This window comes from Natator depressus, chromosome 2 (genome assembly GCF_965152275.1).
Source record: "Natator depressus isolate rNatDep1 chromosome 2, rNatDep2.hap1, whole genome shotgun sequence".
In the NCBI taxonomy this organism is placed as follows: domain Eukaryota; kingdom Metazoa; phylum Chordata; order Testudines; family Cheloniidae; genus Natator; species Natator depressus.
In genome coordinates, this window is record NC_134235.1 from 256,323,549 (window position 1) to 256,448,183 (window position 124,635).

General features: G+C 48.2%; 3 protein-coding genes across 7 annotated transcripts; 2 read left to right on the forward strand and 1 right to left on the reverse strand.

Moving 5' to 3' along the window:
• Window positions 1-395: 395 nt before the first annotated feature.
• GUK1 (guanylate kinase 1) lies at window positions 396-56,175 on the reverse strand. Of its 2 annotated transcripts, none has more exons than XM_074946430.1 (8): window positions 55,936-56,175; window positions 24,215-24,328; window positions 19,767-19,808; window positions 18,060-18,156; window positions 8,904-9,039; window positions 7,305-7,389; window positions 5,101-5,186; window positions 396-3,757 (listed from the first exon to the last, which is right to left on the reverse strand). In XM_074946430.1, the coding sequence occupies exons 1-8, from the start codon at window positions 55,970-55,972 to the stop codon at window positions 3,722-3,724; spliced, it is 633 nt and encodes a 210-aa protein (XP_074802531.1). In that variant the 5' UTR covers window positions 55,973-56,175; the 3' UTR covers window positions 396-3,721. The 2 variants fall into 2 exon arrangements, with proteins under 2 accessions (XP_074802531.1, XP_074802530.1); XM_074946429.1 differs by having other exon boundaries at window positions 398-3,757; window positions 8,904-9,042; window positions 55,936-56,173.
• Window positions 56,176-56,188: 13 nt separating this feature from the next.
• MRPL55 (mitochondrial ribosomal protein L55) lies at window positions 56,189-64,548 on the forward strand. Of its 3 annotated transcripts, none has more exons than XM_074946431.1 (4): window positions 56,189-56,338; window positions 59,332-59,529; window positions 62,272-62,473; window positions 64,282-64,548. In XM_074946431.1, exons 2-4 carry the CDS (start codon window positions 59,504-59,506, stop codon window positions 64,429-64,431), a joined length of 378 nt encoding a protein of 125 aa, XP_074802532.1. In that variant the 5' UTR covers window positions 56,189-56,338; window positions 59,332-59,503; the 3' UTR covers window positions 64,432-64,548. The 3 variants fall into 3 exon arrangements, with proteins under 3 accessions (XP_074802532.1, XP_074802534.1, XP_074802533.1); XM_074946433.1 differs by having other exon boundaries at window positions 56,245-56,262; XM_074946432.1 differs by lacking the exon at window positions 56,189-56,338 and adding an exon at window positions 59,113-59,130.
• A 14,643-nt stretch (window positions 64,549-79,191) lies between these two features.
• C2H1orf35 (chromosome 2 C1orf35 homolog) lies at window positions 79,192-94,503 on the forward strand. 2 transcript variants are annotated; one of them, XM_074946435.1, is made up of 10 exons: window positions 79,192-79,525; window positions 81,203-81,380; window positions 82,714-82,864; window positions 83,459-83,504; window positions 86,136-86,218; window positions 86,957-87,029; window positions 87,276-87,355; window positions 88,333-88,412; window positions 89,113-89,253; window positions 93,148-93,352. In XM_074946435.1, the coding sequence occupies exons 2-10, from the start codon at window positions 81,287-81,289 to the stop codon at window positions 93,204-93,206; spliced, it is 807 nt and encodes a 268-aa protein (XP_074802536.1). In that variant the 5' UTR covers window positions 79,192-79,525; window positions 81,203-81,286; the 3' UTR covers window positions 93,207-93,352. The 2 variants fall into 2 exon arrangements, with proteins under 2 accessions (XP_074802536.1, XP_074802535.1); XM_074946434.1 differs by lacking the exon at window positions 87,276-87,355 and having other exon boundaries at window positions 79,197-79,525; window positions 93,148-94,503.
• The last annotated feature ends 30,132 nt before the right edge of the window (window positions 94,504-124,635 follow it).

Sequence of the window (124,635 nt, forward strand, 5' to 3'; positions counted from 1 at the left end):
CAGAGGGGGAGAAAGAATTTGAACAAGGGTCTCTCACCACGCAGATGAGGGCTTGAACCACTGAGTCATGGGGCATTCTGATGGGGACTTCCTCATGCTCTCCTGTTAAATAGTCATTGGGCCAGAGAGACAAGAAATGTGAGAATGACACTGTAACCGCAGTGATTAGTGCTCCCATTGGGGAGATGGGAGACGCAGGGGCCAGTCCCCTGCTCCAATCATCAGTTATCCCACAGGGAAACAGTTTCAACAGGAGAGATCGAGGGAGGGCTTCCCACCCCATCAGCATATACCACAGCTCAGTGGTTAGAACACTCAGCTGAGACATGGGAGACCCCTGTTTGAATCCTTTCACCCCTTTTGGAAGAGAGAGGGAACTGAACCCGGCTCTCCTACACCCCAGGCCAGTACTCCAACTACGGGGCTAAAAAATATAAGATGGGTGGTAGCAGCAGCCCCTCCCCCTGCCTTTTGTGCAGAGCGAGGAAGACATCGAACTCACATCAGAAACTACTTAGGCACCTAAATCACCTGACTCCAGGGGATGGGTTCCCGTTCAGGGAGCATAGCGTTAGGCACGCTTCTCCCGGACAGGAGCGGAACTTAGCACACACCTCTCTGGTCTGCATCGGCCAGTGGCTAGCTTATGGGGCTCCTGGCTTATCATGCTGGCTTTTGTAGACTGCATTCTAAGATGCCTCTCTCTCCCTCGTCATTGCAGAGGGAGCCTAGGTGCCTAACACAGCTTCCTGGATCACAGCACGTTGCTGTGATTTTCCAGGCACTTAACCGTCAGCTGCCAGGACGCTCAGCATTGCAATGCCCAAGTCCCTACAGAGAGCTGAGGCCTGGGCACCTAGGCAGCTACCACTCCTTGATTTCCCAATGCAATGAAAGGAGTTAGGTAGAGGGTCTGGCACCATGAGAGTTCAGAGGGTGTTTGAGGGGAAAAAGGGAATAGCATCAGATCAGACTCAGCAGAGCTGGGACAGACCTATTAGATCATTAGTCCATCCCCTACCACCACGTCCAGGATGATGCTCTATAGGAAACAGCCCTGGAATGAGGAACATGCTCAGATGAAAAATAGATATTGCAAGGGTGGGAGGGGGGAATTTCTTACCTGTCTTACTACCACTGTTGACTATTAAAAGGGGCAGATGGGGAATAGAGAGAAGAACATTAATTTTTCATCTTTAGTGCTGTTTGCTGACTCTCTTCGGTATGGTAGCTGGCACACAAACTAGTTTCCTTTCCCCACTCTCTTGCCTGAGGCCAGTGCCATGGCTCGGGCTGGGTTGCAGGGAAACACCTACACCCTGCTCTTTTCACTCAGTTTTCTTCATTTAAGCAACCAGCTTTGTACATCACCCGTTATTTCTGCATTTCTCTCTTGACTGGAACATATCAGAACCCTTGACCATGTCTCAAGGGCCCCGTTTGGGGAAGCAGTGGAATTTCCGCTTATCAATGAGGGGGATTTGTATAGTGGGGTTAGTGCACGGTTTAGGGTTATCTGAACTGCTTAAGGTCATGGAGGCTTCCTGCTGTGTTGATATAGGTCAGGCACAGAGTAAACTCCCATCAGGCAATCTGATTGCAATAGGGGAAAAGTTTGTAGGATCCCAGCACGGACAGCGTGGCCTGAAACACAGGATGGCCTCATGGGAAATATCACTGGTGCAGCTGTTGGTCCTTATATCATGGCTGTAATATCTGCCATAGAACCTTTTAGCATTGGCTTCCAGAATCTCCTTATGCTCACATCTCCCAGGGCACTTTCAAGGAAGAAGGAACCCCAAGGACAGAATAATACACACAGCCAATGAGAGAGTCAGGCTGCATCTGCACAAGCAAAAAAATTAAAGTAAAAAAAACAAAACAAAACCTTTAATTCACCACTAGTAGGAGCATTAGGGTAGTCAGGGCTCACATGTTCTTACCACCACCTCGCTATCCCTAACCCTCTATGCTTCATTATTTCATAAGTGAGAAATTTCCCTCCTAAGACACATACAGTTCTTTTGGAATACAGAGGTCACTCAGTTAACACGTAGAGCTCTTCTGACTGCAGATTCAGGGCAACGACGGGAAAGCAGAATTTCAGTCCTCATTGTTCCATGACATACGCATTTAAGCCTCTTAACACTTGGAGTTGTTAGGGCCCAGCACAGATGATATTGCTAATTCTTTTGGTGCCGAGTGCCATTTAAAATTCCACCCCAGTCCATGTTGGGAAGAGCCTGAAAGCAAAAACTTTGGAATTAATGAACAACCTCCCAGAAACCACGCTGCGCCAAGCTTCAACTTTGAAGGTATTTGTCAGATCACATGCAATTTTTGTGAGGAAATGGACATTAAATGAATGTTATTGTTCTACCATTCACCGTATGGGTGTAGGCGGTGGCGGGGAAGGGTGATAATCTGGGGAATGGTAGGTGCAACCACGACTCTTCCTTTTGGAAAACCATCAAGGAGAAAAGGTGTAAAATGGTTTGGATGTTTCAGAATTAAACTGGTTCTAGGATGTTCAATTTGAAGGGAAACCCTGAAGTTTCAAAGCCTTCAACTAGAACAGGATGGCAGCAGGCAGAGAGAGCTCAGAAACTGTTATGTAAAATGTCCCCTTGCATTGTCAGTTCTTCCAGGAATAAAAGCGCTGCACAGCCTGGAAAGAAATTCCCCAGAGAGTTGAACTTGGGAACACCCAAACCTTTCCACCGCTGCATTCATACAGAACAACATATATGACCACACCCCACAGTCTTGCAGGGCAGGCAGGTGCTGAATGATTGCTCCCCTAGGAACTCCTTTTAGCCAGGAGAAGTCAGGATGTGATTTTATTTCTTGGTAGATTAAGCGGGTCTCCAGTTTTTTCAAGCAACCCCAGCAGTTCACCTAAGTCCTGAGCACGAGGCCTGAGGTTTGGAGCTACCCAAGCTCTGCTGAAACGAGCCCTAGCCAGCAGCAGCATCAAGATCAAGCAGAGAGACTCGCTGAGAATGTTAAACACCTAAAGGAGTGGTGGCTGGAGCCACTGGCCTAATGGGAGGACAAAAGGGAAAGAGTAGGAGCTCTCAATGCTTAGTGGAACATTTATGGGGGACAGGGGAGGGCGGGACACCAGGGTTAGCACCGTCCTCTCTTCTGCTCCACCCTTGTTCCGAGTTGCTCTTCAGCCCCTCTCTTTCCTTTTCAGTTGCATCTCTTCTCTCAGCTGGTCACTTCAGGCTAGCTGATGCCACTGCACACTTTAACCCATTTGAAAGCCAGGTCAGGTCATACTAAGCAATTCCCTTCTGCAGGCGGCATCTGGTGCAGGCAGCCCAGGGGTGGGAAGGGAGTATCCACCAAAAAATGCTATGGAGGAGACTACTGCTTAGTTTCACACACTACACGCATGGATTGTATCAGCATGGGGCTGTATCTATGATCAGGCAATACAAATGAATTCAGAATAATTCTGTTCAGGAAATACAGTACAGGGACTTTCAGACTGTTTGCCTGGAATCTCCACGCAAACCTAGAAGAGCATTGGACGTTTTAGCACGTGCACACAAGTAGCAGAAGCCCCGGCTAATATAAATATAAGGTTGGTTTTGCGTTTGTTTTTTAATATAAATGTCATAGTAACTCGGAAGGGAATCAGGCTAAAGGGAATGTCTCTCTTGGAACAGAATGCTGTGAAGCACGTGAGGAATGGCAGCCAAGCAGACTGAACTCAGGACTTCTTGGATTCTTGGACCTTCTGGATTTCCTGCAAGCAGATGAAGAAAATGATTTATCGTGTATTGCTCTCTGTAAATAATTCATAGCTTCATAGATTGTAAGGCCACAAAGGATCATTATGATCATCTAGTCTGACCTCTGGCATAGAATAGGCCATAGAATTTCATCAAGTGACCTTTGCATCAAGCCCATATTTTATGGTTGAAATGGACTATTCCTTTTAGCAATACATCCAGTCTGGATTTAAAGAGACTTCACATGATCCAACATATCTCTTGGTAAATTGTTCCAATGGTTCTCTCACCATCAGGGTTAAAAACGCGTGCTTTGCTCCCTATCTGAATTTGTCTAGCTTCAGCTTCCAGCCATCAGATCTCGTTCCACCTTTGTCTGCTAGGTTAAAACATCTTCAGCTTTCCAACATCTTCTCCCATGTACTTCTAGACCGCGATCATATCACCTCTTCACATCCTCTTTATTAAAATACATAGATTAACAGTCTTAAATTTCTCATTATAAAGCAGATTTTTCTGACCTGGCATCATTCTTGTAGCTCTATTCTGGACCCTTTCAAATTCTTCAACCATCCTCTTTGAAACGGGGACCACAGAACTCCACAAGAGTCTCACTTAACACCAGACATTGCGGTAACCCCACTGCCCTGCTCCTACTTGAAACTCTTCTGCTTATACATTCAAGGATCCCATTAGCCCTCTTAGCCACTGCATCACACTGTGAGCTTGTGTTGAGCTGGTTATCCACCAGGACCCCTATGTCCTTTTCAGAGGCCCTGCTTTCCAAGATACAATTCTCCCAGCCTAACTGCAAAGCTTAAAGTTCTGCTCTTTGTTATATCACCCATGTCCAATCTTCAGAAGTAACTGCTTCAGCAGTGACCTTTAGGGCTCACGAAGCCAACCACTGGGTCCTGGCTTTGGGTGCATGAAGGTCACTGCATTTACTGATTATGTTCTGACTAGCATCACTGTGCTTGGCCCAGTCCAACACAACAGAAGACATGGCCCCTGCCCTGGGTAAACTTTTGCAAATAATGGTCCCGGATCAGGAGAAAAACCTCTGCATACCAGAGTTCCCTCTTTAAGGCCCTGAGTCAGCAAGGTACTTCAGCAAATGCCTAATGTCAAGCATGGGAGTAGCATCCCATGGAAGCCAATGGGACTACTCATACTTAAAAAGTTAGGTATGTGCTTAGACATCTTACTGTCAAGCCTATATGCCTAGCTACAACTTTGCCTTCTCTCAGAAACGGAATGTTTGTCAAGCATTTCCTTCTGATGCTCTTTAACAGTTGACTCTCCATTTACAATAGCTTGGACTGTACCCAAGGCAGAAGAGCCCTAAATGACTTACCTCTGCAAGAATCTCCTTCAGTTCAGAATAGGCTTTTTGTAGATCATTATTGATGATGATCAAGTCAAAGAGGCCAGGTTCATTACCTAAGTGAATCAAAACAGGAGTTAGAACACAGGAAAGGAACGCTGGCTCCTTTGCCTCCTTTTTTGGGACTCTAATTCTTGCGGACTCTTAACATTTTCATTTTATTTCAGCCACTGCTAATCATCTCCTCTGTCAAGCTATCCTTGTGAAGTAGTTTTATAGGAGAGCATGCTGCGTTCTACTTAGATCAAGTCTAGTCTTAAGACTGCATCAGGCTAAGAGCTGAATGTAGCACAGATTCATAGATTTTAAGGCCAGAAGAGCCGATTATGATCATCCAGTCGGTCTTCCTGCATAATAGCCCATAGAACCTCCCTCAGTAATTTCTGCATCAAGCCCATATCTTCTGGTTGAGCTAGAGCATATATTTTTGAGAGAGAGCACATTCTGCATACACTCCCTAAGGGGAAAGCAAAATTTCTTGGAGGATCCTAAACAAACAGGAGCTTAGTTGAAACCAAAAAGAAAAGGAAACACATGGCATGGAGAGAGACTCACTTATATGACCTAGAAGGATTCTGAAAATTAAGTTGACGATGAGACATAAGATGTTACGGATGAGACTACGAACATTGCTTTGCTGCTGAACTCATTACAAAACTAAGACCAACATAAATGAAGTCTGAAGGAGCTAAATCCAACAGATTGTGAAACAATCACCAGAGGTAGGAAATAGAGAGGATGAAAATACAAGACTTTGGAAGAGCAGGAGAATGGCCATTACTCTGTTACTGACTGCTATATGGCCCCCAGAATTATTGAAAAACTACACAGGATTCTCCCAGGTAAGAGTGGATGTGGAAGATGGGCTAGAACAAGGAAAGGATCAGCAATTTAAAGGCAAAAATAAAGTTTGTTGAGGCAACTCTAGGATTTTCCTTTTAAACAACTCTATGCAACTAAAGGGAAAGAGGTCCAGTGGGTAGAACACTAGCCTATGACTTGGGAGACCTGGGTTCAAGTCCTAGTTCCGCCACAGACTACCTGTGTGAATTTATTTACCTAGGAGCCCTAGTTATGGACTGGGACCCCCATCGTGCGAGGTGCTGTACAAACAGAACAAAAACAAACAAAAAAACCAGACTGTCAACTTGGGCAAGTCATTCACCTCACCATGTCTCTGTTCTCCCATCTGTCACATGGGGATAGCTTCTCTTCCCTACCTCACAGGGGTGTTGTGAGAATAAATACATTAAAGATTATGAGGCACTCGGATACTACCCTGATGGGGGCCACATAAGGACCTAAGATAGAAATAAGGGAAGCTGTTAAAAAGTGAAATTCACTTTACTTAATAATAAATTAAAATCTTGAAACTTAACTTAGTGCTCCCAGCCACCCTGGAGCGCATTAACAGCTGTCAAAGTATTTTCATGGTGTGGTTGGTACCGTTAAAAAAAAACAACAACAAAAATCCCAACAAGCCTGACTCACTCTACACAAACCCTGAAGCACTAAGAAAAGTGTAATGCTGAACAGTACATCAGTGGCCCTAGTACCTCGTAGCATCTTTGAGACTGAACTGCCCCATCCCCCTCATGCCTGGGACTGGGGGCAGGGAGGATGTAACAGGAGTGGAAGCCAGGGATGGGAAGAACTGGTCTGGAGGAGTGAGGGGAGGTGGGAAGGGGCTAGGTGGTCCTACCCGCTTGTAAGGGGGAGGGGATCTTTCCCATGGTGCTGTGCCAAGGGGTGAGGGAAGGGAATCAGGGCTCCTGCTCTTTCAGAGGGAGGGGGAAGGGACCGGAGAGGAGGATTTTCGCTTCTAGTGCCTAAGGTTTTACGCAGACAATGGAAGGCTGAGGTGTTTTCTCTCACAAACACACCCGGAGCCTGTGAGGTCTTTACAGCTGTGATTTCCATGCTAGTTTAAGTGGTGACATGGCCCCGCTCCTCCTCGTCAGTCCAGGGCAGTGAATCCCCTCTTCCCCCTGCAATTAGCTCCCAGCTGCCAAACAGTCATGGTCAGTTCATCTGGCCGGATCTTCCATAAACCCCTGAGACAGGGAGCCAGACATCTGCGTATGACAGGGCGCCAAAAACTCTGACGTGCCTTCCCCCTCCCCCTACCCCCAGTCCCCGCTGGGGTTGTGTCTGTGCGAGCTTCCTGTACTTACTAAGTTCCATGTCTACACGAGCTGCGTTCAGCCGCTTCTGGAGACTCTCTTCGGACTCCGTCTGTCTTTCACGCAGTCTCTTTTCCTACAGCCCAAAGACGACAAGTGTAAATGCACATTCCAAGCGCCGTTTGGAGGAGAACAGTCGGCTCCGGCCCTCAAGTCCCATTACTGCCATCACAACCACCCTCACAAGGCTCCAAGTCACAGACATCACATTTATGGCCAGAAAGGACCACCCAACTGTCTAGCCTGACCTCCTGTAGATCACAGGCCACCAACGCCACCCAGCACCCATACGCTAAACCCAACAACTGGAATGAGACCAAAGTGTCACAGCCCACAGAAGACTAGACTCATGTGCCACAGGCAGAGAACAGGAAGTCATTTCAAACCCCCTCTCCCCTGGCACATGGCTGTTTCTGGAGCCGGGTGACACCGTGCTGTCCATTGGCCAGAAGGAATAGATCAAGAGGCCGGCTGTGGGTACTGGCCTTGACCAATAAAGCCTCACATATACCATGGGATGTAAGGAAGTATATCCCCACTTTAGCAAACCGTTAAGTGACTTGCCCCAGGCCACAATGCAAATCTGTCCAAACTGGGATTTGACCTCAGGAGCTCCCGGCTTCCAGGCCTGTGCTCAGGCCACTGGACTATGCTGCTTCTTGCAATACTACTGCCCACGGAACAGCCACGGAGGTATAAATGGCAGCTGTTAGGCGACACTTTGGAGCTGATTTTGCGACAGCAGCTCATTGCCTGGCCTTTCTTCTTCTTAAGGAGAAACACCGCTCACAAAGTGGACTTAGGGTAACAAAACAGAAGAAAAAGTCTGGGAAGGATGATTTGTCGGAGTCACTGGACTGGGACTCAGGAGATCTGGGTTCAATCTCCGACTCTCTCATAGACTCCCCGTGTGACCTTGGGCGAGTCACTTTTATCCCCGTCTCAGTTCCCCATCTACAAAATTGGGGTGACAATACTTCTCAGCCTCACAGGGAAGCTATGGGGATACATTCATTAATATATGGGGACACGTGAGACCACAGATAAGAGTTCCATGGTGTTACCCCATGATACCAGCCTCACTAGGATTTACTGTAATAGATGGTTACTGAAGTCCTCATAACCCTAGAGAGCATCATAAACACAAAGCTTTCCTAAACATGGACCGAGGCAGGCCATGCCCTAGGGATCTTGCAAACTAACATGAACACAGCTTCAAGCACAAGCAGGCGCTGAGACACATGGCAGATGGGAAGATCAGACAACGAAGAGGATCCGAGAGACGCAAGGGAAGGAACATGGGAGATGGAGCCTTTTAAAGAGAAGGATGAGCATGCACAAAGCCAAGAGGAGGAGTATGAGACACAAGGAGCAGGGAGGAGAGAGGATAGGCAGAGGTTTGATCAAAAGCCATTACCTGTTTTGTGGGTTATATAGTAAATTGATCAATGGAGAAGAGGCAGGAAATTCTCATCGCCTCACTGAATTCATCCATTAATTGGACCATCTTCTGCTATTGCTGGAAAGACCCCAAGGTAACTTTCCCCTAGTAAGAGCACAGTGAGGACATGGGAAAGGAGGCTCACTCACCAAGACTTCTATGGACGGAGTCTGGACAGAGATGTAGATCGGTTTCAGGTCAGTTTTCTTAATGTTCTTGACGCCCTGCAAGTCGATATCCAGGATGCAGATCTGGTTCCGTGCCTGCACGGCCTGCACCGCAGCTCTACTGTGGGGAAGGGGGAGAAGAAGTTGGTTACTGGACACACTGAGGTGGGGATGCCGTGCAGGGAGAGCCAGGGAATCTTAGCTATCTACTCCTCGTGCAGTAAGAACCGTTCACAAGCTATGCTGCACCACTGACGTTCTCTTTTGCATTGATATTTCCCAGCCCCCGTCCCTAGAGGTGTCGCCCACATGGTCACAAGAGTGAGGTGAGTGAACTAGAAGTGGAAAGTTCAGAAACGGAGGCAGTGTAGCCTAGTGGATAGGGCACTATACTCAGGAGACCTGCATTCAATTCCTAGCTTACCCTGCTAGGAGACCGTGGGCATGTCACTTTCCCTCTCTGCCTCAGCTTCCCCAGCTGTAAAATTGGGATGATGATACTGACCGCCTTTGGAAAGCGTTTTGAGATCTACAGATAGAAGTGCTGTATAACAACCAGGCATTATTATTTGTACGCATTTCGTTAATCATTGCCTCTATCTCCTCATGGAAAACTGTAGCAGTTCTAATTTGTCAAGGGACTTGATCACAGCTCTTTGGATTCAACAGGAGGGGGCGGATAGCAGGACTGTCTCAGTGACTGGTCCCCAACTCTAGATTTCCTCCACCCCCTTTTCCAAGAGGGCCCACATATGTTGGCCTACAGGGCAAGCTGGAAGGCATCGCTATTCTCTCCCAGGCTCGCCCTGAAAGGGGGACTGAGGGAAGAAATTGTTCACAAGGGGCTGGCAAAGAGGGAAGAGTTTTATGGTGGGCACTGGAGAATTAGATTTTGTGGGCTGAGACCACAGAATTTGACATATTCTTACAAAATCATATAGGTGCCTAGAGCTTCCTACAAGTGCATATTGCTACATCAAGAGAAATTAAGTGTGTGGAAATGGCTAACGAGATGGCATTGCATTCCACTGAGGTAAACACAGAGCATCTTAGTTACAGGCTAGCAATGACATCATTCCATTGGAGAGGCTCAAACACCAAAGCCCATACAAATCCCGAAGGACTAGAAGGGTGACAACATCAAAAGTAAGGCAGAACACGATCCAATGGCTGGAAGTTGAAACTAAACAAATTCAGAACGCAAATAAGACATACATTTTTACCAGTGAAAGTAATTAACTGGCGGGACCATTTACCAAGGGTTTTTATGGATTGTTCACCACTGACCATTTTTAAACCATGACAATGCTTTTTCTAAAAAATTTGCTCTAGGAATTCTTTGTTGGGGGGGGAGAGGGGGGGAGTTCTCTGGCCTGTGTTATACAGGAGATCAGACTAGATGATCACAGCGGTCTTCTTCTGGCCCTGGAATCTTATGAATCACAGATGCTTGGACTAAGGAAGAAAAGCCACTGAACAAGGTTACTTCTCTATAAGAGGTCACAAGTTTCCATACTAACAAATTCTCTTGAAGAGTGCAGTACCCTTCATAGGATTTGCCAGTCTTGGAAGATACCAAGTTAAGAAGGTGAGTATTAAAATATTTTTCCTTTGGACCGGCAAAGATAATCATATGCTTTCCACACTGTGGGCTGCACCTGATATGCTTTGACCTTCCCTCCAAACTCTCTCTATGATCCTCTTAGAACAAACTAACATCTAAAGAGCAGTGACTTCAATTATCTGAATGCATAAAGAAAAACTAATCTGAATCCTATAATAAATGGGTGTTAGCTGTTTGGGGCAGGGACCATCTGTGTTTGTACAGCACCTAGCGCAATGGGGTTCTGGTCCATGGCTTGGGCTCCTAGGCACTCATGTACTACAAATGATAAAGAATAGGAGGAGAAAACCTGAGAAAATGTTTTGAGGTGGTTATGGAGGGTTTAAATTAGTTAAATTGAATGGCCACATGGTGGCAACAGAGGATAAGAGAAAGAACAGCTCTTTAGAGAAGGCCTCCATACTCTCCCAGAGAGGTTACGCTGTAGCTCCTCTTGTGAACCTTCGCCCCACCCCACCCAACCCTGATCCCAGGCCCTCCCTACAGGTGCTCACAGAATCAGAGAAATGTAGGGCTGGAAGGGACTTCAAGAAGTCCGCTAGTCCAGTCCGCTATCTGATTACAAGCTGCGTGTGGACTGTTTCATATATATATATATATATTATATATATGAGTGAGAGAGAGAGAGAGAGAGAGAGTGTGTGTGTGTGTGTGTGTGTGTGTGTGTGTGAGACCAAGCATTCCTTTTGTCAGTATCTGCCCGTACAGCATGCCCTTTTTATGTAAAAGTGACCAATCCTAACAAGATGTGTGCTAGAATGCAGCATATATTCTCCTAAATTGTTATAGTAAGAATAATTCTCCCAGTTCTAACCAGTAACACACTTACTGCGTATGAACTTCATGACTTAAACGGAACCTGACTGAAAAAAATCCAACTGACCTTTCAGTAGATGGGTGACCTGGCTAATGTTCCGTCCATATTTTGATTCTCAGTTACACGGCCAAACTGTCAGGATAGCACTACAGAGACAAGATAAGACTAAACAACCTCTAGGGGATGGGTGTGGCTGTTTGGTTTTGTCCCCCCATTGTCTATGTACTGCTCACGTCCTCTCCCTGGGTGTACGGTTTGGATGCGAATGATCATACTCTTCCCTACCTGGGTTACTGCTACCATGGATTGCCAGCCCATCTGTCCACTCCTCCTACCAATGTGTGTGTGCCTCGTACACGTGGGTTATCTCCCTGAACGGATCTGCTCAGTCCCTATCACCTCCTCCTCTCCCAAGACCCTCTTCTGCCACAACACCTGAAGGATAGCAGCCAATTAGGACAGTGAAGCCATGGCTGCCCACAGCAGGATTGATGAGGTGAGCTCACTCCAGCCAGGTGTGGGGCATGATTCCTAGGGAATCCTGTTTCCCGAGCTGGGGTGTCCCCCTAAGCCAAGGATATCGTGGTGGAAGCAAGGTCTCCCTAGATGAGCTCTGATTCCACCGGGAGCAGTGAAACCCATTAGCGCTGTGGTTCCCAACTTGCTTTGATTGGAGGACCCCACCTCTAACCAATCTGCACCTGGGATTCTCCACCACGGTGTTCCCTACCTGTCAGCGTGCTGGCTATGGCTAGAGCACTGGAGTGGGACTCGGAAGTCTTGGGTTCTACACTGAGCTCTGACACGGGCCTGCGGGGTGACTGTCGGGAACACATTTCTTCCCTCTACACCTCAGTTTCCCCATCATCAAAATGAGGATAATGATTCCATTCTTCTTGGGACTGCTCTTTGAGATCTATGGATGGAAGAGTGCTATACAAGAGCACTTTTTTTTTAAATCATCATCTATTTCCTGTTTGTTTTCCCCTTGCTCTCCCCCCAACCCTTTCCACCTCCTCTTCCTGTGTCTCATTTTACTTGGGTATTATATTTCTCCTTTGCCCTGCTCATTTCTCCCACTAACTCCCACCCAGTTCTCTCCCCCACTTCTTCTTTCAGTTCCCTTTCCCCCAGCACTTTCCAGTCATACCTGCCCCACGTCACAGAGACGGAGGGAGCAGCATCGTATAGCTCCACCTAAGCTTAAGCCTGGAGGACAAACCCCATCTCAGGCCGAAGGAACTGTGAGGTGTTGTACCAGCTGGGGAATGGTGGAAAAGAGGAGAGAGAGAGAGCGTTAACTGTTTCCTTTTAACAGGTTTGCAGTGATTACTGCCATGATTTCAGAACGACAGACCTCACATCCAGAAGTCTAACTTCAAGCCACACGTACCGATCACAGACACACACAGGCAAAACAAGCTCCTGTTCGGTAAATGGAGAGGAAGAATGGCCCAGTGGTGAGGGTGCTAACCTGGGACTTGCAAGACCTGGGTTCAACTCCCTGCTGCAACACAGACTTCTTATGTGACCTTGGGCAAGCCATCTGGCCCCTCTGCGCCTCAGTTCCCTACCTGCAAAATAGGGATAATAGCCAGGGGTGCAGTGAGGATACATTAAAGATGGTGAGGTGCTACGGTGATGGGGGCCAGACAAATACCTAGGACAGATGGAAAAGGAGGACACTTTCTCTTCCCAGAATTGTTTTAACAAATTGGAGCAGAAAGCTGGAGTTAGGAACGGATTTAACAAGACCCATCCTGCTGCAGCAGGTGACGCGAGCAAGACCCATCCTGCTGCAGCAGGTGACGCGAGCAAGACCCATCCTGCTGCAGCAGGTGACGCGAGCAAGACCCATCCTGCTGCAGCAGGTGACGCGAGCAAGACCCATCCTGCTGCAGCAGGTGACGCGAGCAAGACCCATCCTGCTGCAGCAGGTGACGCGAGTCCCGGCTTTCAAAGTTATTCTTGGGATTTCCACATTAATCCTGTCCTAAAGCCTTTAAACCCACCTTATCATCATTGCTGCACACTATACAAACACGGAGATCTACGAGCTTGCCTTGCATGTCGATCTCACTGACTGTGCTGGATTGCAGCTCTCCTTTCTTCCTCCCCAAACTGCGGAAGATGTTAGCAACTAGAGGTATGGCTTAGACTGCTTTCTGTCACAAATCCACAAAAATTGCTCTAACGCTAACCATGCAAAGATGCTTTCTCCCCTCATCCTCAGATTTAAGCACATGAGATGCCTAAGGTACTGTCTCTTCCACTCCTAGTGATTTCTCAGCACCTCACATTACTGGACCCTAGAGTGGCATGCACACACTCAGCAAAGATCTTGGTCAAGATTCTCCAAAGGGACTACTGAGTTTGGGTGCCTACCTTGAGGCATCTAAGAGGGGCCTGATTCTCAGAGAGTGGGTGCTCAGCACTTTCTGGAACACAGGCTCCTTTAAGTGGTCTCCAATTAAGCATCCAGAACCATTAGTCTGAAAAATCTTAGCCCTTCTGGTCAGAGAAGCGGTGTTTGTGGATGAGTTTGTTTTTCAAAATGACTGACACCTCCTGGAGTAAGTTAATTTCTCTTTGGTTCAGGTTCTTACATCTTTCCCATCACCAAAATGTCTTGGAAAAAGCTTTCAGTCATGAAAGGATTAGATCTCTTGGATATGGCCTTAAATCCTCTGTTTTCTTCTACCACACTTTTTAGTAAGCCTTGAGGTTTTTCCTGATTTCCTCAGTTAACATTTCCTTTCCCTGCCAGCATGGTGTACGCACCAGCTGGCTGCAGCTCAAAGAAGGCTGCGTTTCAGTATTGATTTTATTGCTTTGGGATTAAAGGTGTTCTAGAAATGTACAATATTGTATGAAGAATGGCATCAGCATGTTTCAGGGCATAAGCCAGTAAGACATGGGGCAGGAAGAAACTTGTATCCACAGCACAGCATTAGCGGTTGTTGGAGATAGACTAATCACCAGACTAGGTGAGGTAAGTATAGTCACGTATTTCAGTACTTGGCAATCCTTGCATTCATAAGATGGCCAAAGGTGTGCAGTAGAAATGAACCTACAAATATCTGGTAAAGCAAAGCAGCTGTCGGACTTAAAATATCTTCTCCTTAATGTACACAGATGGGCAAAGCAGAGTGCATAAAGGGTGGCGATATCTAGGGAGAAAAGGTGAAGGGGAAAATTCAGATTCTGCATGAGCAGCTCAGTGGACGAAATCAACAAAGTTGCACTCGCTTCCACCAGGCTTGAATTTGGCCCTAGGTCTGCACTGAAGCATGAGCTGTTTCTGAAGGGATGGGAATAGTTTGGAAATAAGTTTATGTCTATACAAAGGTTGCCACTAGATGATTTTAAATCTCCAAGAAAACTAGTGGGAGGGAATGGAAGTATTCTAGAGAAGGAGGTGGCCCTTACATTGCTCTTGGTCAAGTTTAATGATCCCAGGACTGAGTCACATTCACAGTCGTTGGATGAAAAGGCCTGTGCTCAACCCAGCCGTGAACAGCCCCATTCTGCAGTAGCAGTTCCTGGTATGCCGTCATTCAGATATCAGACGCAGGCTTTGCCGGAGTTATATTCTGTATTTGTACAGCACCTAACACAACAGGGTCCTGCTCCACGACTGGGGTTCCTAGATGCTCCTGCAGCACAACAACGAACAGTAACATCGCTTAGCACTTCTAGGACATGCCGGGTCCTGAGCAACGGTAACTGCACTGACAACTGTGGGTGCTCAGTACCGCTTAGGACCCAGCTCTAAATAGTCTGACGGATCATGTCTGGAGCATTTTGGGGGGAAATGGAGAAAACAAACCTTAGTCTCTATGCTGGGAAAACCTGAGGGGCATTGTGTTACTACTACAAAGCACCTTTGATTCTGAAGCGTGCCTAAACACACACCGATATAGCGTACATACAGGACATACTTCCCCACTGCTAAGATGCAGTTGCCTCTGGGGTGCACCATGACAGCTGTATAGTAGGGCATATTAACGTGATGTAAACAGATTAGGACAGGAAGGGAAGAATACTTAGTTTAACTCAGGGTTTCTTAACCTGTTGGTCCAGACCCAAAATTGGATCATCAGAATGTTTCAAAGGGTCGCATGGCAGCTCCTGTCCCACGGGGCTGGCTGGGCTTGCCTCCCTGATCCAGATATTGCAACCTCTGGTGTCCCAGCACCACTCAGGGTTAGCCCAGCCATCATGACAACGGGAGTCCAGGTGGGCTAACTTTGAGTGAGTGGCACTGCAACCCCATGAGCCAGGTCACAGCTCCATTCCCACAAATTTGGTCCAGTCAAGAAGGGCGAGGCCAAACCTGAGCGATGCTGCAACCCCATAAGTTGCAACACCCGAAGATGACAGCCATGCCTTGCCAGCCCCATAGCACAGGAGCCACCACTGTGGGGTGAGTGACCGACAGGACCCAACCACCCCTTGACCTCCCCCCAGGGGCAGGATCTGACCAAAACCACCCTTGGACCTCCACCCCCAGACTATTTACTGGGTCGTGACAGGCCATAAACATTTACAAATGGGTCCTGAGCCCAAAAAAATGGAGAACCACTGATCTAACTGAAACTGCAGGGGACACATAAGTAGCCAAGATGTGTTACCAGAGTGGGAATTCAGCCAGAGACCCACCTCTACCCAAAAAATAAATGCCTTGAGATCATTAACAACCACAAACAGAAAGGCCCTCCATTTTGTTTCAGCACAGCATCCCTATCATTGGGCTGGGGCTCGGACTCAGAGGGAAGAGCCACAGCTAGTCCCTAATTAACAGCTGGCCACTGAATTCTTCCAGAAAAGTATTGAATGTGCAACGGCACTAGTGCTGGAGATCGAAACGGGATGGCAGAACACGGTGGCACAGTCAGATCTCTTCACAACCACCTCCTCCACAGAGGGGAGGAAACAGAACTCCTGTTTCACTGGCTTCTCCTGCTCTTCTTGCCCATCCCCGTTCAACTCACTATCTTTTCCCCAGTTCTTTCTCCACTGTTCCCCTTCTCCTTCCTATTTTACTCAGAAAAGAGTTAAACTGACATAAAAGAGCAAAAAATAAACTCTGCATTTCACTCTGTAATGACATTTGTCTTTTAATCTTTAGTTGGTAACTCATGTATGAGCAGATAGGGTCCTAAAAGTTGACACCGATCACACCCAACTGAGTGCCACATCTTTGTCTGGCCCATGCACAATGCCTCCCCAGAAAGAGGAGTTTGCGTTATACTCTCCTGACCAAACAGCAGCCATTGCCATTTGCGGCTGGTAAGCTCAACTTGCTCCCCGAGAGATATCCCAGAAGAGGGGCTTCCTGGATTAAAGAGAAAATCCTGTTCAAAGGCAAACTCTCCTTAGCAGACTGAATCCATGGATTCAAGAGGCTTGAAATTGGTTTCTCCTTCAAGGTGAGTTGGAAGGTTTCTAACGGCTGAGATCGAAGGTCAAGATTACGTGTTCCTCCTGTGCAAGCCAATGACATCAGAAAAGCTAGAGTAAAGCAGGAAGCTGCCTTCCTTATGTTGCTTTAGGGAAATAATGTCTAATCTTTCAAGAGACACAGAAACTAGAACTGAAGTGTAGGCAGATACTGTAAAGTGAGAGAAAATCATTTTCATTTGTTTTGTTTTAAAATGTATTGATCTGTAATTTTATATTCTGATAATGCAGTCTGATCACTCAGAATCTTAAGACTAATTTTTAAAAGGGATGTGTGATTTTGGTTGCCCCAATTATTGAGACACCTTAAAGGGGCCTGATTTTCAGAACATGCTGAACACCCAATCTCTAGAAGGCAGATCTCCTTAAACTGTCAAGTTCAGCCCTCCAAATCACTAGTCATTTTGGAAATTTAGACTTTTTTTGCATTTATTTTTAAAGCATTTCAGTTCACCCTTAAAAGGTATTTGCAATTTTAAAATCAACTCATTCTATTATTGAATTGGTATTTTAGTAAACAATTGAACGTATTTTACTTTTGCCATTCGGATCTAATCTGTGCTGTAATAATTGTCAGAGATTTTGTATTATGTAAGATATCTGACTTTTAAATTTATATTGCAGCTTAATTAGTGTTTCACTGATGATCACTTTTATGCCAGTAGCAATGCTATTTTAAAATCCACTTTACACTTTAATCCTAATCACAGGGTGCCAACACCACAGAGAATTTATTAATTTGTAAGTGTTACTGTACCAGACTGAGGCATGTGTCACTTCCTTTCGCCACTGATTTGATCACACTCAGGCCATTGGATAGCACAGGGAGTGAATGCAGGATCTAAGTCCCACTTTGTTTAATTAATCTTTGTAGAGCACTTTGAAGATGGAGAGCACTGTAAACATTCTGTATGAGTGAAATTTCACCTCTGTGAAGGGCCAGCATGAGCACTATGAACCATCTTGCACTCACACCTTGGGGCTTAAGCAAAATTTGAGTGTTGCACACGCCCGATACTCACCTTTTGCACAAGGGTGAATGTCACCAATTACTAGTGACAGAATAAAATTAATAGCAGACATGCTGCCAGAGTGAAAAGCTTAGACTAGGGAGAGAATAGTGTCATGGCATGTTAAAATATTTCCCCATCATCTCAGGGCAGAACACAAGTAGCCAGTAAATGTCAATCCGCAGTCCACATGAGCTATTGGATACAGCGTAACAGTTACATACCTTGTTCCATACATGTTTCCAGAGAACTCCGCATGCTCAATGAATTTGCCAGCATCAACTTCTTTCTGCATTTGTTCTCTGGTCACAAAGTGGTACTCTAGATCCACCAATATTGAAAAACAAATCTATATCAGTGTGCAGCTTTCATCTGACTTAGAACAAGATAAAGGCTCAGGGCCAAGTGTGCACATTTAGGGACTTAAAATGTACTGAAGCACCTAAATGCCTATGTTAGGCAACGAAGTGCTTATTTAGGTGCCTAGTTTTCAGGCACTCAGATTTAAAAATTTGGCCCTTGGTTACCACAATCAGAAACACAACGGATCCCCGAATCCGGCTCGTGGTATGTAGTTATTTCCAATACATCTTTAATAATTGGCTAGATATACTGTCGCTGCTGTTTACGTTGCCTCTTCTATTCTCCAGATTTCCAGTGACCTCTCTCATTACAGTGCCCTGCTTACAACACACTACAGTAATAGATGAGAAGTCATTTCAGGCTAAGTGCCTATTTTTAGAGGCTTATTGTGTCCCCCAGTCCCCCGCCCCGGCTGAAATTTCTTATTCTCAGTTGAAAGGTAAACTTTCCTTTGGGAAAGTAGGTACAAATCTCATGTGGACCTTTTTGAGCTATCCAGGCATAAAGGCACCAGTAAGACATTTCAGATGCTTTTTGGTGCTGGGTTGACTCTAATGTCGCTGCATTTAAACCTCAGTTGCTCTGGCAATTGAATTAAATTACACGGTTCCCTCCAAGTCAGTAGTAAAACAATGGCCCTAGAATGCTTTTTGGAAGGGGCTCCAGGTTCTATTCTGTGCTACTGGACGCAAGGCTCTTGGATCAGGGATGAAATCCAGAGCCTTACTATTAGCAGTGGCCTTTAAGATCTATGGCACCTCTAGACTAACAGACGTATTGGAGCATAAGCTTTTGTGGGTGAATACCCACTTCTTTAGATGCATGCATCTGAAGAAGTGGGTATTCACCCGCAAAAGCTTATGTTCCAATATGTCTTTTAGTCTAGAAGGTGCCACAGGACTCTCTGCCACTTTCACAGATCCAGACTAACACAGCTACCCCTCTGATACTTTAAGATCTAGATTTTCAAAACTGGGTGTCTAGAGTTTCACTCTTAAATCCACTGGTAGGTACTAAGTGGCCTAATTTTCAAAAGGTTTGAGCACCCAGTAACTCCCACTGAAGTTAATCAGAGCTGCTAAGTACTCAGCACTTAGGCACATCCTGTCCTAAACTGTTGTGTAAGGTTGCTGTGTGCTATTACACAGCTGCTACCTCCTACTACAGTGGCAGCTGCATTTCATTTGAAGGTGAAGTGATCCCTGTGTATAGTTTGTATCTTCAGTTTATAAGACCCTTTGGGATCATTCAGAATGAAAGGTCCTATGTAAGTGTAAAACACTGTTACTGGACCCGTACTAAGTAAATACACTCCATAAATGCTAAGTAAATAAGGCCTGATTCCCCACAACTGAACTTTCACACAACGTGCCCATAAACAACAAAACTTGCTCAAACATGTACTTATCTATTGGTTACAAGCCTTGTTTGCTCTTCATTGTCTACCAGCAAAACTGGCTACTCCTCTCAGGTTCTGCAAGCTTTTATATAGCAGGAAACGCCGTCCAGAATTCTCAGAGCAGTAGCCCTGCCTAATCTGACAATACACACAAGTGCAATACACTGACCTTTGCCATTCACTTCTCCGACTCTTGGTTGCCTTGTGGTATCTGTAAGCAAACACAATCTTTGTAATTTTGTAGTTCACCCAAGAATAAAATAATGTAAAAGCAATACAAAGCCACTTACTCAGCAGCATACACAGGCTTCAATTCGATCACTTGGTAATTTGATTCTCTGTTTAATCTGATCAAAGTTTCTGGACCCAATTTGCATCACTTGTTTCTAGTTGCTTTAAGCAGGTATTATTAGATGATTCAATCATTGCTTGTAGAGGGGAAGGATGGTCCAGTGGTTAGGGTGCTAGCTTGGGACTTGTGAGACTCAGATACAATTCCTTGTTCCAGCACAATCACTTAGGGCTTGTCTATGCAGGGAAAAAGCCCGCATTAGCTACTCTGCTCTGTCTTCCCATGTAAACATTCTTACTGTGCACTAAGAATGCCTTGTGCTCATTAGCTTAATAAACTTCAGCAGTGCATTAAGATAAACTGCCTGACAGAGTCAGTGTGGAGTAGCTACTGTGCTTTAAATTCACATCCTAGTTAACTGTGCATTAATCTCCTGTGTAGACAAGCCCTTAGGGTATTGTAGTGAGGCCGTATGGTTCCCCGCAGCCCCGGAGAGGGACGAGCCCCTCTTGACACCAGAGTGGGAGGAGGACAGGAAGTCCCCCAGAGGTCAAGGCACAGGACAGGAAGTATAAAAGCCCGACCCCAGAGCTCATTTGGGAGGCAGCTGGTGGAGAGGCCAGACACCTCTGGCCTAGCTCCTGGTTGGGAGACCCTGATGACTTGCAGCGGACCCGAGGACTGGCCTGACCTGCCGACTCCCGATGCCAACCAGAGCCTGGAGGAGCTGCCCAGCCTGCCCCTCGCCAGTTACCTAGAGGACCTCATGGTGCTTGACCCCCTGGAGGAGCTGCCTGGCCTGCCCCGCCCCTCGCCAGTTATCCAGAGGAGCCCATGGTGCTGGACCCCCTGGAGGACACCGTCCGGACCCAGGTACCTCCAGAGTGGGAGTTTGGAAGTAGCCCGGGGCAGCACACCCAGAGCCTGTGTCAGTGTGTTGTGGCCAGGATCCCCACTGACTCAACAGCTGGTCTTCTGCCGCTGTTAGGGCCCCAGGCTGGGACACCGTGGAGTGGGTGGGCCTGCGTCCCCCCTGCCACCCAACTCTCCCAGGCCCTTCTGAGCCAAGAGCCTGGGCTGGTTGTTTACCTGCGTTTGCTCAGCCCCCTGAGGGCCTGAGCCATTGTCTCTCTGCTGCCCGCCCTAACCCAGGCCTGGGCCTGCTAATTGCATAAACTGTTGCTCAGCTCCTGTCTAAGGGCCTGAGCCCTTGACTCGTAATTGCCTCCAACCACAGGCTGGGCGCAAATGACTGTCTGTCTGTATTTGCCTCTATTGCTGCCATGGGGAGAGACTCCTGCAGCCAGGCTAATTCCCTGTCAGCAGCTGGAAGGAAGTAGCGAGGCAGTGTGGCTCCCCGCCACTCCAGAGAGGGACGAGCCCTGGCCAACCCCTCTACAGTTATGTACATACTGCAAGCACTGCTGTAGCTACACCACTTACATCAGCAATGGAAGGGGTTTTTCCATCACTGTAGTAAATCCACCCCCTTGAGAAGCAGTAGCTAGGTCGACGGAAGACACCTTCGGTTGACCTAACTAAATTGCACAGCTTGTGAAATTTTTCACAGCCCTGAGCGATGTAGCTAGGTTGACCTACGTTTTAGGTTTAAACAAGGCCTAAGTCTTCCTGTGCCCTAGTTCCCCCTCTGTAAAACAGGGATAATTCTACTTCCCTACCCCACAGTACTGGATAAATTCATTTCAAAAGACTGTGAGGTGCTCATATAGATAGATTTAATGAATAAGGTCAAAGTCCTGAATGAGATAGGAGACCAAGTTAGAATCCATATGGAGACCACTATAAATTATTTTGAAGCACTACCATGCAGGGGCGCTGGAACAATTTGTATAGTGGGGTACTGAGAGTCATTGAACCAAACTGTAAACTCTGTATATAATGGAAACTACTTCAAGCCAGGGGGTGCAGCAGGACCCCTAGTTCTACCACCTATGCTATCATGTGCTCTGGAAACTGTGATACACCCTGTGGCAGTCAGCATGGAACACAGTATGAATGACTTATTTCACACTGATTGGAATGGACTTGATCAAAAGAAGGGTGTAGTCTCATCTATAAGCTTCTGTGCACGGATTATAAACTCAGAGGCAGCCTAGGGGACAGACAAAGTCTATTTCTGTGCTGAATTTTGTGATGTGAGATTTTGTTGGGTTGCTAGAGACAAACGAAGCATTATACGTGTATCAAAAGGAGACATTTTAAAGTCTTTTAGTCTCAAGCACTTTTAAACCTTTTCTGAAAGTCACAACATTCAGAGAGGAATTTGTGGAAGTCTGGGGCCAGGATTTTGCCAACAGCCTCCAAGCTACTGGTACAGAAAATTCCTACTGCAGTTAAAATCCATTTGATAAGTAGATCTAAAGACACCACCCAAAGTCCCAGCAAAAATAAGCTACCCAGCAGAGCTGGACTTCAACATGAATGCCATTGTTCTCAAAGTCTTGAAGATACTTCTAAGTGGTCAGTTAAGGCAGTGGGTACTAACCGCATGTTTTGCGGTGAACAGGTTGTGTAAAAGACAGGAAATTCAAGCCTAGCCATCCTCTGGAAATTCAGAATGCAATTCACCCAAGTTACAGTCTGAGAATCTGCATCATTAACATTCAACAGTCGTTCTTTTAAAAATTACAGAGCACAAAAAAAAGAACCACATTTTCCAAAGACGATTTTTAAAAATCGGTTTAAAGAAAGCAGTTAATGATCCAAGAGAACTGGGCTATACGAATGTGCATTCTAGACTGGAAATTGGCTATGTCTGGTTGCTAATAGAGAAGGCCCTCAATCTAGACCTAAAACACGACTTTTCAGGCAAGGAAGATCATCTGGATTATCCTTAGTCTCGATCCTGAGGTTCCATATAAACTGGGCCAAGACAGGGTGTTCATGAGGACCTTGTCTGTGGAACTCCTCTGCCTCTGAGGATGTCCTCTGGAACTCCTCCGTGGCATTTTCAAGGCTCAGCACAAGGCCTTCTTGTAACTACCAGCACATAGTTAGGCATTTGGCTTTCCCCTCTTTCCAATCAGCTCCTCCCTTTTCTTTTTTGGATTCATTTTCTTTGGACCAAAGGGTCAGAGATTTGGGTTAACTTTTAAATCTTGCACAACTTCCTGGATAGCGTATCCAGTGATAGAGGCTTTATCAATCAAATACATTTTAATGCCTGTAAATGGGAGGGTTACATTTATCCTGTTCCATTTAAACATTTTTCATTTGAAATTGAATATCACAACTTCAAGTAATACATATCTTTTAGAGACTGTAATCACTTTGGGGCAAAGACTGCCTTCCCGTATGTCTGTATAACACCTACCACTCGGAGAATGCTACTGGAAACAAGCAAATAAACATCATCTTCTTGTTACATCAATAAAGACAAAGCACAGATTATATCACAGGTCATCTACTCAGAGTCCAGTAGCAATGATCCAGCCGTGGGGTATTCATCTATTATCTAACTCCTTATCTTAGGTGAGTGCCAGTCACCTTAGTATCTGGGCACTAGAAAAGTATATATGATAAAGTCAGCATTCACAGTTCTCCACATTTTGGAGGTGAATGGGAGGGACAATAAATTAGCCATATAATAGGGCTATTTACATACGAAAGGCATCCACCACACGCTTCTCATGTAGAGAAAACAAAGACTGTTGTGTAGCTTACAATTCTAAGCAGGAAAATAAATCAATGAGCCAAAGCGATCACTGGCACAAGCGGGTCGGTAACTCGGTGTCAGGATATAAAAATCTGAATAGAAGAGCAGAACTATTCTGCTGACTCACCCTAACAGCCAGACCACGTAAGTCTCATTAAATCCACCCACAGGAAGGTTAAAGCAGATGCAGTCTTGCACAGAGAAATCCTAATCAATTCTCTTGGGGTGTTTAGAGGACACAAGTCGTATGTTTGTAAGTACAGTTCTGCTTTAGGGATTTGTGACTTTAAGACTAAAGACAAACCCCCAGGAAGGGATGACTCTGAACAACATCCATTGCATGCTGTGTTAGGGGCAGCATGAAGATACCAACCCCTTAAAAGGTGCAATTCTAATGAAGTTACTGGAGTCATGTCCATTTACACCAGTAGTAAAACGTGGCCCAAGTTATGTAAACATACTTACTAGCACACAAGTTAAGATCGCTGTTGTGGCTTGGGTTAATGGATCTAACATGCAATTTTTATGATTTGGGGGCTAACTATGTGCAAACTGCCACTGAAGTCCTGTAGCAGCTACGCAGTCAGGCCCTTAGCTGTTAGGCAGCTTCAGTTTCGCTTTCCCTGCCCCACCCGGCACAAATACTCACGAGAGACACTGAAGCCGAAGACATTGCCGTAGTCTTTAAGCAGCATTTTTAACAAAGTGCTCTTTCCTGCACCCGATGGGCCACTGAGAACTACTGGTCTTGGTCCCGTCATGGCTGCAGAGGGGAAAAAACCAAACACATCTCTTGGTTAGAAACACACAATCGTAAGAAATGCCAGCTTTAGATTCCTGCAGATGCCTCATGCAGAGAGAGAGGTTTCTGTTCATTGCCTTCGCTTACAAGCGACTGCAGCCAACTAAGCAATCATCAGCAAACAAATGGCACCGCCTAGGGGAGGAAGAGGGGTAGCAGAAGAAACAGTAGCAGTGGAACTGAGATGAAATATGAAATCGGATAAGCATACATACCCACAATGTATGGCTGAAGTAACTAGTTTAGTGCTGGTGGTGAAAAGCACTGGACTGACAGTCCTAGAGAGCAACATCCTCTATCCAGAGAGCAAACACAGGACGAGCAGCAACAAGACAAGATTTCCTCCTACTGTGCCTCAACCCTGACCTGGAGGGAACATCCCCAGGCCAAAGTGAGCTCAGTCACCAGGATCCAGTCAGTTATGGCCTCTCTACTGAGCCTGCTAACAAGAGGGACAGCTAGTGCCAAGTATAGGGCGAGTTCATTGTGATGTCGGCAAGTGCACTCAAGGAACTGAACCGAGATCAAACTCACTTTATATAAAGAAAAGGAGTACTTGTGGCACCTTAGAGACTAACCAATTTATTTGAGCATAAGCTTTCGTGAGCTACAGCTCGCTTCATCGGATGCATACTGTGGAAAATACAGTATGCATCCGATGAAGTGAGCTGTAGCTCACGAAAGCTTATGCTCAAATAAATTGGTTAGTCTCTAAGGTGCCACAAGTACTCCTTTTCTTTTTGCGAATACAGACTAACACGGCTGTTACTCTGAAACCTGTCACTTTATATAGTCCCAATGAGCAGCAGTCAGATGGATGCCAGTGGCTACTGAGCTGGGCAGGCTTCATCCTGAGAGCATAAGGTTCCCTTTTTCCCATTACCCGGCCCCTGAGCCATTTAGTCCCAAGGGATGGACTTTTCTCTAAACAGAAAAGGGACTAGTAGCAAGTTTGCGGGACATTATAAAGAAGCATGTTTACATGGGTATTTGGTTTGTAAGTTGTCAGGGGACCCTTTTATACTCAATACCATGTTTTTTTTTCCCCCAATGTACTTGCGGTTTATATAAATGTCATCTGTTATCCCAGTATAACACCTTGTACATACACAATGGGATGTTCGTTTACCACATGCGTTTAATAAAGGTGAGCAAAAACATCTGCACTGCAAGGTCTCAAGGAAGTAAAATCTGCTCATTTTTTTTTTTTTTTTCATTTTCACTGATGCCAGTGGAATAACCCTTCCTGTTCTAAGTGACCCACCAATAAGAAACCTAAGTATGATGCAGCTTGGGAGGGATGGGGGAAGAGAATCCAACGCAGCCATAAAAGCTTGAATTACCAGGCCGGAGATGTAAAAGAAGAGCAACTGACCCAGGCACTGTGGATGTTGCCACAGAACTTTCATCATGAACAAGCGGAACCACTTATTTCAAAGAGGAAAAACCCTGGGAGACAGGCCTGTCTTAGGAGACTGGTAACACATTGCAGAGCCCTTCACCTTTACCAAATCCTGGCCAGGCTGGTAGTGACTGAAAACCGTTACCCTCTGACAGCTGTTTGGTGGTCTGTCCAGTCTGCTTTGGACAAGAGTCCACCTAACCCCCCTCCACCATAAATAGTTGACAAACTCAGCAGAGGATGGAATGGGTCAGTGTGTCCACCACTACCTCATTGCTAGAGTTGGCCCCTCCAGGTCATACCAGAGGCACTGTGGTGATGGAAGCCACCGTTCCATGGCTAGGTGAGGACTTCCATCCCCATGGCTATCAACCACTGCACTTTCATCAGTATTGAGTTTACATGAAAGTTTACAAGAAAAGTACATCATGTTGCAACATTTTGGACCCTGTTATGAGGGTGCAAACATACCCCAACCTTGGAGAGCGTGGGTCTTTGTCTCCCTCTAGTGGTTGAGCCACACAAGTGGATAAGGGTCTACTACAGCTACAAAGTAGCAGAATTAATCAAGCTTGAGCTCCAATGGTAGAAGTTCCTGTACTGAAGGTTACAGGTTCAAACCTCAATGAAGTCTTTCCTCAACTAAAAGGTAAGACTCTCACCCCCACTACTCTTTCCCTCCCCGCGGCCCAGCCTTCCCCTAAATAACATCCCAATGTACATTCTGATCTCTGAATGCCCCCTCTCTGCAGACCCAGCCTCTTTTGGCTCAGCATCTGCAGGTGACTCTCAGCAAGGATCTTACTCTCATGCAGAGTAGAGGGAAGAGGGCTGTTTCAGACAGATGACAGAACTGAGTAATAAATATATATTTTAAAGTAAATAAAGCCTTTCTGTTGGTGGTCAGTGGTAGATGGGCTGTTAGGACACAAACACACAAAACCAGCCTTTTATCTCACTTGGCAGGGAGCGAGAATTCCTTCACAATACTGAATTCCCAGTCTCTGTGCCCTTCGTCCCTCCACGGGCGAGCCTAGCTCGGACCCTAAACTGGAAGGTAGGCAGCTCCCCTACTCAATCCCATTGTGAAACTGCCTCACTGCATGACCTTGGGCTAGACACAACCTACCTGCGACTGTTTGCTTACCTGGGAGGGAGGGGGGTAAGGGAAGAGGGAATGTTCACTTGCATAATTTCCTGGGGTGTGAGGTGAGTTAATAATTATCCAATGCTCAAACAGGTGCAGATGAATTGCATCCTGTATTGGCATGCAGAGCACCCCCAAAGGAACAATCCTGCACAAGTAACTGTTGCTGGACTAGAAGATTCAGTAGGTCTCATCTCAAACTCGGAAAGACACAAACAATTAGACACTTACAGAATTAGTTCCAGTCACATATGCACTGTAGGCTTACCTCACATGACAACTCAGACTCAGGGCAGGTAGAACAGAGCAGGTGGATTTAATTAAAAGTTAATTTTAATTAAAAAAGAAAGTTAAATTAGAAGTTAATAGCACTATTCAAATAGGGACTGTACCATTTTACTCTTATTAAAAACATAGCAACTGGAAAACGAAGAGACATTAGATTATTATTTAATTTATTCCCCAGGAATTGGTTCCTACAGCATATTTATTAGTGCTTTATCCTATCTAGTTTTTACCACTTCCATGGTTTAATAAACCTCACAGTTAGAATTTCAACCTACACTGTAAAAAGAAAAGGAGTACTTGTGGCACCTTAGAGACTAACCAGTTTATTTGAGCATGAGCTTTCGTGAGCTACAGCTCACTTCATCGGATGCATAGCATATCGTGGAAACTGCAGAAGACATTATATACACACAGAGACCATGAAACAAAACTTCCTCCCACCCCACTCTCCTGCTGGTAATAGCTTATCTAAAGTGATCATCAAGTAGGGCCATTTCCAGCACAAATCCAGGTTTTCTCACCCTTCCCCCCCCCCCACCCCCACACACATACAAACTCACTCTCCTGCTGGTAATAGCCCATCCCTCTTTGAAACCTCTCTTTACAATGCGCATGATAATCAAGGTGGGTCTTCTCACCCCCCCCCACACCCCCCTCCAAAAACCACACACACAAACTCACTCTCCTGCTGGCAATAGCTCATCTTACAATGTGCACAGCAATAATCCAAGTTTAACCAGAACGTCTGGGGGGGGGGGGGGTGTAGGAAAAAAACAAGGGGAGATAGGCTACCTTGCATAATGACTTAGCCACTCCCAGTCTCTATTCAAGCCCAAATTAATAGTATCCAATTTGCAAATGAATTCCAATTCAGCAGTTTCTCGCTGGAGTCTGGATTTGAAGTTTTTTTGCTTTAAGATAGCGACCCTCATGTCTGTGATTGCGTGACCAGAGAGATTGAAGTGTTCTCCGACTGGTTTATGAATGTTATAATTCTTAAATCTGATTTGTGTCCATTTATTCTTTTACGTAGAGACTGTCCAGTTTGACCAATGTACATGGCAGAGGGGCATTGCTGGCACATGATGGCATATATCACATTGGTGGATGTGCAGGTGAACGAGCCTCTGATAGTGTGGCTGATGTTGTTAGGCCCTGTGATGGTGTCCCCTGAATAGATATGTGGGCACAGTTGGCAACGGGCTTTGTTGCAAGGATAGGTTCCTGGGTTAGTGGTTCTGTTGTGTGGTATGTGGTTGTTGGTGAGTATTTGCTTCAGGTTGGGGGGCTGTCTGTAAGCAAGGACTGGCCTTTCTCCCAAGATTTGTGAGAGTGTTGGGTCATCCTTCAGGATAGGTTGTAGATCCTTAATAATGCGTTGGAGGGGTTTTAGTTGGGGGCTGAAGGTGACGGCTAGTGGCGTTCTGTTATTTTCTTTGTTAGGCCTGTCCTGTAGTAGGTGACTTCTGGGAACTCTTCTGGCTCTATCAATATGTTTCTTCACTTCCGCAGGTGGGTATTGTAGTTGTAAGAATGCTTGATAGAGATCTTGTAGGTGTTTGTCTCTGTCTGAGGGGTTGGAGCAAATGCGGTTGTATCGCAGAGCTTGGCTGTAGACGATGGATCGTATGGTGTGGTCAGGGTGAAAGCTGGAGGCATGTAGGTAGGAATAGCGGTCAGTAGGTTTCCGGTATAGGGTGGTTAACTGAGAGTTACCAAAAGCATCTACAGCATTTGCTCAAGAAACTTCCTGAAAAAGCACAAGATCAAATGCGCACAGACACACCCCTGGAACCCCGACCTGGGATATTCTATCTACTACCCAAGATCCATAAACCTGGAAATCCTGGGCGCCCCATCATCTCAGGCATTGGCACCCTGACAGCAGGATTGTCCGGCTATGTAGACTCACTCCTCAGGCCCTACGCTACCAGCACTCCCAGCTACCTTCGAGACACCACTGACTTCCTGAGGAAACTACAATCCATTGGTGATCTTCCTGATAACACCATCCTGGCCACTATGGATGTAGAAGCCCTCTACACCAACATTCCACACAAAGATGGACTACAAGCCATCAAGAACACTATCCCCGATAATGTCACGGCTAACCTGGTGGCTGAACTTTGTGACTTTGTCCTTACCCATAACTATTTTACATTTGGGGACAATGTATACCTTCAGATCAGCGGCACTGCTATGGGTACCCGCATGGCCCCACAGTATGCCAACATTTTTATGGCTGACTTAGAACAACGCTTCCTCAGCTCTCGTCCCCTAACGCCCCTACTTTACTTGCGCTATATTGATATCTTCATCATCTGGACCCATGGAAAAGAAGCCCTTGAGGAATTCCACCATGATTTCAACAATTTCCATCCCACCATCAACCTCGGCCTGGTCCAGTCCACACAAGAGATCCACTTCCTGGACACTACAGTGCTAATAAACGATGGTCACATAAACACCACCCTATACCGGAAACCTACTGACCGCTATTCCTACCTACATGCCTCCAGCTTTCACCCTGACCACACCATACGATCCATCGTCTACAGCCAAGCTCTGCGATACAACCGCATTTGCTCCAACCCCTCAGACAGAGACAAACACCTACAAGATCTCTATCAAGCATTCTTACAACTACAATACCCACCTGTGGAAGTGAAGAAACATATTGATAGAGCCAGAAGAGTTCCCAGAAGTCACCTACTACAGGACAGGCCTAACAAAGAAAATAACAGAACGCCACTAGCCGTCACCTTCAGCCCCCAACTAAAACCCCTCCAACGCATTATTAAGGATCTACAACCTATCCTGAAGGATGACCCAACACTCTCACAAATCTTGGGAGAAAGGCCAGTCCTTGCTTACAGACAGCCCCCCAACCTGAAGCAAATACTCACCAACAACCACATACCACACAACAGAACCACTAACCCAGGAACCTATCCTTGCAACAAAGCCCGTTGCCAACTGTGCCCACATATCTATTCAGGGGACACCATCACAGGGCCTAACAACATCAGCCACACTATCAGAGGCTCGTTCACCTGCACATCCACCAATGTGATATATGCCATCATGTGCCAGCAATGCCCCTCTGCCATGTACATTGGTCAAACTGGACAGTCTCTACGTAAAAGAATAAATGGACACAAATCAGATGTTAAGAATTATAACATTCATAAACCAGTCGGAGAACACTTCAATCTCTCTGGTCACGCAATCACAGACATGAGGGTCGCTATCTTAAAGCAAAAAAACTTCAAATCCAGACTCCAGCGAGAAACTGCTGAATTGGAATTCATTTGCAAATTGGATACTATTAATTTGGGCTTGAATAGAGACTGGGAGTGGCTAAGTCATTATGCAAGGTAGCCTATCTCCCCTTGTTTTTTTCCTACACCCCCCCCCCCCCCCCCAGACGTTCTGGTTAAACTTGGATTATTGCTGTGCACATTGTAAGATGAGCTATTGCCAGCAGGAGAGTGAGTTTGTGTGTGTGGTTTTTGGAGGGGGGTGTGGGGGGGGGGGGGTGAGAAGACCCACCTTGATTATCATGCGCATTGTAAAGAGAGGTTTCAAAGAGGGATGGGCTATTACCAGCAGGAGAGTGAGTTTGTATGTGTGTGGGGGTGGGGGGGGGGGGAAGGGTGAGAAAACCTGGATTTGTGCTGGAAATGGCCCTACTTGATGATCACTTTAGATAAGCTATTACCAGCAGGAGAGTGGGGTGGGAGGAAGTTTTGTTTCATGGTCTCTGTGTGTATATAATGTCTTCTGCAGTTTCCACGATATGCTAGGCATCCGATGAAGTGAGCTGTAGCTCACGAAAGCTCATGCTCAAATAAACTGGTTAGTCTCTAAGGTGCCACAAGTACTCCTTTTCTTTTTTCTTTTTACGAATACAGACTAACACGGCTGTTACTCTGAAACCTACATTGTGTTTCCTTCCAGCCCTCAGTCTTTGGCGGAGTACCCGCTGAATTTCAAAAGTCATGCTAGATTCCAAAGTGGAGGAAATGCATTCCCATCCACTAGCCAACTACTGAAGAGGCAACAGGATCTTAATGGTTAGAGCAGAGGACGAGGAATAAGAAGTCCCACATTTTATTCCTAGCTCTGTTGCTAACTCACTGTGTGAACTTGCACAAGTCACTCAGTCTCTCTCTGCCTCAGTGTCCACTTTTCCCATCCATAAAATAAGGAAAACCGCTAAGTGATAGGGTCATGACGCGGCTTAATTAAAATGCTTTTAACAACAAAGAGGCTCTGCAAGTGCAAATTATTATTACTGTTTTGTTCTAGGAAAGCACTAGATATATAAGGCAGCTTTTTCTCCAGCCCTCCAAAAGCTGAACAACAACTAAGGCCACATCTACACTACAGACCTTACAATGGCACAGTTATACCACTGCAGCTGCGGGGCAGTAAGGTCTCCCAAGTAGCCGCTCTGCGCCGAAGGGAGAAAGCTCTCCCGTGGGCATAATTAAATCAACCCCAACACACCCCGACACTCAAATGCCAACGTGGATCTTTGCCGCTTATCTAGGCGTTAATAATTCACTCTTCACCACAGTATCTGCCTGCTAACAAGAACTCCGTAGGCTGCCTGAAACATAGAACTCTTTAGTCTCCTACTTGTATATGCCAGTCGGGAGCGCTTGGATACTTTTTATTCTTGCTGTCTCCTCTTTTACATTTTCTTTTCTCTGCTCGCATTTCTTTTCCTATCCGTTAACAGCCACTAACAGGAAAGGGAAATTTAAAGCAAACAACATTTGTTACAGGAACTGCACTCTATTCAAAACTGATCCGGAAAGGAGACGGAGATAATCGTGGTTGCTTCAATAGCATTGGCATATTCGCAGCATTCCCCAATTGCATGCCTTACCTTTTACTTTTATGCCCTTTCAGTCGAAGTATAAAATCCAGCTCTTTGAAACAGCAACAAACTGATAATGTGAGTGAGCAGGCAGTAAGCTGAGCTATTTGTGAACCATCTAAATCCTTAATTACAGATTCTCCATCTTAAAAGAGCCAATGAAAACTCTCCGCTGATCTTTAATCTCCTCCTGTGGTTTCTTCCACTCTCCTACTATTCTTATTGCTAAATCTCCAGGCAAGCCAGGGTAACACTCTGGTAAATGCCAGCATAAGCCTTCCACATCAAAGCATACTCTGGTTTTTAAGAAATACAAAGGACCAACTTAAGTGACTGACTGTTTATATGTAACTGATCTGAAATATTACACATCCATAAAAAGAAACATCTTAGCAGCAAAGACATGATCATCTCTAGAAACAAGTACAATAGGGAAAGGGTTTGCTATTTAATTCAAGTTAAAGGAAGGAAATTTGGGTCAACTTTGACTGCATTCTATATGCTGAGCTCTCAGGCATAGCTGTAAAAAGACAGCTGGAGGAAAATTTAGTAATCAGATCTTCATTTTATCTATATCTTTCTCCATAGATAGCACAGTGATTGCAGCTGAACTTGGCCAGATCCTGATCTCAGTCACATTCTGGATTTACACCCGCAGCTCCGCCGAGTTTAATTTTATACTGGTATAACACAGACTCTGGATCTACCAATACACAAGAATACAGTATAGACCCACTGCTTCGTGCTGTATGGGCATATGCTAGATTCCAGGTCCAGCTCAGTCCTGCAGACAGATGGGGTTATTTTTGTAACCTAGTTTGAGTCATTACCTGGACTCTCACTGTGCCACGACTGATTTTTAAATGTTTCACGTCACTCACCATTTCTATTTTCACCTTTGTGTAATCATACCAGTCTCCTCTAGCTGCTGTTTCTGCTGCCTGTATTCCATTGCAAGTTTTATAAAGGTCACCATAAATATGCTTGCAAACCAATCATATTGAACAGGGCCTATGCCTATAGCCCAGTCTACACTGGCTGGAGAAATGCGTTCGCACAGGGTTGTAGCTAGCACAGTTTGGTGCTACAAAGTGGACTAAGAGTTCTTTACGTAAAAGAACAAACTATTCTACCCAAAAAACGCCACGTTAAAAAAAAAAAAATCTAACAAAACTGGCCTTATGAGGAACTCTACCAGCATGAGCTTTCGGCATTATTGGGTACCAATGTTAGGGTTGACGGGGGAATTTGATATCCAACTAGAGGTCAATGCATGTTGGGTATTTGCATAAAATCTGAGAAGGCGCAAACGCAACAGGAACTTGGACTGCACCAAAGTACTGAAGGAACACAGGTAGCCTCCCGGGCATTGCTCCTCCTGATATATGCCAGGATGTTGCTGGTAGAGGCAAGCACACAAGGCAATGCCCAGATCCACAACATCTGCTATATGATGCAACACTGATGCTGAGTCGACCGAAGTCATGACAAAGTTTTCTTGCCACCATTAAACCCCTAACATTGTCACTGACACACACAAGGGTTCATTTATGGCAACTGAGTGGAGAACAACCCTGTAGCATGTGCGCTCCAGCTCCCACCAGTTGAGCCCCTACCACTCAGTGCAGATCAGCCCAGGGCTACATGGTGTCACCTTAATCGACTCTGCATTGGAGTTGGCTGGTCTAGAGATGCAATGATCAAGTGGAACTACATCACTGGCCTCCTCTGTGACTGCAGCAGAGAGCTTCAAAATAGAAAGCAGGTCCTGGAATGCCAGCTGCCTGAGCACAAATGTCTTCCAGTGACCTGGTGGACAGCAATGATCAGGCAATCACACGTGCACGGATGTAGCCGGAAGCAGTATGAGAACACAACAAGAAAATGGGTAACCATTTCTTTTTGCTATGCCCATTCACCACTGTATGTGAGCATTTTAGCTATTTAGAAGGCAGATCTGGGTTTGGGGTGGAGGTGTCATTACCTGCACAAACTCAGAGGTGCTATTTCAAACAACAATGCATTCAGATGACAATACCCAGGGTCATTTGTACTGGACAGTTTATTAAACTACGCAGCAGGTCCCTCAAGTTATATATCTGGGATTCCCCAAAGCCACCCCCACTCACTGCCCTCTACCATGACCTGTCCAATCAGTACACTATCCAAGGTGTTATTTATTTTAACATCAAAATGAATCCATTTTACATCATTCCCAAATTTTCAACATGCCACAGCTTCATTAATAGGAAAGGGTGTAGCTGCGTTGTAGAGATTGTCAAGGAGAAGCAGAAAGGTTTGCCAGCGGGGTAGGGCAGAGCTGGGCCTTTTGATAGTCAAGAAGGCCTGGCAGGCATTTCTGGTTCATGGTACCCACGAGGCAGTTGAAGCTTTCAATACTGGGGGGAAGATGCACCTCCTTTTGAGCAAAGATGACTAAGTTAGAGGGAGGGAAGGAGACTTACATTTCTTGTTCCCCCACCCCAGCAACTCTGAAAGCAACAAACACAACTGCTTTTTATTGGTATGAACACATCAGACTCACATCTCCAACTGGGTGTTACAGAACAAGACATTGAAGCCATTGCATTTTATTGGAGATATCATTTTGTTTACAGCCTCCATCACTGCCTTTTGATATGGAAGGGCTATAACTTTAATGCAGAAGCCGCTCAGTTTCTCTCCTGGTGACTATGTAGAAGAACCAGAAATGTGCCCTGATAATTAAATGGATCCCATCTGAGATTTAAAAAGATGTTTGCATTTTGAATGAAAAAAGAAAAATCCTATGGAGCAGGGTAGGATTTTTTTTTAAATAAAGAGAGTGATAAAATGTGTAAGATTACATTAAAGGACAGTTTTAGTGACTCAGAACTGTTTTGCTGATTGAATTGCAGGCTGTGTTTTTAAATGGAAGTCATGAGTTATGAACAACACTCAAGATATCTGACCTTTATGAGAGGTGCAGGAAATAAGAGTAAATCTGAGAACCAATCAGATAGGATGCACTTGGGCAACAGTTACCTATAGCTTCCTTTAGGAAATCATTGCATAAGAACAGTATGTCCATCTGGAGAGTGTCTTTCAGGAAAGTATCTAAAGTGCTTTATAAATATTAAATCTCATGCCATCAATAGAAGGCAAATATTAGATGAATTTATAGATAGATAAAAGAAATCAATGGAAGTTAGGAGCCTAAATACCTTTGTGGATCTGGGCCAAAAAGATTAAGTGCATGGCCCAAGGTCACACAACTAGCCAGTGGGAGAGACAGGAACATATAATCCAGGAGTTCTCTAACTACTACACACAAAACACCTCATCCCAACTAATTCTGAATCTGGATAGTCATTGAACATTTTCTAACACTAACCCTTCTCTTCACGAATCAGAATGTAAAAAGGGTCACGCCTATGTTAATATACACATTTTTAAAGGATGCTATTTTATACATTGTGAAAGACTGCCAACTACCCTGGAGGTCATTGCAGGTCTGATTCACAACCCATGCTGCTGAACATCACTATTGGAGTCTGGTTTCAAAAGAGAAAAGATAAATGAAGCAGAAGCAGGGATTTCTGCCCCAATTTGTTCCCACTTCTCCACCTTTGCTGGCAACCATCACAGCAGGCCTGTGCAGACTAAAAAGAGAGGTTGGGGTGGTGGAGGAAGAAGTGATATGTAAATTGCAAATAATGAAGCAATTCCTTCCATAAGATTAGATAGCTGAGGCAGTCAATGTGGGTGATTGCTAGTGAACATTTGTTAGGTCACTGCCACTTGGCAATGGTCACTGCTGGGCCAGTGTTTGGCAAAAATAGCATTTACTGTACCATTTGTGGAAGATGGCCTCCACGAAGTGCACTGCTGCGAAACCACAGGCTTTGTTTGGTCACCAACCCTGCTGAGAAACTGAACGGCATGAAGGTGGCAGTCTGACACCAGAGTGTAGATTTTACCTCAGAGAGGGCAAATCCAAGTTCTCCAAGACACTCACAGCTGCTGGAGTTTTCTAGTTCCTTTGTGCGAGGTCTGATAGTGGCTCTTCAGGCCTCACACTGTGTTTACCTTACGTTTACCCATCACACGAGATTGGAGCCTTTGAAATGTTAAAAATTGCTAACTTCAAAGCATGGGTCATTGTGTTCAACAATGGAAATTCAGACACAATCTGCAGGTGCTATTCATCAAAACCCAAGTAGGTGAAGACGCTGTTCAGATGGTCTTCTGTGAGCAGGATCTATGCTGATTTAAAGGGAATGATCCTGCATCTCTGAACACTCACAGGGGAGCGCTCCAGATGCAAGACAGAGATCCCCAAAGTTATTTTGGGTAACCCTGACAGACTTACGGAAAACTAGCAGATCACTAAAAAGAAAAAAGAAAAGGAGTACTTGTGGCACCTTAGAGACTAACCAGTTTATTTGAGCATGAGCTTTCGTGAGCTACAGCTCACTTCATCGGATGCATAGTCTCTAAGGTGCCACAAGTACTCCTTTTCTTTTTACGAATACAGACTAACACGGCTGTTACTCTGAAACCTAGCAGATCACTACATCTCCACTATCATTTTGGACTTACAAACTTTGACTCACCTGTTAATGTATTTTACCTGCTTTAACCTCTCAATAACTTATTTCTTTTCCTTAGCTAATAAATCTTCAGTTAGTTTATTAGAGAAATTGGCTGCCAGCATTGTCTTCAGTGTGAAATCAAGAGAATCCATTGATCTGGGGTAAGTGACTGACCCTTTGGGGTTGGGAGTAACCTAATGTGATGGTGTAGCGATCAATAATACCAAGTCCAGTTTGTCTGGGTGGCACAGTAGGCTGGAGATCCTAAGGGGTCTGTTTGTGACTCCGTGGGAAGACAGATGTAGTGATCCAGGAGTGCACATTTATTGCTGGCTTGGTGAAATCCAATTATAGAATATACCGCCAATTTGGAGTGTCTGCCCCATTTTCTGACAGTCTGACCTGAGATTTCAGAGTAACAGCCGTGTTAGTCTGTATTCGCAAAAAGAAAAGGAGTACTTGTGGCACCTTAGAGACTAACCAATTTTATTTGAGCATGAGCTTTCGTGAGCTACAGCTCACGAAAGCTCATGCTCAAATAAAATTGGTAAGTCTCTAAGGTGCCACAAGTACTCCTTTTCTTTTTGACCTGAGATTGGCACTCATAGTTGTGAGCCACTTCAGACAGCGTGACAGAGTATACAACTTAGTCCTTCACTGCTGTTGGTATTTTGGAGACATGTGCCTGGCACATGACTGTTCTTTCCCTGCTAGCAAAGTATGTTAACCAGTAGCATAAATAAATGTCTCCTAGATGACTGATGAATATTTCACATACATCCAAGCAGACTTCCACTGGGGTACTCTAATATTCCATTGATTTTCATGGGGGAAGTGCACCACAGCAGGTAAGCCAGAGAACAGAAAGAGTTCAGCAAAACTAGTACTGATTAGCAAAGGCTTGAAGAGAGAAGGTAATGAAGCCATTTTAGGAGCAGAAAAGAAGATCAGAGGACAGTTTTTCTCTAGCCTCAAGAGAGGTTTGCTGGATTAGACACCTTTAATCTCATTTCCTATTTTTAGCACATTCTTTGTAAGCACTACATCCCCACCCTTCTAAAGCATGGGACAACTGGTAGGGCCTTCAAAGCTCTGAAAGCTAATCTAGTTGAAGTTTTAAGTAATATGGTAAAAATTAATAATACTTTGCAATATACACACACAGCATTTTTGGGCTTCAAAGACATCAGAGCATAACATGGTACCTTCCCTTGCGGCCCAGTGCAATAACTTAACTGAACAGTAAAGCATCATAACCTGCTGTTGTCCAGAGGAAGGCTGTTTAGGGTGGGGCATGCTGCAAAACAACTGTAGACAGCAGTGTGCAATTGACAGCATGCGCTCGGGAAACAGAATTGCTGCGGCCAGCTCACGTGCCAAGACTTGTGTTTAATTAGCATTCTGACAGCAGAATGGCCTGTGTGAAATTTTCATGGTGAACAGGCATAAGAGACAAGTAGTAATCTAAACTGGTATACATTCAATTCTATCCCCCAAAGGGATCAACCTATTCTAGAGCTCCACTTTTCTCGGCCCACTTGAAAGCCAAGAGAGTATTTTCGAGACCTCACTAGGCACAATGCTAATTGATTAAATCACTCCCTCCAGATACAATGATTTTTTGGAACCTGTGATGATAAAGTTAAAGGACCTGTGCAATGCCACTGAGTCAGCTACTCAAGAATAAACCTCCAGCATCAGGATTTTTATAAACATGACTAAAAATTCATTCTGGGTTGGAATTTGGTGTATTATGTCCCAGCACCTTCTTAAAATAAAAGCACAATGCCACAAACTTCTTACAGAGGTTTTAGTTTCTTATGTTCCAGAAAAGCAAAAACTAAATCAAACAAGTTTTGTTTTGTTTTTTTAAATCATCAGTTACAGATATAATTTTTGGCATTGTTTATGTCGAAAATTCCTCGGTGTGGTAGCAATGAAAGTTTGCTGGAAAATGTATTCACTAAAAGGAAAAATCGTTGACATACACATACAGCTGCACACCCACAGAGCGCTTCCTTGCTTCTTTCTTTCTGGTATTATAAAGTGCTCTCATGAGCTGTATGGATGGTATAGACATTATAAAACACAGACAATAAATTCTTGGAATTCTCCAAACAGCAAAGGAAAAATATCCATAATAGAATGGCTGTGAGAACCATTAAAGAATCAACCTGTGTTAAGATAGAGGGAAGACCTGCTCAAAGTCCTCAGACTGGAGTGAATAAAAAGGAGTGCCAACTCTCTGGGCAGCATAGAGGTTTTTACTGGGGAGCATGAATATCCACAATATCAATTACTTTAATTTATCCCTAGCTCAATTTTAGAAGCATTTTTACCAATCTATCCAGTCAGCAACCTTGTAGTTTAACCCATATAATTAATACTTTAAAAGTATAAAGAAGTTCAAGCTAAATACTTCTACTGCCTGAACCTTATTGGCTTAGGTTCTTGTTGGACTCATTCTGCTGTTCCTCTAGAATTGTGCACTCCTCTTTTTCTTTCCCAGTCAGATACCAAAAAATATCTATTTCTGATCTCTGCTCCACGACCAATATCTGCAGGTGTCTGCTGATCCTAAAGAGATTTATTCTGGTCTAGTCTCAAAAAATAAATGTTTCTAAGCCATCCCATACTGGGAGATTATTGGACTGTAAGACCAGTGATTTGATTAACTTCTTGCTTTCCACTCCACAGTCTCTCATTGCAACCATGACATGAGTTTAGTGATTGGCTGCTACCCCATGATCAGCTGGAGGCAGAAACCACTACTTCATATCACATGAAAGTTTGAAACACCAGCTTTCAATAGATGTACAGTATTCACTGCAAGCCTTATGAGTCACAAGATAATGAACTTTCAGCCTATCATGCGTTCTCTCAGTCTGGCAGTATCTTCTCAGACCCAGTCCTGTAGCAGCTCGTGGACCTGTATAATTTTCAATCTTTGCCAAAGAACTCAGTCCTAAAGTAAAAAGAAAAGGAGTACTTGTGGCACCTTAGAGACTAACCAATTTATTTGAGCATAAGCTTTCGTGAGCTACAGCTCACTTCATCGGATGCATACTGTGGAAAATACAGAAGATGTTTGTTTTTATACACACAAATCATGAAAAAATGGGTGTTTATCACTACAAAAGGTTTTCTCTCCCCCCTCACTGTGTAGATCACTTTACATAAGCTATTACCAGCAGGAGAGTGGGATGGGGGGAGAGAAAACCTTTTGTAGTGATAAACACCCATTTTTTCATGATGTGTGTGTATAAAAACAAACATCTTCTGTATTTTCCACAGTATGCATCCGATGAAGTGAGCTGTAGCTCACGAAAGCTTATGCTCAAATAAATTGGTTAGTCTCTAAGGTGCCACAAGTACTCCTTTTCTTTTTGCGAATACAGACTAACACGGCTGTTACTCTGAAACCTGTCATTATTCTAGAACAGGACACCCTTCCCATATAGCAATGTGGGAAGGGCAGGCTGGTTGAGAAACCCTGCACAGTAAGCTTGTGTTTTGTTTTCAATATAAATTATTTTCCTGTACCTCTAATCCAAGTGGTTTTAACATCAATAGGCCTCAGGATAGCCTGCTGGCAACAAGCCGAAAGGAAACAAAGGCTTCCGCTGTCTGTCTATATGGAAATAATTTAGTAGAAAGGCTTTGCAAAGCTGAACAGAAGAGGAAGTTATCTGAATCCCTATCATCATCAGATTGCAGCATACTTTTTAATTGGATCACCTCATATCCAGCCACACAAAATTTAAATTAGGAAATAAAGAGAGGTTATTTGCCCCATGTTACCATACGGTCTGGTTCACAAAGGATACATAGACACATAAATAGCTACAAATGGAGGGTGGCCTGCATTCCTAACTGTACTCCCTGCTGGGCTCTGCAATTAGGTATTTTCTGCTTCAATGGTTTCTATGCTGGGCTTAAGTAAATCAATGGGGGGGGAATTCCTTCCTCTCAACACAAAAGACAAGATAAAAGCTTGATTAAATATCCAATTGCAACTTTAAAATTCCACATCACAGTAATATTACTTGGCACTAATATTAGATATTTCATCTTCAAAGATACTTATAAACAAATGCTCATTAATCCTCAGAACACCTATGTGCAGCAGGCATTATTATTTCCCTTTCACAGATGTGGAAAGCTGTGACAAAGGTTGACTGACTTGCCCAAGGTTACAGAGGAAATCATCGAGGAATTATAATTCCAGTTCACAGTTCAGGTCTGTAGTCATTACATACAAAACCTGCAGGGGTTCAACTAAAATCAGTTCTGAAATCAATTTATTTCAACCAGTGAAAACCATTCTGTGGACACAATTTTATAAATTCATAGATTATAAAGCAAGAAGGGACCATTGTGATCAAGTCTGGCTTCCTGTATAATACAGGCCATACACCAAAGAACCATAGAAATGTAGGGCTCAGAAGGGACCTCGAGTGGTCACAAAGTCCAGCCCCCTGTGCTGTGATAGGACCAAGTAAGCCTAGGCCATCCCTGACAGGTATTTGTCCAACTTCTTTTAAAAGCTTCCAATGATGGGGACTCCATGACCTCCCTTGGAAACCTATTCCAGATCTTAGGAAAAACTTTCTAACTGTAATGGTAGCTAATATCCAACTTACTTCTTCTCCCTTGCTGCAGATTAAGCCCATTGCTTCTTTTCCTACCTTCAGTGGGCATGGAGAACAACTGATTATCATTCTCTTTATAACAACCCTTACCATGTTGGAAGACTTATCAGGTGCCCCCCTCAGTCTTCTTTTCTCAAGCACACACATCCGGTTTTCTCTCTGAACATACACCCAGTTTTTTTTAATCTTTCCTCACAGATCAAGCTTTTTCAACGTTTTATTTTTGTTGCTCTACGCTGGATACTCTCCAGTTTGTCCACATCCTTGCTAAATTGTGGTGCCCAGAGTTGGACCCAATACTCCAGCTGGGGCCTCACCAGTACTGAGAAGAGCGGGATAATTACCTCCTGTGTCTTACATACAACTCTCCTGTTAATATGCCCCAGAATCATATAAGTCTCTTTTGTAGCTGCTTTACATTGACGACACAGATTCAAAGTTGTGGTCCACTATAATCCCCAGATCCTTTTCAGCTGTATTACCACCTAGACTTTTATTCCCCATTTTGTAGCTGTGCATTTGATTTGTCCTTCCTAAGCAAAGGTACTTTGCATGTGTCTATTGAATTTCATCTTGTTGATTTCAGACCAATTCTCCAATTTCTCAAGGTCACTTTGAACGTTAGACCTGTCCTCCTAAGTGTCTGCAACCTCTCCCAGCTTGGTGTCATCTGAAAATTTTATAAACATACTCTCCCCTCCATTATCCAAGTTTTTAATGAAAATATTGAATAGTACTGCATCCGTGACTGACCCCTGCGGGACCCCACTAGATACACCCTCCCAATTTGACATTGATACCAAATACCCACCTAATGTCATTGATACAAAATGACAGTGATACCCTACCAAATCACTGATAACTACTCTTTGAGTACAGTCTTTCAACTAGTTGTGCACTCACCTTATAGTAATTTCATATAGATCACATTTTCCTAGTTTGTTTATGAGAATGTCATGAAGAACTGTGAAAAGCCTTACTAAAACCAAGGTATATCACATCATCAGCTTCCACCCCCCCATTAGGTCAGTAATCCTATCAAAGAAAGAAATTAAAATTGGCTTGGCATGATTTGTTCTTGTCAGCATGGATTTGTCTATTCCTTATAACCCTATTATCCTCCAGGTGCTAACAAATTGATTGTTTAATAATTTGCTCCAGTATCTTTCCATATATTGAAGTTAGTCTGACTAGTCTATAATTCCCCAGGTCTTTTTGGTTCCCCTTTTTAAAGACAGGTATTATGTTTGCCCTGAATTATTTCCTGTTTGAACTAGAGCACCTCTCTTGGAAAAACATCCAATCTTGATTTAAAAATTTCCAGCAATGGAGACTCTAGCATAACCATTAGTAAACTGTTCCAATGGTTAATTACCCTGTCAAAAATGTGCACCTTATTTCTAGTCTGAATTTATCTAGCTTCAACTTCCAGCCATTGGATTGTGTTAGACCTTTATTGGCTAGACTGAAGATCCCTCAATTACCTACCTAGGGAACAAATTTGATACTTATAAACTGTTATAAATCACCCCCTTAATCTACTCTTTGTTAAACTAAAGGGATTGCACTCCTGGAACCTACCCCTATAAGGCATGTTTTCTAATACTTTATTAATTCTTATGGTTCTTCTTTGAATGCTCTCCAATTTGTCAACATCCTTCTGAAGTGTGGAAACCAGAACAGTACACAGTATTCCAACAGTTGTCACACCAGTGCCAGATACAAAGGTAATATATCCTTTCTACTCCTACTTGATACTCCTCTGTTTATGCATCCAAGGATCTCATTAGCCCTGTTGGCCACAGCATCGCACTAAGAACTCATGTTTTACTGATTATCCAACACAGAATCATAGAACCGTAAGGTTAGAAGGGACTGCAAGGGTCATTATTCTAACCCCTCGCCCCACACCAAGATGCAGGATTTGTTGCGTCTAACCACCCAGGACATGGCAATCCAGACTCCTTTCGAAACCTTTCAGTGAAGAGCTTCCACAAGCTCCCTACGCAGTCTGCTCCATTAGCATGTCCCCTCAAGTCTTCTTCATAGTTACTGCTTCGCAGAATAGAGTCCCCCATCCTGTATGGTCAACATTCTTTGTTCCTAGATGTATACATTTAGCCATATTACAATGCATATTGTTTGCTTGCACCCAGTTTACAAAGCGATCCAGATTGTCCTGTAGCAGTGATCTATCCTCTTCATTGTTTACCATTCCCCTGATTTTTGTATCATCTACAAACTTCATCAGTAATGCTTGTGTTTTCTTCCAGGTCATTGATAAAAATGCTAAATAGCATAGGGCAGAGGTTCTCAAATTTTTTTTCGTGGACCACTTGACAATTGCTGAGGGTTGTGGCGGACCACTTAACGATCTTTCCAAAGGTTGTTTGTACCGCTAGCTAACTATTGTAAAGCACTTTGGATAAAAGTGCTATATATAAAAAAAACCCGAAATAATAAATGTGTTTTTGTTCTACAAATAAAAGCACACAACTCATATTTTAGTCTCTCCCCCGCCATGGCAGCCCCTGAGCTGGGCTGGGCTGGGCTGGGCAGGGCAAAGGGGGTGTCTCTTCCTCTCTTCCCCTCCATCGCAGCCCCCGAGCTGGGCTGGGAAGGAAGGGGTTCTCTCCCCGGCAGCCGCAGCACTGAAGCTGGAGAAAGTCGCCTCTTTCTCTGGCCACTGCAGCCCTGCACCCCCACCTACCCCCCACCCCCTCTTCTCACCCCACTGCCCCCTCCCACCTACCCCCTATCCTCCCCAAGGTCACCACCTCACTTTACATGTGTATCTTCTCCAGGGTCCAAGCACCTAATTAGTGGAGCCGCGTGGGCAGCCCTTCATTCTCTCATGTGCAGCCAACCAGGTGCTCACCTTAGAAGGAACTATCCGCGGACCACATGAATGGAGCTCGCGGACCACAGTTGGAGAACCTCTGGCATAGGGCCAATAATTTATCCCTGCAGGACCCAACTAGAAACACACCTGGTTAATGAGGATTCCCCAAATACAATTACATTTTGAGACCCATCAGCCAGCCAGTTTTTAATCTGTTTAATGCATGCCAAGTTGATTTTGTACTCTTCTACTTGAATTAAAATGCAGCGTGGTACCAAGTCAAATGTCTTATAGAAGTCAAAGGTAATAGTATTTATGTAATATACTTAATCAACAAACTAGTAATCTCTTTAAAAAAAGATATTAAGTTAGTTTGACAGGATCTATTGTCCATAAACCCATGATGATTGGCATTAATTATACTACCCTCCTTTAATTCTTTATTAATCAAGTCCTGTATCAGCCATTCCACTATCTTGCCGACCATTGACGTCAGTCTGATAAGTCTATAATTACCTGGATCGTCCCATTTACTGTTTAAATACTGACATTCACTTTCTTCTAGTGCTCTAGAATTTATCCAGTGTTCTGAGATTTATTGAGAATCAACATTAACAGTGCAGAGAGCTCCATGGCCAGTTCTTTTAAAACTCCTGGATTTAAGTTACCTGAACCTGCTGATTTAAAAGCATCTAGTTTAGTAGCTGCTGTTTAACTTCCTTAAACCAGTTATTTAAACCAGTTCACAAATGGTTTCTCTCTTACTTACTGAATTAGGATAAATCAATATAATTCACTAATAAACCAATTTAAGCATTATGGAACACTGTTTCATAAGGGCACGCTCCTAAGTTTTGTCAGTTCAGGGGAGAAGGAGATGGAAAATCATCCCCACTGACAGCAGTGAAATGGGTTTGTGGAATACATTACGAGAAAAGGCATTAGAGGCAAAGAACACTAACAAGTGCAAGAGAAATCTACACTGGATGCTGAGGATTAACAAGGAGGGAGGGAGGGGGTGCGAAAAATCAATACCCTGGAGTGAAGCAGTTAAAGCAACCTAACCCCTGGCGTAGACAGCACTCAAGTCGATGGGAGAATTCTCCTGTTGACCTTGCTACCACCTCTCAGAAAGGAGGAGTACCTATGCCCATGGGAGAATCCCTCCCAACAGGGTAGTGTCTTCAGCTGCAGTGTTTTAAGCACAGACAAGCCCAGAGTTAAGTAATGGCAGAGGGAGAGAAAAACAAAGAGGTACAGATAGGGAGAAAAGGCCAGTCTTCCACAGAGTTTTGAGAAAAGACGGAAAAGTACTAGAAACCTGTTCCAGGCATCCATAAAGTAATGACACAAGAGCCCCAAGGAGCAGAAGAGTTGCAGCAACTAGACACCGAAGGTATGTCTACACTGCAGTAAGACACACGCAGCTGGCCCACATCAGCTGACTCAGGCTCGCAGGGCTCGGGCTGCGGGGCTATAAAATTTCAGTGTAGACATTTGGGCTCAAGCTCCGGCAGGCTCCACCAGAGCCCAAACATCTACTTTGCAATTTTATAGCCTTGCAGCCCAAGTCAGAATCCACTTACATGGGCTCAGGCCTTATGGCAGTGTAGACATACCCAGAAGGACTTTCAGAGCAAGTTGGCATGGCAACAATGCAATCCAATATACAGCTCCCCACTCCTCGCCCCCCAAAAATGAAAGGAGGGACAGTCAAAACTCCACCGAGATAATCCCAACCCATTTAATGAGTCTCTCCCTTCATGGGATTGAATGTTTAACATACTCTCTACCATCCCATCGCTAAACCAATCAATCCTGCACAAAACCACAGTTGAGGAGGGGGGAAAAAGTCATCTTCCTCTGCAATAATTCAAAATCCCTTCAAAATTAGAAGATCATTTACTCTCTAGACCTCCTGCCAACGAAGCCAGTTCCTAAATGGGTTAAAACCAAAGGGGTGAGCTCTAAAAAAACCCTCAATATAAGCAGCCTCCTTTCTCCAATAGAAATAAATTGGAAGAATATTACCCACCCACCAGTCCCACAACAATACAACCTTCCTCCCCTCAGTGTCACAGAGTCAGGACATCTGTTCCATCCCTATATTAAGTCCCCGACATTTTTTGCAATTTATTCAAACAGAGAAACACACGAAGAGTTTAACATGACACAGGGTTTAATGTTTGCTGCAGAAGGATAAAAAGGTTTACAACCCCACTAGGAAATACATTGGTTTCCTCTAAAGCACAAGTCAGTGCCAAGGGACTCATCTTTAAAGCATGCGTTGGTGGCAGATACATTGGGTTATATTAAAATGTCTTATCTGCAGGGGCAGCTCTAGCAATTTTACCGCCCCAAGCAGCCGCCGCCACAACAGTGGCAGAGCTGCCGCCGAATTGCCGCCGCAGGACACGGACTGCGGCCCCATGCTAATTGCCGCCCCAAGCACCTGCTTGGAAAGCTGGCGCCTGGAGCCGGCCCTGCTTATCTGGTAAACTATTACGCAGGTCACAAACTCTGTTCTTGAATGCAGAGATCATTAACTTCAGTGGGGGCCCCAGGTGCACATTACAGTTCAGACTCATGGGTTGTACTGGTTAAGGATGTGCTGGGTCCAAGAAAATTCTCCTCACATGAATGGCAAGGATGTGAAGGAAAGTTTCTTCAGTGGCCCAAGATGTTTAAGTGGTTTCATTTCTATTCTGAACATGAATGCAACACAAGAACCATAAGCTGGCTCTGTATAACCCTGTAAAAAGGAATTCTCACTCACAGGGGACACAGAGCTTGCCGGGCCAGGGATTCTGGGCTCCTTATGCTGCAACTGATGACCCTGCTAACAACATACAGGACTTGGTGCAAAGCCAAGTCCCTGACCTCCTGGAGTCATTAAAAGAATCCAGGGCAGTTTTTGTAAGTGCAAGACTGTGATCCTACCATCATGATTCCAGATGGGCATTTCCATTTTGCCTCTCCCTACAGTTTTAATTAGACATGCTGCTGCTTTTCACTCCCTGAGCTGTATTATTGGGTGATTTTTCTACGTACAGCTAAACAGAGACCAAATTTCCCTTCTAGGGGAGACTGCATTTTGGGGGTTGGAGCATAGGGGATTCTCCTTCACTTCAACACTATTGCTCAGGTGTCAACAGTGCATCAGCACAGTAGGAAATTGCCATACCAAGTAGAGGGCTGTGGTGGCGGCTAGCCCCACACTGAGTTTGGCATCACGCACGCCCAGCATGCAAAGGGCTTTGGGGCAGAAGCTGTCAGAGATATTTAGAATGCCATAGCCTGTACTATGACAAATGTGAGAGATAGTTCTCCCTGCAGCCAGAGGGTGGGATAGGAAAGGAGAGGCAGGGAGAGGGGGAGCCTGTGGAAAAGGGGCAGGGGCTGAGAGAAGCTGGAGTGCATGTGGAAAGGGAGCTCAAGCAGGAAGCTCGGGGAGAAGCACGGAGGACGGGGCTGTATTGTTGGAGGAGAACACGGGGGACTGTGGGAGTGAGGGTGCAGGGGTCAGGAAGCTAGGGGCAAATGCTGGGGAGAGGGAGGCATGGGGAGGCTGTGGGAGGGGAACCTGTGTGGGAGAGGGAGTATTACAGATGGATCTGTATTGGGGGATGGGAGGGAGAGCTGGGGCCAGAAGGAGACTGTGTGAAGGGGAGCTGGGGGGGGGGGGGGGAGCAGCACTGGTAATGGGCTATTGGGAGACGAGAGGTACAGGGCTGGGGGGAGCGTTGGGATCGGGCTGTATTTGGGGAGGCAAACAGGGGCTCAGGGAAGGGATCTGGGAATGGGGCTGTATTGTGGGAGAGGAAGTATGGGGGCTGAGGGGAGCCCTGGGGAGAGGCCTATATTGAGGGAGGAGAGTTATGGGATTTTATTGATTTTGTTCCGGGTGTCCTGGCTTGTTCCACCATCTTGGCTGATGGTGCTGTGCAAGTATGTGAATGTTTCTACACTGGTGAGAACATAATCCTCTATCCGCACTGGTAATGGCGAGGCAATATTAAAGATCTGCGATCTGTCTTATTACGGATGATTTTCAGTCCAATTTGCTGGCTGAGTGCATTGAGTTGAGTTGTTTTTTCTTGTATATGGCACTGGGTATGTGATAGGAGACCGGCATCATCTGCAAAGTCCAGATCTTCAAGGGATGAGAAGAGTGTCCATTTAATGCCTCTTGGCAAGTCTTCTGTTGTACGCCTCATTACCAAGTCGATGGCAATGTTGAAGAGGATTGCAGACATGACACACGCCGACATACTCCTGTTTTGACTTCAAAACTGAGCTCACTGTGATCAACACTGCATATAAAGTTGAAATAGAAGCTTTTGATGACATTGATTATGCGGAAAGGAATTCTATATGCCTGCAGAATACGCCATAGGCTGGTCCTATGAATGCTATCAGAAGCCTTCTCAAAGTCTATGAAATTTATGTAGAGTTGCCATTGCCATTCTAAGCACTGTTCTATTATGATCTGGTCTGTGCATCCATGCCCTTTCCGAAAACCAGCTTGCTCTTTTTTGAGAACACTATCAACTGCCTCTGATATACGCTGAACTATGATCTTACACAATACTTTTATCTGTGCCAAGCAAAGTGTGATACCATGCCAGTTATTACAATCACAGAGTTCCTTTCTTTGGTATCTTCACTATAACCCCATTGGTCCACTTCTCTGGCACTTTTCCCCTTTCCCAGATTGATGTAAATAGAGGGGCCAGGATAGATGCTGCTACTTTAGGATTTACCTTGAACAATTCTGCATTCAAGTTATCCTTGCCATGAGCTTTCCTGTTTTATAAGGATTTGATGGCTTGAATGATCTCTTCCTTAGTGGGGTGTCTGTGTTGATATCAAGATCTTCTTCTGCCTCCTGGATGTTTGCTTCCTCTTTAGGTGGCTCCCTGTTCAGCAACTCTTTGAAATGCTATGTCCAGCGCATTTCTTGTTCTTTTTCGGTTGTTAGTAGGTGTCCTTGTTTGTTCCTGATGAGAGTGCTTGTTGGTGTCTGCTGTTTACCACTGATAAGCTGCATCATTTTGTAGATGGTTCCTTGTTCACCACGAGCAGCTGCATCCTCTGCTTGTGTTGCCAGATTATCAATATAATGCTGTTTGTCCACTCTCGCAAGGCATTTGACCTCCCAGTGTGCCTTGCTATACGGCTCGTGGTATTTGTCCTTTAGCTTCTGGGATTTTGTGTCTAAAAACTTTTTTCTTCAGGGCTCGTCTGGTTTCCATGGCGTTCCATGTGCTGGGTGTGATTCACTTCTTCCTTTTCTTCTGCCTGTAGCCTAGACAGGCTTCACAGCTCTGTTCATACATTGCTGTTCATTTGTCCCACTTCTTGTTGATCTCCTCATCTGCATTCCCCTGCACTTCCTCAAGGTCTGCAAGTGCTTGGAACCTATTCTTTAACTGCAGAACCAACTGTATTTCAAGGGACTTTAGCTTCTCAATATCATAACATCTATGTCCCTTGTTTGGTGGACCCACAGTTCTCAGTTTTAGCTTCATGGAGGCTGTCACAAGGTGGTTGTCACTGCCAACAGCTGCACCCCTTCTCACTTTCACATCTGCCAGTGAGCGTCGTCATTTGCCATTGATCATGATATGGTCAATTTTCAGAGTAACAGCCGTGTTAGTCTGTATTCGCAAAAAGAAAAGGAGTACTTGTGGCACCTTAGAGACTAACCAATTTATTTGAGCATAAGCTTTCGTGAGCTACAGCTCACTTCATCGGATGCATACTGTGGAAAGTACAGAAGATCTTTTTATACACACAAACCATGAAAAAATGGGTGTTTACCACTACAAAAGGTTTTCTCTCCCCCCACACCACTCTCCTGCTGGTAAAAGCACAAGATCAAATCCGCACAGACACACCCCTGGAACCCCGACCAGGGATATTCTATCTACTATCCAAGATCCATAAACCTGGAAATCCTGGGCGCCCCATCATCTCAGGCATTGGCACCCTGACAGCAGGATTGTCTGGCTATGTAGACTCCCTCCTCAGGCCCTACGCTACCAGCACTCCCAGCTATCTTCAAGACACCACTGACTTCCTGAGGAAACTACAATCCATCAGTGATCTTCCTGATAACACCATCCTGGCCACTATGGATGTAGAAGCCCTCTACACCAACATTCCACACAAAGATGGACTACAAGCCATCAAGAACACTATCCCCGATAATGTCACGGCCAACCTGGTGGCTGAACTTTATGACTTTGTCCTTACCCATAACTATTTTACATTTGGGGACAATGTATACCTTCAAATCAGCGGCACTGCTATGGGTACCCGCATGGCCCCACAGTATGCCAACATTTTTATGGCTGACTTAGAACAACGCTTCCTCAGCTCTCGTCCCCTAACGCCCCTACTCTACTTGCGCTACATTGATGACATCTTCATCATCTGGACCCATGGAAAAGAAGCCCTTGAGGAATTCCACCATGATTTCAACAATTTCCCTCCCACCATCAACCTCAGCCTGGTCCAGTCCACACAAGAGATCCACTTCCTGGACACTACAGTACTAATAAACGATGGTCACATAAACACCACCTTATACCGGAAACCTACTGACCGCTATTCCTACCTACATGCCTCCAGCTTTTACCCTGACCACACCACACGTTCCATTGTCTACAGCCAAGCTCTGCGATACAACCGCATTTGCTCCAACCCCTCAGACAGAGACAAACACCTACAAGATCTCTATCAAGCATTCTTACAACTACAATACCCACCTGCGGAAGTGAAGAAACAGATTGATAGAGCCAGAAGAGTACCCAGAAGTTACCTACTACAGGACAGGCCTAACAAAGAAAATAACAGAAAGCCACTAGCCGTCACCTTCAGCCCCCAACTAAAACCCCTCCAACGTATTATTAAGGATCTACAACCTATCCTGAAGGATGACCCAACACTCTCACAAATCTTGGGAGAAAGGCCAGTCCTTGCCTACAGACAGCCCCCCAACCTGAAGCAAATACTCACCAGCAACCACACACCACACAACAGAACCACTAACCCAGGAACCTATCCTTGCAACAAAGCCCGTTGCCAACTGTGCCCACATATCTATTCAGCGGACACCATCACAGGGCCTAATAACATCAGCCACACTATCAGAGGCTCGTTCACCTGCACATCTACCAATGTGATATATGCCATCATGTGCCAGCAATGCCCCTCTGCCATGTACATTGGTCAAACTGGACAGTCTCTACATAAAAGAATAAATGGACACAAATCAGATGTCAAGAATTATAACATTCATAAACCAGTCGGAGAACACTTCAATCTCTCTGGTCACGTGATTACAGATATGAAAGTTGCGATATTACAACAAAAAAACTTCAAAACCAGACTCCAGCGAGAGACTGTTGAATTGGAATTCATCTGCAAATTGGATACAATTAACTTAGCCACTCCCAGTCTCTATTCAAGCCTAAGTCATTTTGCAAGGTAACTTATTTCCCCTTGTTTTTTCCCACCCCCCTCCCCCAAGACGTTCTTGTTAAACTCTAGATTTGTGCTGGAAATGGCCCAACTTGATTATCATACACACTGTAAGGAGAGTGATCACTTTAGATAAGCTATTACCAGCAGGAGAGTGGGGTGGGGGGAGAGAAAACCTTTTGTAGTGGTAAACACCCATTTTTTCATGCTTTGTGTGTATAAAAAGATCATCTGTGCTTTCCACAGCTTGCATCCGATGAAGTGAGCTGTAGCTCACGAAAGCTTATGCTCAAATAAATTGGTTAGTCTCTAACGTGCCACAAGTACTCCTTTTCTTTTTGCGATATGGTCAATCTGATTCTTATCTCTGCCATTTGGAGACCACCACATCAGTTTGTGACTTTCACCATGTTCAAATAGGGCTCCACCGATGACTAGGTCATTCATATTATAGAAATCAACAAGCCTTTCTCCATTTGCATTCATGGTGCCACACCCATGTCTTCCCATTGCTCTGTCATCGTTTGTGCTGTCCTTACCCACATTGGCATTCAGGTCTCCCATGACGATAATTAGGTCGTGGCATGGTACTCTCTCTAACTCCACCTGTAGTGTAAGGTACAATTTGTCCTTTACTTCATCACTGTCATTTGTCAGAGCATAGCACTGAATCAGAGAGATATTATTATGTTTCCTTTCAGTCTGGCTCTCATAAGTCTGCTGCTGATGGATTTCCATTCAAGCAGGGAATGCTTCACTCCCTTCTTCAAAAGGATGGCAACACTCTCATGGTGTTGTCCATCATCCCATCCAGAAAACAGCAAAGTTTCTCACAAGGCTGTTAATCTTCCTGAGCCTGACCATCTGCTCTTGCTGACACCCAGGATGTGTAAGCTGTAGCGTCTCACCTCTGCTGTGACCTGAGCTAGCTTCCCTGTTTCATACATTGTCTGCACGTTCCAAAAACCAAGTTTTTGTCTTGGTGTTGAGCACTTCAGTCTTCATGCCAGTGGCTTCCTTTCGCCTTTCACCACCGGCAGTCATACAGGTCATTCACTCCTGAAGGCCATCACACACAGTAATGGTTGATTTCTCCGGTGCTGTTTCCGAAACATATTTTGCTTTTTATGGGGACAGGGTTGTTAGCCCTTTGCCTAATCCCCAACCTGGAGGACCAGGGTGTTGGGTTTTTTTTTGGTCCAGCCCTCCCCCACAGACCAATTCGGCATGGTTGAACGTACCAGGAGCAAAAAGCCCCCACCGACACAGACTTTGGGGATCATTAGAGCACACAAGCTGTCCCACCACAACAAGGCACAGACACCAGAGGTCGGTAGAACAAACCAGGACATCCAGAACAAAATCAATAAGGCCAGGAACACCTTCTGGAGCTAAATAGGAACATGAGGAGGAGGAGGTGGTGGTGGTATGGGGGCTGTGGGAAGGGAAGCTGGGGGGAAGCACTAGGGATGGGACTGTTTTGGGGATGCACATAGGGGCTGGGCTGTACTGAGGAGGGGAGCACGAGGGATGGGGCTGTATTGCAGGGGCTGGGGGAAGGAAGCTGGGGCTGTAGGGGAGGAGGAAGGCGGGGGAAGGGAGCTGCGGGGGAGCTGGGGCTGTAGGGGGGGAGGAAGGCGGGGGCTGCGGGAAGGGAGCTGCGGGGGCGTTGGGGTTGTAGGGGGGAGGAAGGCGGGAGTTGGGGGGGCGCTGGGGCTGCATGGGGGGTGCTGGGGCTGTCAGGGAGGAAGGCGGGGGCTGGGGGAAGGGAGCTGGGGAGAGGACAGCGGGGGCGGGGGGGCTGGGGCTGTAGAGGGGGAGGAAGGCGGGAGCTGGGGGAAGGGAGCTGGGGGGAGGAAGGCAGCAGCTGTAGAGGGGGCACTGGGGTTGCATGGGGGGCACTGGGGCTGTTGGGGAGGAAGGTGGGGGTTGGGGGAAGGGAGCTGGGGGGAGGAAGGTGGGGGCTGGGGCTTTAGAGGGGGAGGAAGACGGTGGTTGGGGGAGGGGAGCTGGGGGGAGGAAAGCGGGGGCTGGGGCTGTAGGGAGGGGAGGAAGGCGGGGGTTGGGGGAAGGGAGCTGGGGGGAGGAAGGGGGAGGATAAGGCTGTAGGGAGGGGAGGAAGGCGGGGGTTGGGGGAAGGGAGCTGGGGGGAGGAAGGCGGGGGCTAGGGCTGTAGGGAGGGGAGGAAGGCGGGGGTTGGGGGAAGGGAGCTGGGGGGAGGAAGGTGGGGGCTGGGGCTGTAGGGAGGGGAGGAAGGCGGGGGCTGGGGGAAGGGAGATGGGGGGAAGAAGGCGGGGACTTGGGCTGTAGAGGGGGGAGGAAGGTGGGGGTTGGGGGGAGGAAGGTGGGGGAGGAAGGCGGGGCTGGGGCTGTAGGGGGGGAGGAAGGTGGGGGTTGGGGAAGGGAGCTGAGGGGAGGAAGGCGGGGGCTAAGGCTGTAGGGAGGGGAGGAAGGCGGGGGTTGGGGGAAGGGAGCTGGGGGGAGGAAGGCGGGGGCTGGGGCAGTAGGGAGGGGAGGAAGGCGGGGGCTGCGGGAAGGGAGCTGGGGGGAGGAAGGCGGGGGCTGGGGCTGTAGAGTGGGGAAAAAGGTGGGGGTTGGGGGGAGGAAGGTGGGGGGAAGAAGGCGGGGGCTGGGGCTGTAGGGGGGGAGGAAGGTGGGGGTTGGGGGAAGGGAGCTGGGGGGAGGAAGGTGGAGGCTTGGGCTGTACAGGGGGGAGGAAGGTGGGGGTTGGGGGAAGGGAGCTGGGGGGAGGAAGGCGGGGGCTGGGGCTGTAGGGAGGGGAGATGGGGGGAAGAAGGCGGGGGCTGGGGCTGTAGAGGGGGTAGAAAGGCGGGGGCTGGGGGAAGGGAGATGGGGGGAAGAAGGTGGGGGCTGGGGCTGTAGAGGGGGAGGAAAGCAGGGGTTGGGGGAAGGGAGCTGAAGGGAGGAAGGCGGGGGCTAAGGCTGTAGGGAGGGGAGGAAGGCGGGGGTTGGGGGAAGGGAGATGGGGGGAAGAAGGCGGGGGCGGGGGGAAGGGAGATGGGGGGAAGAAGGCGGGGGCTAGGGCTGTAGGGAGGGGAGGAAGGCGGGGGCTGGGGGAAGGGAGCTGAGGGGAGGAAGGCGGGGGCTAGGGCTGTAGGGAGGGGAGGAAGGCGGGGGCGGGGGGAAGGGAGCTGAGGGGAGGAAGGCGGGGGCTAGGGCTGTAGGGAGGGGAGGAAGGCGGGGGCTGGGGGAAGGGGGCTGGGGGAAGGAAGGTGGGGGCTAAGGCTGTAGGGAGGGGAGGAAGGCGGGGGTTGGGGGAAGGGAGCTGGGGGGAGGAAGGTGGGTGCTGGGGCTGTAGAGGGGGGAGGAAGGCGAGGGCGGGGGGGGCTGGGGCTGTAGAGGGGGAGGAAGGTGGGGGTTGGGGGAAGGGAGCTGGGGGGAGGAAGGTGGGGGCTAGGGCTGTAGGGAGGGGAGGAAGGCGGGGGCGGGGGGAAGGGAGCTGAGGGGAGGAAGGCGGGGGCTGGGGGAAGGGAGATGGGGGGAAGAAGGCGGGGGCTAGGGCTGTAGGGAGGGGAGGAAGGCGGGGGCTGGGGGAAGGGAGCTGAGGGGAGGAAGGCGGGGGCTAGGGCTGTAGGGAGGGGAGGAAGGCGGGGGCTGGGGGAAGGGAGCTGGGGGGAGGAAGGTGGGGGCTAAGGCTGTAGGGAGGGGAGGAAGGCGGGGGCGGGGGGAAGGGAGCTGAGGGGAGGAAGGCGGGGGCTAGGGCTGTAGGGAGGGGAGGAAGGCGGGGGTTGGGGGAAGGGAGCTGGGGGGAGGAAGGCGGAGGCTAAGGCTGTAGGGAGGGGAGGAAGGCGGGGGTTGGGGGAAGGGAGCTGGGGGGAGGAAGGCGGGGGCTAGGGCTGTAGGGAGGGGAGGAAGGCGGGGGTTGGGGGAAGGGAGCTGGGGGGAGGAAGGTGGGGGCTGGGGCTGTAGGGAGGGGAGGAAGGCGGGGGCTGGGGGAAGGGAGATGGGGGGAAGAAGGCGGGGACTTGGGCTGTAGAGGGGGGAGGAAGGTGGGGGTTGGGGGGAGGAAGGTGGGGGAGGAAGGCGGGGCTGGGGCTGTAGGGGGGGAGGAAGGTGGGGGTTGGGGAAGGGAGCTGAGGGGAGGAAGGCGGGGGCTAGGGCTGTAGGGAGGGGAGGAAGGTGGGGGTTGGGGGAAGGGAGCTGGGGGGAGGAAGGTGGGGGCTGGGGCTGTAGAGGGGGAGGAAGGCGGGGGCTGTAGAGGGGAGCCCTGGGGCTGCATGGGGGGCGCTGGGGAGGAGGAACCGGGGCCCTCTCCCCTGAACTCACCCGCCGCTGCCACGCCGCACAGGCGGCGCCAACTCATGGGAGAAGCCGAGGTCGGGGCGGGCCCCCCGGGCCAGGGAGACTCCTGCTAGGGGGAAACCCCCGCGAACCTTCTGCACGCGTCACCGCGCGCGCGACCCCGTCCCCTCCCTCTCCCACGTGGGCGGGCCGGCGGCGCGCTCCGCGTCTCTGGAGACGGCGCGTTGCTTCATGGGCGGGCCGGCGCCGCGTGCTGACGGCGGCGGGCGGGTCGGGGAAGGGCGCGCGCGCGCGCGCGCGGCGGTTGGTGGGGCGGGAGGCTTCGCGTAGGAGACGCCTCCGAGCCCGGGCGTGAGTCCCGTGAGGGGGAGCGAGCCTCGCCGAGGGCTGCGTGCGGAGAGGGCGCCGCCCGAGGGGCCGGGCCGCGGTGCGGAGCGGGGCGCGGGCGGCAGGGAGCGCGGCTGGGGGCGGGCCCGGTCGAGGGAAGGGGCCGCTGCCAGGCCGGCCAGGGCACGGTGGCGGGAAGCGGGCCTCGGGACCAAGCCCTCAGGCAGGGGGCAGCCGTGAGGACGGGGGCGTGACGGCCGCGGGGCTGGTGGGCGGGCGTCTCCTGGCTGGGGCGCGGGACCTCGCCCCCCCCAGACCGCAGGCCTCGCCCCTGGGGTTCCCGGGCAGCCTCACAATGGGGTAAGGCCTGTGCCCCGCCGCCCCCCTGCGGCCCCTGCACCTGCTGCCTCAGCTTTCCCCCCCCACACCGCTCTTGCGCCCAGGACCTCAGCGCCCCCCCCCCGTGCCGGAGGGCCCTGGGGCGCGGGGGGAGGGGGGGGGCAGGCTGGGGTCACGTGGTCCTGGGGGGAGGGGGGAGCAGGCCGGGGGGCACGGGGCCCTGGGGCGTAGGGGGGGAGCAGGCTGGGGGGCACGGGGCCCTGGGGCGTGGGGGGGAGCAGGTTGGGGGCCACAGGGGGGCTGAGGTGCCCCCTGACTTGCTACCTCAGTCCCCTCTGTGCCCCCTGACTTGCTACCTCAGTCCCCTCTGTGCCCCCTGACTTGTTTTTTCCCCCCTCTCCCATGCTATCTTGCATCCTGTTCCCTAGGGCCCTGTGCCCTCTGACCTGCTCATTCAGCCCCCTCTCTGCTCCACGGCCTGTCCCCGTCCGCCCCACTACCCTGCTACATCACCCCCAGGGCCCTATGCCCCCTGCACCTGCTACCTCAGCTTGTCCCCCCCTTGCACCCAGTACCTCAGCCTCCTCTGTGCTCCACAGCCATTCCCCCCCTCCCCTGCCACATCACCCCCTGCCCCCCAGGGCCCTATGCCCCCTATACCTGCTACCTCAGCCCCCTTCTGCATGCAGCTATCTCAGCCTACCCTGTGCTCCATGGCCCGCCCCCTGCACCTGCTGCCTTAGCTCTCTCTATGCCCCATAGTCCTGCTACCTCTCTGACCCTGGCCCTATTGCCTCCATGTTCCCTGGGTGACCCACATCCTCTCTCCTGCCATGCCCCCTGGGGCACCTGTTATCCTCATGGCCCTCCCCCACATCCCTGTTACCCTGCTCTGGCTGCCCCTATAACTGCCTGTCACCCTGCTCTTGTCACTGCCTATTGCCCTGCTACACCATATGTGCCCAACACCCTGCCTGTCACCCTGCCCATCACTCTGTCCCTGCTTCTCCCTACTTCTTTTTTTCTCAGACCTTGAGGTTTTATTTTCCTGGGCTCCCACTGTTGGGATGCTTTAGGATCATAGGAGTTCTAGCTATAACACCTCAATCAATTAATCTGTCATTGCAAGTGCAAGAGGGGAGACCCCAGCACAGGATGTATTAGATCTTAATCGGATAGGTGTTTGTACAGCACCCTATTGAGATGTGGCTTGATCCTGTTTGAAACATTCAGGTGTTGCCACAACACAAAAAACACATAGTAATGTGTTTAGCATGTGTGAGTGCTACGTGCAGAGCAGGGGCAGGGGAGGCAGAGGCAAGCTATAACTCCGTTACATGGGAGCATTAGGGAGCTTTTAGAGTCAGACAAGTGAAAAGCTATTGCAGTCTTAAGTTGTTGCATGTGAGCCTAATCATGACCCTGCTACACAGACTAGTCATGGAAGGTTATAGGAAGGAGGCTCCTACGCAGAGATCCCAGCTTGCAGTATGGCCAGGTTTTGGTTAATTTGTGTCTAAAATTCACACAGCACCCTCGATATTGTAACCAGAGATGGCACAGAATGGCTAAAGGATTTTATATGTGGAAAATACTGAGCCAAATTCATTCCTGGTGTCGCCCCATTAAAGAGTTCAACCAGGGTTGAATTTGGCCCACTGTAGTAAAGTAAATAACCTCTTCCTATACAAGGGTAGATATGAATGTATGAGGTGTTCGGGCCAAACTGCAGCCTACCCTATGCATTCAGGGGTGCAGCCAGCTGTATGAAATGTGTGCTGGCTATACTGCTCCCCTCCTGTGATTATACCCGTAATCCCACATGACAGACCTGGTGTATAACAGGATCATCAGGAACCCTGCAGGTGCAATTAGACTGAAATATGGAGCAGAGTGTTAACCCTTGGGATACTGAAGGGAACAGTACATGTTTTGGGTACCTCTCCTTTTCCCCTCACCAGACACGTGATTCCCCTCCACCATCAATGATCCCTCCCTGCCAAAGCAATTTCCTCCTGCCATTCATTCTCTCCTCTCAGCTGCCAGTATTGTGTTGCCACACAGAGCTCTGAGCTCTGTACTCATCCTTGGCATATGGGAGTTGTTGGGAACCACCATCAGAGGAGGAGAGCAGGGTCAGAGGAGGAGAGGGAGGTTTGGGGGATCAGAGAGGCAGAGCCAGATGGGTTTGCTCCATTGCAGAGTCTCAGTGTGACTCATCTGTCAGCCGTCAGAAAACAGTTCCTTCTCCTTTGGCAAAGCAACTCCAGTGGCTACTAGAAATTAGCCAGTTTCCAGATGACATGTGTTTGGGAATTACCTTATTTTCCTAAGACTTAATAATAAAATCTGATGAAGAATTAAGTGAACTTGCTAGTGACTATGAGAAATGTTGCTACAGAAAATTAAATGTCATACATTGGATATCTTCCTTATCTTCTGTTTCTGCTTTAATGCAAGTTGCACCATTACTACCTGGAACGATCAAAGAACGCAAAGCACAGATTGGCCTGATTTGAGCAGCCATATGCTATAATTTTGCAGAGAAAGAAGGTGAAATCATCAGTTCTCAGAATCCTCCTTTACACTAACTTTTCATTTTAAAGCACTCTCCAAAATGCTAATTAGCTACCTCAGAATTTCAAGGTTTTTTTTTTTTTTTTTAAATGGTCAGTTTCAGAAGAGATTTGATTAAAGTCACAAGAAAAGGCTGCTTTGCTTGATCCATCTCTTTTTGGCCCATTTGGTCATTAGGTTACCTACAAAGAGAAGAACGTGTATGGTGCAGAGCTGTGGTGTAAGAGTTGGATCATTTACCTTGAAGAACTTTATGGAATAGTTTCATGCAGCAATTAAATCCAGTATTCCAGGCACAGCCCTCATTGAACTGGTTCTTTGGACTTCTGTGGTTTTACCTAAGAGCAGGATGGCAGCAGTAAGCAGGACTCTGGGGTAAGCTTCGCATTCAAATACTGTGACTTGGCTAAAGGGCTGGCTGATGTTGGTCCTGGTGTTAATTTTGATTGACTAAATGGGCTATCTCTTCAGTAGGTACTCAGTACCTCAAAACGTCAGACCCTTTATGACCAAGAATAAAGTTTGTCGTTATTCTTAAGACAGGATCTGATCCTCCAGCCCTTATTGCCCAGATTGCCCCAGTGAAATCAGGCGTTGACACCCTGTACCCCATGTTCACCATTTGTTATATTTTGTACAAAGTATGCCTTGTGAGGTATCATTTGAAAACTCATAATCTGCTGAATATTATTATCCGGTTGAAATGTTACTCCTGGGGGAATTCTGCGCCATTGTGCAATGCCGAATTTTGCAGAAATTAATGGGTTTTGTGCATAATTTCCTTTCCCCCACAGAAATGGATTGCAGTGCTGCTGGCCGCAACTAGAGGCCACTGGACCTGGCAGAGCCCAGTTTGCACATAGAAGACATGGGGTGGGGAAGGGGGAGAGAGTAGAGGGTTCCTAGCAACTGTAACTTCCTCTATGCCTTGAGGGAAGGAGACAGTGGCGCTCAGAAAACTCCACACAAGCCTGGCTGGGAACCAGCAACAGGCTGTTTCTCTTTCTGGAACCCTGGGTGGTAAGGGGACAGGTGTCTGGGCTGCGGGTACAATGGCTGGGCTCTGGGAAGGAGGGGGATGGGTGTGTGGGCTGGGGGGACCCTCATGGCTGGGCTCGGGTGGGAGAGGGGGTTTGGGTGTATTGTATTTTCACTCTATGCATCTGATGAAGTGGGTTTTAGCCAACGAAAGCTTATGCCCAAATAAATTTGTTAGTCGCTAAGGTGCCACAAGGACTCCTCGTTGTTTTTGAGAATCTTAGGTCAACAAGCCTAGTGCCTAGTCTTCATTCCAACAATGGGTAATGAATATCTATCTATGAGCTTATACTGGCCAGGAGGGTCCTGAACAGTATAAGATGCACATTTTTGGGGAGCAAGGTTGGGGCTGAAGGGTATGCATGGTGTCCTCTTGTATGTAATTCATGGATGGCTGGGCATAGCATTCATGTATTCAGCTGGGGGTGACTTTACATGCTGGTGGCTGAGAGTGAGGAGAGCCTACAGGGGCTGCTGTTCATCAGCAAAACGGTATAAAAGGCATGCCAGGCTGGAGAACTAAGGGGACACAGCAGTCCAGATTGCACTCTGGGGAATGTCACAGTGGTATTGTTCACTTGAGTTAAGAGTTCTATGACCAGGACCAGTGAAACCAAATCTATTGTGCCCCTCATGCTCCTCTTCTCTCTAAACGAAAAAGTCCTGATCTTTACACTTCCTCTTAATGAGGAAGATTTTCCATGGCTCTAACCAATTTCCTTGCCTGTCTGTACTCTCCTATTTTTGCTGTTTACATTATTCCACTTTGCTTTTCTGTGAAAATTGGTGATCCAAGGCCCTGTGAATTCTAGTCACATGATATAAATTAGCCTATGCAATTTGTCCTGGAGGCCTGTCATCAACAAATGACTTATTTATTTGAAGAAAGAAAAACTGATCATTAAAATGTCAGGCTGTACTACAGGACCAAGGATTTGCAGATGAGATCTGTCCGATTGTGGGATCTAAAAGAGGGGCTTAGTCTGTTCATCTGTGCACAGAACTTGAGTTCTAATCCTGGCCTGGAGTTCTAATCCTCCCAAGCCACTTAAATACTGTGTGGTTCAATTTCCTTGATTGTTGTTTTCTCCATTAAGCATTTGCTTTCCTTTGAAAAATGCCTTAGGTCCTGTGTAAAATTGTTGTATAAGCAAAAATATCATTATTGTTAATATAATTACTTAATATTTGTAAAACACTTTGAAGGTAAATGTTATGTAAATGCTCATCATCGTTAATATTACCAGGGTTGTGGTGGAAGCTTCTTTGCTTGGGACATTTAAAAGTAGCCTGGCTGGAGGAGTATAAATCTCTTCCGTCTCTAGTCCATGTTCTGTGACATGGTGTCATGTATAAGGCCCTACCAGTTTCACAGCTATGAAAAACATGTCAAGGAACAAGAAATAAGCCCTTCCCTGTGAAATCTGATCTTCCCATGCTGCTGGGAGCTCCTAGCTGCTAGTCCGGGCTGAGCTGGGGAAGGACAAGACTCGTCCTTCCCCTGCATGGCCGCTCTTGGTGGGGAGATCAGACCTACCTCCAGTGGCAGCGCAGAAGTGAGGGTTGTACAGAGCAAAGCTTAAGGCTTCTGCCTCTCAGGGTGCCTGGCTGTGGGGCTTCTGCCCCCACGGCTCCTGGAGTGCCCATGCGTTTATCCGCCACTGGCTGGGGCTAGCAGCTAGGAGCCCCCGGCAGGGCACTCCCAGCAGCACAGGGAGATCAGATTCACCTCCAACGCCAGGAGCCTCTTCCCCCTGCTGTAGGAAGCTCCAGGGCTGCTGCCCAGCTGTGAAGGCATCACAGAAGTGAGGGTGGCAATCCCCTGACACCCCCCCCGATCATCTTTTGGGTAGGGACCCCCGTAGTTACAACGCCCTGAAATTTCAGATCTAAACAGCTGAAATAGTGAAACTGACCAATTTTAAACCTTTTGGCCGTGAAATTGACCAAAATGGACTGTGAATTTGGTTGGGCCCTAGTCATGTATGTTGGTCTACTGAACTTAACTATCTTTTCCTCTGCCTCCCTGTGGAATGGAGGGGAAGAATAACTAACCCTGCCCTGTTTTAATCCTCTTAGTTTGTTGCGTCAGGATGCCATGCACAGGTTACTCCCCATTGCTTGCCATCTGCATACATCCCTCAGCCAATATAACTCCAACAGGACGTCCATCGCCCGCATTCAGAGGCAGACATACGGCAGGTCCTACCCCGTGCTCTTGGTCAGGCCTGATGGATCTGCTATTCACATCCGCTATAAGGAGCCAAGGAGGATCCTTACAGTAAGAAATTGAGCAAAATCTAATTTTTAATAGAACTGCTGGGATGGAGGTTGTATTGAGTATTGCACAAGTAGGTGCGTAACGAGAGGGGTGGAGTTACAATTTCCTCTGAAGCATCCTGTGTCGGTCACTGATGAGTACGTAGGATTTGCCATATTGGATCAGACCATTGGTGGTCAGGATATTAGACTGGATGGACCACTTTGATGCTGTAGAGAAAGGTGATAAACCTCCAAATGCATTTGTCCGGGGGCAGAGTTGTCTCCTTATTCTGAAACATGAGGTTCAATTAAGTTCCTCCAAGGAGGCAGAGCCACCAGTATTTTTAATGGTCATCTATTTAACAGGACATAAGGCTAGATGGATCATTAGATACTGTTGGGGTGGCTGTTCCAGTGTTCCTACATCATAGACACTTTGTGAAGCTGTAGAAGTAGTACTAATTAGCAATCGCATTGGATTTTTGGAAAGTTGTGTTCAGCTCTATCCCAATTTCTTCCTAGTTTGCTTCTCCAGACGCTTCCACCCTCAGACGGCCCAGTTACATTCATTAATCCCTGCTCGTTGAGGGCAGGGTGCATCTCCCTTTAGAGCCTGTTTAACATTGCTCCAGGTGTTGGCCTGAATGATGAAGTGGGCTCCCTTCCCCGCCTTCCCTTCAGATGGATTACAGAAGATGGAGGGGGCTAATCTTCAGAATTTTTTAATTTCCCCTCACCCATTTATAAGAATATGGGGCTGAAATCCCCCCTACCCTAGAAATGTAATGGATGTCCTGTCTGGGTGCTGTGTGTGGTTATAGTTCAGAAGCCACCTCATGCTCCAGGCATTTCTCAGGCAACCCCTGACCCCCTTCTTCCTGCTGATCTCAGCCTCCTCTGGCCAAAGACAGGTCTTTGAGATACAGGCCTTTTTGGGGGGAATGTGGTGATTCTAGGAACAAAACCCCTTTACCCCTTGGAAAGTCACTTGAATACAAGAGCAGGTGGGTCAGAGTCTGGATGGCTATGGGGATTAATAATGGGATAAAATGCCTTTCACCTTGAGGTCACCAGCATAAAACCAGTCCTGTAACTGAAAGTCATTGCCATCTGATGGATCTTACGTACAAGTTTAGTGGGTCTTGGGTCAGCTCCCAGTGGGTAGGTGTCCACAGCACAAAACCCACCACCACAAATGGTTCTTATTGGCCTAGTACTGAATGAGTCAAATTGAATTATCATTGCATGCCTAGACGTGGTCCATTCAAGTTGGGGTTGATGCACCATGGCTGGTGGGGTGAGAGGAAGCCAGTGCTGTATCTCTAGTGTGGATAAGCACAGGACTACATTCCGCAGAGCTGTTTTCCCAACACTTTTCTCCAGTAATAAATCCACTTAAAAATGCAATCTTCCTAATTGAAAAGAAACCCAATCCCTCCTCCACTTATTATTTTTTTCAGCTTATTTTGCACAGTACTAATAACTGCAACCTCTACATGCCACATTACTTTTGCCATTGCCCAGTCAACCCCTGTTTGGAAGGTTAGATGTTTGTGTTCTGCTGACCTTTCGCTACTACATCATACATCCTCGGGATAACAGATGAATGCAGAATAACTTCTGCATCTGCCCCCAAACCAGTGAAACCCCTGCAATCAGTAAGAGAATCGTGATTAATAAAATGATTCCTATTTGATTAACCTCTGTTGGGATTTTTATTTTGCGGCAAACTCCTCTGCACAACAATACCCCATCTCTCTCCTTTTGAACAGTGAGGCATTTGAATAAGATGCCTTTGTCTGATTATTAATTTTTGTTGCCCTCCAGATGCCTGTAGACATCAACACTCTTTCTGAGGCTGAAAGAAGAGCGAGGTTACGGAAACGCGATCCCAGAAGGCTTAAGAGCAAACAGGAGGAAGTGTTGGATGATGAGTTTAATTTGGATGATTACAGAAAATTTTGGAAGAAGAAATGAGTTTGTTCTGAGGATCTGTGGAAGTGTAAAGGGAAGATTTGGCAACCTGGACCTGCAGAGAAGGAGATTGTAACTTACTGTTATAGCGAGAAAGTTCATAGCTGAGTAAAGATTCTCTCTCTTCTGTGCATCTGTTTCTTTTATATGTATCAGAGTAACAGCCGTGTTAGTCTGTATTCGCAAAAAGAAAAGGAGTACTTGTGGCACCTTAGAGACTAACCAATTTATTTGAGCATAAGCTTTTGTGAGCTACAGCTCACTTCATCGGATGCATACTGTGGAAAGTATAGAAGATCTTTTTATACACACAAAGCATGAAAAAATGGGTGTTTACCACTACAAAAGGTTCTCTCTCCTCCCACCCCACTCTCCTGCTGGTAATAGCTTATCTAAAGTGATCATTCTCCTTACAATGTGTATGATAATCAAGTTGGGCCATTTCCAGCACAAATCCAGGGTTTAACAAGAACGTCTGAGGGGTGGGGAAGGGGGTAGGAAAAAACAAGGGGAAACAGGTTACCTTGCATAATGACTTAACCACTCCCAGTCTCTATTCAAGCCTAAGTTAATTGTATCCAATTTGCAAATGAATTCTAATTCAACAGTCTCTCGCTGGAGTCTGGATTTGAAATTTTTTTGTTGTAATATCACAACTTCCATGTCTGTAATCACGTGACCAGAGAGATCGAAGTGTTCTCCGACTGGTTTATGAATGTTATAATTCTTGATGTCTGATTTGTGTCCATTTATTCTTTTACGTAGAGACTGTCCAGTTTGACCAATGTACATGGCAGAGGGGCATTGCTGGCATATGATGGCATATATCACATTGGTAGATGTGCAGGTGAACGAGCCTCTGATAGTGCGGCTGATATTAGGCCCTGTGATGGTGTCCCCTGAATAGATATGTGGGCACAGTTGGCAACGGGCTTTGCTGCAAGGACAGGTTAGTGGTTCTGTTGTGTGGTATGTGGTTGCTGGTGAGTATATATGAGTGAAGCAAATACTCACCAGCAACCACATATGTATGTGTTGTTTAATGTTGGTGAAAGCTACTGGATTGACAGTCCTGGAGACTGAAGTCTCTGTTTATCCACTAATCAGCTATATTGTGGGTACTGGCCGTGCAAGATCCTCCAGTCTGACTCATCAAAATACCTCAACCATGATCATCATCTGGTCTGGATAATACTTAGTCCTGCCATGAGTGCAGGGGACTGGACTAGATGACCTGTCGAGGTCTCTTCCAGTCTTATGTTTGTATGAACATATGAATGGCCATACTGGATCAGATCAAAGGTCCATCTAGCCCTGTATCCTGTCTTCCAACAGTGGCCAATGCCAGATGCCCCAGAGGGAATGAACGGAACAAGCAATCCTCAAGTGATCCATTCTCCGTCACCCACTCCCAGCCCCTGGCAAACAGAGGCTAGAGACACCATCCCTGCCCATTCTGGCTAATAACCAGTGATGTCCAAGTCTATCCCCCATGAATTTATCTAGTTCTTTTTTGAACCCCATTATAGTCTTGGCCTTCACAACATCCTCTGGCAAAGAGTTCCACAGGTTGACTGTGCATTGTGTGAAGAAATACTTCCTTTTGTTTGTTTTAAACCTGCTGCCTATTAATTTCATTTAGTGACCCCTAGCTCTTGTATTATGAGAAGGGGTAAATAACACTTCCCTATTCACTCTTTCCACACCAGTCATGATTTTATAGACATCTATCATATTTCCCCCTTAGTAGTCTCTTTTCGAAGCTGAAAAGTCCCAATCTTATTAATCTTTCCTCATAAGAAAGCTGTTCCATACCCCTAATCATTTTTGTTGCCCTTTTCTAAACCTTTTCCAATTCCAATATACCTTGTTTGGGATGGGGCAACCATGTCTGCACACAGTATTCAAGATGTGGACGTACCATGGATTTATATAGAGCCAATATATTTTCTGTCTTATCTATCCCTTTCTTAATTATTCCCAACATTCTGTTAGCTTTTTTGAACTATCCACAATGACTCCAAGATCTCTTCCTTGAGTGGTAACAGCTAATTTAGACCCCATCATTTTATATGTATAGTTGGGATTATGTTTTCCAATGTGCATTACTTTGCATTTATCAACATTGAATTTCATCTGCCATTTTATTGCTCAGTCACCCAGTTTTGAGAGATCCTTTTGTAACTCTTCGCAGTCTGCTTGGACTTAACTATCTTAAGTAGTTTTGAATCATCTGCAAATTTTGCCACCTCACTGTTTACCCTTTTTTCCAGATCATTTATGAATGTTAAATATTCCAGTACAGGCCCCTGGGGGAAACCACTATTTACTTCTCTCCATTCTGAAAACTTACCATTTATACCTACCCTTTGTTTCCTATCTTTTAACCAGTTACTAATCCATGAAAGGACCTTTCCTCTTATCCCATGACATCTTACTTTGCTTAAGAGCCTTTGGTGAGGGACCTTGTGAAGGGTTTCTGAAAATCTAAATACACTCTATCCACTGGATCCCCCTTGTCCACATACTTGTTGACCCCCTCAAAGAATTCTAGTAGATTGGTGAGGCATGATTTCCCTTTACAAAAACTATGATGACTTTTTCCCAACAAATTATGTTCCTCTGAGTCTGACAATTTTGTTCTTTACTATCATTTCAACCAGTTTGCCCAGGACTGAAGTCAGGCCTACCAGCCTGTAATTGCCGGGATCACCTCTGGAGCCTTTTTTAAAAATTGGCATCATGTTAACTATCCTCCAGCCGTTTGATACAGAAACTGGTTTAAATGATAGGTTACAAACTACAGTTAGTAGTTCTGCAGTTTCACATTTGAGTTCCTTCAGAACACTTGGGTGAATACCATCTGGTCCTGGTGACTTATTGCTGTTTAGATTATCAATTTGTTCCAAAACCTCCTCTGACACCTCAGTGTGGAACAGTTCCTCAGATTTGTCACGTAAAAAGAATGGCTCAGGTTTGGGAATTTCCCTCACATCCTCAGCAGTGTTCCCTCTAAATTTTCCCACCCATGTGTGGAATGAATTTTGTTATGTGCACCACTTTGGAGGTGATGTGTGACACATCAAGAACAAATCCGCACAGACACACCCCTGGAACCCTGACCAGGGGTATTCTATCTACTACCCAAGATCCATAAATCTGGAAATCCTGGATGCCCCATCATCTCAGGCATTGGCACCCTGACAGCAGGATTGTCTGGCTATGTAGACTCCCTCCTCAGGCCCTACGCTACCAGCACTCCCAGCTATCATCGAGACACCACTGACTTCCTGAGGAAACTACAGTCCATTGGTGATCTTCCTGAAAACACCATCCTGGCCACTATGGATGTAGAAGCCCTCTACACCAACATTCCACACAAAGATGGACTACAAGCCGTCAGGAACAGTATCCCCGATAATGTCACGGCAAACCTGGTGGCTGAACTTTGACTTTGTCCTCACCCATAACTATTTTACATTTGGGGACAATGTATACCTTCAAATCAGCGGCACTGCTATGGGTACCCGCATGGCCCCACAGTATGCCAACATTTTTATGGCTGACTTAGAACAACGCTTCCTCAGCTCTTGTCCCCTAATGCTCCTACTCTACTTGCGCTACATTGATGACATCTTCATCATCTGGACCCATGGAAAAGAAGCCCTTGAGGAATTCCACCATGATTTCAACAATTTCCACCCCACAATCAACCTCAGCCTGGTCCAGTCCACACAAGAGATCCACTTCCTAGACACTACAGTGCTAATAAGCGATGGTCACATAAACACCACCCTATACCGGAAACCTACTGACCGCTATACTTACCTACATGCCTCCAGCTTTCATCCAGACCACACCACACGATCCATTGTCTAAAGCCAAGCTCTACGATACAACCGCATTTGCTTCAACCCCTCAGACAAACACCTACAAGATCTCTATCAAGCATTCTTACAACTACAATACCCACCTGTGGAAGTGAAGAAACAGATTGACAGAGCCAGAAGAGTACCCAGAAGTCACCTACTACAGGACAGGCCCAACAAAGAAAATAACAGAATGCCACTAGCCATCACCTTCAGCCCCCAACTAAAACCTCTCCAACATATCATCAAGGATCTACAACCTATCCTGAAGGACGACCCATCACTCTCTCAGATCTTGGGAGACAGGCCAGTCCTTGCTTACAGACAGCCCCCTAACCTGAAGCAAATACTCACCAGCAACCACACAACAGAACCACTAACCCAGGAACCTATCCTTGCAACAAAGCCCGTTGCCAACTGTGTCCACATATCTATTCAGGGTACACCATCATAGGGCCTAATCACATCAGCCACACGATCAGAGGCTCGTTCACCTGCACATCTACCAATGTGATATATGCAATCATGTGCCAGCAATGTCCCTCTGCCATGTACATTGGCCAAACTGGACAGTCTCTACGTAAAAGAATAAATGGACACAAATCAGACATCAAGAATTATAACATTCAAAAACCAGTTGGAGAACACTTCAATCTCTCTGGTCACTCGATACAGACCTAAAAGTGGCAATACTTCAACAAAAAAACTTCAAAAACAGACTCCAACGAGAGACTGCTGAATTGGAATTAATTTGCAAACTGGATACAGTTAACTTAGGCTTGAATAGAGACTGGGAGTGGATTATCATTACACAAAGTAAAACTATTTCCCCATGTTTATTCCACCCCTCCCCCCCTCGTTCCTCACTGGTAATAGCTCACCTTACCTGATCACTCTGGTTACAGTGTGTATGGTAACACCCATTGTTTCATGTTCTCTGTGTATATAAATCTCCCTACTGTATTTTCCACTGAATGCATCCGATGAAGTGAGCTGTAGCTCACAAAAGCTTATGCTCAAATAAATTTGTTAGTCTCTAAGGTGCCACAACTCCTCCTTTTCTTATCGCCTCCATAGTGGTGCACATAACAAAATTCATGGTGATGAGGCTGAGCGGTTCGGAGTGTGGGAGGAGGCTCAGGGCTGGGGCAGAGGGTTGGGTGCAGGTGGTGCGGGCTCTGGGGTGGGGCTGGGAATGAGGGGTTTGGGGTGCAGGAGGGTTCTCTGGGGCTATGGCAGAGAGAGGACTCCCCCCAGCTCGCTCTTCCAGCAGCAGCACCTGGGCTGGTGGGGAGAAGCACCTCTCACAGCCACGGCACCTCCGGGGCTGGGGCTGCAGGATAGACACCCCTCCCCCACGGGTCTGGGCCGGGGCTGGGTTCAGGCCGGGGGAGGGGCATTGCAGCAGGTCCAGGCTGGGGCCTCAGCTGGTGTCGATGGTTTGTGCACATGAGCCAGCGACGGGCCAAGGCCCCCTTACTGCTGGGATCCATGCTCTGGCTCTCCCCAGGGAGCTGACCTTTGCTCATTGAGCATGTCCCCCCACCAGTGACCTGCTGCACTTCCTCTGGAGCCCAGCTGCCTGGTGCCCTCCTTGGCTGGCAATTCGGAGCCATCGCTGGTGGGCCCCAAAGCAGGGTGAGCTGGGCTCTGGGGCCAGGCGACCTGTGAAATGGGATGGCTTCACACAGCAGCCAGGCAGGTCCAGCTCCAAGCCCACAGCCTCCTGCTGCTTCTGCTCTCCACCAGCTCCCAGCTGGCCAAGGGGTCCCAGGGCAAGTGAAAGGCCAGCAGAGACCCATCGTTTCCCAGCAGGGCCAGGAGCCAGGGAGATCAGGAGCTGATTGCCCCAGTCTGTAATACTGTGCATAGGACAGACAGGCTGCCATAGCTTCCCCTCTCCCATCCCTGTTGGAAAGAGCCCGATCCTGTGCCACTGAGCCCATGGCACTTGGCTGCATGGGAGCAGCTCCACAAAAGGGGTCTGCCCTGGAGTCCTGCTGAGCCCCACCTGGCACTGGAGTGCTCTAGCCTACCTGAGTACTGGTACCGTACCCAGCTGCTGGTGGGGACCTAGGGACTCTCCTCTCCCACCTTTGGGCCCAGCTGTAAACAGAGCAGGAGCAAACTGTATTTACATAAAACACACATAGTCTCTTCCCCTCCCAGCTAGCTGTCAGGGAAGCATTCATTCAGACCCTGCTTACACTGAGAAATAATGAGCCTGATTCTGAGAAGTGAGAAGGACCCACAGTTTCCATTGACTTCAATGGCAGTTAAGAAAGCACAGCATTTCACAGACTCCAAGCCCACGGGACTTGTGGTATACCAAGGGCTGGACAATGGTAACATTTGCCAGAAGCACAAATGGGGACAACATAGTAAAGATCAAATACCGAGAGTGTGTGGGCAGGGAGGGGTACGGTTCGTAGCTGGAAGATGGATTCACAAAATAGTTTTGATTTAAATAATAAAAAGTTCTCAATACACAGTCTGAGGATACTACTCTGATACTGTGGTGATAGGCACCAATATAACATAAGCACTTCTGCAAAAATAAGAGCTGGGACTTGAACCCAGGTCTCCCAAACCAGTATTTAGAGAACAGGAGTACTTGTGGCACCTTAGAGACTAACAAATTTATTAGAGCGTAAGCTTTCGTGGGCTACAGCCCACTTCATCAGATGCATAGAATGGAACATATAGTAAGAAGATATATATATATACACATACAGAGAAGGTGGAAGTTGCCATACAAACTGTAAGAGGCTAATTAGTTAAGATGAGCTCTTATCAGCAGGAGTATTTAGAGAGAAGCCCTCTCCTCCTATCCATCCCACAAAACATACAGCAATTGTAAACTGTTCAGCAGATAAGCAGCAAAACTAAAATTGACATGGAGACAGCTATGCTGCATCTACGACAATCAATCTTATGATTTTTCATGCTGCAGCGCTTGCTCAGCCATCTCCTACCTTCCTCCCTTAGTCAGTTGCTGCTCCTCGTGTTAAACTGAGGAGCGGATCAACCAAAAGCTTACACACATGTTTAACTTGACTCACATGGGTAGTCCTCTCATGGATTTCAATGGGGCTGAAGAAAGTGAAAGGTGTGTGTGTTTGTAGGACTGGGGGCTTCAACTGTAAGGTCCCTGGAGCAGGGTTTGAGCTTTAATATCTGTAAAGATTGCGGTGCTGAATAAAGGATAAATAATATGATGCACACGGTGTGTGCAGGTGTGGATCCATGGGGGCTGTCGCTGCACAAGGTTAAGACTGTAGATCTAATTATCTCTGACAAAACACAGGCCTTGCATTCCTTTGGGATGGCATTTAATGCAAATAGGCTTTAAACTGTGAGATTAATGGCCTATGTTAAGATCAGCCCAGAAACAGAGTTTGGTGCCTTTGCCATTTAACCCTTTGGCTTCCTTGTAATTTTCACAAGCGCTTTTTAAATGTGTGTGTGTGTGGTGGGGGGGAGGTATCCTATTTTCCCCTTCCCTTTAACTTCTCTCCCACTCCCTCACTTTTGGACATGGTACATGAGGCTGAGCAATGCTGGATGAAGTTCTTTCCACACCTAGTCAACACCACCTGTCACAGGGTCCACTCACTGTTGGTGGCACCTTGTCCTGGGGATTAGCTCTGGAAGAGCGTTGCACCCTCCCATGTCAGCATCTCTCCCATCCTCTCACGCGGCAGACCCCTCTTATTCCAGGAACTGCAGGCTCCTCTTCATGACTCATCCCTCCGGCCAGGTCACAATACATATTCCCCCTTTGCAGGGTATGAAAGTCCCTCCATAGGAAATGGCAGTCTTCCATTTACTGCGTCAACTGCACCACGTTCCCTGTGACTGGTAGGGGAACCTGGGCCTGCCCTCTATTCCAAATGCCAGCTCAGGGGCCCTGTAATAAATATAAAGGGAAGGGTAATCACCTTTAAAATCCTCCTGGCCAGAGGAAAAATCTTTTCACCTGTAAAGGGTTAAGAAGCTAAAGGTAACCTCGCTGGCACCTGACCAAAATGACCAATGAGGAGACAAGATACTTTCAAAAGCTGGGAGGAGGGAGAAAAACAAAGGGTCTGGGTCTGTCTGTGTGATGCTTTTGCCAGGGACAGAAGAGGAATGGAGTCTTAGAATTTAGTAAGTAATCTAGCTAGATATGCGTTAGATTATGATTTCTTTAAATGGCTGAGAAAATTAAGCTGAGCTGAATAGAATGAATATTCCTGTCTGTATCTTTTTTGTAACTTAAGGTTTTGCCTAGAGGGATTCTCTATGTTTTGAATCTAATTATCCTGTAAGGTATTTACCCTCCTGATTTTACAGAGGTGATTCTTTTTTACTTCTATTAAAAGTCTTCTTGTAAGAAAACTGAATGCTTTTTCATTGTTCTTAAGATCCAAGGGTTTGGATCTGTGGTCACCTATGCAAATTGGTGAGGATTTTTACCAAACCTTCCCCAGGAAGTGGGGTGCAAGGGTTGGGAGGAAAGACGTTTCCAAACAATGCTTTCCTAATAAAAATAAACCCAGATAAATGTTTGATGGTGGCAGTGGAAGTCCAAGGGCAAAGGATAAAATAGTTTGTACCTTGGGGAAGTTTTATCCTAAGCTGGTAGAAGTAAGCTTAGGAGGTTTTCATGCAGGTCCCCACATCTGTACCCTAGAGTTCAGAGTGGGGAAGGAACCTTGACAGATCCTCTGGTCACACTCCTATTCCTTGCTGCTATTCTCCTGAGCCTTCTCCTGGCTTCCTTCCCTCTCTGGGTTTGCTAGCCTCCCAACTCCCTCCACTTGGGGAGTGACTGCAGCCTACTTCCCTGCACCTTTCTTCTGTTGCCAGCTACCTGGCTTTATACAGACCCCCTCCCCATCTGAGCCTGCTTCCAGTTAGTTCCCTGCTCCCTGCCTCCTCTTCCTGGTGCAGCCTATGGAGTTAATTGGCCTGGCTGTTTTAACCCCCCTTCCAGTCCTGTGTGGGGTGGGCACCCCATCACACCAACCCAGAAGTGGTCTCTAATAAGAGGCACTCCCTGACCTGCCCCTGCAGTGCTCTCTGCCACTGAAGGGCATTGTGTGTTCTGCCCATAGACTGGCAGGAACGTGAGCTGGCTCATCGGCGCTCTTTGGCCGGACACAGCGGTATCTGCACGGGCATTCCATGATGGCGGCGAGGAGAACGTTTCAAACAACTTCATGGTATAAAAGTTTAGTGAACTTAAATGTTCCCCTGTGGGCAGGATAATTATCCACTAGGAGCCTTCTTGAACCTTCCTCTGCAGCAGTTGGTGCTGGCTACTGTTGGAGTCGGGACACTGGACTGGATAGACCACAGGTCTGTTCCAATATGGCAATTCCTCTGTTCCTAAAAACTGCAGAAAGAATGCTTGGACAAAGTGCTGGTTATAACTAAGGCTAAGATTTTGTTACAGTTATTTTTAGTAAAAACCAGGGACAGGTCACAGGCAATAAACAAAAATTCATGGAGGCCTGTGACCTGTCCCTGACTTTTACTAAAAATAACTGTGACAAAATGGGGAGGGAGGGGAGTCCAGCACCCACCGGCCGCTGTGTCTCTCCCCCCACCCCGCCCTCTTAGCATCTTGAAGCTGTGAGGTCCCCCCACCACCCACGGTGGCTCAAAGCTGCTGGGTCTCCCTGCCACCCACAGCAGCTGAGAGCTCCGGGGTCCCCCTGCTGGCCCCGGCAGCTGGGAGCAGCAGGGTCCCCCCCGCCACCTGCAGTGGCTGGGAGTTGCAGGGTCCCCTGCCACCCACGGCAGCAGGGAGCTGCAGGGGCCCCACCAGGGCTAAAGCAGAAAATGTCATGGAGGTCTTTGGAACTCACGGATTCTGTGACATAATCTTTGCTTTAGTTATAGCTGATTGAAAGGGGAGAGATTATAAAGACTGGGACAGTGCATCTTAGAAAAGAGACAACTAAGGGGGGATATGACAGAGGGCTGTACAGTCATGAATGGGGTGGAGAATGTGAATCAGGAAGTGTTACTTACCTCTTCTCATAACGGAAGAACTAGGATTCACCCGATGAAATTAATAGACAGCGGTTAAAGTATTTCTTCACACAATGCATAGTCAGCCTGGGAAACTCATTGCCGGGAGTGGTTGTGAGGGCCAAAAATATAACTGGGTTCAAAAAAGAGTGAGAAGTTCATGGAGGATCGGTCCATCAATGGCTATTAGCCAAGATAGTCAGGGGTTGCAACCCCGTGCTCTGGGTGTCTCTAAACCTTTGACTGCCAGAGAGCTGGAACTGGACGACAGGGGATGGATCACTTGAAATTGCCCTGGCCGCTGTCAGTGACAGGACCTGGGCTAGGTGGACCATTGGTTTGACCCAGTATGGCTGTTCTTATGAAAATTCCTGGTCAAAGAACATAGGCCCAGATCCTTAAAGGTGTTTAGGCACCTAACTCCCAATTAATAAATGGGGATTAGGTGCCTAAATACCATTAAGGATCTGGGCCATATTACCTACTGGAGGTACATGTTTAAGAAACAAATCTAGGAATTTAAGGGCCCAGATTAACATATCTCAGTCTTTTCTGGTTGGTCAGTCCTTATTCAAATGCAACAATTTTCATGACCCTTTTACCATTACTGTAAAACTAAGAATTAAAACAAAATCAGTGATATTATGATGATCAGTTACAGACAGAAGCTTGAAGCAATGGTGTGATGTTGTCTGATTAAAACATGACCATGCAAACCACTGTTACTACCACTGTTATATAATTGCAACAGCTCTTATACAAGTTTGACACAGGGCCAGAAAAGGTTAAGCAGCTTGCAGGTCAAATAACCCAGAGTCAACCTTTAAAGACATGTTAGAAAGTATGTGAATGGTAATTAGGTCCATTCCATGTTACAAGCAAAGAAAAGCACAGAGGAGATCCACAAGCCAAAATAAAAAAATAAACCTGATTGTGTCTAACTAAACATTCCCTATCCAAATAATTTCTTCTAGGTGTGGAAGATGAATTTTCATACCTGGTTCAAGCCTTACACAGCATTGCTCCTCTGTATCTCCTTCTCCAGAAAACAACAGACAAAGGGAAAGTTTTTTTTTCCCAAATTTAAAAGTTCTAGCTTTCCCATTATCTCTTTTGGTCAGGTGCCCACTCCTTTTCTTTTACCTGTGGGCTTGTTAACCCTTTACAGGTAAAGCAAGCAGAGAGCAGACACCAAGAGGGATTTTACAGCTAACTGGCTGGCTGGGTGTTCATAAACTGGGGCTTCCCCCTACCCCCCACACCTTCATTTATCACAGTTAATCTGTGTAGATAATTACTGGTGATGCTTAGGAAATGAGTCCACTTCAAAGTCCCCATGAATGCCTATTGTTTGCCTAGGGACTCCGAGATGTCACAAGAGGGCCTGAAATTGTATAAAAGACCCTTGGGTCCTGATCCTGTCATCTCAGACCTGCTTGATGCTTCATGCAGGGGAATTTTCAGTCGTAAGGCTGAGATCCCAATCCTGAGGTGGAACACCCTGAATATAAACATTGGACTATAACCTGTGGACTATTTCTGGAAGGTTTCAGAGTAACAGCCGTGTTAGTCTGTATTCGCAAAAAGAAAAGGAGTACTTGTGGCACCTTAGAGACTAACCAATTTATTTGAGCATGAGCTTTTGTGAGCTACAGCTCACTTCTTTGGATGCATACTGTGGAAATTGCAGAATACATTATTATATACACAGACACCATGAAACAATACCTCCTCCCACCCCACTCTCCTGCTGGTAATAGCTTATCTAAAGTGATCATCAAGATGGGCCATTTCCAGCACAAATCCAGGTTTTCTCACCCTCCGCCCCCCCCACAGACAAACTCACTCTCTTGCTGGTAATAGCCCATCCAAAGTGAGCACTCTCTTCACAATGTGTATGATAAATGGCCCACCTTGATTATCATACACATTGTGAAGAGAGTGCTCACTTTGGATGGGCTATTACCAGCAAGAGAGTGAGTTTGTCTGGGGGGGGGGGGGGGCGGAGGGTGAGAAAACCTGGATTTGTGCTGGAAATGGCCCAACTTGATTATCATACACATTGTAAGGAGAGTGATCACTTTAGATAAGCTATTACCAGCAGGAGAGTGGGGTGGGAGGAGGTATTGTTTCATGGTGTCTGTGTATATAATAATGTATTCTGCAATTTCCACAGTATGCATCCGATGAAGTGAGCTGTAGCTCACGAAAGCTCATGCTCAAATAAATTGGTTAGTCTCTAAGGTGCCACAAGTACTCCTTTTCTTATTTCTGGAAGAACTCTTTGCAACTATAAAGTTCATCATCTCTGTTATGAATATGAATCTCAAGAATTGTACTCATGTCTGTATGTATATCTTTTAACCAATTCTCTCTCTTCTTTTTAAATAAATTTTAGTTTAGTTAATAAGAATTGGCTGTAAGCGTGTATTTGAGTAAGATCTGGAATGTTCATTAACCTGGGAGGTAATGTGTCTGATCCTTTGGGATTGGTAGAACTTTTTTATACGACGAATATGATTTTCAGTAATCCTCATCATATTTGACTTGGGTGTCTGGGTGGAGGCCTAAGGCTGGGTTGCTTTAAGGGAACTGTGCTGTTGGCTTCTGGGTGACCAGTGAGGTATTATAGAAGCTGTTTTGTGCTGGTTTGGTAAATCTAAGTATCGGAATATCCACCAGCTTTGCAGATTGCCTGCCCCATTCTTTGCAGTTCATCCTAATTGAGTGACCTCAGTTGGCTCCCCTGGGACCCCGGTCACAAATGGCTTTTGTTCGGATGGTGAAATAAATAAATATAGGAATCTTTTCACTGATTTGATCAGGGAGCTACATCAGACTCCCGGGGACGAGGATGAGATGAGAAGTGTGGAATTAGTAAAGACCCTGATGTTCCAACAAGCATTCAGTAATATGCCTTCACAGCCTAATAGGTGTAGGGAGGCAGTGTGGTCAAATGGATAGTGCACTGGCCTAGAACTCATGACACTAACCTCCTTTGTAAAGGGCTTTGAGATCTATGGATGACAAGTGTTCTATAAAAATGTTTTTATTATTAGCAACCAATAACAAGCACATCTATAGCCCACGAAAGCTTATGCCCAAATAAATTTGTTAGTCTCTAAGGTGCCGTAAGGACTCCTCGTTGGTTTTTCTGATACAGACTAACACAGCTACCCCTCTGAAACCCTTCTCCCCTGAGGCTCTCAAAATGTTTTACAAACACTAAGGAATAACATCTTATAACCATTCCTGCCTATGACAGGTTTCAGAGTAGCAGCCGTGTTTTTTCTCCTGCTGATAATAACTCATCTTAACTAATTAGCCTCTCACAGTTTGTATGGTAACTTCCAACTTGTGTGTGTGTGTGTGTGTATGTATGTGTGTATATATATATATATATCTTACTATATGTTCCATTCTATGCATCCAATGAAGTGGGCCGTAGCCCACAAAAGCTTATGCTCTAATAAATTTGTTAGTTTCTAAGGTGCCACAAGTACTCCTGTTCTTATTCCTGTCTATATTATTCTCCTTATTTTAGCTGTTAGGAAAAGTGAGATATAGGGCATTTAAGGCTCTGACTCAGTAGGGATTAAGCACCTAATTCCCTTAGGCTCCTTTGAAAATCCCAGCCTAAGGGACATGCCCTTGACCACACTGAACCAGGAATAGAAGAGTCCTGATGCTCAGCCTCTTCTGTAAGCATTAGGCAACTCTCCCTTGGAAGAATATCAGAGAGTATGTGGAAGCTCTTTCTTAGGCTGTGTCTACACTGCATACCGCACAACGGCACAGCTGTGCCGCTGTACAGTCTCCTGTGTAGCCGCTCTTTTCCGGCAGGAGAGAGCTCTCCTGCCAGCAAATTAAAACCAACCCCAACGAGCGCCAGTAGCTTTGTCTGCGGGAGAGCATCTCCCACCAACAAAGCACTGTCCACACTGGGTGCTTTTCCTCAGTAAAACGTTTGTCAATCAGGCAAGTGTTTTTTTTCACACCCCTGACTGACAAAAGTTTTACCAGCAAAAGTACCGTGTAGTCATAGCCTTACTCCCCTGTCTTATAGAAACAAGTCATCTCAACTAAGTGAGCTTGAGAAGGACTGGTTAGTTCAAACGTATTACACTTCTCCATCTTGGGAAAGGCCTTCTGACCAACCGAAAGCTTCCTCACTTCGTCAATATAAACTCAATTATTTTGACCAGCCTGGCGTTTTGGGGATTTAGAACAGGCGAGGGGTTCTCCCCCTTTTGGAACCCACCCAGAGTTGTTCTCATCATACTCTGACACATTTTGTATATATATAAATCTTTAAACAAAAATCCTAAATCTAAAATTTTCAAAAGTGAATTAACTTTCATATGTAACTCTCTGGTTTATTTTATAGGGTCCCATATACTATATATTTCATAGGGCCATTCATATGCACCTAGTTTATTTAATAGGGTCTCATATTGTATATCACATAGGGCCATACATATGCATCTAGTTTATTTTATAGGATCTTATATTCATACATTATATATTTCATTCGACCTTTGGTATACACCCAGTTTATTTTATAGAGCCTTATATATTAACATATGTTTCGTAGGGCCTTTTATATGCATCTGGTTTATTTGTATAGGGTCTTATATATTCATATTTTATAGGGCCTTTCCAATTAATCTGCAAAAAACAAGGAGCCGGGTGCCACTCCAGGGTCATGAAGTCACTTGCGCGCGTGCGCACAGCCTCCGCAGGCTCGCGCGGCCTCCCCGCCCGGACGGGGGCAAGCGCTGTGCTCTCCCTTCTCCACCCGAAGGCACCGAGTTGCTGCCTGCGCACCCCTGCCCCTGCAGCCACTTGGTACAGCTTGCGCTCTCCCCTCCCCCCCCCGCGCGCGCGGCTGCCCAGCGCAGTGGTAGCTCCCTAGGCATGGGGGTAGTCCTCGTCCTGCTTCTTGCGAATTGCTGCCCCGGGGTCCGGCGCGCGGCTGACCCGCGTTCTGCAGCCTTGCCGCGGGCTGGAAGCGGCTCAGCCCGCCCCCGAGGGGAAGGAACCTGGGGGTCTCCTTTGCTTGCAGTACCGTAGGGTGTTGCAAGGGAGGGCCCAGCTGCAGGGACAGAGGCACTGGAGACTTGGAGCGAGGGGCCCAGCCGGGCCGGCGGAGCATGAAGAGGGCATTGAGCCTGCTTGCCTTTGACTGCTGCACGCAACGTCTTCCGGTAATGAGGCATTGGCTTGGAGGGGGGGTTGGGATCCGGCATTAAAGCCATGGGTGGTTGGGTTTAAAATCCTGGTGAAAGGAACTCTGCTACCTGCAGAAAGAAGGCACCCGCCTTATGACCCCTTTCTAAAGGCCTACGGGAGAGAATTTGGCTTGCTGTCTCATAAGGAATGATTGCACGCTGTAGCTGGATGTAAAAAAAGGGCCGTGCAACGTCCAGGAGCAGTTATAACATCTGTCGATCCCTGTTATGGTTGATGGTTGTGCTGACAACATGCTCTGCAAAAATAAACATCCCTAAGATACCCCGCCCCCCCGCTCCCCCATCCTGTAGGTCAGTGTGGCTGAGAGTGAGTGAGCTTGCCGTGTTTGGGCCTAAAGCAGAGATGCAAAGAAAGAATGCATCCGATGAAGTGAGCTCTGGCTCACGAAAGCTTCTGCTCAGATAGATTTGTTAGTCACTAAGGTGCCACAAATTTTTTGTGAATGCAGACTAACACGGCTGCTACTCTGAAAGAAAGATCTGGATACCCTGGGAAATGTAAAGGAAGGGGTAATTTAGAGCCAGGCTTCTCCACACCCTCCCCTGGGGCATGTTGCTTGGGAGGGAGACTTTGGGGCTGGTCATTGCGTGGAAAAAGATGGAAAACCTAGAGGAACTCTGTGTCACAGAGGTTTGTTCCTTGTTACTGTGGGGAAAGCAGGTTGTGTTGCTTCTGTCTCCTGTGAGGCCTCTCCTGGGAGGAACTCGTGTTTCCGGGAGTCTGCAAAGTAGTATGTGTGTGTGTTCGTGTTCATGGCTCAGTATAAAAATACCAATAGTTCTACATGCTAAGATATGGGGTAGATCAAATCTCATGCTTCAGGGCACAAGCTGATTGCCATGGGGGTCAGGAAGAGCTTCTCCTCCTCATATACAACAGTGAAAAATCTGCCAGGGGCACTATGGGGGTGTTTTGCCTTCCTCTGAAGCACTGCACTGCCTCTGTCAGGATGGTGCCCTAAAGAACTGAGAGTCTCCCTTGGCGTGCAACTCCTGTGTTCTGCTAGATGTGACTTGTGTCCTCTTTTGCTCCACATGCCTTGGGATAGCCTGCAAAGGGCATGGATGGCAGAAGGAATCTGCCCCAGGACACCTATTCTTGCTCTTCTCTAGGGCTAGGACGGTGCCACCAAGTAGTTTGCGTGGACAGTGGAATGGATTCAGCTCAGCTTTCCACCTCTGTCTACCAGTGTAAACCCAGGGGCGGAGGAAGGCTCGCCAGTGGGAAGATCATGCTGGCAGAAAACAGCCTTAGCCTCTCCCTCCCAGGGCCAAAAAGTGGGGGTGCCCAAAGGATGCACTCTCATTTGATCCTCTGTAGAACCCCAGCCAGACGAGAGCAGGCACCTCCAGCTGAAATGCCACTGTCTGTCTCTGGGGGGGTGAATCCCCACAGAGGTACTGTGGGGGCAGGCTAACACGGGAAGCTGCCATTCACAGCACCCTGTGCAAGCTGCAGGAATTAGTGCAGATTCTAGCAGTCAGTGCCCCTCCTAGGAAAATCAGTCCTTTGCCACCGTCCCATCATGGCTTGCACGCTAGAGGGGGAAGACATGATGTGGGTCTAGCGGAAGCTGTTTGGCTGTCGGATGTGGTCTGTAACCCTTGGGATTGTCCTGCTCTGTTTACTAGATCTGGACGACTCAGGGCAGAGATCTGCGCACCTCGTGGTGATCGATTTCACTTCCAGCGCCGCGGGCTGTTTCTTCCCGCACCATGTTCGGCTCCTCCAGGGGAGGAGTGAGGGGGGGGCAGGACCAGTTCAACTGGGAGGATGTGAAGACGGATAAACAGAGGGAAAATTACCTGGGTAAGAATTGATCTTGTCATTGCATAAAGTGTCTTGTGTGAATTCAGCTCTTGTGAAAGGTGCCTGACAGGCAGCGCTGGAGGCTGATGTCCTTGGTATACCTACAGGACGCACACAGCATGGGCACCATGCTTTCACCTTCCCTGCTGCCATTCCCCCATGAGCACCGATCCCAACCTGAGAGCACCACTTCTGGAGCCAACAGGAGGATTTGGTCTCTCTGCTGAGGCTGCCGACGCGGGGGGACCAGCTATGACAGTTATTTTATGTCATGTCCATGTGGTAACTAGGAACTGGACGCACGGGACTATTGATGTTAATATTATAAACGTGGAAATGTGTTGCTCTTTGCTTTATGTCCTAAGAGCTGTCATGGTGGTGGTCTTAAACACTATTGTGTTTCATTGATTTTTAAGGCCAGAAGGGACCATTCTGACCATCTAATTTGGCCTCCTATGTAACCTCACCAAGTGATTCCTGTGGGAAACCCAATTATTTGGGTTGGAATTAAAGCAGCTTGTTTCTAAAAGATGGCCAATCTCCATTTATAGAAACTACTTGATGGAGAATTTACCACTTCCCTTAGCAAGCAACCTAGAGGTAGCTGAATTTCACTGCTGGGCAAAGTGAACCCTATTCATACAGTCAGTACTGCTGCTAAATCACTTTGGGAGTTGTTGTGATATAAAAACCTGAGGTCCTGTTCACCCTGTATGTTCATTAAATGGCACTTTTGTAGGCTTTGTGGTTTGCCCTGGGGTCTGGCCACCCTCCCTCCCCAAGCTGTACATTGTGCTGTGTGCTGTTTGGCTGCCACCATCCACCCCAGAGGTGGCCGCATTTCAGTGCAGCGATGCATATAGAGTTACAAAGTCCTTTTGGATCCCTGAGGATGAAAAGTGCTATAGAAATGTAAGACGTTATTGTTCGCTATTAGTGGAAGCTGAATGGCTGGGACAAATTGGCCCAAATGCTGTCTTTTCGCCTCAGTAGAAATAATCAGCCCCTAGACTTACGGGAGCCCTTGAATCACACCATGGACCTTGTCAAGAATAACGCTTAGATATTACATAGCACTTTTCACCTGTAGATCTCAAAGCACTTTACAGAGGAGTTCAGGATCAGTAGTCCCATTTTACAGATGGGTAAACTGAGGAATGGACGGGGAAGTGCCTTGTCCGCAGTCACCCCCCAGGTCAGTGGAAGACCTGGGTGTCCTGACTCCCAGTGCTGTGCCCTATGTATTAGTCCGGTTGCATTGTTTTAGAAGTGATGTTTCATACTGGCCTAACACTTTAGGTCTCTTGAAGGCTTCTCTTGTTCTAAATGGCAGGCAACTCCCTGATGGCTCCAGTGGGCAGGTGGCAGAAGGGCAAAGACCTCACCTGGTACGCAAAGGGGAAGCAAGGCGACGTGCAGATCTCCCGAGAAGCCGAGCTGGCTGCAGTCCGGCTGGCCGAGCAGGAGGCCATGATGGCGGCTCTGTAAGTCTGTGGCAAGTGGGTCTAACGGGTGACCTCTCCAAGGCCTATGACATATTGAGAACCACAGTTTAAAAAGCATCTTGAAGTTTGGTTCATCTGATCTGAAATCTGTAGTTACAGCTGGGCAAGTCACCTCTGCTTCCTCTTCCACCATTTCTCTGTTGTGGCTACCTAGCTAATACGTTCTTTGATCTCTTACGGTGTGTGTTTGTGCAGCAGTGGGGCCATGATCTTGGTTAGGGCCTCTGGGAACTGTCATAATGCAAATAATTCATCTAGTGTTGTGGGACTGTAGGCAACCAGCTCTGTCTGATATTTCTAGGGTGCCCATCGCCGTGGTGTCTGAGAACCACATAAAAATGCACTTGTGAGCACCAAACAGGTTCGACTGGATAAATGTCCCAACTTCCTGAGCCCCCCTGCAGTCTTGTGGCAGTAGCAACTCTGCGTCTAGTAACCTGGTGATCTTCAAACAATTCAACCGATGGAGAAGCAGCCTTGGTGTCTCGCTCCCTTTCTCCCAGCCCCTCTCCCGGAACGGGTGATTCAGCCATCACTTGCTTTTGTAACTCATCTGGATTTTATTTCTTCCAGGGGCTACAAGAATGTGAAGAAACAGCCCACGGGCCTGAGCAAAGAGGTACAGTAGGCGTCTGAGTGTGAGAGGTGGGGTCTTTGTGCGAGAGATTCAGGGGAGGGAGCGGGAAGTGGCACTCTAGCAGGGCCACAGGCCCTCTCCATACCAAGTTATCTGGTTTCAGAGTAACAGCCGTGTTAGTCTGTATTCGCAAAAAGAAAAGGAGTACTTGTGGCACCTTAGAGACTAACCAATTTATTTGAGCATAAGCTTTCGTGAGCTACAGCTCACTTCATCGGATGCACGCTGTGGAAAGTGTAGAAGATCTTATTATATACACACAAAAAGCATGAAAAATACCTCCTCCCACCCCACTCTCCTGCTGGTAATAGCTTATCTAAAGTGACCACTCTCCTTACAATGTGTATGATAATCAAGGTGGGCCATTTCCAGCACAAATGTGGGGGTGGGGGGTGAGAAAACTTGGATTTGTGCTGGAAATGGCCCAACTTGATTATCATACACATTGTAAGGAGAGTGATCACTTTAGATAAGCTATTACCAGCAGGAGAGTGGGGTGGGAGGAGGTATTTTTTCATGCTTTTTGTGTGTATATAATAAGATCTTCTACACTTTCCACAGCGTGCATCCGATGAAGTGAGCTGTAGCTCACGAAAGCTTATGCTCAAATAAATTGGTTAGTCTCTAAGGTGCCACAAGTACTCCTTTTCTTTTTGCAAGTTATCTGGGTTTGGCTCGTGAGCCTACTGACATTTAATACTTTATTTTGGAGCTTGGATTCATGACTGGGGCTCTGAGAAAGTTCACTTGGTCCATAAAGCATTTCTATTGCTGCTTCCAAAATGTTCCCAGCCCTGCTGGGTCATGAAATATCAGTTCTTATTTTTAAAAAAAAAGTCACATCACTCTGATTACCATCGTGCTTCCCTGCCCAATCTAAGGGCTTGTCTACATAGTCTGGAACAGCTATTCCTGATTAACTCCCTCTATGGACACTCATACTCTGGAAAAAGAGTGTGTTACTTTGAACAGACAAGGATTATTCCAGAATAAGAGCATCCACCTAGGGCGTTAATCAGTATAGCTATTCAGCTTTAAATTCACACCCTACCGTAATCCAAATTAATTTCCTTGCTATAGACAAGCCCTTAGTCTGACATGACTTAAATAGCCAGTGTCTCTTGAGCTTTAGTTGAGTTGTGCTTTGTACCATGTGACAGTTGGGATTCAAAGCTGCTTCAGTTGGGGTAGCTGGTTCTAGAGACATCCGCTGCTGGACTCAGGTCAGAACTAGGAAGTTGTAAGCAAGATGGTAACCAGAATGAGGTGATTTTTAAAGTTCTGGGTCTTGGGATCTGGCAGAGCTAAAATTGAATGGTGTACATGCCACTGGGGAGCGATTATTTGTAGCTCTATTGGTTTTGCCGGCCAGATGACACCTTAAAACTCTTTTTTTATATTCCCCCCACCCCCGCCCCGGTCTGGCCGTCATTATTGGCACTTAAGTGGGAATGAGCATACACTGCTGTGAATAGACGCTGCACCAGGACTTGCTAACTTTCAAATTCTGCCTCTATGCAACATTAATGACGAATAAGACGTAAAAAGATGGAAGTGAGGGATTCACTGGAAATGTATTAGGCAGAATTTACCTCTCTCTGTGAACTGCCCATGAATCACTCTATTGCTATAGTGCTCAGAGGCTGTGCAATCAGGACCTTATTTATTTATAGAACAATATTGTATAGCAGCCCCTACTGAGGCCAGGACTCCTCTGCGCTAGGCACTGTACAAACACACGGAGAGGCAGACCCGGCCTTGAAGCGCTTACAGTCTAAACTGACAAGACAGGCAGAGGATAGGAGAGGCACAGACTTGCCTGGAAGGTCAGAGGCAGAGCCAGGAATAGAACCCAGGTGTCCTGACTCCCGCTCTAGTGCTGTTTCCTCCAGACCATGCTCAGTCAGCTGCTCCCTCGGATGATTGCTTGTCCCACAGCAGTTTTGTAGGCTTAGCAGAGTACCAGTGTTACACGCAGCCCCTTGGATCTCAGAGGCTTCCCCAGCTCTTTACAAGCTGTGTACAGGGTACAAACAGTAGTGCTGGAACATAACCACTTCCTGGGCTGAGAGTGACGGTCGGCTGGTGCCCAACAGGGAAGGGAAAAGAGGGGGGGCTCCTACTGAAAATGCCCTGGGAGGCTGAATTTCCATGTGGCACAGATAAGTCAGTGTGAGTTGCCCTTTCTGAACATACCTGATTCAACCCCACTGGGATCTGTGCCTATGGTCCCAATCATCCCACTGGCAGAATGGGGTGGATTTGCTGCACTTGTGCATTAACTTCAACGAGACCGTTTTGGTCAGCCCTGTTGCTGTCCATTACAGGATCGGGGCCTGTCTTTGCAAAGTGCATTGAGATCTGCTGCTTGAAAAGGGCCATAGAAATGGGGTGGTGATGGTGGGGCCTCATGGTTTAGTCAACTGAAAGCTTGTTCCTATTTCCATTCAGTCTGGGGACATGCAGGTCACCTGAGTGCTCCACAAGGGGTGCTCCTGACTATGGAAAATACAGTATTGAAGAATTCAGCGCCCCCAGTTCTTCTAATACATGGATGTGGTTAACTGGTCGGCTCCATGGACTTACTGCTCCTTCTAACCTGTTCCTTCCTAGGATCTCGCTGAGGTCTGTAAGCGTGACGGAGCAGAGCGCGATGAGAAGGATACAGACCGTGTCTTGGGGCTGGGGAGTTCCAGGTATGGGGCTATTTTCCACTAGCATAAGAACTCCAGTGCTTTTCCCTGCTCTTTAGAACCTCTGGTGGCCAAAGCAGGAAATCTGGTGACCCCAAAACCACAAACCATGTGGAAAAGGGGATAAACTGCGAGGTGGCAAAATGTTCAGATGATACGAAATTACTCAAGATGGTTAAGTCCAAAGCAAACTGTGAAGAGTTAAAGGGCTCTCCCACAACTGGGTGACTGGGCAACAAAATGGCAGATGAAATTCAGTGTTTATAAGTGCAAAGTAAAACACACAAGGAAAAAATAATTCCAACTCTACGTAAACGTGATGGGGTCTAAATTAGCTGTTACCACTCAAGAAAGAGATCTTGGAGCCATCGTGGATAGTTCTCTGCATCTGCTCAGTGCAAAGCAGTAGTCAAAAAAGCTAACAGTAATAACAGTAATACTGTGCCTCGATCTAGCACATTCATCAGAGAGTTTTCAAAGGCCTTTCCAAACACCGATGAATCCTCATGCCCCAAGAGGAAACTGAGGCAGCACAGAAGTTAAATGACTCTCCCAAGACGACGCAGTCACTCAGTAGCCGAGTGGGAACAGATCTCAGGAATTCTTGACTGCCAGTCCCCTGCTTTAACCAGTAGGCATTGCTCCAAAGGTGTCATTGGCTCATCCCTCATGGTGACTAGAGAAAATCCTGCAGTATGCTCGTTTATGTGTGTGTATCTTTACTTTTTATTTTCCCCCCAGTGGCGGTGCTGGCAGAATGATGCTCTCCAAAGAGGACAAAGAGGCTGCCAAACTGGGGCTTTCTGTTTTTACTGTAAGTCTTTCCACCCTGTGCTAGTCATTCTGCATGCTAGGTGCTTTGCAGAGCATAGGAGAGGCTTGATCCCTGCTGCGTCTACACTAATTTTTACCGTCCAAGCGAAACTCCCAGAGTGTAACTTTCTGGGGTTAGTTTCACATTCCCCATTGCTCGTGCAAATTGTGAGGGCTGCATTGGGGTGTGGGGTTTTTTTGGGTTTTTTTTTTTTAAGGGGTTGATCCTACTCGCATGTCTGTGTAGGTGCTGACGTGGCCCTCCTCGCTAGTATCTGAGTGCTTCCTGATCACTAGTGGATTTTATCCTGACAGCACCCCTCTGAGGTACAGAACTATTGGCCCTGTTTTATACATGGGAGAACTGAGGCACAGAGAGTAAGTGAGTTGCCCAAGCTCTCACAGGAAGTTTGTGGCAGAGCAGGAATTGAACCCAACTGTCCTCAGCCCTGGCCAGGGCTTTTACTAGAGACCGTCCTTTCTCCATCTGTTCAAATGGATCTGGAATTTTGTCACTGATGTCATGGGAGCAGGATTTTGGGCAGGAGGGATATAGTTTTATTACCTGGATAACAGAAATAAGCCTGAATTGGCTTTCTGGGCCCCTGACCTTCTTGAACTCTGGGAGCATTTCAGACTAACTCTAAAGTTCGCAGCCAGCGCCTATCTTTGTAACAGGGCAAATCCCTCGATACGGACACATCCCCCAACCTTCAGGAGAGTTTGGCTTGGGGTCAGCCCAGTTCTGTGGCTGAGAAGCGGGAGCTACAATATCAAATCCCTTCTTGTGAGCATTGGGGGTTTGCTCTTGTGGCCGAGTTGGTGTAGTAACCCTAACCGCCCCATGGGTAGATAGACGTGAGAGCTGGAGGGTAATAGATGCGGGGGGGAGTAGAAATGCAAGGAGAAGCTGATGTCGTGGCTGGGAGGAGCTTGAGGGCGAGAGAGAAGATCCCTAGAGCAAGGGTCTAAGATGGCGCCACTTTGCCCTCCTGCAGGGAGGCACTGCCGGTCAGCACCAGCTGTCGCCCCAGCGCTGTCATGACTGTGACCTAACTCGCAGGGTGTAACCTTTATGTGCAGTGGACAGCGCCACATAGCAGGGAATTGGTGTCGGAGTGAGAACGAAGGAGCTCCACGCTGCCAGCCCTGCCCCCACCCCACCCCACCCCCCTCCAGCTACGTTGCCACCTTGTTTAATCTTGGTATTGCTCAGTAATACAGTGGGACCTGCTCTGTGTTGTTAACCATGGGCACGCTCAGCCTGACGGTCTTGTGCATCATTTTGTCTTGTGAAAATCTAGCATCAGAGAGCGGCAAACAGTCCGGAGGCCTCAGGGGCGAAGAGAAAAGTGGGCAAGGAAGAAAAGGAGGAAGAGGCATGGTAAGAGCAACCCGCTTATGCTTGACGCACAGCGGGAGCTGCGGTGGGCTATCGTGAGACGCTGTTCACCCACAGCCGGGAGTCTCTGTCAATCAGATTCCCCTCTGACTGCGTCTGCACCCGCTTTGATTTCACAGAGCTCCCTGCCAGCAAAGCCTTTTGCGTGTGGACATCTGCAAAGTTGCAGCTAGCAGCTCGGATTCATTTAATCCCAAACTAACTTCCGTCCGCGCAGAAGTGGTTTCATAAAGATGAGGCTAACCCAGTGGTTCTCAGTCTATTTACCATGGTGGGCCACACCTGCAGCTCTCTGTGTTATGTGGGCCGCATCCGCACACTATAAATGCTACCTGTATGCCCCTGAGCATGTCACACGGGCTGCAACTGGGCGCTGATTGGGCCGCAAATGGCCCGCGGGTTGAGAATCACTGGGCTAACCAATCGTGTGGAAGAGACAATACCATGTGAGTGAAGCCACCAGTCACACAGCTAGATTATTAGATAGCTGCAGCAGCTGGTGAGCAGCTCAGGGCTTAACCCGTTCTTGCAAAACTTTCATGGAGTGATCCACAGCAGTGAGCCACTGAGGGCAGGCACTGGGCTGAGACCTGGCAACTTGCCCCTGGACAGCGAATGCAGCTGCGCTTTCAAAGAAGCGCCGGTGCCGTTAGCATGTCTCCCTGTTTCTTTAACCGTGCAGGCCCGAGAGCAGCAAGAAATCCAAAAAGGAGAAGAAGAAGAAAAAGAAGAAAAAACACAAAAAAGAGAAGGAAAAGGAGAAACATCACAAGAAAGAAGCAGCCACCACCACCTCCTCCCCCTCTCCAGATCATGGGGAAAGGTACCAGAGCTGCTGCTATCTTTCTCTTTCATGGCAGTGTCTAAAATCATAGAAGATTAGGGGTGGAAGAGACCTCAGGAGGTCATCCAGTCCAACCCCCTGCTCAAAGCAGGGCCAACACCAACTAAAGACCCCAGTCAGGGATCAGGACCCCATTTTGCTAGGCACTGTACAAACACAAGGGCAGTCGTAGGCTCCAAGGCCAGAAGGGACCATTAGATCTTCTTGTCTGACCTCTTGTATAACCTGTGAGTATGTTAGATATTATAGCTCCATGAAGTGTGTTAGGTATTATAGCCCCATTTTATAGATGGCAAAACTGAGGCACAGAGCTCCAGATCACAGAGGAAGTTGATATTAGACCTGGGAATTGAAATCATGTCGTCCGACTCCAGTGTTAGAACACCAAGACCAACTTTCTGACGTTCTGTGTGGCTGGAGAATTTCACTCAGTTACTCCTGTGTTGAGCCCCTTCCTGACCCTGGAGCTCACAAACTCAGGCTTTGACTACCCTGCACTTTCATCAGTAAAAATTTTGTAGTTCAGAGGTGCGAAAAACACCCCCTCACACAGCCCCCGAACAACAAAAGTTTTGCCGACGAAAAGCACCAGTGTGAACAGTGCTTTGTCGGCCGGAGAGCTCTCCTGCTGACAAAGCTATTGCCTCCCATTGGGGGTGGATTTTGTTTGTCAGAGGGAGAGCTCTCGGCGTGTAGCGACACAGCTGTGTCGCTAGAAAGTGCGTAGAGAGCAAGCAGCCTGGAAAGCCTCCCTGCCGCAGCCTTTGTGTGGCAAGTGTGTCTGCTGCATTGTGCTCTCTCCTTTCCCCAGACAAGGGAGGTCAGAGTGTGTGTGTCATGGGAAGTGGGGGGCGGGAGGGAAACCATTTTCTTCTTTCAGAGTAGCAGCCATGTTAGTCTGTATTCACAAAAAGAAAAGGAGGACTTGTGGCACCTTAGAGACTAACCAATTTATTTGAGCATAAGCTTTTGTGAGCTACAGCTCACTTCATTTTCTTCTTGTAACTTAGCTTTACAGATTGGCCGTGGGTGGAGGCGGAGAAGGGGGTGTTGCATTAGCCGTGACTGATTAAATCTGGGGCTCGACGCACGGTAGTTGGATTCGCTCCCCGGGGTAGGACACCTGTTGTGAAGAGTCTCTGACATTAGCAGCATTGGGTGAGGTAGCACCTTGATCTGTGCCACACCTGTACAATGCCGTGAGCCCACGTGCGGCAGCTGCTCCAGGTGTGGATTGTAGTGTTGGGGACGAGTGCTAGCTCGTCTGACCCAGCTGGGGAAGCCTACGGCGCTCCCCCAATACCGCATCACCGACAACAAGCTGATGAGACCTGTGGCTGCACCCCACCACCTGAGAGTCTCTCTGCTAGCTCCGGGGGTAGTAAAAAGGCTTGGGGGGGCATCGGTGGGGTGGATTGGCACGTCGTACCGAGCCAGCCCCCCCCCGCCCTCTCCAGTGGGGATTGAAATGCAAACATTCAATGGAGTAACCTGCTGAGTGCTCTTCTGTTGTGGCGGGTAGGTATTTTCTGGGCCTCTTGCCAGTCTCAGTGCGTCATCCTCTTCCCCAGCCCTCCGTGTAGCAGCTTTAGATTAACTTCCATACTAGCTATGCCCCCAACCAAGCACCAGTACAAATCGTCCATCCATCAAGCGCTAAATGACTTCTCTCTCCATGCAGTCTATAGCACACTGCTCCTTGGACCATTCGACCGAGCGTGCCACATCTCAGAGTCCAGGGCAGAACACCTCTCTGATTTTAATCAGTGGTGTTAGAATGGATTCTTGCTGCAGTACTATACTACAAACCAGCCTGCATCTCTCCAGTGCTGAACTGAGAACCATGGCTACAGGGTGTTGGATCAAGGATAGACAGAGACTTTGGTCTGACTGTAACTTACAGTATAATTGCGGGGTCTAGGTAGTATTTAGCTCTTTGCTCATTTAAAAACAAGATCCTGCTCTTAATTTTTTTTTTTTTTTGAAGTATTTCTCTACGCACTGTTTGAAACCTTTACCCCATATGGCAGGAGAGAAGCCAAGGTTAAAACATTTTGTTTCAATATTAATATCTTACAGAATAGTTTGTAAGATCTTTTGGTGGCAGGGATTGTCATCTTGTTCTGCTTTTGTACAGCTCCTCACACAATGGGGTGTTGGCTCAGGACTAGGACTCGCTAGCCCAGAGGTTCTCAAACTGGGGGTCGTGAGGTTTGTCCATGTGGGGGAGAGGGTCACGAGCTGTCTGCCTCCATCCCAAAACCCGCTTCACCTCCAAGCATTTATAATAGTGTTAAATATATTTTTTTTTAAAAAGTGTTTTTAATTTATAAGGGGGGTGGCACTCAGAGGCTTGCTGTGTGAAAGGGGTCACCAGGACAAAAGTTTGAGACCCACTGCCTTAGCCTTCACCACAATCCACACACACAGTATACGGGAGTCAGTGCGGATAGTTCTTAGCATAAACAAGCCTACATTCTCCTCTCGCTTGTACCAGTGTAATCCAGGAGTAACTCAGTTGAGGATCATGGCATTACCCAGGGGTAACACCTGTGTGAGATCAGAACTAGGGGATCCCAAGGGCTTTTCTCATTTGGCCCATGCTTACCTGGCGTGTGAAGGTTACATTTTAGTGCATTCACGTTTTTTTTGACGCATTTGCAAATACTTAACACACGAGGGCGCTGTGAGCCAAGAGCTGCCGCACTCTGTATAAGGGACATGTCTGTGGAATCCCAGAAACAAACCTACCAACCCGGCTGCTTTTTTTTTTTTTTTTAAATATTCCTTCCCGTGTAGACTACAGAGTGCTGGCGGTCCCCTTTGGACAAGGCCAGTTAGTCTGTCTCTTCTCCTGCTGGCTCATTGGGGTCATTTAACACCCCTTACCCGTGCCATGAATGTGGTGACGTGGAGATTGTCCCTTCACCAGTGGTCTGACTCGAGCCCCCGTGCTGCCTTTTTCAAAACCAAGTCACCAGGGGCATGGAGAGCGCTGGCCAATGTCTGGGTGAGGGAGCACAGGGGGTATTTCAAGGCAGTGCAGCACACCCTTCCCCAGGGGATCTGCCAGTGTAGCTAGTGGTGATGGCTTACGCTAACCCCACGTGTTAATAGCAGTAAACGTCCTGGAGTATATTGCGGCAAAAGAAATGAAGTCCCAGGAATAGGCGGCCTCTCCATAGCAGCAGCTGTTAAATCTCAGCTGAGGGGCTCTGTGCTTTGTATGCAAACCATAGGGCATGCTGATGAGCATTGTGCAGATCAGGGAGATTTCCCTGGGTGTCCCCTATGCATCCAGCAGCCCTTGTGACCTACGGTTGATTACGAATGCACTGCTGTCACTCCAGCCTGGAGGCCTGGCCATGGACTGAAATGAACTGGGTTTAACAGAACAGCGAGCATGAACGGTTTTGCAGGAGAATAACTCCCCCTGAATGAATTTTTCTAGGGCCAGACTCTGATCTCTGTCAGAGGCGTAAATCCAGGGTTAACTGCATTGACACTGGGCATGGCAGCAGGGTTAGCTGGGTGTAACTGAAAGCAGAACCTGGCCCCTAGTTTGGAAGAACTTTGTTCTCGTTGTCCTAGAATTGGGTCCCCCGTAGCCCAGCCCCAAGGCTGGGGGCGAGATCGTGCCCAAGGGAAGGGGAAGATGCAGACAGGGTAGGATTCTTCCCTGGGCTACGTTCCGCTGTGCAGAGCAGTATCTCAGCATTGCCTGCATCATCCTTTCAGCCAGGCTAGAGCATACAGGGACTGGTCCCTTATCACTTGTCTCTCTCCATTCCTGCTCCGAGGGTCTGTTCTCTTCCCCTCTCGGGGGCCGCGGGGTTTGCACCCGCAGGCTCTGACCCATCTTCTCTGTTGCAGGAGGAGGAGGGAAGCCCCACCCTCCAAGGACCATTCATCATCCTCCCGGCGGCTTGTAGACGGCTGGCGTGACAGCCATTCATCACCGGGCCCAGAGGCACAGAAGCAGCCCGGCAGGCGGCGGCACGACGTGGACTCCTCCAGCAGCGAGGGCATGGGAGGGAGCCCCCCTCGCCGACATCTCCCAGGCCACAGGAATGACAGGAGTGGCAGCAGGGACCGCCATAGCCGGCACTCAACCTCCAGGGGCAAGAGAAATGGCAGAGAGTCCCCCCCAGACCGCCGCGCCAAGCGGCGCCACGATACTGACTCAGATGATTGAGCTGCAGGGAAGTGCAGGAGAGACTGGAACTGCTCGGGCCTTGGTTTAAAGGGATGCTGTCCAAACTGAAGTTACAGGATCAGATCCTCAGCTGGTGCAAATCAGTGCAGCTGTGAAGTCACTGGATTGAGAGTGAATTGAACTGCACCAGTTCACACCAGCTGAGGATCTGGCCCAGAGGTTGGTGGGGGTTTTTTTTTATGCCCTTATCTATGCTACCGATGCCCTAGCATAGATGCCTAGTGTAGACACATTTATACCAGCATATGCACTTTCTTATGCCAGTATAATTGCAGTTACACCGGTAAAACTTTTTAGAGGAGTCTAGCCCTTAGCTTGGCCAAGGCTGCTCCACGGGCCTATTTCTCTGATTCTGCTGAGCTTGCCCTGCCCCGCTGTGTCTTGTGCCCACAAAGGGTTTAAAGCCAGGTGCACAGATCCCTCCTGCATGTCTGCAGGGGGATAACTGTATGCCGGGGAAGCGAACCTATTGCAGAATGGAGGCCTTTGTTTGGAAATGTTTATCAGGTCGCTGTCAAGTACTTGTGTGCCCAGAGTTAGATATTTTAGAAAACCAACGTCAACTACAGAACCTCCTGTTGAACCAGAATTTTACTGAAAATCTTGGGGAGAGAATGTAATAGAAGAGAGATCTTGTTTGGGTTTTGACTATTGCCTGAGGTGAATGTCTGCAACCCGCTGTGTTAGTGCATGAGAACCAGCAAGGTTAAAGCAGCGTGGAACATGATGTCCAACAAAAACGGACAATGGATCTAGTCCGTTTCAAGCAGAGGGTGACGTAGCAAGTAAACAGAGTGTCCCTGAAAACCAGGCAGCTGGAGATGAACAGTTTCTGCTTTAATAGCCTAAAAGATGTTGCTATCCTTGTGTGTTTTTACTGTGCTGAAGGGTTTTGTTGGTTTTTTAATTTTTTTTTAATCTGACACTTTTCTTTTAAATTTCCCCCGTTTTTTTTAAACGTACTTACACAGGAAGTTTTGTAAACTCCCCCTCCCTCCCCCCCCGGAATAAAATAACTTGAAGTTTAGGAGACTTAAACTTGTATTTGGACAAACAGCTAGTAACCGTGCCGCAACGTCCCTGATTGTGAAGTGAGATCAGAATAGCTGCTATGTAGTCCTGTGGGGTTAAAGTCTCTGCTGTTTGTATATTGGCACAACTCCACTGACTTCTGAAGCCAGGCCGGTTTGCCCCTGCAGCAATTCTGCCTGTGCTCTCCAGAGCTGAGCCCAGGGGCCCTCATGCCTGACGTAGACAGATGTCCCTGGCCCTCGATAACTTTGTGCCTGTTAGTGGGCTGGGGTTGGGATTCTCCAGGGGGGGTTGGAGCATCTGCCCCGAATGTGTAAGTTGGTCACTGTATTGCTGACACCATCATCTGCTAGGAAACCAGGGCAGGGTGTGAAATGGGCTGAGTCACGGAACCATCAGTGCAGCCGGCCTCTGTGGTGTCAGTCTAGGCAGGGAGACCAACAGTGAATGCCCCTGCTGGCTGCGTCATACGGGCGGGGAAAACTTGCATGGCAGCTGCCCTTGCCGTGGGTGCAAATAAGGGACGTCCGGCTGCAGAGCCGTTGCCGTGGCGCGCTCTGCCACTAAAGGATAGGCAATCCTGTGAATGGAACTGGTGTGGCAGCACCGGCCTGGGAGCAGCCAGGTGCAAATCTAGCTTCCAAAACCTCTTGGCCTCCGGATGGCTGCTCCCCCCGAGGAACTGGTTCCTCCAGCACCAGGAGCCACTGTCCTAGCTGTTCCTTCCCCTTGCTCGATGGGCTCCTGTGTACGTGTGTGCTGGCTGAGAAGAGGGGAGTGGATCCTGGCTCTCGGCTGGCAGGACTACGGATGGGATGGGAGAGAAGGGTCAATGGGGTAAATCAATGGGAAATTGGGAAGGGAGGAATCAACAAAGCTGCTTCATGCTGGACTGCTGCAATGTGCCTCGCTCTAGTCCCGTTGCTGTGAGCAGCTCCGAGGAGCTGGTTCGACGACAGCTGTTCCCTGCTGTGGTAAATGGGACCCAGCCCAGCCCTGGTAACCAGCCTGGGCAGCTGCTGCCTTGATCATCTTGGTAGCCCAGAGGAGACTTGGCCAAGGTCACACAGCAAGTCAGCGGCAGAGGTGGGAACCCAGCTCTGATGTTTAGTCTTGCCAGGTTGCCAAAGACATCGGGAATTGGGGTTGGATATTGGTGAAGAGCTCTAGAGAAGACGCTGCACAATAGCCTCCCCCTGCCGGGGCCGGAGGCCACAGGCTGGGCTGTTTAGTGCTCGCCATAGGCCCAAGCCCTGCTTTATACAGGCAGGCCCCATCCTGTACGGACCCCTGGGGCATGGACTAGAGCAATGGTTTTCAAACTTTTGTACTGGTGACCCCTTTCACAAAGCAAGCCTCTGAGTGTGACCCCGCCCTAGAAATTAAAACCACTTTTTTATATATTTAACACCATTATAAATGCTGAGTGCAAAGCGGGGTTTGGGGTGGAGGCTGACAGCTCATGACCCCTCATGTAATAACCTCGTGATCCCCTGAGGGGTCCCAACCCCCAGTTTGAGAACCCCTGGACTAGAGCCTCTAGTAACTCTGTCTCTCTAACTTCTACAATTTATCAGTTAAATGTGGGGCTGGCACTTTCCCTTTGGCCCTGAATGGAACCAGAGGGAAGTCTAGGGGGTAGCTCACGAGACTGGGACTTGGCAGACCTGGGTTCTATTCCCTGCTTGGCCACTGCCCTCATGGGTGACCTCAGGCAAGTCATGTCACAGCCCTGTGCCTTGGTTTCCCCACCTGTAAAATGGGATAATGGCACTGACCTCCTTTGTAAAGCATATTGAGACCTACTGCTATCTAAGAGCAGGGTGCCACTGTTACATATGAAACCCTGCTTTAGAGAGGCCAGGCAGGGATCTTAGCATGGGCGCTCTTTCTCCCTCTCCCACTCCGCCCCGCTTCAATCTTGCTCCCACCGAGGGCAGCGGCGAATGCCCCCAGTCCGGGTGCTCTGGGGAGCTGCCGCAGCAATGAGCAGTCCTGGCAGCTGGCACCATAGCAAGCCCTCTGGTCGATGTCAGCAGAATACGGCGCTAATCCAGGGAAGAGGATGCATTTCCCGCTGGGAGAGAGGAACCCTGCCACCCGTCTATGCTTTTAAACTTTCCTAGCGGTTGGTATTACCGGTCCACACGTGGGGCTGGCTCACTCTCAGTACACCAGGGAGCGTTTGAGTTTGGTGGGGCCAGCTGACTTGTGGGATAAATCTGGCACCCCGCTCCCCCCACCAGTGTCTCCCCCCCCGATTCCCCCTCGGCCTCCAGGCTTGTTGTGCAATCCAGGCAGTTTGAGGCCGGGGAGGGGGGTGGGCAGGAGAGGCGCCTGTTGCTGTAAGAATAAGAGGAGGTCAATTAAAGAAGGCGACACCTTTTCAGGGCAGTGGGGTGGGGGCTGCTGAGGAGTTGAGGGGGGTGTTGCAAATGAATCCCATTGTTGGGTGGGAAGGGGAGGGGGAGGAAAGGCCACGCTGGGCCCCACCAGTCTGGCTCCAGCGTTTTCCATCTGATTAATAGGCCTCCTCCCAGCAGGGAAGGGGCTTCGTGTGGGAGCCCGGCCCAGCCGGCAAAGGCAGGAAGCCGGGGCAGGGGGAGCCCAATGCCAGCCGCTGGCCCCTCTGGGGTTTGCAGGACCTGGCCGCTCGGCACTTCATCAGTGGCCTAGGGAAAGGGCTGGGCGACAAGGGGGACTTGCCTCCACCCAAGTAGGGCTGAACCCTGCAGGGGCCATGTGGCTTATTCGGGCATTGGCCTCGGCTGAGACCACAAACAAAGGAGCCTGTGAATGCCAGTGGGGTGTGTGTGTCTGTCTGTCTCTGGCTGTGCAGGGATTCCCAGGGCCCAGGATTCATTAGCCCTGCACCCCATTGGCAACTGTGGCTCCCCATCACAATCCCCCTCTTGCCCTCTGCCTGCCTTGTCTGTTTGGACTGTTAACTCGTGCGGCAGGGCCTCTCTCTCACCCCGCTTCTGTACAGCACCTAGCAGAGTAGGGCTCTACGCTCAGAATGGGGCCTATAGGCCCTGCGGGGATATGCACGGCGATGGGGGACAACAGCTCACACACGTGGTGAAATAGCAGTGGGGAGCTAATGGCCTTAACAGCCGTGCCGGTTGCGTGGCTGAGACAGACTGTGTTGTATTGCCGGTCAGTGCCTGAGCGGAGGCCCAGCCAGTGCCCGCCTTCGGAGCGTTTGCTCTCCTAAGCAAACTAGAAGGCATCTGAAATGCACCCGCCTCTAGGGTGGAGCACAGAGGGCACTGCAGAGCAGAACAGGGAGGAGACACTGGGATCAAGCTACAAAAAGTGCCTGGGATGATTAAGGTCCACACTGGCTCCAGGTCTCCTCCCAAGGGCTCGAACACTGAAAACTGCATGCTGCTCAATTTACCTACCTTGAACACACCACAGAGTTGCCTTGACCTTGCTGGGACTTGAACCGCTGGCACCAGTGATTAGGTATTCGCAGCCCAGTGCTTGGAAAGGCGCAGACTGGTTTGCCACCCTCAGTGGTGCCCTCCTTTTGGCATATCAGCCGGCCTATCTGCATATCAGCCGGCCCCTCAGCAGGGGCAAAATACTCTTACCTAGGCTAGCTGTGTGTACACATTGCCTGTAGGCGGCCCTGTCACTCCTCATTTCCCCTCTGCTAGCAGCCCCTGCATGTGTAACCCAACCAGACTAGGTCTGTGCTCTCCCACAGAGGCAGGATGGTCGGTGTCTGTATGTCGGGGCGTAAGGGAATGAGAAGAAGTTGGTTATAAGGCAGGAGAGGGGGAGGGGGGCGTTTCAGGGCCGCTCACTGCACTGGCTGCCGGTTGTACAGAGAGAACTAGTGACGGTCTTAGCATTTAAAGCTTTTAGATGAGCATCTCGTCTGATATGCGTAACGGGCCGCAGTGTCTCACCCAGTTACCCCGATACTGAGCAGGCTAACTCGTGCTTTAGTCACACCCACCTTCCGGGAAGGCAGCCCATCTTGATCTGAAGGCAGCAAGAGCTGGAGAATGCACCACTGCCCTTGGGAGTTTGTTCCCGGGGTTAGTTAAGTTGGTGCCTTATTTCCAGTTTGAATTTGTCTGGCTTCAGCTTCCGGCCATTGGGTCTTCTCCTGCCTGTAGGACCAGCTTACCTTAGAAACGGCCTTCTCGTGCATGGTGGGAGTCCCACACCACTGTTTTGTGATGGCAGGAGGCAGGGCCTGTTCTGTGCGCAGGGCATGCCTGTCAACTTCTCTCCCTTCGGGGTACATCAGAATCCGCCGGGGGCACCCGTCAGGGCGAGACATGGGCTGAGTCTCCCAGATGGTGTCAATCAGGAGAACTCCACCAAAGCCAGATGCAGCTGGGACGATGCCAATTTACACCAGCTGAGGTTCTGGCCCAGAGTATCTTTCCTGGAGCACTGTGGCGCTTTCATTCAGGGGAAGACTTAAGACAAAGGGCAATTTAAAAAATGGTTAGGAGCTGTAATGGGCAATCAGCTGTGCAGAACTGACTGACTTTGATGGAAGCAATGAGGTGATCAGGTGTGCCGTTACTTATGGCTAGGAGGGACCTACCCATTAAAGCACTGGTCTGGGAGCAGGTGTGGTGTGGAATTAGCGCTATACAAAGTGTCTCTAGTCACCTCTTTTGTGGCCTGCCAAGCTCTTTAGTCTGGATGCTGGCAAGGGGCTGTCTCCTCAGTTCCTATACAAAGTGCCCAAGCCTGCCTGGCAGCAGCACTGTCAGACGTGGCTTGATAACGGTGCTGAAAGTCCAACATTTCGCTCCTTTATAGCGTTCCCCATCTATAGATCTCACCGTGCTTCGCAAGGGACAGTCATTATCATCACCCCCAAAATGGGGGACAGAGGCACAGAAATGACTTGCCCAAAGGCACACAGCTGGCTAGCAGCACAGCTGGGATTGGAGCCCCATCTCCTGACCCCCAAGTTCAGTGCTTGAGCCACGGGGCTGTCAGAGAAGCACTGCAGCAATGGGGAGCCCTGTTCCAGTCCCAGGTGTTTCTATCCCATGGGATAAATCAGTTTTAATATGGGATTTAAACACAATAAGGAGCAGACATCTAGAAATTCAGGCATATTTGATGCCATGAGCCTAACTCAATCTATAGCAAGCAAGGATTGCAGTCGAAGTCAGTGGGGGCCAATCCCACGCTCAGCTACACTGCTGTCCTCATGCCAGGCGTCCTCCCTTGTCTCATGGCAACCCTGGTGCCAAGGGAAACCAAGTAGGTGGCGTGGCCAGCACAGGGAGTGTAAGATGGAGACAGGCCCCATTCCTTTATTTTACACTCTCATGTTGGAGTGTAATGTTTCATATCACCTCTGTTCTGCCCCTGGGGGTGGAAGCAGCACTCCTGGGCACGGCTACTGGGCCCGCTCTGGTGGCAGAGAGAAGACCGAAATCCAGCATCACTGGCTGGCTGGGGCTTCCCTTGACAGAAGGGGAATTTGGGGGTGGTCTAAAGCCATACAGCAGCTTCTAAGCCTCGGCCTCCAGGCCCTGAGCACAGGAGACATTCCCAGGGGAAAAGGTGCGTGGGCAGGCTGTCTCTGTGCTCTAGCTTTCCCCAGCATCCAAAACTGCCCCTTGGAGTGAAGGCAGACAGCTGTGATTAGAGCAGGCCTCAGACTGATCCCCAGCTGGCCCCAGAATCTAAAGACCATGAAGATGACTTAAAGCCATAAGAACAGCCCTCCTGGGTCAGACCAAAGGCCCATCTAGCCCAGTATCCCATCTTCCAGCAGTGGCCAGTGCCAGGTGCCCGAGAGGGAATGAACAGAACAGGGAATCCTCAAGTGATCCATCCCCTGTTGCTCATTCCCAGCTTCTAGCAAATAGAGGCTAGGGACACCACCCCTGCCCATCCTGGCTAATAGCCGTTGATGGACCTGTGCTCCGTGAACTTATCAACCAACTTCCCCTCATGGTGTGCAATGCTGCGCTAGCCCAGGGTAGGGACTCGGGCCCACTGAATGGCAAATGGGTGCCAGTTTCACTCCTGTACCACTTATACCCACGTTCTGGCTAAGGTCCAGCCCCAGGGCAACCCGCCTGGCCACCCCGCAACGCCGCTTAGCTCTAAGTACGCTGGTGTAAAGGAGTGTACTGCCCATCTGCACGGTGACACGTGTGTGAAAATGGGGCTGTGGCTAATGGGAGGCAGGAACCAGGGCTCCAGGCATAAAAAACTCATTGGCACATAAAAGAAAAAAACCTCACTGCCCTCCCGGGACAACAGCCTGACCCGCACCAGGTGCTCAGAGAGTCCAGCAATGAGGGGCATTAGCCAGAGAGCTTCAAACAGGAACCCAGGTGATCTGGGGGCAAACCCTCAGTGGATGTAAAATGCTGTAACTATTGAAATCAGTAGCGCTACAGTGAAGCACATGGAGCAACGCTGATTTACACCAGCTGAGGCTCTAGCCCCACTGCCCTGAGTAGAGCTATGCTGATTTACACCAGCTGAGGATCCAGGCCCATTGGCTAGAATGGAGCTGTGCTGGTTTACATCAGCTGAGGATCTGGCCCCACTGGCTTCAGTGGAGCTGTGCTGGTTTACACCAGCTGAAGATCTGGGTTGGAGTGAAGCCGATTTACACTAGCTGAGGGTCTGGCCCTACATTTAGAGATGATTGTTCTAGTATCTGTTTTCTGTATTGGTAGCAGTATTTGGCCTCGTTTCAATGCCTTCCATGGGAGGCTTTCCAAGGACTTCCCAGAAATGAATGAGTTAAGCCTCACGAAGCCCTTGGGAAGTGGCTCTCATTATTCCCGCTTGCCCCTTTGTCCGACCACCGCATCCCATCACTAACACCAGAGGCACCCATCTGTGGAATAGTAGCAGAATTTTGGGGGTTTTCAGACTGGCTTCCGAGGGGAGGAAAAATCAGTGGCATGGAGTGTGAGTATACACTAAGTTGAACTTGTTTTAGGTACACATATATGCCAGTCCTGGCACAGAGACGGTCACAAACAGCATGCAGGAAATTCCTTCCAGCAGAAATCTCAGCCCACACACCAGTGCCCCAGGAAGCTACTCTGGCCCAAGAATTGCCACCAATTATAGAGAATAAAGCAGAGAGCAAACTCAGAGAGCTTCTCTCAAAGGACTTACTTCATAACAAAACAACACAATTTTTCTTCCATGGACTGAAAGCTTGCTCGCGCACTAAGGACTTTAAGACTATGTGTAATAGCACCATCTAGTACTTCTGCCATGCCATTCCCACTTACAGATGAGGGAAATAAGGTGGCGAGGTGAAGTAATTTACCCAAGGCCATGCAATAAGTCTGTGGCAGAGCCAGGATTCAAATCCTGGTCTCCTGATACCTAGTTAGATACTCTGCTCTATCTATCTGTTTATGCACCCTCTTAATTGATTAATGGGACATCACTATAATTTTTACAGTAACCAAATACGATGTCACTAAGGAGAATAACTTCAAGTGGCAAATACGCACCAGGAGCAGATAGACTTTTAAAAACAAGGGATCTCATCCAGACAGGTGGAAGTGTCTGGACTCCCTGACTGACATGGAGTTGGACCTGTTTACATTAGGTCTGAATTTAACCCAAAGACTTTATTTCCTCCCAAACTCCCTAGTCTGAGGCTCACATTGAACTGCTCAGCACTGTCAGGCTGTGGCCAGCTTTGCCCATGCCCACTGGCCAAATGTTAGAACATAACATAAGAACGGCCATACTGGGTCAGACCAAAGGTCCATCTAGCCTAGTACCCTGTCTTCTGACAGTGGCCAATGCCAGGTGCCCCAGAGGGAATGAACAGAACAGGTGATCATCAAGTGATCCATCCCCTGTTGCCCATTCCCAGCTTCTAGCAAACAGAGGCTCGGGACACCATCCCTGCCCATCCTGGCTTTCACAACATCCTCTGGCAAAGAGTTCCTCAGGTTGACTGTGCGTTATGTGAAGAAATACTTCCTTCTGTTTGTTTTAAACCTGCTGCCTATTAATTTCATTTGGTGGCCCCTAGTTCTTGTGTTAGGAGAAGGAGTAAATAACACTTCCTTATTTACTTTCTCCACACCAGTCATGATTTTACAGACCTCTATTATATCGCCCCTTAGTCGTCTCTTTTCCAAGCTGAAAAGTCCCAGTCTTATTAATCTCTCCTCACACTGCAGCTGTTCCATACCCCTAACCATTTTTGTTGCCCTTTTCTGAACCTTTTCCAATTCCAATATATCTTTTATGGGATGGGGCGACCACATCTGCACGCAATATTCAAGATATGGGCGTACCATGGATTTATATAGAGGCAATATGATATTTTCTGTCTTCTTATCTATCCCTTTCTTAATGATTCCCAACATTCTGTTCGTTAGGTGACTTTACTGTCAGAAACGTAGGCACCTAAAGGATTTATGCACATACAGGCTGGTTTTGAGGATCTACATGTTGAACTTGGTCACCTAAAAGTGGCAGTTAGGTGCCTAATTCCCTTTGTGGATCTAACCCTTAGTCTCTCCGTGCCTCAGTTTCCCATCTGTGACTTGAGGGTAACAGCACTGCCTTAGCTCACAGGAGTGTTGGCAGGGTAAACATATGAAGGCCTGGGAAGTGCTCATGACATGGGTCGTGTAAGCACCTTTTAAATAGTTGTCTATCCAGATTCTTGATCTCTTATTTCACTTGACGTGTTTCCCTGTACGGACTCCTGTGCTTTGCAAGTGCCAAAAATGCTACCCCAAGCACGAGGTGTGGTAGCAGAAACAGACGCAAAGCTCTCTAATTCCCCTCCGGCGATGGCCTGGCAGGTGGACTCTCCACAGGCAACCACCGAGGGGAAAAGCTATCTACAGCATGCGATCCCCCAAAGCCCCTGCGCTAGCCACGCCCACACTCCCTGAGAGGAAGCTAGGTAAGTCCTGGCTTTGTAATTGTGCTGTGTAGTTATAGGCATCTGGCTAAAGAGGAACATAGCCCTAGATTTCCCCTCCTCTCCTTGGAGATGAGCCATTGCGCTGCTGAGAGATGCTTTGCATCACACGCTGCAGCTGACGGTACCTGTGATGAGAGAAAAGCCACAGAACCCCTAGAGCGAGCCCAGTTGTTTCCATGGAGCCATTCAATCTGAACTGATTCAGTGATCATAATGGTGACCATAACATTTTGGCTGCAGCGTTTTTTCCTCGGTCTTTTTACTTTTTCCTCTTCTCAGAAATTCGGCGTGACGGTCAGGCTGGTGGAAGGTGCTGCAGTGACAGCCCCAGAGCTTGGCGGCCTTTGTTTTTCCAGAGAGCAAGCCAGCACAGGCCGCTGTCAATGCAAGAGGCTGCTGCCTGGCCGGCTTGTCTTAGCCATCGCCTGGCAATGTAAGAGAGGAGTTTAGGCCCAGATCCTCAAAGGGATTTCTGTGCCTAACTCCCATTGATTTCAAAATACCTAAATACCTTTGAGGATCCGGGACCAGACCTTCATTGTTTGCTTCATCCTTGACCCCCTCAGCTAACATCTCTCTCAATTCCTAGTATGCTGCTGTGTCTACATCCATACTCATCTCATCTACCCTGTCTGTTCTCCCATCTGTCTCAAATATGTCTCTGCTGTGGGTGGCAATCTCTGAATCCACCCTCAGAGCCCCTGCCTGGCAGTACAGCGACACCTGCCCCTTTGCCAGGTGTTAATCATTTTCTCTGCAGCTGCAGCAGGCCGATGGCCCCTGCATGTTGATTCAGCACCCAGTCACCTTCCCTCATTCTGCTCAGCAAGGGCCCGATCCTGCTCCCCTTCAAGTCAGAAGTAAATTTGCGACTGGATGGATCTAGCCCTTTGGTCCAGTCTGGTTCCTCTTTCAGCTCAGTTTGAGCTCTTTTCAAATGGTGGGCAAGAAGGAGGAAGTGTCATGACAATAAGAAAAGAGGAGGAACAGGTGTCTCTGCTGAGGGAGAGTTGACACCTCTGGTTAATTAGGAAAATCACTGGTCAATTTCACTCCCTGCTGAAAATGACAAGATGGGTTTACAGGGAGGAATAAACCCATTTTTATCCCAATGATTGCTACCTACTTCCAGGGGCTGAGGCCAGGTGGTTCTTTGCTGCTGGAGTGAAATGACAGGTCTGGGTGGGGATGCTGCCTTTTTACAAGGGGAGCTGTTTTTAGAGCCCACAATTGCTTTATGATGGACACTTGAAGGGCTGTAAAAGTGTGGGGGTGTTTTTTAGGCGAGCGCCCCTTCTCCGTAGGCCCTGGGTTGTGTTTTTAATCTTGATTTCATGCTGCAAGTGAGAAAGGAAGTAGGGGAGGAAAATAATGTCCCCTTGAAGCTAAAGTAACGACTGAATAAAAGAGGAATTGCGTGTCCCCACCCCACACACGTAATAAAGTGCAGAGCAGTGAGGGACCTGTCACATATGTGTTAACTGGTGCTTAACTATGGGAAATGAAGCTTTATGATCCATTGGGTTCTAGGCCTGGGCCATAAGCGCAGGCCAGAAAGCTTGGGCTAGGAGTTGTAGGAAAGCCACTGTGAAATTTCAGCACCGTAAAAAAGCGGCTTTGAAATCTGACAGCTGCAGCCAATCTGGCATCTTTGCTTTCCAGCTACGGCAAAAGGAAAGCCAGGGGGCCTGATCCGAAGCTGCCCTGCCACTTGTGTTGTCATTTACGGTGCAGCAAATCTAGTGCAGCCTGCTACCCTTCAGATCTGGGCGTGTTTCACAGCCACTGGGCACTGGCCCAAGGTACAGGGCAAAGGAGAATCAGGCCCGAGACCCAGGCAAAGGAGAATCAGGGGCGTGGCCAAGCCGACCACAGCATTGGAGCAGAGGTGGTTGGTCCACCATCTTTGCACCTTCAGGACTCTGGGGCTGCCAGTGGCCAGTTTGGACACGCAAGGTCTGATTCCCTTGGGGAAGTTTGCACTGACGCAGCTGCACGGCCCTGGAAAGCAGATGTGCTGCATGCGTGTGAGATGGGGTTCACGGTGGCTCAGCTCATTCTGGTAAACGACTGGAGTACATTACATTGGTGCAAGGCCCACTTTACACCAGTACAGCATGACCACAGGAGAGGTTTGCCCCAGCATAGCTACATCAGTGCCAATGCTGGCAGCCCCTAAGGGCCAGACTTTCCCCTGTGGACCAAAGTTCCTTGCCTGACACCTGATAGATGACATCATGAGGCATTTAGGGTTTGCCAGTCAGCTAGAACCCAAACCAGAGCCTGAAGGTCTTCAGGCTGACTTGCTCAGCAGCAATTCCAGATCAAGTATTCCTTGTGTTGCTCTGGATTTACACTGGCGTAACTCCATTGAAATCAATGGGGTTACACCGGCACAAAACCAGAGTAATCCAGGGTGAATCGGGCTCCCGAATTGCTAGACATTTATTTGAAGCTTTGATTGTTCATCCCCTGTGACCGTAGTCCCAGCACCCACCTTAGATGATGATGATTTGTATTATCATAGCATCTGGGAACCCCATTGTGCCAGGTGCTGTACAAACACAAAACAAACAGACGGGCTCCAAAGAGTTTATAATCTAAGTCTATGACAAAAGACAACAGATGGAGCCAGACCAATGGGGCAGTATGAGGAAACAATGAGACAGTATTGGTTAGCAGTGGTCCTGGCCCATCGGCACCCAGAAGATGCCCTCAGATGCCAGAAGCACCCCATTTCCAGGTCCTGTGTGGGGAATCCTGTGACTGTATCATGCCCATGTGAGGAGCCCCAGAGCAGAGAGCCCCATGGCTGGGGGCTTCCCTACCAGGATCAAGTTTTCCTATGGGGAACCTTAGGATCGGAGAATCAGAGAATATCAGGGTTGGAAGAGGGATGTTATCTAGTCCAACCCTCTGCTCAAAGCAGGACCTAATCCCCAACTAAATCATCCCAGCCAGGGCTTTGTCAAGCCTGACCTTGCCAATGCGGTGAGCTGGAATGATGGCCCGGGTTGGTTGGGACACCTTCCTCCAGTGCTAGGCCATTCATTTCCAGATTAAACTGATTTTTACCGAAAAATTTGCAGGTTTTACAAAAAGCGTTATTCAGTTTTTTCCGATTTTCACTCTACTTTTATATCATTCAAATGTACAACCAATAACATGTTTTAGTCTCGAAGCTACACACAATAAACAAACGCACACGCCAGCTCTGAAGTGCACGCCCATCTGAACGCGCTGATGACTCTCACGCCCACCACGTACACATTTCAAGCTGTTGGCAGATAAGGATTGAAAGATTTGACACGCTAAAATGGGAAGAAAAAGAAAATCTGTGTCCGAATATGGTTCAGAACACAAGGAAGTATTTGAAAGTTTTAACGAAACAAAACCAGGAGAAAAGGATGAAGTTAGGCGTATGCGCTGCAAGTGGCGTGGCCCCAATTATTAAACGTAAATATTTGTAGGCTAATAGTTCTAAGTCTACAGCAGTAGATTGTAACCTGTTCATTCAGATGAAAAGTTTGATTTGGTGATTAGAGATATCTTGTTTTCTTAAACTCAGAGGTGGCGTTGTGTTTTGAGCTCTGTTTTAGTTCCGTAGCAAGCCACGTGGACGAATGGGATTCAAAGCATGAATCTAGGGAATACTCTTCTCCCCCCCCGCATCTTTCCGTCCACTAGAATAAACCCGATATTTACCCAGAAAAAGTGTAAATAATGTTTTGCACTGATTTTCACCTGTTTTTGTTGTTGTCATAATAAACACTGATACATTCCTGGGGAAATTAAATAAAAGAAAAATGAAGGGCCCTACTCATGTGCTCTGTGCTGGCCTGGCAGCAGGGGGAAGGACAGCTGAAATCCAAGAGGGGCTGGGGTGGGCTCAAGGTGTTCCTCAGACAGATATAATTAATAAAAATATTTGTTACTGTTAATTAGTGCTGCAGCAGCACCTAGGAGCCTCTGGAAAAGGGAAATCTCTTTGAAAGAGCCCCTGATTCTTCCGATTTACCAGTGGGTCCCTGCTAATCCAGCTGACCGCTCCCCTCCCCCCTTGTCCCTTTCACTCAGGAAACACCCTGAGGATGAACTGCCTTCCCTTTCCCCGTGGTTCCCTCCCTCCCTCAGCTCAATAAAGCCTTTAATTACTGCTGTGGAGACAGGTCTAAGCAGGAGCGTTGGTCTCAATCAAGAGGCGAGAGGAAGTGGAGATGACTTCATTAGCCTTCGAAATCTCTGTTAATGGTATAAATCAGGCACAGGTATGTTCCATGGCTCAAAGGTCAGGAAACAACCCTGACAGGATCCTCCTAAGACAAAGGCCTTCCCAGCAGTGATTCAACGGTGCCCTAACCTTTGCATACACCAGACGCCTCCCACCCCGCCTTTCCCCGGCTGCATTGTGAAACAAACCCCTGTGTTGCAGAACAGTAACCAATCACACCAGGACTAGAACCCAGAGCCGTCAGCTCCAACAGAGATCTCTGCACCTGGAGCTAGAAAAAAACTCCCTAGGAACAGAAGAACTGCCATAGCAGATCAGACCTGGGCTTTATCCCACCCTGGATTCTGTTTCCAACAATAGCCAGCACCCGCTGCTTCAAAGGAAGGTGCAGGAAAGCCTTCAGGAGGCAGGCCAGGGATAAATTACCCTAATGGAGTGTTACTTCCTGACCTCTGATATTTAGAGCTTGGCTTATGCCCTGAAGCAGGAGGGTTTATAGCCCATCCAAACTTCCTCTGAAAAAGTCCTCTGAATGTTCATATTATTCATAGAAATGCTTCAATCCTACTGAGCTTTCGGACTCAGTGATAGCCAGTGGCAATGAGTTCCACAGGCTCATTGTGCCTTGAGCAAAAAATGGATTTTCCTTTATTATTTGACATGAGCAGCCTTCCAATTGTTCTGAATGTTCCCTTGTTCATAACCGATAGCAAGGGGGTGATTAGTAGCATCTGCTTTGCCTTCTCTGTGTCATTCCTTATTTTGTAAACCTTTATCATCAGGCCTCTCTATCCGTCTCCTCTCAGAATTAAACAGCCCCAATCCTTTCAGCCTCTCTTCATGCCTATGGAAGTTTATCCAGACTGCTAACCATTTTCATTTTCCAGCTCTGAAACCCCTGGATTTCTCCTCTAGTCTTTCTGAGACAGGGTGGCCAGAACTGAACACCCTGCAGGCAAGCCTGGCTCATTTCTTTATAACCTGCTGGTACAGTATTATTATGTCTCATTCTTTACGCAGCCTACAGTTGGATCGCTTTATTTTCCACTGCGGCTGCAGATTGACGAGAGGCTTTTGTTGAGCTGTCCACACTGATGCCCAGCACACCCAGTCTCCTTAGAGCCCAACTCCAAAATCACAGGCTTTTACCACATGAGCTAAAGGAGAATCCCCATTCGCTGCTTGTAATGTAGAGATTGTGCCACACAGTTGAGCAGTTCTGAGTCGATCCAGTAGAGGGCAGTAGAGCCCATACAGACAAGCCATTCCATAACATTGTACTTTGGCTGGATTATTTTTTGGTTTGCAGGTAGCCTGTAGTTTCATTAATTTACCAGGAGAAACACGTTTAGCAGACGCCGTTCATTTCCAGCACAGGAGTATCGGTCCTGGGCTGACCAGTTCCAACAGCGCAACAATAAAAGGCCACTTTATGTCTGGCTTTTCCAGCTCAGTTCTCCTCCAGATGTATAAAGAGGATCTATTTTTAGGCCCCTATTTTGGGGCGAGGGAACAGGAAGCGGCACGGTTGCTCAATGAATCACAGAGTTTCAGCGTGGCCAGAATGCATGCAGCACACCCAGGAGAAGCTTGTTTGGAAAAAAAACCTCCCGGGCATAGTCCCTGGATGCCAGCTGTGTGGGAACCTTCATGCACACCGGGTGAGAACCACCCCTGGGCCGGGCTATGCACCACTCTGGGCTGGAGGAGGACTTGCCGGGTGCCTAAGCCTTGTGATGGCTGTTTGCCCGGAGGGGTAGATTTCCCCCGCCATGAATGATGTCAGCAGATGATGTACAGTTTCAGGTAATCCCTTTTGGCTGAAGAATGGCCTCTTTTGATAAAGAGAAAAAGGAAATGGAGATAATTATTGGCTGTCGGGAATAAAGGAGAAATTCTGAACTCACTGTCCGGCTGACATGAGAAGGGGAAGCCGGGGCAATGTTGACAAATGGCCCTCAGCTCTGAAAAGGCCTGCCTCCAAAATGCCACTGGGCCTGGATGCAAAGTGCAGTTGGTGATTTAAAGAGAGGGAGGCTGGGACTTAGAACTGGGGTGGGGTGGGGATGCCTATAATGAACCAAGGGAACAGGCCGTGCATCCTCCAGTCCACGCAAAGCCCCAAGACGCAGCAGAATCGGACCTCAGGTGGCTTAGGGCTTGATCTAGCTCCACTGGAATCAGTGGGAATTACACCTATTGACTTAGATGGGAATTGGATCAGGCCAACTTAGGGGCCTGATCCTGAACACTGGAAAATGCCATTTAAATCAGTGAGGTCTGGATCCACTCCCATTCCCCACTGATTGGGGGCCGGGGCGAGAGCCCTGCAGACCTGCAGCTGATCCATTGGCCTTCTAAGAAAGCCTGTACTTCACTCCACAGTGTCATCCCTTCTCCCACTGCCTCTAGAAAGATTTTCTACAATTGAAATACCTCTCCATGATAGGCTGGATGAGTCACATTTCCATGGCACTGGCCATGTTTATAAGAACCTTTCTGTTAGGCGAACCAGCTAGCAAGTGTGAAAAATCAGGACTTTTTTTTTTCCAGGGGTGGGAGGATAGAGTTGCATCTATAAGACAAAGCCCCTAATATTGGGACGGTCTGGATAATACCTGGACATCCGGTCACCCTACCTTCTGCCCATCTCTTTGGGCTACTTTAACATGCGGCTCATTTATTCTTCGGGCAATTCCAATTACTGCAACAATGATTCCCCTCCACCTCCCCGACTCCCCAGTCTCCTTCAAGGGGACTGTTGTGTCCTTTGCTCTTTAGAGAATAAAAGCAGTATGTGTAGAAATGCCATGGGAAACGGGGGCGCTAGTGCTGGGGCTCAGTGCTTGGACCGGACAGCCCTCAGGCGAGCGGGACTCAGACTCAAATCTTTGCTCAGCCAAGTGCCATAAAGACAATGATCTTCTCGCTGCTGTTACAACTGACAGCCCCTTGAGAGAGGCAGCAACCATTGCAAGTGACTTGGGAGGCCAGGAGGGGGAGCTCTCTTGCTGTGTCAGGGAAAGACGGGGTCAGCCAGTGGCGGGATTGAGCTGAGATTTTTGGTCTTCCTACCCTTCTACCTGCCTCGGGATGGCATTTGTTGCAGCTTCGTGGAGCTCGATCCGAAGGTGTGGTTGCTAGGGAGTGATTTGGTTTTGGCTCTGTTATGTAAAGACGCTTGTGCTGCTCAGATCCAGCCCTGGTTTGGGCTGACTTCATTCCAGGGCTGAATTTGCCCCTGCTGGGTGTGCAATAGCTGAAAAAGATGCTTTTGAAAAGCAAAGTGTCCCAAGCGACTTTCCTGCAGCAGCACCCGTACCCCATTTAACAGTGGGGAAAACTGAGGCACGGAGCAATTACGTGGCTTGACCACGGCCACACAGAAAACAAATGGCAGAGATGGGCCTAGAACTCAGCTAGCCCACTTCCCAGTGTTTCACTGCCCTCTTTTCTCAGGCTCAGCCTGTTTTGAATGTAGCTGCTGTCACTGGAGTGTCTGAGCACCACACACAGCAATGCAGAGCTGCCTGGAGCTATCCAAAATAGATTCATCAGAGGATTCTGCCCCGTTCACCAGCTCTCACTTTCCCTGGCACAAACAGGAACTTTTCTGCCCCACCTGCTGCTCGTGCCATGCATTGCTCACTGCCATAAGTACCTGCTCGCAGCTATAATTACCTCTGAATACATAGCACTGCTCCTGCTACAAAGCCGGAAGTCAGCAGGGCAGTGGCACTGTTAAAGGGAAGGGTATCTGGCAAGTCAGCTCCCTTGTACGCAACGGAGCTGAGTACTGAAAATCCAGCTGATCACAGCGCTGAAGGAATAGAAGCACAATCCTTCTTAACACGGCAGTCGCTGTTTCTTTTAAGCTTCAAGATAATGATGATGTTGTCTCTTCTTAAAACAGGGAGTATGTTTTGTGTCTTGCTGGATGAATACTGGGCTGGGGTCAATGATGAGTGTTTGGCAGTTACTAGGGCAACCAGATGGATTTCCTGGGTTTTCACAGTCACAAAGCTTCAAAACTGGCCTGCTTGACTGGGTCGAATACACAGTCAATGGATAAGGCAACTAGGGCCCAGCGCCTCGAAGGTAGTTAGGCATTTCACTCCTGTGATTGGGGTGTCCACCTCACGCAGGACAGGAAGGGGTTAAGGTGGCCAGGTAGGCCTATTAACTGCCCAGGCTGCAGCTGGAGGAAAAGCCAGGCAGGGCGGGGCCCTAACTGCTGACAGTGCCCAGGTAAGGAGGAACAGGCAACCGAAGGAAGCTGCCCAGAAGTAGGCTGCACTTGCTCCATTAGAGGAGGGTGGTGGGAAGTTGGTGAATCCTGAAAGGTAGGAGAAGGCTCAGGGGAAAGCAGCAAGGTAGGACAGTGCAGGCCTTGGCTGCTGACTAGAGGGCCCCTGAGCTAGAACTGGAGTGAAGGGCAAGCCCGGGTCCCCCTGCCCGCTGCTGCTGAAGGGGCATTGGTGAGGCAGTGAGCAGGAAGACTGCCTGAGCCCGGTGGTCAAGACGGACTTTGCTACCTCCGGAAGGGGAATACATATGGAGATCTAGCCGGAGGGCCGAGTCACGAAGAGGAGGCTGCAGTTCCTGGAGCGAGAGGGGCCGGAGGGTGAGACAGGACGGGTGAAGACACCACCAGAGGAGAGTGCAATGCCTGGCAGAACTAATCCCTAGGTTGGCCTGGAGAAGGCGCCACGAGCAGAGAGTGGATCCCATCACACTCCCATGGAGGATTTGGGCCCAGGATACTTGTGTAACTAGCTTGGAAGCCTGAATGTCTATATGCCTTGGGCTGCTGTTTGTTTGCTGGAGCTATTCCTTGAACGTTTTCAAATGACAATCAGGTTCCTAACCCATGGGAGTGGTTTGTGCATGTGTCACAAAGCCAAAATAAAGCCCATTGTCACTGATTCAGGAAAGCACTTAAGCACACCCTTCACTTTAAGCATGTGCCTAATTCAGCATGTAAGTCAGCGGGCTTTGCTGAATAGGGACGTGCTTGAGTGTTTTGTTGAATAGTATTTGGCAAATACTGTTGGACTAGGGCCTGTGGGCTAGAGCCAGGGCTGCGTTAAGGGAGCTTTGCACTACTCCGTTGGCACAAAGCTGCCCTAGAGCTGGTATAACCAGCCACATCCAGATCACTCACGTGTAAGGGGATCCTCTAGGGACACAAAGCCAGTGTAGCTGCTCTGATACCCTCCACTGCACCCATACAGGGAGAGTGGCTGGGGAAAAAGGAGGCATGGCTGGGATATCCCCATGTCTCGAAGATCCCCAGCTGTTAATGGCAACCGGTGCAATTTAGAGCAGCCCCGAGGATACCCTAATTTGTGCCTGGGAAAGACCTAACTCAGATCAGTCCAGACCAGGGGAGCACAGAAGCAGCTTAAAGCCACTACCTCTCCCACTGAGCTGCACAGAGTTCTCCTTGGCCACAGCTCAGAATCTGGTTCTGCGTGGCCTCATACCATCGCCCATATCAAATACAACAAGCTCCATCCGCTTCCAGTTTAAAGGGACTATGCCAAAATGGAGTATTTTAAATACCGTCTTATGAAACCTAATCGACAATCCGCATGGAAATGTCAGGATTTTCAACAAAACCAGGTCTGTCTGTGTTTTTGTTTTGGTGAGTGGCACAGCCTGAAGAGTTAAACCTTCCCCTGCTGTCTTGGAAATCCTAGCACAACAGCATTGGCTTAGTAGTGCGTGAGAATGCGCAAGAGAAACTGAATATACATAGAAATCAAAAAGAAACCAAGCTGGCCAGGCTGAGTGAAGTGGAGACAATAGACAAACAAACAGCAGCTACAGCAGAAAAGGAATTCAACTGTGGAACAATCAGAAGTGCTCTCGGTAACCCAGCTGTGGAATTTTTCATATGCATGGAGTGTTTCTTTTGACAGCCCTGGGGAAGACACCATGCTCTTGAACTACGAGGCTGAGTCCTGATATCTTTACTCAGTTTAATACTTAGTCACCAGGACTCCGGCAAAATGCCATTTGAAATCATGGTGTAAAGACTTCAAGATTTGGCCCAATGCTCCTACACCATTGCTGGTGCCCAGATACTACGCTGCTGGGCACGTAAAAACACTTATCTATAGACAATATCCTGTTAAATAACCGCTCCAGTCTCTCTGTAAACTGAAGGGAGCTCTGTAATAATACTTCTTCTTTTTTTGGTTGGTCTTTAATGTGACTTTATTCTTTCAGTAAAAAGAAGAGTGAACTCTTATGCGACCAGAGCAGAAGCAGTGGATCACTCGTACTTCCAGTTGGGTGGGAGTACTCTCTTGGTCTTTAGTAACGAGCCAGCCTGTGAATTCTGCTCTCAATCAGAATAGACGAAATTTAGCATCTTTATCCTTTCTGTTTCTCTCAAGATGTTTACGAACAGCAAAAGCTTTCTTGATCAAGTGGTACGGATCCTCTGGAAGGTCTGGGGCAAGTCCCTTGGACTTAAGGATCCTTAAAATTTTGTTGCCAGTGACAACACGAACTTAGGCAGGTATAAACACCCCCCTTGCCCTAGGGATCATCAGCAGGATTTGAATCCACAATTTGTCAGCACTGGGCTTTACTGCATGAGCTAAAGGACTAGCCTGTGAGCAGGAGGTTGCCCAGGTCGTTCTCATTTATCACCATTGCAGCACACTCGGAATAACGTCTTGAGAAACGTGCCCGTGCCTCCTTGTGCACGTGATGGCAAATGTTTGATCTGCAGCCACTCGGTGGCTTAAACCAACCTTTAGGGCGGACCCCACGGCTGCTGTGCTGAGGCGCGCCTGGCTAGACTTCACCTGGCTGGGAACGATCCCTGAGACACCCAAAGCCGACGTTTGAGGATGCCGGGCTGGGTCTTAGCCAGCGAGTTCACCTGGAGCTCACCCACTGGTTTGTGGCAGCGGAGGGAAGAGCTAGAGAGGCCCCTGAGTGAATTATCCCAAGGCTCAGGGCCAGCCACTGAGAGACAGAGTTCAACGATTTGTTCCTCTGCCCTCCTGATTTCCAGGTATTGGCCTTCAGCAAACTGGGCGCCTGAGGAGAGACCTCCCTGAGTGTGTTTGTCAGCAAGAGCCATGTGACCCGAGGTCATTTCTGAGGTGCACGCTACTGAAGAAATGCTGCTGAGCCCTCAGGCCCCAAACCTGCTCGCTTGCCTCCTGAGGCTGGCCCCACTGAGTCAACAGGAGGAAGAGGCAAGCAGGGCCAGGCCCCCCAGTGCTCTGCAGAGCCATGTGGGGTTACAGCCAGCAGTCGGTGGTTGGGTGGCCATTTAGGCAGAGGCGGGACCTGCGTAGGATTCCCACGAGCGGGCGTCTGGGCAGAGATCAGCTGAGCTGCTACTAGGTCCCCTGTGGCTTATCCTGGGAGTTTTTTCCGTAGCTAATCCCTGGCTATGGGACTCGCTCTCCCTCGTGGGTCCTCCTGAGCCTGATTTTAGGAAGCAGTTCAGTACGGTGTCAGCGTGTCCTGTTGAACAAGCTTTCCCTTGTCCACGCAGGGCATTTACGGCTGGATGGGGCTATGCACGCAGGCGGTGCTACTCTGGTGCACAAGGGGTTCACCTCAGCTCAACTTCCGCTTGCACGGATGGTCAGGGGAAGGGCTATAATGGGCTGCTTGCGGGAGGCAGAGGGCTGAGGCTGCCTTTGGGAAGACAGGGACCCACAGCCCGGCTCCCAGGAGTGAGCTGAGTCCCAGGCCAGGGGTTTTGCTTGTGTTAACGTGGTATGATTTCTGGTGCAAAGGAAAAACCCACGCCGACTCCACTTGTCTGTGGTTCCTGCAGAGTCATCTGGCCACAGCCTTGTAAGCGGTCAGGGCTGTTCAAATTGTCTGCTATGAACAGATTGATTCAGTGATTGGTTTTTCCAAATGCGGGACATTCATGGAGCGGGCAGAGACCCTGCCATCACAGCCATGTGCCTAAGGTGCTGCAGAATTGCCATGCCGAGTGCCAGGGAAGTGCCTGGATAGAGAATAACAGAGCACGGTGGTTTGTTCCTTTCCAAGCATCCCTGCAGCTCTGCACCATCCGAGAGGGGAAAAAGGCCCGGAAAAAGAAATGAGAACCCAGTTCTGTAAGCCGAGTCCGCGGCTCCCAGACACCTGGCGATCACGGGCCGACTTGGGAACAAAGTGCTAAAGCCAGATCCCCACAAGGATTTAGGCTCCCAACTTCCACTGAAACCAAACCGGGTGGTGATCAATGGCTCCATGTCTAGTTGGCAGCCAGTATCAAGTGGAGTGCCCCAAGGGTCGGTCCTGGGGCCGGTTTTGTTCAATATCTTCATAAATGATCTGGAGGATGGTGTGGATTGCACCCTCAGCAGGTTTGCAGATGACACTAAACTGGGAGGAGAGGTAGAAACGCTGGATGGTAGGGATAGGATACAGAGGGACCTAGACAAATTGGAGGATTGGGCCAAAAGAAATCTGATGAGGTTCAACAAGGACAAGTGCAGAGTCCTGCACTGAGGACGGAAGAATCCCATGCACCGCTACAGACTAGGGACCGAATGGCTCAGCAGCAGTTCTGCAGAAAAGGACCCAGGGGTTACAGTGAACGAGAAGCTGGATATGAGTCAACAGTGTGCCCTGGTGGCATTTTGGGATGTATACGTAGGGGCATTGCCAGCAGATCGAGGGAGGTGATCGTTCCCCTCTATTCGACATTGGTGAGGCCTCATCTGGAGTACTGCATCCAGTTTTGGGCCCCACACTACAAGAAGGATGTGGGAAAAATTGGAAAACGTTCAGTGGAGGACAACAAAAATTAATAGGGGACTGGAACACATGACTTATAAGGAGAGGCTGAGGGAACTGGGATTGTTTAGTCTATGGAAGAGAAGAATGAGGGGGGATGTGATAGCTGCTTTCAACTACCTGAAAGGGGGTTCAAAAGAGGATGGCTCTAGACTGTTCTCAGTGGTAGCAGATGACAGAACAAGGAGTAATGGTCTCAAGTTGCAATGGGGGAGATTTAGGTTGGATATTAGGAAAAACTTTTTCACTAGGAGGGTGGTGAAACACTGGAATGCGTTACCTAGGGAGGTGGTAGAATCTCCTTCCTTAGAAGTTTTTAAGGTCAGGCTTGACAAAGCCCTGGCTGGGATGATTTAATTGGGGATCGGTCCTGCTTTGAGCAGGGGGTTGGACTAGATGACCTCCTGAGGTCCCTTCCAACCCTGATATTCTATGATTCTATGAAACACGTATACGAGCACCTGGGCCTAAGTCCTCCGTCCCAGTGATTGGACCGCGGGGGAGGCGGATGCCTTGGGCATATGGCTCAGGGCTGGGTTGTGTTATGTCTCAGCCTTGAAGAGCTCCTGGCTGCACCTTGTAAACAGCTATACAATCCGAACCATTGGCCCGGCCTCCCGCTGCACTGATGCACCTTCCATTACAGGGTCGTGGTTTGTGTAACTCTGGCCTTGGCCTTGGGCATCATTTCCACAGACCGGCTGCGACAATCTTTGCCTTGTACCCTCCCAGTCGAGCTGATAGTGTGTGTGTGTCTGCTGTGAGCTTCCCTTATATCCGAAGGGAAAGACCCTCGGCTGGTGTAACATGTCCCAGCTCCACTGCACTCAATGGGGCCGATCCCCCACTGGTGTAACATGTCCCAGCCCCCCTGCAGTTAATGGGGCAAGTCCCCAGCTGGTGTAAAATGTCCCAGCTGCCCTGCAGTCAATGGGGCAGATCCCCCACTGGTGTAAAACTTCCCAGCTCCATTGGACTCAGTAGAGCTGTCACAATTTACACCAGCAGAGGCTCTGCTCCCCGGAGCCCTTTTTGCTGATACCGGGAAGAATTCGTGCTGCTCCTCGTCTCCGTTGCCTGTTGTCCGAGACTCTCCGAGGCCTCGATGAACACACAGCTCAGAGCGAAGCTGTCAGGACCGAACGCAGCTGTGGTTGATGCTGTTTCATTCGCCCTGCTCCACCGAGGGAGCATTTACTACGACCCAGACAGATGGAGTGACTCCCCCACGGTCCCACAGCAGCACAGCTGGATCCTGGCTTGGGAATTTTGAAAGGAGTTGAAGGAAGTTAGGCGCCCAACTCCCATGGGAGAATCTAGCTGTCCTGCTCTGTCCTCTTCTCTAGCCCCTCTTGCCTCTCTACTGAACCCTCTTTCTATAGCTCTTGTTAATAATACCTAGCTCTCACCACTTTAATCCCTACATCCCAAAGTGCTTTGCAAAAGGAAGACGGATCATCATCCCCATTTTACATATGGGGAAACTGAGGCACACAGCAGGGGGAAGTGACTTGCCCACGGTCATCCAGCAGGCCAGTGGCAGAGCCAGGAAGAGAATCCAGGTCTCCTGAGTCCCTGTCAGGTGCACTATCCATGAAGCCATACTGCCTCTCAAGAGCAAAAAGGGGAGCAAACTCTTCCCAGGAGACATATTGTGTCACCCACTTTGTTGTAACCACAGCTGGAAAAAAATGCCACAGCTCTTTCACCGGCACGACCACGCTACTTCCCGTGTTGGTCATCGGCTCAGACAAAACAGAGATCCTGTCATCTTGCGGTTGGCAGAGACTCGATTGCGCTTTTTTACAGGAATCGGGGTGTTCACCCAAAGGTCTTCGCCGAACTCCCCTCTGTGCTGCTGCTGCCATGTTAAACTGGGCATGGTGGCTCCTCTTCACTTCCCCTACTAAGCTATGGCCTAATGCTAGCCTGTGCTGTTAAAATGGTGGCCGTGTTCCTCCCCAGAGCTGGTTGCTTTTCACTGCTGGATGATACGATCGCTCCTTGGGTAAACCTTAGCTATTTGAATGTGCGGTGGGGCACCCAAATAACTGGCGTTTTAGGTAAATGACATTCATTCCTGTATGAATTTGGCACTCTGGGGACATGCCCAAATTTCAGATAATCAGGATTCTGAGGGCGGGGATGTGAAGGAGAGGGGTTGACCTTGAGATGTTATAAAGGAGCAGCTGTAAAGCCCTTAGCAAAGAAAGAATGGTCTTGTGGTGAAGGCTGTGGGGTCTATTCCTGTGTGACCTTGAGTGTCTCTATCTTTCCTTAAGTTCCCCTTCTGTAAAATGGAGCTAAATAATCCTTCTTGTGTCTGTCTTGTCTACTTAGATTGCCAGCTCTTTGGAGCAGGGGCTGTCTTACTGGGTGTGTGTGCAGCACCGAGCACGCTGATCGTCATCTTGGCGGGAGCCTCTGAAGTCCAGCTGTAATCCAAGTACCAAGGAGTCCTCGGATTGCGAGGCACCACGTGAGTCCCAACGATCACGACCCAGGCAGTGAAGGGGTGTCCCAAAACTTTCCACCCTTGTGTAGGTCATCACATATTAGTATCATTATTCATTTTATAGGTTCGTAGAGTCTAAGGCCAGCAGGGACCACTCTGGTCATCTTGTCTGCCCTCCTGCACCACACAGGCCATGGGACTTCCCCGGAATGATCCCTGTTTGTGCTGCAGGGAAGCCCAGAGGCCCAGTTGGGGCTCTGGACCCTGCTGGGCTAGGCACAGTCCACACATCAAATGGTTTCTTAAAGGCTACGCTCTAGCCAAACCCTCTGCAGCCTGCAGTTTCTGCACCCCCAGCAGGGACAGAACGTTCCTGGAGGTCGTTTGCAATCCAGGCCCCCTGGTTCCCAACCTTCCCCTGTTTCCAGGTTGCTCTTTTCACTCTATCAGTTTACCAAGTTGCCTCTCCCCATCACAATGCTGGGAGAACACCCCACCTGCTTGAGTGCAGTTTCCACAATCGGCTTCCGTGCTCTGAGCCGTTCCCTTAGTCCTCCCCCGAGCACAGCTCTGCCTTTGTGAAATCCAGCCGGTCTGCTACGCCAGTCGCACGTCAGCTCTGGCTTTGAGGCCGTGGCGAGATTATTTGGCTCTCTTCCCACACCCCACACCTAATACGCCCTGGAGAACATTCATGAATACACTGAACAGCTGTGAAATATCTCCTGACTCCGTAATTCGCTTTTTCCCTTTCAAGTGCATCCCGAATCTTGTGTGGGCTCCTCAGGTCCGGTGTCGCATTACAGCTTTGGCCTCTTTGGTTTTGCAAGTCCTATTAAACTGGTGGTTTGATCGATGCTTGGGACTTCCCGTGCGACAAGGGGAAGGAAGGGACAGAGCATCCCAATGCACAGCAATCAGTCAGCACGGCAGCAGGTTCTCCGTTTTCAGCCCCCGCTGCGTGTAAACGCGCCGGGGTCACCGTAGCACAGGGAAGCAGACGGGTGCTCTGCTGTGGTGTGGGTGAAATTCCCTCCGCTTGCGTAATGCTGGAGTTTGTAGAGGCTGTGGGGATGAGGGCCATGTAGGTGGGTGGGTGGGCTACATTGGATAGGGAGGATGGATGGATGGAATGAATTTGGGCTGCATGTGGATGGAGAGGTATCCACTCCCTCCCCAGCCCATGGCTAGGATGGGGGGCTGCCCTCTTCCCCACACCCCCCTAACTCCTCCTCGCTGGCTGCACAAGGGATTTGCTCTGCACAAATGCACATCCCCAGCCCCTCCCCATGAACTGCCCTAAGGTACCCTTCCTCACCTGCACTAGCTGGTGTGACGACCAGCTCTGCAGCGTGCCGGGGCTGGAGTGGGGGGAAGGCCTCATGCTGGGGGGTGAATCTCACTCAGTCTGAGCCCATACAGCAGCACCTTAACCCAACTGAGGTTCCCTTGTATTGATGCAGAGTTACTCCCTACGATCTCCTCCCAGCCGCAGGGTGGGATCCCAGGTGCCAGGGAGAAATGGGGCCGTGCATTGCCTGGTGCTGCTGCCCAAGTTTGGCAGGGGAAGTGCCTGCAATGGGAACAAATTTCCTTCCCTTCCGGGGACCGAGGTGGCCTCTGGATTTTCAAACCCCAGTAGTGCCCCTGGGCAGCACTATTTGGCTTATGGTACTATAAGGGCTAGGGAACAGAATGGGATTAGCTCCCTCAGTACAGACCCCAGACCCCACACGCATCCTGTCCTCAACAGAGGGCATGACTGTCCAGGGAAGATCTAGGATGTAATTGGCCTCAGGTCCACACCCCATCATGCAGCAGGAGGGATCGTCCTCCTTCCTCCAGTAAGGGACCACGTTACTTAGGAATTCAGAGACAGTGGGAGTGACTGGACGGCCAGCCTTGAGCCTTGTGCTCCTGCTCACTGGGCATGTGGGGCACTTCCTAGTGTGCAAGGCCTGGAGCCTGAATGCACAAAGGAGCCAGCCTGAAGCCACCACTATGACCCACGCACAGCCCGGCACCCCATCCTGCCCCGCTTCTCAGCCGCATCCCTCCCACAGTTGCAGAGTGTTTAGAGTTCAACAGTCGCTCACTGAGCACGTGCCACCCACCCGTCAGGCCTATTTCCTCGGGGCTGAGGGCAGCCCCTACGGCTCTAACCAAAACGCCAAATCACTCTTAAAATGCCTGCCTCCTGCATGCCCATAGCATGCGCCCACAGCCACCGCTGTGTGCTAGAAACATCTCGCAGGGGCTTCAGTATTATTTCATGGGGGGTGGGGGGTGCACCTCTTTATTACTGATGGAACTGAGGGAGTGAGTTGTGACTAGACCCCTCCTTTAGAAGGGTGGGAAAGATAACACTGGGCCAGATCCTCAGCTGGTGGAAATCCGCTGTAGCTCCATAGACTTTAGTGGCGTTATGAGGATTTACACCCGTTGAAAATCTGTGCAGCTCTCCACCATCATAACAAGGACTGCGGATAGAGCCTGATAGGACTGTTCCCAGCTAGGCACATCAATATACACCAATATCCAGCTTATACTCCAGGCTGCAAACGCATAGCCTTTGGTAGAATAATCTGGGTTGCAGGCAGTTCCCAATTCCTTGGCGTTATAATTTCCCTACACAGTAAGAACGCTAGCAAACTCCATATACAAAGACAGAACAAACAGCGACAGGACGCACACAGTGCTTGCTGGGAGAACTACCTCGGAGACTGACCTTGGAAATGTAGCTTTCCGTAGTGGAGATATTCCTCATATGTGGCATCTCCATTACTGGAGGTTTGCAATGGTGGTAGCCCATTCTGTACAGTTCTCTGCTCATTTCTTTGTGGCTGAATAGTCCTTTGATCCACCTGGGATACCCCATTGTCCATCCAAGAGTTTCTTTTTCTGCCCCGTGTTCTTCTGCCATCAGCTATCCCTTCCAGCGCCCGTCAACATGCCTGGCCTGCTGAAGTCTTGAAATGTGCCCTGCTACTCAAATGTTTCTCTTCGTAAGATCTCTCACGCATTTGGCTAGCCCATCTGCAACGCGCTGACTTCTGCCCCACAAGCAGGTGACAGCAGCATGGTGGCAGGACGTGAAACGTGATTGTGCAATGAATCTAAGCACCGGCTATGCTAAAGATCAAGCGACTGAAATGTGCCTTGCATTCACGGGTTTCAATTTATGCACGCCTAGATTCTGCCCCTGCCGAGATTGGGTCCCATTGTGCTAGGTGCTGTGCAAAGGCTTGTTACACGGCAGACCCCGTGCCCTGAAGAGCCTATAATCTAGAGACAAGACAAACAAAAGAGGCGAGAAAGGAAGTATTAATTATCTTCCTTTTACAGCCAGGGACTGGAGACACAGAGACCAAGGGTGAACGCTGGGCACAGGCTGCCCTACCCGAGCTAGCTGAAATCCAGCTGCTGCAGGTAACAATGCAGGGAAGACAGGGCCGTGCAGGTTTCAGCCTAGGCTCGGGAGCTGAGTACATACCCAGGGCATGTGCCGGGCTTGTCCTCCCTGTGCTGAAGCCCACACTGCAGGTTCTCCGGCAATGTTAGCTTTGCTATCGGGATTCAAGCCAGCTCGGACAGGCTAACCTGTGCACACCTTCCGTTGTGTGGATCCATCCTAAGTGACCGACCTAAGGGCACAGTCCATGGCTGTATCCTCCCTCATAAATCACCGAAGTTGTGATAGCTGGCAGGACGACGACTCACTGGATTGTGTGCTAGGGTGATGGCTTTGCTAGAATGACTGCTGGAGTCAGCTCTGCCAATGGTCAGAGCCAGGAGAGCCTTTGCTTACTGGCTGAGAGTCGCTTCCCAAAGGGCCTGCTCCCGTGGTGACCACCTCAAGCAGCCCTTTACTCCCACTCTACAGGTCTTCAGCCAGCAAGCCACAGCAGAACTGCCAGCCCTCTAGCCAGGCACTGGGAGAAATGACAGGAACGGTCAGCAGGCAGCAATGACAAGGACGCTTAGTACGAAGCAGGGCAGTGCAAGGTAGATTTACACCCCAGCTTGCCACAGGCCAACGGCATCTAGATGAGCGCAGAGCATAGTAGTCAGTAAATCATCAGTGTTCAGCTGTCTGGAGTCCCACACGCTGGCATATTAATGCAGGGGAGAAGCAGCATATGATTAGAGCGAGGGAAGAGAAGAGAAGAGAAGAGAAGAGGGGGCAGACATTGCAGCCTTAGCCAATGAGTCACAGCTGGAGCAGAACTGCAGCGAGAGAGCAGAGAGTTTTATGGCCATATTGGATCAGACCAATGGTCCATCTAGCCCAGCATCCTGTCTTCCCACAGTGGCCAATGCCAGGTGCTTCAGAGGGAATGAACAGAACAGGGCAATTTATTGAGTGATCCACCCCATGTCATCCAGCCCCAGTTTCTGGCAGTCAGAGGTTGAATAATACCCTGAGCATGGGGTTGTGCCCCTGACCATCCGGGCTGATAGCCACTGATGGACCAATCCTCTGAGCTTACTTTTTTAAACTCAGGTATAGTTTTGACCTTCACAGGTTGCCTGTGGATGGTGTAAAGAAGTTTTTTCCTTAGTTTTTTTTTTAAACCTGCTGCCTATTAATTTCACTAGGGAGACCCGTTTCATGTCTGACAGGAAGGGGTAAGCAGCACTTCCTTATTCACTTTCTCCACACCATTCATGATTGTATCGCTCTCTATCACATTCCCTCTTTCGTCATCTGTGTTAGGGGGATGCAGCGATTCCCTTGGCTTTCATACTTCTGCCCCAAAGGGAAAAAACAAGAAAAACCCACCGAGCCTGCAGGAAAGGGATAGACTTGTGTGAAGCGTTAAAGGGGACTCAGCAGGTAAAGGAGGCTCACTGGCTACTGATGACAGATACCCTGTCAACCCGAGTGTGACTGCAGGGCAAACCTTGCGGGAAGGTACAGGTAGTACAGACGCGCTTAATTGTTTTGCAACAGGTACTCTCTCTAGCGAGGAGAAGGCCATAGCTGGGCTCCACATTTAAAATCTTTCAGGTAGTTTGTATCTCAGATAATTTTTTCTATTACAAGCACAACCAGTTCAACACCAGCCCTGAAAAGCAAGCTGGGTTCTGCCTGAGGGCACCTCAGGTGATAAAGATCCTGCAACTAGGATAGGATGTTTTGTTGATGAATGTGATGGGGTGCTCCACTCGCTGCTAGGATGGCGCCTTGTCCTGGTCACTGGGGGGGAATAGCTCACAAGTCAGCACCCTTTCCCATAGTTGCACACCATCCTCACCTCTCTCTTGGTCTGCAATCCCGCTTGCTCCCCAAGCTGCTGCTGCTTCTTTGTAACTTGGCCCTCCAGCCAGGTCACCAAATGGTTTCTCCTTTCAGGGTGGAAAGTCTTTCCTCACCTGCAGTCCTAGGCATTCTTCCCAGTAATTACCTCGTAGTGCCACTCCCTAACCTGGGCCCATCCTCTACTCTGGGTTCCAGCTCAGGGGCCCTCTAGCCAGCAGTCAAGGCCTGTTTCCTTCTAGATGTTACTGCCTTTCCCTGAGCCTCATCCTACCTTCCTTGCGCCCCAGCCCAAACATACCTCTCTTCCCAAGGAGTGACTGCACTTTCCCATCAGCCCCCTTTTGCTTCCAATTTCTTGTCTTTATAAATCCAGCCCAGCTCCTTCCTCCTGAGCTGGGCTCCCTCACTGTCAGGATTGCTTAGCCACCTGATCTCCCTCAGCTGTGGC

Coding starts and splice junctions, on each gene's coding strand:
- GUK1 (XM_074946429.1), bottom strand. CDS start 55,972: ATGAGTTGGCGCCGCCTGTGCGGCGTGGCAGCGGCGG. Junction 19,809..24,214: donor CTTCGGCTTCAGTGTCTCTC/GTGAGTATTTGT, acceptor GTTTGCTTACAG/ATACCACAAGGCAACCAAGA. Junction 9,043..18,059: donor GGAAACATGTATGGAACAAG/GTATGTAACTGT, acceptor CCTTCCCCACAG/TAGAGCTGCGGTGCAGGCCG.
- MRPL55 (XM_074946431.1), top strand. CDS start 59,504: ATGGCAGCAGTAAGCAGGACTCTGGG. Junction 59,530..62,271: donor GCAGTAAGCAGGACTCTGGG/GTAAGCTTCGCA, acceptor TAATCCTCTTAG/TTTGTTGCGTCAGGATGCCA. Junction 62,474..64,281: donor AGCCAAGGAGGATCCTTACA/GTAAGAAATTGA, acceptor GTTGCCCTCCAG/ATGCCTGTAGACATCAACAC.
- C2H1orf35 (XM_074946434.1), top strand. CDS start 81,287: ATGTTCGGCTCCTCCAGGGGAGGAGTGAGGGGGGGGCAGGACCAGTTC. Junction 81,381..82,713: donor ACAGAGGGAAAATTACCTGG/GTAAGAATTGAT, acceptor TCTAAATGGCAG/GCAACTCCCTGATGGCTCCA. Junction 87,030..88,332: donor TGGGGCTTTCTGTTTTTACT/GTAAGTCTTTCC, acceptor GTGAAAATCTAG/CATCAGAGAGCGGCAAACAG.